The sequence below is a fragment of the Labeo rohita genome, chromosome 8, assembly GCF_022985175.1.
Source record: "Labeo rohita strain BAU-BD-2019 chromosome 8, IGBB_LRoh.1.0, whole genome shotgun sequence".
NCBI classification, from domain to species: Eukaryota; Metazoa; Chordata; class Actinopteri; order Cypriniformes; family Cyprinidae; genus Labeo; species Labeo rohita.
Window position 1 is genome coordinate 24,895,913 of NC_066876.1, and position 144,179 is coordinate 25,040,091.

A 144,179-nucleotide genomic window follows, 5' to 3' on the forward strand; every position below is an offset into this window, starting at 1 on the left:
TACTGTAAATGGATCTACAAAGTGTGAAAAATGAATTTTTGTACATTATATTTATATAAATAATTTACATAAATAAATTAAAAGTACAAATATTCCATGTAGTCTCTCAGTTAAGAAGAACTAAACAGCATGTGTGAAGGCGACACGTTTCCAAAAGTATTTCTACTTTATAACAAAACTATGAAAGCCTATTTCTGCCACTGAATAATTTTTTTTTTTAAAAAAGGTAATTACAATTTTTTATCTCACAATTCTGACTTTTTTCTTGCAATTGCGAGTTTACATTGTAATACAAACACGCAATTCTGACTTTGCATGAATTGCATGATATAAACTCGCAATTGCGAGTTACAAGGTCAAAATAGTGGGATATAAGTATATATAGTTATCTCGCAATTCTGATTTCATGTATTGGAATTGCAAGTATATTTTTTCTTGTGAATGCGAGTTTGAATCTCGCCATTCTGACTTTTTTCTCAAAATTGTGAGATATAAACTCGCAACTGAGTTATATAGTCAAATTCTGAGGGGGAAAAAGACTATGTTCTCAGAATTGCAAATGTATATCTCAGAATTCTGACTTAACTCACAATTGCGTGTTATAAAGTCAGAATTGTGAGATATAAACTCTCAATTCTGACAATTTCTTGCAACTGCAAGTTTATATTGGGCAATTCTGACTGTTTCTTTTTCTCTCAGAATTGCGTGATACAAACTTACAATTCAGATTTTTTTTTCCCCAAAATTGCATGATACAAACTTGCAATTCCGACTTTTTCCCCTCAGAATTGATACAAACTCGCTATTCCAATTTTTTCTCAGAATTGCGTGATACAGTCTCGCAATTTCAAATTTGTTTCAGAATTGCGTGATACAAACTCGCTATTCAGACTTTTTTTCCTCAGAACTGCATGATACAAACTCACAATTCTGACTTTTTTTTCCTCAGAATTGCATGATACAAGCTCACTATTCCAATTTTTCTCAGAATTGCGTGATACAAACTTGCAATGTATATCTCAGAATTCTGACTTAACTCACAACTGCGTGTTATAAAGTCAGAATTGTGAGATATAAACTCTCAATTCTGAGAAAAAAGTAACAACTGCGAGGTATGAACTCAGAATTCTAAGAAAAGTCATAATTATGAATTTGTTGCACTTTTGACTTTCTCAGAACGGCAAGTTCAGAGTCAGAATAGCAAGTCAGAATAGCAAGTATGTATCTCACAATTCCGAGAAAAAAAGGCAGAATTGCGAGTCTATATCATGCAATTCTGAGAAAAAATTCAGAATTGCAAGTTTGTATCATGCAATTTTGGGAAAAAAGTTGGAATTGCGAGTTTGTATCATGCAATTCTGAGAAAAAAAAGTCAGAATTGCAAATTTGTATCATGCAGTTTTGGGGGAAAAAAAATTGGAATAGTGAGTTTGTATCATGCAATTCTGAGAAAAAAATTCGGAATTGCGAGTTTGTATTATGCAATTTTGGGAAAAAAATTTGGAATCGCGAGTTTGTATCATGCAATTCTGAGAAAAAAGCTGGAATTGCGAGTTTGTATCATGCAATTTTGGGAAAAAAGTTGGAATTGCGAGTTTGTATCACAATTCTGAGAAAAAATTGGAATAACGAGTTTGTATCACGCAATTCTGAGAAAAAATTCGGAATTGCGAGTTTGTATCATGCAATTTTGGGAAAAAATTCGGAATTGCGAGTTTGTATCACACAATTCTGAGAAAAAATTGGAATAACGAGTTTGTATCACGCAATTCTGAGAAAAAAATTCGGAATTGCGAGTTTGTATTATGCAATTTTGGGAAAAAAAGTTGGAATCGCGAGTTTGTATCACAATTCTGAGAAAAAATTCGGAATTGTGAGTTTGTATCATGCAATTTTGGGAAAAAAGTTGGAATTGCGAGTTTGCATCACGCAATTCTGAGAAAAATTGGAATAGTGAGCTTGTATCATGCAATTCTGAGAAAAAAAAGTCAGAATTGTGAGTTTGTATCATGCAATTCTGAAACAAATTTGGAATTGCGAGATTGTATCACGCAATTCTGAGAAAAAATTGGGATAGCGAGTTTGTATCATGCAATTTTGGGAAAAAAGTTGGAATTGCGAGTTTGTATCACACAATTGTGAGAAAAATTGGAATAACGAGTTTGTATCATGCAATTTTGGGAAAAAAGTTGGAATCGTGAGTTTGTATCACGCAATTCTGAGAAAAAAATCGGAATTGCGAGTTTGTATCATGCAATTTTGGGAAAAAAGTTGGAATTGCGAGTTTGTATCATGCAATTCTGAGAAAAATTGGAATAGTGAGCTTGTATCATGCAATTCTGAGGAAAAAAAGTCTGAATAGCGAGTTTGTATCACGCAATTTTGAAACAAATTTGGAATTGCGAGACTGTATCATGCAATTCTGAGAAAAAATTGGAATAGCGAGTTTGGATCAATTCTGAGGGGAAAAAGTCGGAATTGCAAGTTTGTATCATGCAATTTTGGGGAAAAAAAATCTGAATTGTAAGTTTGTATCACGCAATTCTGAGAGAAAAAGAAACAGTCAGAATTGCCCAATATAAACTTGCAGTTGCAAGAAATTGTCAGAATTGTGAGATAAAAAGTCGCAATGACCTTGTTTTTATTTCTTATTCAGTGGCAGAAAAGCAGATTCATATTTAAATAACTGATGTACATCTACAGACTAATTTGTCATGAGGTTCCAGGGTATTTCCATCTGTACTACCTCATTATTGTTTAAGCCTCAGAATCCAATGTTATGTGTTGTGTAATACTTTGCATACTTCATACTATACTACAACAGTAACAGCTGCTAAACGTTGCTATGTTCATCAATCAAAATGAAGAATCAAGTGCTCATAAAGCATCAAATAAATATAAATCCCATCTGAACTGGATCCTCTGCTCTACATCTGCAGGGATGACATCACATCCAGGAGTGGGTTACATAACCGTGGCTGCGATATCCATCTCGCAGCGCTCCACCAGCACCCAAGGCGCAAACACTCAAATCCATTTCATTTAGGGAAAATAAAATGTCTTTCTCCAGCAAATGACTAATTTTATTTTGGCCATTTGAAAGAGGTGATAGAATGCATGATTCTGTCCACCAACACTTCATCTTACAGCCTAGTAAAGCTGTTTTGCCAAGGGGTTCATGAGAGTGAGCGTGTGTATGTTCTGGCTTTACCTAAAGAGCCAGCTAAACATCTCTAGTGCCAAAGCTGATCTCAGTCTTCCAGTCTCTGGTGTTCCAGAACATGTATCTACTCAACAGTGAGAGCAAATCACATCCCCTGTATTCTCATTTGGTGAGTTTGCTGCTACAAAACACCTGAATCTGTTTTTAATAAGCATCTGAGAAATGAGAACTCCAGTGAAGAAGAACAAAGAACTTCAGGTTTTGCATTCTGAATCACAAGTGTCAGTTTATTTACATGGATTTCCAACAAGATTATTTGCTAAAACTACTCTCGCTGTTCAGCTGCCAAAATCAATGCCAAATTGGAAAATGTTAGGAAATCGTAGGTTTTATGCACTGGATATTTCGTGGCCGTAACCCAATGTGACATTTTGGGGCGCTGAAGCAAACCTAGTAACATTACATGCCATTGGGGTGGGATCGGGAAGGGTCCTCAAGCCAGGATTCAAACTCGTGACGCCCATAACGCAGCGTAATGTACGTACTCTATCGGCGCCGACAACTTTGTGAAAATTTTGACCTATTTACATGAAATATACACTCACCCTGCAGGAAATGGCATCAAACACATTGGGCAGCACTCCATTCTTGATCTAGATGTTGCTCCAGATCCGTCTGCTACTGATTTTGTTCCGAACTCTGATCCGGATTTTGTTCCCTGCCCCAATCCAGATCCACTTGTTCCTGGATTTTCTCCAAATCCTACTAGCCCAGATTTTGCTCTCTGCCCTGATCCAGATCCACCTGCTCCTTGTTTTGTTCCCATACTTGAAACAGCTTCAGATATTGTTCTTAGCCGTGATCCTGTTTTTACCCCCTTCCCTAGTCCAGATTCCGCATCCAATCCTCTTTCTCCTGATTTTGCCCGCTGACTTGCTCCAGATTTTACTTTCTGCCCTGCTCCAGATCCACCTGCTCCTTGTTTTGTTCCCATGCCTGATACCGATCCTTCTGCTTCAGATATCATTCTTAACCATGATCCAGATCCTCCTGCACCTGTTTTTGCCCCGTTCCCTGCTCCAGATTCTACATCCAATCCTGCTCCAGATCTTCTTTTAACTTCTTGCGTCGCTGAGTCACTCTGTTCTTTGGACAACTCAATGCAATTGACTTCTAGGTGGTGCGGCTGAACAGTTTGTTCGTCACTTTCCTGATCAGGTGAAGATGCATGATTCTCTTGATCAGTGATGGCTGGTGGGACAGATTCCCCTGTGTTTTCTTCTGCTGGAGGTTGTGGAGGGGCACTGAAGCCATTCACTTGTGGTGGGGTAGCGAGAAAAGACGGAGCAGGCAAATCTGGAGGGGGATTAACATCTTCATCTGCACTGCACCACCTCCAATCACTTACTTGTACAAGAGTTTTCTGAAGAGAAAGAAAATCACACTATTACACCAATTGTCACACTTGTGAATTAGAGCCTTCCATTAGCAATACAATTTACACATTTTACACAAAAACAGCTGTTTGGATACCAGCTTTGTTAGTGGCTCAGAAGAACAGCCAAAGAAAAAGAAAAAAAAAGTCAAGCAAACACTTTTAAACCCAAACTGACATGTGACAGTGAGCCAATGAAAATCAACTAATGCCAACTAATTGCATGTTTTTTCACAAAAAAAGAGAAACATTCCTTTGTTTCTTAACATTGCATCATTTTTTAAGATAAACACTGAGGAAATTAGGTATAATTGCCACTTTGCACTTTGCCTCCTGAGATTAAACTACATGAATATTTTATATGGAAAAACTAAATGTAAAATATACTTTTTGTAAACCTGAAAAAATGCAATTGAAAACGAAACTAGTAAATATATGTTTTCCAAAACAAAAATAAAACATTAATCTGGGACAAACACAGTTAATGTCAATCACCAGAACCAATTTTAAACTAAATTCTGATAATGCTTTATGATTTTAACTGTTTGGGATTTGTACCTCAAATGTTATTTGTTGTATGCTTTTAAGTAATGAGACACCAAAGTGGGCCCATTTCACGGAAAATGTTGTTTATTAAATAAACATGTTGCCCATGACAACACACCACAGCCAATTCTGAACAGGACAATTTGGTACCGTCCATCCTCTCATCTCCATGGAAAATAACATCGAGCCTACTTTTTCCATGCACAGAGGAAAATCTAAAATTATAAGTCTTTGAGTTAAAGGGTGGGTCCCTTTTTTAAAAACTGTGATGTATAATTGTAAGTGACATTTTGGTGAAGAGAATTAAGTGTTTATGATGTGTTGGTACAAGGTCAACTCTAGACCTTATAGTGTGGATTTGCATCTAACATCCATTTCAGGAGACAATGCAGGAATTATTTATACTATATAAAATAGAGTCATACAATAGTATGAGACTGAATAACTACTGCGTGTTAAGCCAATTTTTATTCCCCTAACAACCTCAAACAGACCTACAAACATAGAGCCCCTCCCTTTTCCATGATAACGACTGATGATAAACTGATGTATTACCGTGGATGAAGGTGGGGGGAGCTGTGGAATACGTTCTTCCTGATCAGACTGCAGGGATGGGCAAAAAGCTCTCAAGGTAAGAGCCCAGAGTCTCTCCGCATCACTTAAATCAGAGCTCTCCCACCACCTCGTCCTGCAGGATTGAACAGGAAAATAGTATTAAGTCAAAATATCATTACAGTATGTTTCAAAAAATTCTATTATATTACCATATTATTAAGAGAGGTTCACTTGCTGATTATTAAATGCCGTGGCATTAAACTTACCTGCCTGTAACGTTAGATGTTGTGCTGCAGCTGCTGTCCTGTACTTCACTCAGACTGTCATTTGACTTTTTGTTCCTCGACTGTCGCTCGCATCTACTCTCCTCGATCGATGATTTCTTCCTCTTTAGTTTAGACATCGTAGCCATTCAGTTGTAAACACAATGCATATCTAGCAAACGCACATGGCTTATCCAAACAATGAAAAGTACGCGGGAGTTTCTTTGAACTACTTCCGTGTTCGGTCACAAATGTTTTTTTGCGTTAAAGCTGCGCACTGATTGCGCAGTTCGAATGCAAATTCAATGCAGAAATGTACGACATTGAGTTTATATTGTTTATTTGGTTTTACAATAAAAGTTGGGGTTAACGTTAATTTCTTAAGCTTTATAAATTATTCAATTCAACATTATTTTACTAGTACAGTACACATACATACAAAAGTCAAAAGTTTACATACACCTCGCAGAATCTGCTAAATGTTAATTATTTTACCAAAATAAGAGGGATCATACTAAATGCATGTTATTTTTTATTTAGTACTGACCTGAATAATAAATTTCACATAAAAGATGTTAGTCCACAAGAGAAAAAAAAATAGTTGAATTTATAAAAATGAGACAGTTCAAAAGTTTACATACACTTGATTATTAATACTGTGTTGTTATCTGAATTATCCACAGCTGTGTTATTGTTTTGTTTTGTTTAGTGATAGTTGTTTATGTTTCCCTTGTTTGTCCTGAACAGTTAAACTGCCTGTTGTTCTTCAGAAAAATCATTTAGGTCCCACAAATCCTTTGTTTTTTCAGCATTTTTGTGTATTTGAACCCTTTCCAACAATGACTGTATGATTTTGAGAGCCGTCTTTTCACACTGAGGACAACTGAGGGACTTTTATGCACCCATTACAGAAGTTTCTAATGTTCACTAATGCTCCAGAAAGAAAACAATGCATTAAGAGTGAGGGGTGTAAACTTTTGAAAGGAATGAGGATGTGTACAGTTTTCTTATTTTGCCTAAATACCTTTTTTTCTTCATTTATTACTGTCCTTCAAAAGCTACTGAAGATACTTACATGTTCCCCAGAAGACAAAATAAGTTAAATTTACCCTGATCTTCTAAATCAAAAAGTTTTCACCCTCCTCCCCCAGCTCTTAATGCATTGTTTTTTCCTTCATTTTTTTTATGTGAAATACCTTAATCAGGTCAGTGCTAAATAAAATAACATGCATTTTGTATGATCCCTCTTATTTTGGTAAAATAATTAACATTTTGCAGATTCTGCAAGGTGTATGTAAACTTTTGACTTCAACTGTACAGTAGTATTCTTCTTCTCATTTAATAACTGATAAAATTCATACATAAGAATGCAGTGTTAGCCAATTGTATACAAATCTCTTACAAAAATTAACCATTGTTTTGTTATATTAAAAGTGTAGTAGCCATGTTTTTTGGTGTATAACCATTTATATAACCACAGGTTTACTACGAATACCCTACTATGGTTACAAAGTTAGTGTAGCGAAACCATGGTTATTTTGTGGTTACCATGTTTTTTGGTTTTATTTGTAGTAAAACCATAGTAAATTTTTGTAAGTGATGTGAATGTATGAATGTAAACTATTAGTATTATGTATGTTGCTTAGACGATATTATAGTAAAATAGTCATGCCAATAAAATGATAAAAAAAATAGTAAGCCTGCAAAAAGGTTGCACATAATCAACAATTAGACTAACCAGTTTTTTAGTTGTTTGTTTTCTCTCGGAATCCTCTCTCAGTGAAAATAAAATAATCCGCCTCGGATGACTAATTTATCACATTCGAATTGATAGCGATGGAATCTTAGGGATAAAAAAAAACACTTTAACCGGAATGGGCTACACCAGAAATAGCAACTAAAAAGCTGTTCAGTGATCATGCAGTGAAGGAAGAAACCCACAAATGCACACTATCAGCGTCACTGCATTATGAAAGAACATATGGGGAGAAAAAAAACTGAGAGGTGGTTTCTGGTGGCCACCACCGAAATAAATGATCCATGCGAGGTGCCTCAGCTCTGAGCTCTGGAGAGGCTGAGGCAAGGTTTGGAACCATCTCTCTCCTCTGGATGAGAATTCCAGAAGGTTCTAATGCTGACACTGATGGTTCCATAGCCACACAGCGAGAGAGTACAATAGCAGATGAGTTTTGAGTAAGTCTGTTCAGGGATGGAGCCGAGGAGACGGCATCCAGGAAAGAGCGCTTATGTCATTAGGACTTGTGTGAGGCAATGTTGTGAGCCGTCGCCATGGTTGCCTGATGAATGATGAAAAATGTAAAAATAGCGGGCGCTACCCTAGTCCTTCCAAAAGCAAGCTTTCTCGATGTGCTGTGAAAGAAGTGCGAGGTGGCAAAAGGAGAAAAGGAAAGAGAGCGAGGAGATTAAAGAATGGCTAATGTGCATTTCGTTTGGCTGTTTTGACAAATCTGCTGCGTTAGAAAACCGAAATGTCACAAGAGATCCCCTAAAAATGTAATTTAGGAATTCTCAGAGGTCTCATTTTCAATATCTTTTAGTGGTGATATGACAAATTTGTAAATATTTATGTGACGTTCACTTTTTCTTGATGTGATTAACTAAATTATGCCATGCGACATATCTATATCAATTGTCATTTGTGAGAATTATGCCCACTTGCGTCATACATGAATTTGTATTGCTGTGGGGCTCTTTGCACACCATTTACCACTACTGTGAAATTATGATATTGATCTGAATAGAGTGCTGCAGTAATAGCGTGTTTTTGTAGACCAGCCTGGAAGAATCAAGAAACCCAATAGGATTTTTTTCTTTGGCTTTTAGATTATGCAGAAAATAAGCTCTGTGACCAACACAGATTTGACTCTTAGATGTTTTGTTCCTTATGATAATCTTCAGAAACATCACCACCAGTCTTTATTTAAAAGAAAAAAGAAATCCATGAAAGCGATGAGTTTACTTGTTTGGCGTGATCAATTTTAATGTCCCTGACAAACTCTGTCATCCCATTTAGCAACCGCCTTTTTCAAAACAATTAAAAGCTTTCAAAAAACACACATGTAAGGAGGAATTGCTGATTTATTTTATGTCATGAAAATATCTTGAGCTTGTGTTCACCACAGACGTTATTTCAGGCATTTAACCAAGAAACTTTTCAAACAACCCATTAACTTTAGGACAGTGCAATTGGAAGTTCTAAAATACTAACTCATTTCCAAGTTTTGGCCTACAAAACTGTCATCTCTGCAGCCCTTTTAAGCGTAAATGAACAGAATTGTGTTTACAATAACAGAATTTTCATTTTTGGGTGAACTATTAATTTAAAAGGGAAGTTTGTATTTTTTGCATCATTAGTGTCTCCAAATGGAATTTCACAAGTAATAACAGGTTTCCTGAACATTCCCCTTTTCTGCCATAGACATACCAATTGTTCATCTGATGAAACATCTTTCCTAAAAAATCTGAATTATATTTATTGCCAAGTGCAGTGCCCTCCACTACTAGTGGCACCCTTGGTAAATATGAGCAAATGTGGCTGTGAAAAAAAAATCTGCATCATTTATCCTTTTGATCTTTAATTTTAAAAATGCACAAAATTCTGAAGTAAGACAAAGGAATGTGGGGGGAAAATCTCTATATGAAATAAATGTTGCTCTCTAGTTCATGTTGGCCACAGTTATTGGCATCTGATTATTGCAACGTCCTTTTCCCAAGATAACAGCTCTGAGTTTTCTCCTTTAATGCCTGATGAGTTTGGAGAACAGAGACCATTCCTTCATACAGAATCTCTCCAGATCCTTCAGATTCTCAGCTCCATGTTGGTGCTCCTTCTCTTCAATTCACCCCACTCATTTTCTAGGGTTCAGGTCAGGGAACTGGGACGGCCATGGCAGAAGCTTCATTTTGTACTCAGTGACACATTTTTGTGTTTGTGTTTTTTTTGTGATGTTTGTTTTGGATCACTGTCTTGATGGAAGAACCAACCATGGCCTATTATAAGATTTCTAACAGAGGCAGCCAGGTTTAGATTTGTATTCTGTTGGTATTTGACAGAATCTATGATGCCATGTACGGGGGGTGAAAACTTTTGAACAGGATGAAGATTTTTCTTACATTTTTCTTATTTTGTCAAAATATCATTTTTTCCTTTTAGTACTGCCCTTTGGAAGCAACAGAAGATACTTGCATGTTTCCCAGAAGACAAATTAAGTACAATTTACCTTGAACTTCGAATTCCAAAAGTTTTCTCAACGCATCGTGTTTCCTTCTGGATCAGTGAATGTTTAAACCTTTTTTAATAGCTGTGTTTGAGTCCCTCAATTGTCCTCAGTGTGAAAAGATGAATCTCAAAATCATACAGTCACTACTGGAAAGGGTTCAAATATGCAAAAGATACTGTAAAACTGAAGAATCTGCAGGACCTGGAGGATTTTTCTAAAGAACAGTGCTCAGTTTAACTGTTCAGAACAAACAAGGGACTCATAAGCAACCATCACAAAACAAAACAAAACAAAAAAAAAAAACAGTCATAGATCATCCAGGTAACCACACACAGTATTAAGTACACAGTACACACACAGTATTATTCACATTTTCACAGATACTGCAAGGGATTCCCAAACATTTGCATAAAACTGTATCTGAACAAGATGTCCAGGCCCACAACATTAAAGATCCAGCAGTATATTTAACTGTAGACATGTTGTACTTTTAATTTATTTTTTTTTAGGCTTTCTGACCCCGAGACTCGACTCATCTCTGCAGTTCTCCAGCTGTGATCCTTGGTGAGTCTTTGGGCACTCAAACTCTCCTCCTCACCATGCATTAGAACGATATAGACACACGTCCTCTTCCAGGCAGATTTGTAACATCTTTAGTTAATTGGAATTCCCTGATTATCGCCCTGAAGTGGATTTTCAGTGCTTTAGGTATTTTCTTACAGCCACTTTTTTTATTTTGTGAAGCTCAACTATCTTGTTCTGCACATCAGAACTATATACTTTGGTTTTACACCTTGTGATGGATGATTAAGGGAATTTGGCCTTTGTGTTCCTCATATTTATAATCCTGTAAAACAGGAAGTCACCCTGGGGTGCTAAAAAAAATGTAAATATGGGAGTGGAAATATACTCCAGAGATATTTTACTTATAAGAATTCCTAGGGGTGCCAATACTTGTGTCCAACATGCACTGGAGGAAAAACATTGATTTTTAATTACATTGAATTTCAGTAGTTTGAATTCAAAGATCGAATTTTGTGAATTTCTTTGAATGAAAGATCAAAAAGATAAACAATGCAGATTTATTTTCACAGTTGCCTCTGCTAATATTTACCAAGGGTGGCAATATTGTATGCTTAAGCACTGTACGTTTAAACACACAAGGGATTAAAAAAACTTTAAGTAAACAAAAACTCCATAGCATCCACGTTTTGGAAGTTGTGAGCTGTGAAAATAACGTGATCTATGACCTTTATAAAGTGGATGTCATTGTAAAGACTGTAAGTCTATCCCTCACAGCATAATTTCCATCCACATTATATGCATACGCCATCTAACCTAAATAAAGTCCATTGGTTGGCCAAGTCGATAGCTCTGCCATTGTTTGTGTCATGTTGCTGTGGCAGACGGCTGAAAATAGCGACGAGACGTCTGAATCATTGACGTGAATTGGCTATTTTGAATCATTTGCTTCAATGAATCATCTCAAATAACAGATTCATTGGTTTGTTGTACGTCATCACATATGGTGATGTCATTACGTCATTTTTCACACCACCACTGGTGGCATTAACAATTTGAGCAATGTTTTTCACAGCACCACAAAGCCACATTATTTGCTTACCTGAACTTGTATTGTAAGCTAGGAGTTAATAGGAAGTATTATCTAACTTTTACAAAAATGACAGACATCACCTAAGACGCTGTTCATAAAATGAGTCTGGCAGAGATCATCTCAACCAGTATCTGTTACCAAACCTCTGCCCTGCCAAGCTGCCAGTATGTAACCGGAGGAGTCGCGTCTCCTCCGAGGAGAGATGTGGGCACAACCTCTCACCAGAATGATTAAGCCGCAGGCCTGCCCTTTCTGAAAAAGGTCACAGCTCTGACGGGTTTGACTTGTCAGACAGCTGGCACAAGTTGCACTGGCAGTGCTGAGAAAGACAGACTTATGCCCACCACTAATCTGTGTGTTTACTAAACATCAGCATGTATCGCTGCATATCATTCCGCTTCTTAAATGCAGAATAAATGGCAGTAATGCAACATTTATCTTTGGTTTCTTCTTATCTAAGCCTACCAGATATATTTTGATCCTGTTTGTTAAGAGGGCGGTGGTGTAGCTTGGGCAGAGAAACAAACCAAATCTCTCTTAAACCGTTCCCGGTGCAGTTCATAACCTTTTAATTGCAACCTACCGAATCGAATATTATTATTCACACCTTTTTGGTCCATTTTCGTCCATCTCTTTTAGTAAACAAGTGTGTTGGATTTTTTTGTAAATAAAATAAATGAATTAGCAAGTCTGATTCACTGATTCCCACACTGTTACCAGTGCATGAAAGCAAACATTCGTAATGCGTCTGCCATTTAAATTGTCACTGCATAAATTTAAATAAGCAATTGACTCTTCTGCAATGTAATTACTGCAGACATGTCATAACGCCTACACAAAAGACAAACAATCCCATTTGCGTTTTAGGGGTCTGGCTTTTACAAACCTGTTGTTATAGTCACAAAATGGATTTCTATCTCAGGATCATAAATAGAGTTTTTTTTCTACTCATCTGCTATTTATGGCTGTCTAAATAAAGCTTGCTCTGACTCGAGTGTTGGGAGCCAACAAAAAGGAATTTTATTCAAGGACAGAAGTACCGAAACGTCTAATGCGAGCAGCCTTAATGGTTTGAAGAAAAAGTGTATTATATTATTCATTTTTTGATTGTGCTTCCATTATGATGGATGAGTAATATTTGGCATTTTAAAACAGGCCGCATAAAAAAAAAGCTCATCCAAGAAGAGTTTCGGTCAGCAGTTCGTGTTCACACCACCCATTTGAATATATTTCCATATATGTGCAAAAATGTGAGAGACAGCAGAGACTTAATGATCATATTTTGGTCAAGCTTGCAGGGCTTTTCCAAAATCCATGACGCAAATCCAAATAAAACTTTTGAAAAGGAATCTAAGGCTCTGTTAAAAAGAAATTCCCTTCTCTCATCGCATTATCATGAAGATGTAAGATCTGATTGTGTGTAGACGTGTGGAAAAACTAAAGCTTTTGAAGTTATAAATAAAAGATTGAACATTAATATAAATAAATGCTATTTCAGTATACTAAATGTGAATAGCAAGTGTATCAGTGTATCTGAATTAAGAACTGGTAACACATTTGGCTCAAAGTGAATGCAGATAACATTATTTATAAACATTATACAATTTGAAATGAAAATCTTGTTTTCATAGCAGAACGTGAAATGCATTTTCTTGTTGCTTCATTTTACACTAAACTATTTTGACCTGTGCATTATTATATTATATTTAAAAGACTTAAATGTAATTTTATTCTCCACGTTTTCTACAAATGTTTAAATTTGGTGAACTGATGCAATGCATCAAGGCCATTTGTGCCATTGTGATCCAGCTGCAGTAACATCCCCTTTTAGCTAGAGGGAGCTACTGCAACAAAATACATTGACCTCATGCTTGCCATTGGACTCGTTCTAAAGAGAATTATTAATAAATCATTGGCATATGTACAGCACTGTAACACCGTGAAAGGAAATGTGAATGAAATATGTTCCATTAGACATAACATCCATACATACACTGATTTTAAAATACGAGGTGAATATATAGGTCACAGAAATGGAGTGGATTAATAGTGTAATAGTGACACTGAATGTTGTTTTATATAATTAACATCCATTTACTATCAAAACATGATTATTATGAGGAGAATGATGATGCAATGAGTAATATTATTAGTGCTTGATGTGTTTGACCCAGTTTTTTGATATTATTGGCAAAACATTACAGTTGGTTTGTCAGATCATACAGATATTGTGAGACAACATGCGTGTGTTTATTAGTCATGTAGTCCCAGTACTTTCCCAGTTCAGTCTGCTGTACTCATTTCAGTCTAGAAGTCTCAGGAAAACCAAAGCTTACAAATTCAGACCGCAGTCAGTCTAAATTAGAGCGTCTGTTTCAGACTCCACCCATCAACCCACTGATTCAACATACTGCCCTGCCTGCAAAACGCTCTTATTTCCTCCCCCCTTTAAAATGTTCATTGTGCAAAGGTACAGTTTTACAAACTGTTTAAGGTTTAATTGCAGCAGCTGTAGTTTAGGGTAAAATAAAAGTGGTGCCACAGTGACAACCTGCGATGTGTGTTTTAAACTGAATTATCGATGAAGAAAAATGAGCTGAAATTCCAGAAATGCATCGAATTGAAATAACGAAATGGATGGAAACAACGTTGCTGATATGTGACTCGCCTTTAAAGTTGTTCAAATGAAGTTCTTAGCAATGCATATTGCTAATCAAAAGTTACGTTTTGATATATTTGTGTTAGGAAATTTACAAAATGTCTTCATGGAATGTCTTCATGATTTTTGGCATAAATGAAAAATCGATTATTTTGACCCCTACAATGTATTGTTGGCTATTGCTACAAATATAACTGCTACTGTGGTCCAGGGTCACGTATACCATAATGATAGATCTTAATTTCCAATGTGATATACTTATGGAAAAAAAAACTATACATCTGCATTGTGTTTTATTATTTAAATATCAATAAAAGTAAACTAACAATATTGCAGATATTTAAATATTATGTTATAACAGCAGATTTTGTTTTACCATTCTCATCATTTCATGTAGTTGTTTATTTACCTCGCTTCTTTATTTTTCTTTTGTGTGTGTGTTGTCCATTTTAATATTCTAAGAACTGTGTCGGCTTTGACAGTATTGTGCATGATCACAATCATGCCAGTAAAGCTGTATCATATAAATTAAATAAATCTAATAAATATAGTGAATCAATTCAATAACGCCAATAATGTGATAAATTATTATGAATGAAGTAAAGTTTACAAATGAGACATTGATTAAAAAAAAGACTAAGCGCTTACAAATAGTGTAAATGTGATATTATAAGTACAGTGACTGTCTCTACAGCAGTGGGGAGTGAAGGCTGGTTCTTGGAAGAGCCACAGCCTGCGGAGTCAGTCACATTCTTGGCTAGGATTCAATGACTGAGCCAGACACACACAAACACTGAGCGAGGGAGAGAGAGAGAGAGCGAGCGAGCGAGAGAGAGAGGCTGTGCTCACTGACTCAGTCATACTGAACTGCAGGGGCAGAGGAGCGGAGGCGACGCGCCGTGTCCGGCTGCAGCGATCTCTACTCGCAGGGAAAAATACGGATTTAAAGTTGGCGGATTGTGTATTTGACTCGTGAATTTGTCGTGGGACAAGTTGGGCTCCCCCGTGGGATAGTTTTGCTGCAACTTGCGCGCTTTTGCTCGTGTTACACTTGAGTTTTCTGTACGTGTCTGTCTGTGGATATGGACAGAAGAGAGCCCGCTGCAGGGGAAGAAGACACGCCGGTGGAAACCTTCGTCTGAGTGGGGATTTGATGAAGCCCTATCGGCCTTCCTGTGCTTGTTTTCACAGACTTGGATTTAGAGACGCGGAACCAGGACCTTTGAGTCGTATTTCTCGCCAGACGCTCGCTTTCAACGACAACGCGGTGCGCGAAACATGGAAACAGTAGCGCGACAGAGTTTCCAGCCTCACCCGGGACTGCAACAAACTCTCAAACAGTTTCACCTGAGCTCCATGAGCTCTCTCGGAGGACCGGCCGCCTTTTCGGCCAGATGGCAGCACGACCTGCTCTTCAAGAAGGACGGCAAAGACGTCCCGGAGCCCGTGCTGCACCTCCCCCCCATGCAGCCTCCTCCGGTGATGCCCGGGCCGCTCTTCATCCCGTCCGACCGCTCCACCGAGAGGTGCGAGACGGTCCTGGAGGGTGAGACGATCTCGTGCTTTGTGGTGGGCGGCGAGAAACGCCTGTGCCTGCCGCAAATACTTAACACGGTGCTGCGGGATTTCTCGCTCCAGCAGATCAACTCGGTGTGCGACGACCTGCACATCTACTGCTCGCGCTGCACCGCCGACCAGCTGGAGATCCTGAAGGTGATGGGCATCCTGCCGTTCTCCGCGCCGTCCTGCGGACTCATCACCAAGACGGACGCCGAGCGCCTGTGCAACGCGCTCATCTACGGGGGGACGTACCCGCCGCACTCCAAGAAGGAGCTCTACGGCTCCATCGAGCTGGAACTCACCGAGAAGAGCTTCAAGATCTACCACGAGTGCTTCGGGAAGTGTAAGGGGCTGCTGGTCCCGGAGCTCTACACGAGTCCCAACGCGCCCTGCATTCAGTGCATGGACTGCAGGCTCATGTACCCGACCCAGAAATTCGTGGTGCACAGTCACAAATCGCTGGAGAACAGGACTTGCCACTGGGGCTTTGACTCGGCCAACTGGAGGGCGTATGTTCTCCTGAGCCCGGATTACACGGGGAAAGAGGAGAAAGCGCGTCTGGAGCAGCTCCTGGATGACATTAAGGAGAAATTTGACTTCGCTAATAAATACAAGCGGAAAGCATCACGGGTGAGCCAGTTTTTTACATTCTGCGCTACATCGGGGGAACTGTTTAAGTTTAGTGTACTGCAAGTGTCAGATGTCCATGACAAGCCATTTCCAGTATCTGTGTTACTAGTCGCTGCCTAGTAGTAAGCCAGTAACAACTACCATCTTTAGCAATTTCATTAATAACGTTTTATCAGACACTTATCCTGTAGTGCCTATTAGATTAGTAATTCATTGCAAACTAGTACTTCTCAGTAGTGGCAAGCATTTTTGCATCCTGGCACCTATCAATATTAATTTTGGCTTGCTAGAAATAGGGCAGTTTTCATGGAATTAATTGGATCAAACTCATTTATTACACACTAAACTAGTCATTGCATCATGCAAGTAAAAAAACGATTGAAACTAGTGATGTAAGGAATTAGTGAAATTGAAAATATTCTCCTCGCTTTTGAATTACTCTTCAGTAATCTGAAAATAAGTACCGGAAGTATAAAAATAGATATTGTTAAAATGGCTTGCCATAGTCGTCTTCAGATGAATGCTTGGAGAAGGGCCAAGGGTGTCAGTTCTTTGGTGACACAAACTTCAGACTCAACAGTAAGTAGTTCTTTGGCAGACGTACAGTGCACTTCTTATAGGGACAGTCCCTTTGGCACAACCTGAGGTTAAGTGCTCTGGAGCACTGTGGCGATAGCCATGAATCACCTCTGCTGGAATTGAAGCAACAATCTTAAAGTTGGCAGACTGGCTGTTTAAACCACTAAGCCACACCACCAGGGTAAAACTTGTATGTCTTGGGTTTTGCGTTGGCATATTCCAAGTCGTGTCAGCTTCCCTCTTTAGATGAGTGCTTGGAAAGGAGCCAAGAGTGTCAGTTCTTTGGTGACCCAGTCTTCAGACTCCAGAGACTATCATGATATTGGTTTCCCAGTCCAAATGTTACAACCTGATATCCGGGAGAGGGGTGAGATGTGGATTCTGCGGGCGGACGTTGAGATAGGGTAGCCGTCACAGTGGCCTAAATTTAATGGCATGAAATATTTAACTTGAGCAGACCGATGCAAAAATCACAAATAGCGTTTGTAGCTGCTTTCCACATGCTGTATTTAACTGACCAATAACTAACCCTCTGTGACATGACCTCTGTCCCGTTGGCCTTTACTGTAGATACAGTGCTGAGTGTGTAAACAAACAATCATTAAGAGCTATTAAAGGCCAGTGCGCTTCGTTTTCAGCTCTCTCGCTCTCTGTCTAGTGCTTGTTTTTTATCATCTCGCTCCTCCATCTGTCTCTCTCGAGCCCAGCATGACTTCCACATGTCCCACGGCAATGGCGTCATGTTATGGTAATTCCGAAATGGGTCGTTTAGCTATCACAGGTACTTGACAGTGGATGTGTTTTTAATGATCGAGCCATTGAGGGTTTAATCACGAGACTGCTGATGGGAAAACATGCACTCCAACCAAGTTTGCTGCTTGAATATGCATCATAAAGTTCATTTCGGGATATTTTTAGAAGGAATAATCCGATAAAGCAGTCTCAGGCTGATTGTTTTATGTTTATCTGCTTTGGGTTGTCTCCAGTCTCGGGTTACTCGCATGTGTGGCGGCTCCTCTTACCCTTGGGGCTCTAATGCTTGACTCTTGCAGCAGACAGGGTCCTGTTTGTGACGTAGAGGATTAGAGGAAAAGTTTTTTTGCTAGTGTGCCCCCGTCCAATACACACACACACACAAACACTCAATGAATGGCAGGCCTGGTCATTTGCATGAACTGTTTTCCCTGAATGGAGCTGATGATGCAGGGATTGGAGTATTGTGGTGGAAACGGAATATGAACCAACAAAGAGGTGCATTCACCAACATCTCCTCCCTCCCATCTCTGTGATCAGCCCTCCATCACCTCCCCCACCCACCAGCTCTCACCCAGTTACTTTCTCTCTATGAGGCCTAGGCCTGCGCTCCAACACGTTTACACACATTTGCCACTTTCTGTCTCTTTTTGCACGACGATGTGTGTCATAAGTGCTCTGCCAATTGAATGGGCCCTTACGGTGAATGACGTTGCCTCGTTAACATCGAGCTGTTTCCCTCGGTCTCAAGTGAGAAGCGAAATGTCCCGGAGCTCTCCGCATTATCACATTATCAGACCCCCCACAGCAGGCTTTTATTCCTCTCAAGAGCTTTCCTGCCTCTCACCACACACACAAGAGGGAACACTCTCAAACCGTCTGGAAACGGAAGTGGAATATATCTGTATATCCATCTAGAGAGAGGGAGATTCGGTGTATTTTTACATTCGCCCGCCTGCCTGGTCACTCCTTTGCCAGGAAGAGTCGGCGATTTGATATTGATGACTTCATAATGGCTTCCACACAATTTTGTTTGCCACTAAGATGTTTGTAGAATAAGACTGACGCCTGGAATGTAATCGATCCAACTGTATGCAAATACTTGGCATTGATACACTAGTTTGATTTCACATTGTGTCAGTGGGGTCGGTAAGAATTTTTTATGTTTTTGAAATGTCTCTGATGCTCAAAAATGATTAAAAATTCAGTAAAAACAGTAATATTCTGAAATATTTTTTACAGTGTGAAAAAATGTTTTTGTTTTTTTTTTATATCTAAAATGCAATTTATTCCAGTGATGGCAAAATATTTCAAAACTTCATTTTTGATTAGTAATATGCATTGCTAAGAATTTTTGGATGACTAAAGGCGTTTATCAGTATTTTGATTTTATTTATTTATTTATTTATTTTGCAGCTTCAGATTCCAGATTTTTAAATAGTAGTCCCTCAGCCAAATATTGTCCTATCTTAACAAACTATACATCAACGAAAAACTTATTTAAAAAAATGACCATTATGACTGGTTTTGTGGTCCAGGGTCACATATGTGACCTTAGACCACAAAACCTTTCATAAGTGCATTGGTTTATTTGTAGCAATAGCCAACGATACATTGTATGGGTCAAAATGATCAATTTTTCTTTTATGCCAAAAATCATTAGGATATTAAGTAAAGATCATGTTCCATGAAGATATTATGTAAATTTCCTACCGTAACTATATCAAAACTTAATTTTTGATTGGTAATATGCATTGCTAAGAACTTCATTTAGACAACTTTAAAGGCGATTTCCTCAATATTTAGATTTTTTTGCACCCTCAGATTCCAGATTTTTAAATAGTGGTATATCGGCTAATAGATTTATATATGCATTTGCAACCTTGCATAACAAGCATTCATCTAAGGTTTCCATATGCAGCTGATATAGACATAACAGTTTGTTTTGAATTTATGTACTGTGTTGCTGTCTGAGATGCATATTCTATGTGATGGTGACAGAGCTATTTTGTTTTTTGCTGAGTTATTTACAGATCTTATGTTCCTCATCTGTGAAAAGTAGTCTGGCAGTCTCGCTCTTTCACTCTCTCTGTCTCTGGGTGGGGTGAAGGAACTTCCTCTTTCTCTGCTGCTTGCTGAGGGAAGGTCACAGACTGTGTAGTTACTCAACCTCCCTCGACATATATATATGTGTGTGTGTGTGTATAAGTGTTTGTGAGTGCGTGTCTGTCTGGTGCTTTCAGTCACCAGCCGGAAGACGCAAAAAGACAGGATGTTCTGTGTCCCTCGCTCAGACACACACTCATAATTAAGCGTAAAATGTACCTAGCCATTATGTTCTGTCAAGCTGTCTCAGGTCCACATGCACTGTCTTTTAATACTCTGTGGAAAAAAAAAACAGTGTTGTGCTTGTCTTGTTCAGAGGGTTCAAAAGAGTTTGGCTGCTTGGTAAACAAGGCTTGAGTTTGCTGATACAGGTTCAAAGTGTAAGCTTAGGTGTTGAGTTGGCTGCATGAGCTATCAAGATGACTTATATACTGATAAAAATGTCTGGACGTAATTGTCAGGAGTGGCGTTAAATGATTGGGTGGATTAGGATTGAAATAGCTTAAGACTTTGTAAACAAGTGTGGAAAGTCAGTAAATGCCTTTAAATAGACTCAGCATTTAAACTTTCAGTTGATTAAAAATGATGACAGACTGACGAATATATCACAGTAATCAATAGTTTATGAGTAAACTCCAAAATTAAAGAAGTTCACTTACAGAACAAAAAAATATACAGATAATTTACTCATCCCCTTGTCATCCAAGATGTTCATGTGTTTTTTTCTTTAGTCATAAAGAAATTATGTTTCTTGAGAAAAACATTTCAGAATTTTTCTCCATATAGTGGACTTCTATGGTGCCCGCGAGTTTGAACTTCCAAAATGCAGTTTAAATGCAGCTTCAAAGGGCTCTAAACAATCCCAGCCGAGGAATAAGAGTCTTACCTAGCGAAACGATTGGTTATTTTCTAAAAAATGACAATTTATATACTTACCTCAAATGCTCATCCATTCTCTGCGATGCGCACGCGTAGTCTGTGTAATCCGGGTCAATACAGTTAGGGTATGTCAAAAAACTCTCATTTTCACCTCCAACTTCAAAATTGTCCTACATCTCTCCAGAATTACCGACCCAGTGTTTACAAAGTGAATGTGCAAAGAAGATCAAAAAAAAAAAAAGGGTAAAACAGCGATGTAGGGTGATTTTGAAGTTGGAGGAGAAAATCAGATGGTTTTTCGACATACCCTAACTGTATTGACCCAGATCGTTTCACTAGATAAGACCCTTCTTCCTTCTTTAGAGCCCTTTGAATCTGCATTGAAACTGTATTTTGGAAGTTTAAACTTCCAAACATAACTTCCAACATAATTTCTTTACGACTGAAGAAAGAAAGACACAAACATCTTAAATGACAAGGGGGTGAGTGAAATTATCTGTAAAGTTTTGTTCTGGAAGTGAACTTCTCCTTTAATTTTGGAGTTTACTCATAAAATATTGATTATTTTTGATTCATTCATCAGGCTATCACCATTTTTTAAATCAACTGAAAGCTCAAACGCTGAGTCTATTTAAAGGCATTTACTCACTTTCCACACTTGTTTACAAAGTCTTAAGCCATTTCATTCTTAATCCACCCAATCATTTACGGATGAAGAAAGAAAGACACAAACATCTTGGATGACAAGGGGGTGAGCGAAATCATCTGTAAAGTTTAGTTCTGGAAGTGAACAACTTCTTCAAGATTACTTTTATACACTAAAATGACTTTGAAGTGAGTAAATAGCTTGTTTTGTTTTTGTTATATTGAACATAAGCCATTGACAAAAACACAGACCACAAAAATATATTTTGCAATCAACTTTGAGGTAGTCTTCACAGAGGATGCTTTTTTGCATTACATCTGCACTATTTTTAAAAAGCTGATCAATGTAAATATGCACTAGATGATTACATGTTCATGCTAAGTGAATGTTTTAACTTTATAGCCCTGCTATAATAGTGCTTTTTCACAATGAATTCGCACCGACAGATTTACTTGACAAAAGAGTTGGCATTTTCATTTTTCAGAGCAGTAAGCACAAGAAAGCCCATATCATGAGCGTTTCCCACTTAGTCATGCATTTGATTTCCCCCTCTGAGTTTCCTGTTAAATGTGGAGGCGTTTTATCAGGGGTTATTTAGAGAGTTTTGGCAGACGGCGCGTTCTTGCCGCCAGTGCAGGAAAACCGCAGCTCAGTGACGGGAAGGGAGAGTTGCGACAGCCGCATTCCAGGACCGCCACTCCCAAAGTGCAGCGACAGACTGATTATGCAAATGGGAGTATGAATGGGCATGAATGAAGCGTGCCCTCTCACTCTCTCTTTCGCATTCGCCGCGCGTCTGCCGGCACACTTAGTCGCGCACACACGCACACCTGCTCCGTATCAGAACTCTTTCCCTGCTGACTTCTCGTCTCATCCACAATCAAGTGTTTTTTTTTCTTTCTCTCGATCTTTAATTCCCCCCAGGTGCTGGAAGTGGGTAGTAAACCTCTCTAATCATGCAGTCATTAAAGCAGAATTTAAGCGCTCTCAGCCTTTGAAGCCATTTTCTCACTTAATTGTTCGCTCTTTGGAAACAAAGCTACGTAATTTAGTCTAAATCACGCCCTTGAAAACGCTTTTGATGAACACCTTGCGTGTTCGTTTTCTTTCTTCCGTCCTCCGCGTTCGGTTCGGCTGACTTGTGATTTTTATTTCGGAGAGCGTGGCATCTTTCCAACCGGCACACAACCCCCCACCCCATTCAAGCGCCTCTGAGGATTCTGGGATATCTGATGGAGAACTGAGAGGGTGCAAGAGCTTTGGGAGAGGAAGCCAGTTCCCTAAGGGGATATTAGGTATGTCCCGTCTCATTCGCCAGGCATATCGCTCTTAAGCCACACGCACATACACACCGAGCGGACAGCTCAACCCGACTCAGCTCAGCAGCAGCTGGCCCCTGGTATGCATATCAATGGCCGCAGCACGAAAAGCTGCATTTGCGCATTTCTCTGCCTCGGCGAGGGGCTCCACGGGCACGGATAGTCCTGCAGCTGCCGACGATATAAACCAGAGGATCCGTCTGAGAACCGAGCCGGACGGCTGTTCTGAGACATCCCGGGTCAAAGTCTTCATAAGTATGTTCCAGAACTTGGACTAGTGAGGTCAAAGACCTGCAAGGCAGAGAAACTGGCCCTGTGTTGTTCAGTCGGTTACTGATATGAACAGGCTTTTGTTTGGATATCCGCAAGGGTCATTTTTATTGTTGCGCAAGAGTGCCAGACGAGAAACCCGAACGGTTCTACTCAGTATGAAACTCGGCGAAAAAAACACGGTAATCTGTTGCTTTCATAACAAAGCTTATTCTTCCCACTGATCCTGAAGAAAAAAAAATCCCTCATGTGTAGTCCTGGGTGGTTATTAAATTCGACAGGGTTTTTTTTTTCAGGAGTGAGTAGCAGCTGAGTGTTCTAACGAGACTCCTTTAGGTGCTAATTAAGATTTTTCAAATAGTCCGTCGCTGACAAGCCCGAACTGATGGATCATAACTGTGATTAACCGGGCAAAGGCAGAAAATATGTGGCTTTGTTTTAGAGATAAGACACGAACATCTCCCTGGAACAATTCAAGCCCTAATTGCTTTTGTGGCTCTAATAGAATGCAAACGCAAGTCAATTCATTAGTTTTTTTTTTTTTTTTCATTAACAGTTCAGTTCATGTGTGAAGATTCACGCTTGGCTTATTTGCCACATCCTTGCTAATTTGATCAGTTTTTCACCTCTCGAGCTGAATTTTCAAATCAAAATGGCACTTATTCAGCTTTGCTGTTCAATGCTATTTAGCAACCTCAGCGGGAAGTACGACTTTCACTGTTTTTTTTTCCATCAGTGACTTCAAAATATGCCTGAAAGATCAAATATACTTAAGTAGTAGCGTTGATTCGCACTGGGTGCCCTATTTAATTTGATGCAAATGAATGAAAGCAAGACTGTGAGGGATGGAAGTACAGTATGTTGTCTCATATCACAAACCTTTTTTTTTTTCCACTGGAAATGTTTTATATATAGGCCAAGTTTATGTTTTGTCATTTGAACAGCTGACATCCCATGTACATAATAGTTTAACTCAGTGGGTTGAAGGCTCATTTTAATTCACATCAAATTAAATATTAAATATGTTATGTACTCTTTCACTCTGTTTCACAACCCAGCTGTCTTTTTAGTAAGCGTAATAATAATAATAATAATAATAATAATAATAATAATAAAACAAATAAACAATAATTTGTGATACATGTAAAATAAATAATTATTTTTTATTTATTTTAAATCAATACATCATAATACTAATCTGTATAATATAATAAATAAACAAAATAAACAACAATCCATGGTAAATGTAATATATATATTGTAAATGAATAATAAAATAATAATAATTTATGTATTTATATAAAAAAACAAAAAATAAACAATTTATTATACATGGAAATAATTATACTTTTATTTATTTTAAATCCATACATAATAACAAATAAACAAAATAAACAATCTATGGTACATGTAAAATAAATAGCTGTTTTTTATTTATTTTAAATCAATGCAAAACAATAATATTATTTATAATTAATAAACAATTTATAATACATATAAAATAAATAATTATGATTGTATTATTTTAAATCAATACGTCATAGTGACAACGAACAATAACAATTTATGTATGTATTTATAATAAATACAATAAACAATTTATGATACATAAATTATTATTTTTAAATTATTGTATTTATTTTAAATCAGTAAATAATAATAATAATTTATAATAAAAAACTAATAAAAATAATTTGATACATTAATAAAATTAATGTTAAATCAATGAATATTATTATTAGTAGTAGTAGTAGTAGTAATAATAATAATGTTTCTAATAAACAAAATAAACTATCTATGGTATATGTAAAATATATATATTTTTTAAATCATTACATAATAATAATAATTATTTATGTATTTATAGTAAGTAAAATGAACAATTTATGATGCATATAAAATAAATCATTCTAATTTTATTTATTTTAAATCAATACATAATAATAATAATAATAATAATAATAGCAATTGTTATTATTGTTATTATTATTATTATTTTGTTATTATATTAATTTAAACTTAAAAAATTGTTATTATATTAAAATAAACAACATTATATGATACATATAAAGTATTATTTATTTGTATAATTGTTGTTATTATTATTATTATTATTATTATTATTATTATTATTATTTAACTTTTAAATAAATAAATGCTCTAACTAATTTTGGTCAAATCCAGAGTTACACAAAAATTAAAAATCTAATTTTTTTAATGTTGAAAAAAAATAATCATAATAAAAAATAAATAAATATATATATATATATATATATATATATATATATATATATATATATATAACATTCCAAATTAGTCAGTTGTGAAGTACGTTGCCTAGTAGGCAGCTTGCTAGATTTTGGAGCTCAAAGTATTGTAACTCAAGAGAGCTAACCTGAAGCCCTTTACAGCCTACACAGATACTGAGCTTCTTAGTGAACGAAGAAACGTTCGGATTTCAGTTACAAGGCAAGACTGTACATATTGAATAATTGTTCCCTCTTACATAATTTCCCCTCGTCATAGCTTAAGCTGTGTTGTGACATTATATCACACCCTCTTACACACACACACACACACCGCTAAGCCTCCTAGGCTGTCCCCCTCCTCCCCCAGGATGCAGTAGCTAAAATCTCATTAATGTCAGATGGAGATAAACACAGATAAAAGAGAGAGGTTCATCACGGGGCATCCTCTCTTTTCACGCTCCTTCCACCCAGCCCCCACACATCAGTCAGCCCGGTCTGTGTGTGTGTGTGTGTGTTTGTATTGGCTGGCCTTTGGGAAAGCATTCATATACCTGCCTGATAGGGGCGGCTGGGGGAGGTGGAGGAGGATGCGATGGGGGGCTGGCAGACAGATGAGTGTGGGATGGAGGAGGGAGCTTTTTCTGTGTCTGGCATTAACAGGGAGGAGGGGTGGGAAAATAAATGCGTTTCGGGGGTTTCCTCGGTTACTTCGATTGTCTGGATGTGCTAATACGTAAGGTGTGAGGTAAATGTTTGATTTATTGGAAGACATTGTGAACATTTAATGTCAGGCAGACTGTCAGGATCAGCTCCCGCGTCCAAGTCGCACCAGAATAACAAGTCCAAGTCAGTGAATGAATTAACTAAACAAGTAGGAAAAAAAAGGAACCGGATCCAATGTTCTGTCTGGCGGTTTATTTCTGCGTCATGCGCTCTGTTTTAAATAAATAAATGTAACCTCATTCATTCCTACTTTTGTGCATTCACTCATTCATGGAGCTGTAGATATGTATTATTAATGACAGTTAAGCACGAATAGACCAAAACACTTTTTCCTGGATGAGTTTAGCTTTGAAAGATTCATCAATGAACTGAATCACCTTCTGTTTTAGTTTCTTTTTGTACTATAATATAAAGATCTGCCATTTTTATCTAATTATTTTCTGTATTTTAACCTTGTAGATCCACTTTTTGCACAGTTTGTGTAGGATTTCAAGTTGTATACGTGACCCTGGACCACAAAACCAGTCTTAAGTAGCACGGGTATATTTGTAGCAATAGCCCAAAATACATTGCATGGGTCAAAATTATAATTTTTTTTTTCTTTTATGCCAAAGATCATTAGGTAAAGATATTTTGTAAATTTCCTACCATAAATATATCAAAACTTAATTTTTGATTAGTAATATGCATTGCTAAGAACTTCATTTGAACAACTGTAAAGGCAAATATTTAGACATATATCTAGTTATAGTACACTGCTCTCTGGAATACTTGATTCTGATTGGCTGCCTCTTTTCTCAGGGCTTCACATTATGCATCCTTTCTGTCTGAAATTCACAGAACAGTTCTCGCTTCTGTGATTGAAGAACGCAGAGCAAAATAGGTGGTTTTTTTTTGGTGTGCCTGGGGATTTTCTGCTATGTCAGCTGAGCCCTATTGTCTTTGTGTGACGGGGTGAGTCAGCCTTTAGCGGGCAGTGTGTGTTTGTGTGTCTAAGAGCAGTCCGACACATGACCCTTCCCGTCAAACCCCTCTCTATTCAGACACATTGACCAATCGGATGCCTCCATTCAGCTCCCATCGGACAGATGGTGGTCTGACAGAGGCAGCGTGACATGCACACGCATATTGAGAGACAGCGACACTTCCTCAAACTGAGTGACTATGAAGAAAATAAGATATTTTTGGAGTCACACTGCCCTTTTAGCAGCTATCTATAAATCTGCATGCAACAGCTTGAGGGAACGTTCGCAATGTATAGTAGATGTTTATGAAGAACTTAAATCTGAGTGATGTATATTGCGTGAAATATTTTGTATAAAAAAAGTAAAACCTAATTTTATCATCTTGTAATTATTTGTAATCATTTGTTCATTTGTTCCTTCAATTATTTAACAAACTTTGACAGCAGTGGTTCTAGAGGCAAAGTTGTCCAGAATGAGGAGTTCTGTCGCGCATGACACGAATATTGTGCATATATGTGGAAAAAAAAAGATGTTCCATTCAGGAGCTATAGGCATTTTACTAAAATGGCCCTGCCCCTTTTGAAAGTTTTGGCACCTCTTTTGCCTCCTCAGCTTTCTGCACTGGTTTGGTTCCGATCAAGCGAAAAATCTAGGACTAGTTCGCAAACTTAGGTTTTTTTATCATGACCCAAGGATTCCAACGATGTGAGACACTTGAGCCTGCGACGGTTTAGGAGTTATGAACGATTTCAGACTTTTGATCGCTGTAGCGCCCCCGTCAGGCCGATTGGGGCGAGCCTTGGTCATGTGGTAGGTGGTGTGAGCACTACCATCCCTCCAAGTTTCAAGTCACTACAACTTATGGTTTGGTCTGCACGATCAGTTTTACGTGGAGATCTCTGATCTGTGACCATTCTAACAATTACAATAGGGTTTCAGCGCTAGGTCCTTAAACTCCTAATTACTTTTTATACTATATTTTTTGATCAAATAAATGCAGACTTTGTGAGCATAGAAGACTTCTTTCAAAACCATTAAAAATGATGGTTTTAAAGTATTTTTGTAAATACAATTGTAAGTATACAACATTAGTACGTATAGAATTTTGCTTTGAATGTTATATTCATTCTTTAATTTGACTCTCTTTCAGCATATGCATGTGTACCACGCAAGTTCTTAAAGACTTTTTACAGGCACGTACATGCCTCTAGACTCAGCATCTAAAAGAAAGAAATAGACACACGACATCCTTCTTCACCCCGTTCTAAATGAAGCGCTCGTCTGGACCAAGTGGCACTGGTTTGAGATGCACCATAATTTGGTTTGGTTAGTCAGACTTATATAACTGCCGATCTTTGAAGTGCGTCCCGCACAGAAGGAGCCTAATTTATAATGTGTAATTTGACATTGAAATGAGTAGACAGACATACTATTACAGTACACGGCTAGAAAAAAATGCAGCTCAAATCCTCTAGTTATGTTTGCTGAGAATGGAATCGCAGGGTAGCATAAAAACGCTGCTGTCTGGGCCCTTGGCTACGTCTACAGAGGAGAGAGAGAGGGAGAGAGACAGATGATGGGTTTGCTATCGTGACTGCTGTTCTGATGTCTGTTCCAAACCGGCAGCAGGGTATGGATGATATTAATCGTACAATTCAGCGTCAATGTGCGTAAAGAGGTAAATACATTTACTCACTCATAACTCCATCTGTCTGACACCCACCAAATGCTTCATCACTGAATCAGAACTTCCACACATTCACACATACTCGTTTTCTTCTAAATGGCGATGCTGCCCGGAGCCAGTGTTTCCATTGACTTGAGAGCAGAACAATGACGTGATTCACTAGCCTACATAACCTGCCCACAAAAACATGGCACAATTTTAAAAGGATATATTAAAGCATCTTTATGTAATCATGAATCAGAAGTGATAACAAATAAAACTCATAACAGTCAATTCACACACATGCAATATTTGGAGTTTCACTTATGTTTTTAGTGTCATTTTTCAAACTTAAAAACACCTTTTCTTTGGTAGAAGCTAGTGCTGGGCTATACAGTAGTCAACATTTGAAGTGGATAAAAAAAAGTTCATCAAAGTTGTCCTAAAACAAGAATGGGTATTGTTTTGGTTGTTTTGGACAACTTTGATGAAAGGTTTTGATCCACTTCAAATGTTGACTACTATATACAGGTTAAAACGGCAAACCGGTTGGAATTAATAAAAAAAAAATGGCATACTGGTACAAGTGGACGTAGAGAAAATCCCTGTTTACTGCATGGACTTCTGACTAATGGTTATAGAACTATTAATAACACAGAAATAATTCTTTAACAAAGCAAATAAACCAACTATAAACTGCTGTTAACAGAAGACGTTAAAGACGAACGCAAAGAGGAGAAAATACTGTATTAGGCAGAACGAAATATTGGAAGAAAATCCTAAATACTGAATTGGGAGTTCATATAAATGTATCTCTGAGGGGAACTGACTGTCTTCAGAAAAGTTTAGATAGTATATTGTTTTCCTCTTACCTTCGTATAATGAATATTAATGTAGTTTTCAAATGCAGCGCTGCTTTGTTTACATCAGTAATCAAGGAAACGCCATATCGCTGCTTTTGCTAATTTTTATCGCAAATTTTTCACACCCATAACTATTGTTTTTGGTAGAAACGTGTCAGGAGTTGTGCTTTGGTTTACTAAGGTGAGTAGCATCTAAGTTAGCAGTAGTGTAGCTTCCAATATGACATCACTCAGGTGAAACCCTGACCGCAGAACACACAGTAATCGTGTTTCAAAGTTGACCTTTTACAGGCCACAGGCCAAGAATGACAAGATTACAGGCCACACAACTGGGGCAGAGGGCGAGTGTGTGCTTGTGTATGCGGACGTTAGTCAGTCTAACCAGACAAAAGGCCTGCGCTCACACCCCGTCTAAATGAACAACCAGACCGCTGCAGTCTGAAACACAGCACGGCTCTGCCATTGATGTCTCCTGCGTGTTTGCATTTCATCAGGAGTCTTTTTGTCTCGTTTTGTGCATGCGTGAGTGTGCTGTGGTGAATGTTAAATAAAGGGAGGACGCAGAATGTCGAGGGACACTCGTAGTCACGAGAGTGGGTTTTGTGTTTGGGGTGATGAAGAGCACGCCAAAGGTCCCACCTCTCATCCTAAGGTTTGACTGGGCTCCTTTTGTCCTTCAAACATTTAAAAAGGATCTGCCGGAGCTCAGGAAGAGACAAAGCCCAGGCCTGAGACTATTGTCTTGGTTGTGGTCTTCACAAGCCATGCTTCATTTTTTAATTTTTTTTTCCAGACTAAATGGCCGTTTACATTAAGGGTGATAATTGTAATGTTTTAATAATTGATCTAATTATAGGGAAGTCCACTTACAGTTATCATTCTTGGTGTGGACAAACCACAAAGCTAGAATAGCAAATAGTTTGATGCGTTAAGATGTAGCATGTAGCACAGAGAAAGAAACGCAACGTAAAGAACCTACATATGTTGGCAAGATGTCTGCGAAATGATTCATCTAGACAGCATTGCGCACAGTTTTAAGCGTCATATTTACCTAAAAACATAAAAAGAGCAGCAGTTTGAATCACAAATGTTGTGTAAACATTCACATAACATCTGCACAGGAATGTTTTTGCTTGAAAAATGACTTGATTCTGGTGTCTCGTCGATGTGTGCTATCAGGAGAATGTAGTTCAGTACTCAGGCTAATGCTAACACTTATTTCTTTTCGTTACTCTGAACAGATTTTACAGTGTTTTTTGTTTGAAAAACAGTTCTTTGCCATTTCACCAGACACAACAATATAATCACTTTATCACTTCCTGGTTTGCTGTTGCTAAAGATGGCTGCCAGTTAAAGCCCTGCGGCTGTAGTGGAGAGGCAGCGCTAGGCGTGACACAGAAGGCTTGTCATTTTGTTCTTTGATTAAGGGACGCGGTGTATCAGTTCCAGTCTTAAAGCCCGCGGGCTATTTTGGTTTTGCTGAACAGGTAACAAAAGAATGTCTGTCTCCGTTCAACAGCACCCTTCCCCCATGCTTTCCCTTGCCGAAGCCTCTGCTGTCAAACGCTAACAATGGCATGCTAGTTGGTGGCCCACATGAATCATGTTGCGGTTTTCAAATCATTTCTCATTGTGGTTAGCAAATTACTTTTCATTTTTGAAATTCATAATTAGTTGAATTGATTTACGAGACAGATGCTGGTGGGATGCAGGATCAATCAGAGTTCTAACGGAATTACATTTTTCTGCATTGTGAAATAATTCAGTGGTAAGGTCACGTTAATGTGCAGGAGCAAGGTCTGTTGCTTATTTCAGATTTTATTAAATAAACTAATAAGCTGTTTTCAGCAAATGTGATATTTAAATGTAATGGGTCCGTTTTTGTATGCAACTTTGTTAGTCCACCACATCAGGTTTAATTTGACGGAATTAAAAGCTGTATAAACAAGCTTTCAATTGATGTATGGTTTGGCCAAGATATAACTATTAGAAAATCTGAATCTGAGGGTGCAAAAAAATCAGAATACTGAGAAAGTTTTTAGCAATGCATATTCATATTCATATTCAAAAATTAAGTTTTGATATATTTACGGTAGGAAATTTACAAAGTATCATCATGAAACCTGATCTTTACTTAATTTCCTAATGTTTTTTGGCATAAAAGAAAATTCAAAAATTTTGACCCATACAATGTATTTTTGGCTATTGCTACAAATATACCCGTGCTACTTAAGACTGGTTTTGTGGTCCAGGGTCACATATCTTGAATAATATGCATTTAAAGAAGTAGATATTTCATCAAAATAGCTATTTAGGCATTGTTTTATCCAAATCAAGTTTGGCTTGGCTCTATAATTTCTCCTCATTGAATATCTTGAGTCACATCAGACTTTAGAGGAGGAATCCTTGAGAAGAGATTGGACAAATGCAGGTCTGGTCATACCTCTTAACCAATCAGAAGAAGTTCAAGTAGGCCATGAGGTTTATGGGTGTTTTTGTGTATGCGAATGTGTGTGCATTCTCGGCTTACTCCAGGTGAATTAAAAGTGTTGGAAACAATGGCATTTAATACCATTAGCATCCGGGCTAGTGTGGTGCCTCAGGTTAGCGATCGTAGGTCATAGATCCCTCGCTGTTAATACTATTCCGACCCGGTACCACTCCTCCAAATGAGCTGACAGCGGACATGCTAAATAAAACAATGTGTGTGAAACCAGAGCTGTGTGTATGTGTGTGTGCGTGCCTGTGACGGGAGGTACAGGCTCAGGTTAAAGCCGCATGGCTCCCCCTGCGCTCGGCGCTAACCTGTAGACGCTCTACACCACCACTACAGTGGAATCCATTGATTTACTGTCTGAAACCACTCCTCGCCTGCCCACGCATGTAATCTCGCACTGAAAAGGACTGTCACACACGCTCACATGCAAACAGGAGCACACACAGACATGGAATCGGAGAGAAAGCCGAACACAATCTCTGCCGGCTCTTTTTTCCGAGAGGAAATTGAAGATAATTGTACCCTCCAACTAGCCCGCCCGGTTTTAAAGGGGCATCCTATATCTGACAATACTTCATTGTTTGCTCTCCATAAGGATGTCTGGATGCAGTACAACGTCTGACATAAATCGCACCCCTAAAGGGATCTAATTACAGGTTACTGCTATTTACATTTACACTGTGCAGACTTTTGTAGTACTGGTCTGATGTATCGTCTCCCTCTCTCTCTTCTTCTCTTCACTTTGACCTTTATCTCACTATTAGGCCTATCAGTCTGTTTAATTATCTCTTTACCTTGGCTTCTAACAATTCGTCCTATCTGTAGGTCAAGGTTGTCGCTGTTTTCCGCAGCTCTGGGCCAAAAACATTGTGCTTTTAAGTACTGAGGTGAAAATAATTTTGTCAAACTTGTTTAGGTTTGCGTTGTCTTTCAACTGTATGTTCTCACTCTGTTGTAGAGCCGGTATGTTTTTTTTTCTGATTTGAAATCAGTTAATGAGTTAAATTCAAATTTGCATGGAATATATCAAAGTTGAATTGAAATGACCTGGGAATAAATTTACTTCCTTTGAATTTCAATTTACTTCCACTTCCTAACATTCCTGTTTGCTACCTCAATTCAAAATGAACTCACTTTCTTGCCTTTTGAACTTAAAAATGGCTCTTTTAAAAATTTTTGTTCCATACAAATCTGTCCAGAATTGTTGGATATGGTAAATGGTGTCTCCTGGTCTCATCCATCTTGCTCGTTCCTTTTTCCATATCACCATCCATTGCTCCATCCATCTCTTCACGGACGCTAATGGACACATTAGCCTGTGTTAGCTTCAAGCGAGCTTATTATGCAGCCCAGGCCTTATCAATTCACTTCTGTCTCAATTAGCATCAACTTCACGCTGCCTCTCTTCGGCCGCAAGGAGCTTCATCGATCTTTGACTCAATGGATCTCCTAAACGATTTCACACGGACCTGGCCAACACTTCAAACATATTCGTATTCAACATACGAGCATATTTAAACACTTTATATTTCTAATGACCGTGAATATGATGGCTATCAAAGATGTATAGATGAGGTGTCTTTTAGAGCTGGTAATATTTCAGTTTGACTGCAATTTGGCTTGGGCTTGGCGTAAGTGGTTCGGTCAATTGCAGAGTGGCTTTTAAAGCAAAACTAGAGCGAAATAGCGAAGCTGTTCTTCAAGCAACAATTACATAAATTTTGCAAAAGGCTTGTTGTTTCCCTCGAAGTCTGATTAAAGTGCAAGGGCAATTTGTTTATCCGCTCACGCCCTTGTTAAAGTCTGTGCATGTGTGGGGGAGTATGGCCCTGAGATCTATTGATTACTGCAGGAAGCACATTCTGATGTTACACTGGGCTTCCTGAATTTGATGCCGTCTCCTTAGACATCGTATGTGAAGGCATTTTGACTGTGTGTGTGTGTGTGTGTGTGTGTGTGTGTGTGTGAGCGTGTATTCTTACCTCCCCTCAGACACAGAGACAAAACAGCTCAACCTCTGTCCTTCCTTAAAGACACAACAGCTCTCCAATGACACAGACTTCTGTCTCACTTGCCCACAATAATAGGCTACAGCTCAGTGTTTTTCTGAATAACAGCCACAAAGCCGCCACATTCTGCAACTTAGAAAATGGCTTTTCCACAACTTGCACTTTTTGTTCCACACTGGGTTGTGCGCCATTCATAAATGAATTGAGGATGTTGTAAATTCCAGTTTGTTTCCTGAATTTTAATTCAGTGATTTTAAGAAGATGCAGAACTGCAATACGAATTTCAATGTAAGAAAGTAGAATCAAAGTTGATTAACTTCAAACAAATTCATATAACTAAGATAGATAGATAATCATGAGTCTAAAAGACAGGTAGAAAGGAATGTAAAAAAAAAAGAGGCTCTAAGCCAGCAGGTTCTATTCTTGAGTGTGTAGTTTTTGGCAGCAATGACAAAAGAACACACACTCTCTACGTCCCCTGTGCAGGGACCTTATTCCAGCTCTGCCTGCTTATCGGATGAAATCGGACCCGTCTCTTTTCTGCTGCTCAAACTGTCTCCTGAGGAGGCCTAGATCACTCCTCTGCCTGGGTGTAGCCGCTCTCGCTGGGCCTCAGCCAGTTCTTCCACTTCCTGGGGCTCTCCATTTACCTAAGGTCTATTCAGTTTGTCAGACCTGCTCTAGATGAACTACACAGTGACCTGAAACAGGGATCTTGAATGTTGTCATTGCAGGCTAATTTGGCACGGGCTCAAGCCAATGGATTTTACAGCAATGTGACATTTCCAGTGGTATAACATTTGACTGCTGGGCTGTACTTGCACAAAGTATTGTTTTAAAGCTTTGAAAAAAAGTTTAAAAAGCCTTAAGGTTTAAAGGTTTATAGGCATCACAAACCAGGAGATAGATATGTTGATAGAAGGGTATATAAATTGATATGTTAATACGTTAGGTTAGTAGGTGTGTACATGAATGGGTGGGTCGGTAGGTGGATAGGTTGGTTGGTAGGTAGGAAGGGATTGGTAGGTGGGTAGATAGAGGGGTAGGTAGACATGTGGATAGGTAGTTTGGTTGGTGGGTAGATAGACAGGTGGATAGGTAGTTTGGTTGAGGGGTAAATGGATGGGTGGGTAGGTAGTTTGGTAGGTAAGTAGAAAGATAGGTAGACAGATCAATAGAGAAGTGGGTAAGTAGTTTGATAGGTGTATAGAAAGATGAGGCTATAGACGGTTAGATATTTAAAGATAGGTGGGTAGATAGAGGGGTAGATAGGTAGGTGGGTAGATGGATAGGTAGTTTAGTTGGTGGGTGGATGGATAGCTTGGTAGGTGTGTAAATGGATGGGGTAGGTAGATACGTGGGCAGGTAGTTTGGTAGGTAAGTAGAAAGATAGGTAGATAGACAGATGGGTCCATTGCTATATATATGGGTAGTCATTTAAAGGTAGGTCGGTAGATAGAGGGGTAGGTAGATAGATAGTTAGGTGAATAGATAGACAGGTGTATAGTTAATTTGGCTGGTGGGTAGGTAGGTTGGTAGATAAGTGGGTAGGTAGTTTGATAGGTAAGTAGAAAGTTAAGAAGGTAGCTAGGTAGGTAGATAGAGAAGTGGTAGGTAGTTTGGTAGGTGGATAGAAAGTTCAGTCCATTAATGGTGCATAGATGGGTAGATATTTAAAATTAGGTGGGTAGATAGAGGGGCAGGTGGATAGGTAGTTTGGTTGGTGGGAAGATGGATAGGTTGGTAAATGGATGGGTAGGTAGGTAGGTCGGTAGAGAGATAGGTGGGCAGGTAGTTTGGTAGGTAAGTAGAAAAGATGGGTGGGTAGGTTGGTAGATAGATAGATGGGCAGGTAGTTTAGTAGGTAGGTAGGTAGGTAGGTAGATAAGTGGGTAAGTAGTTTGTTAGGTGGATAGATGGGTCCATTAATGGGAACATAAATGGGTAGACATTTAAAGGTAGGTGGGTAGATAGAGGGGTATAGATCAACAGGTGTATAGGTAGTTTGGTTGGTGGGTAGATAGATAGGTTGGCAGGTGTGTAAATGGGTGGGTATTGGGTAGGTAGGTTGCTAGATAGATAAATGGGCAGGTAGTTTGGTAGGTAAGTGGAAGCATAGATAGGTAGTTTGGTAGGTGGATAGAAAAATGGGTAGATATTTAGGTAGGTAGGCTGATGGGTCTATAGATAGGTAGATATTTAAAGATAGGTGGGTAGATAGAGAGGTACGTACATGGGTAGTTTGGTTGGTGAGTAGATGGATAGGTTGATAGGTGGGTAAACAGATGGGTGGATAGGCGGGTAGGTAGTTTGGTAGATGGATAGATATGTAGGTAGGTAGGCAGATGGGTCCATTGATGGGTACATAGATGGGTAGATATTTAAGTCAGTATTTAATAAATTAACTTGTATGGACCAGAATATAAGAAATTAATTACTATGAATTAGAGTTGAGTCTAATTCTAATTCCCGAGGACAGTTCAAATCAAATTTACACTTGTGAATTCAAGAGTCAGTTCTTACATTTTGCTTTGTCTTAAACTACCTTCTGAAGCAAAACATCAGAACAAGTGCGGTGATATTAAAAGTTACAAAATATCATCGCTCACTTCCTCTTTGCCTCTCATTCCCTAATTCTCATTCCGGATGGATCTCTCCTGTCCCCATTCACAGGTCCCATCCCCCTCGCCCCTCTTTTATGCCTGTAACAGTAAGCCTTGTGATTGTGCCCCAGAGCGAAGGCTCTCCCCGAGCTGAACTCATTTGGAACAGAATGCTGGCGGCTTCGAGGGAAAGAGCCAGCATGTTCTAGTCAACCTGCTGAGCGTTCAGCGAGGCCAACACCACTCTGAGACTCATGGGCGCACACATACACACACATACACACACACACACAGAGACACACAGATGTCAGCACAACTCGAACAAACACACACTCCAATCAAAGCTCCTTTGTACTGTCCTCTCCCAAAGACAAGGGCTGCCAAACAACATCAGCAGCACCAACAAGCGCAACAATTCGACATCTACAAAAGCCCTCACCAAGCAGGAACTGTTGAATTTGCTCAGGAGCCAGTTGTTGGAACATTTCGACACTGTTAACCAACTTGAAAGGAATCAAAAGAGCAGATTGTAAAGCAAACTCATTCAGCGAAAGGCGTGCACTTGTGTTTTTCAGTTTCTCAGTTCTCGTTTCAAAAGCCCCGGCGAAGAAAAAGGCCGCATGAAAAGTGTTTAATTTCACATTGACGCTTGTGTAAACAAGCGGTCCTCTCAGCCAAAGGTGATCGCTCTTGTGAAATCATTGTGTGAAAACCGACAAACGAGCGACCAAACCCCACCGCGCACCGGCTCATTGTGCGTGATTGACGGCACGTTGACCGAGGACGATCGCGGCGCTCGTATTTAATAGCAACCGGGTTCAGGATTTGTTTGGCGAGTAAATTGTGCGGCTGAACTTTGAAACCTGAGTTGGGGCCCCAGACGCGGAGACGGGGAAGTGATTGGGCCGAGCAGAGCATGCACGCTGATAAATGTTTATTTAGTTTTCGATAACATATCGGCCGGCCTCTTCAGCTTCTGTTGAGTGGAACTGGCTCGACTTCCTGTCTCTCTCTCGTTAATCTCCTCCGGCCCGTGATAGAAACAATCTATCAGAGTCAAGCTATCAGTCGATCGCAGTCAAAGACCCCATAGATTGGCCGTGGGAGCCACAAAGCGACGTTCTCATGGCCGAGCGGCTTCGAGATTGGGTTCAAATCTGAGCTTTGATTGGCCGCCTGTGTGTATGTAAGTACAAATACAGTCCTGAATGGCACATAGAGGAATTTTCTGAAGGGAAAGTACCAGGTTTGTGCACAGCAGTGCTCAGACCTTTTCCTGCTGAGCGTCTCAGGAGCGGTATTTCCTCTGTGAGTTCAAATATCAGGAAAACGCACGTCTGTGTGTGTGCCTGCCTGTGCACGCCTGGCTGTCACTAAATAGGTATAATTCTAAATACCTCAGTGACAGGAGAGTTAATGTGGTTGCTAAGCAAATCTGCACTTCCTGTGTTGAATAAGAGTACCACTGACTGCTTCCTGGCTGGTGGGCTGGAAACACACGCTCACACACACTCCAGCCCGGCTGCAGACATGCAGTGGTAAATGGGGCTTTGCTGGTGTACGCATGTTGGGAATAATTGCATTACTGAGGGGGGTTGCCCAACTCATTGTTTTCACGCTGCATCCATTTGACAGGAAATGAGTATTTTCCCAATCTCTGAGATCGGGTCACTTTTCAAATGTATATTTAAATTCGGACCCTTTGACCTTTTACTACTCTGGCCAGAGCTAAAAATGACACTAGCCATTACAGCATGGGGTTACGTAGGTATGTGTAATCCTGTAAGGTAACATTACAGCTCTACCGTGCAGCCATGCAGACATGTAAACCGCATGTGTGTAACGGTCTCTCACACTCAAGACGGCTAGCCGCTCGTTCCGTGAAAGCCAATCCTGATGCCGTGGGTCAACTGTCCATCATGCTGGAGTGAGATTTCATAGCGTCCAAGTTCTTTAATTACAGAAGTGAAGCAGTGGAGCCAGACCAAAGATCAGGGTGCAGTATGCTGCAGGGTATTAGCATTTTATCAGGTTATCTGAGCTAGCTGGCTAAGTAATAAAAGTCATAAATTAGAAGTCTTATTTTATTTATTTATTTATTTATTGCAATGGATGTGTAATTGATACCTGGTTTAATATTTTTAAAAAATTCTTAATCATTTTTTGCCCCAAAGCCAAATATATTACATTATATTTTGTGTAAATACAGTAAAGATTGATATTAAGACCATTAAAAATGTTTGAATTGTCATAATTTATATTATTATTTTACCAACAGAGATTTAAAGATTGTTTGTTTGTTTGTTTGTTTTGTTTGTTTTTCTTTCTTTCTTTCTTTCTTTCTTTCTTTTATTTAGTCATCATATTTATGGCATCATATTTTTAGAATAAGAAGCAAATAAAAAATTAACTGATTAATTAATAACATAAAATATTTTTTTTTATTTGTCTTTTATATTTATTATTATTAGAATTTGTTTTATTTATACCCACAGAGATTCACCAATATTTCCATTTCCAATAATTTTTATTTCATTCTAAAGAAAAAAAATAAAAAAATAAAATAAAATACATTTTTATTTTATATTTTTTATTATTATAATTTCTAATATATTATTATTATATTACCCACAGAGATTCACCAACATTTTTTTTTTTTTCTTTCTTTCTTTCTTTCTTTCTTTCTTTCTTTCTTTCTTTCTTTCTTTCTGTCTTTCTTTCTGTCTTTCTTTTCTTTCATTTTTCTTTAGTTTTATTTTTATTTGTCGTTTGTTCAGTTATCATATTTATGGCATCATATTTTTAGAAGCAAGAAAGAAAGAAAGAAAGAAAGAAAGAATAATTCATTAATAAAATAAAACAGAGATTTCCAATATTTCTTTCTTTCTTTTTATTTTTTATTGATTTTTTTTTTTATGGCATCATATTTTTTGGAATAAGAAACAAAATAAATTAATTAATTGATCAATTAAAATAATTTTTTATTTGTCTTTTATATTTATCATTATTAGAATTGTTATATTATTATATTACACACAGAGATACAAAAATATTTTCAATGTTTCTTTCTTTCTTTCTTTCTTTCTTTCTTTCTTTCTAAAGAAATTAATAAAGTAAAATAAAATAAAATTTTAATTGTCTTTTTATATTTTTTATTATTACAATTTTTTAATATATTATTATTGTATTACCCACAGAGATTCACCAATATTTCCAATATTTCTTTCTTTCTTTTTAAAGAAATGAATAAAGTAAAATAAAATAAAAATTTAATTGTCTTTTTATATTTTTTATTATTACAATTTTTTAATATATTATTATTGTATTATCCACAGAGATTCACCAATATTTCCAATATTTCTTTCTTTCTTTCCTTCTTTCTTTCTCTTTCTTTTATTTTGTCTTTTATTCAGTTATCTTATTAATGGCATCATATTTTTAGAACAAGAAGCAAAATAAATTAATACATTGATTAATTAATTAAATTAAATAAAATACGTTTTTATTTGTCTTTTATATTTTTCTTTATTATAATTTGTTATTATTGTATTGCCCACAGAGATTCACCAATATTTCTTTCTTTTTTCGAAATTTGTCAGCCATCACATTTATGGTATCGTATTTTTAGAATAAGAAGCAAAAAAAAAGCATTCTCCAAAGATTTGAGGAATTTGAATATTCAGATTTTTTTAGGGTTAGTTAGTGTTTAAGAGTGAAAGTGTCATCAATTAACGTATGTGTGTGTCTTTACGTAGGTGGGGTTTTGAGTCTGCATCTGTGTGCTTGCTAGTGTGTGACCTGATTCAGCTAAGTGTGGCGAACTCTCTCTCGCCCTACTATGGATCAGACTGCATTACAGTGCGCCTGACAGGCTCTGCAGTGCCATGCAGAGTAGCCGTGCCTAGTTTAGCGTAGTGATTTTACGCACGGCTGCGTTTACTCTCCTCCCGGTGACTGGCCCGGTAAGGGTGGCCCCGTAGAGGGCAGATCCAAGACCTTCTAAAGACTGATATAATCTGTGATATTAATGGGCAGATGTGGTGAGATTACACTGGATCCGAGGAGGAGCGAAAGAGAGAGGTAGGTTATTCCCAACAGGAGGGATCTGCGATGCACTGGTGGCTTTGATCACAGGTCACCTCTAAAACGCTGCTCTCTCTCGGCAGCCTCAGAAGATGTTTTCCCCCCTTTTCTACTGAACATCGAAGGTTTGAAAGGTAAAGCTCAGCCCCCTTTCTTTTGTCTCTTTCTCTCTCTCATTTCTTTCCATATATTACTCATTCAAGCCTGTTGTTTGAAAGCCTGACACACCACTACAGGCTTGTCACTCCCAATTACTCAACCCTCTTTCTTTTAATCCCTCCATTCTTTGTCTCTCTCTCTCATTTTTTTTTCTCTGTCTGCCTTTTTTAGCCTTTTAGTCTCTGTGCCAGAAGATAGCCCTTGTTCCTTTGCTCATGCCAGTTTTGAACAGGCAGGACTCATTTCTCCGCTTCCAAGTACCTTCACCAGCGTGACATTAGCCTGCATCGTTCGCCGTATCAGCTAGCGAGAGATCTCTTCTGAGAAGAGGATAACATGAGAGATGGAGGGCTGGGGGGGGAGGGGGGAAGAGGAGAGGCCTCTGTAGTCATTGAGATAGGGCCAAAACTGTTTTCTTCAGCTACAGAAAGAGGCCCTCGCCGCTAGTTTTTGCTTATCGCTCTGCGAGCAAAGCACCTTTGGCCTCTGTGGTGATGTTTGTGCCTGTGTGACTGCTCGTGTCGTGGGAGTGGTAGTTAAGGAAGTCTGGCACTATTTTTAAAGCAGCCACTTTGTTCTTTTCAGTGCCTGATTGGGAATGATAGAAAATGATAGTTGTGTTTAATCATGAAAGTACTTTTAAATTCAACCTAGACTCGTTGGAAAAAAAAGAGTGCCTATATTTATATTTCCAAAAACTTTACAAAAACGCACCTGTATATTCAATTCACTGCAGTTTCCATCTGAAATGAACACTGGTAGCAATAAAACACTAAAAACTTTTATTCCTTTTCACACAAATTAAGATCGCAAGGGAAGATTACTGATTATTAAAGACTTACTATGGTAAACGGTGTTGCCACAGGTACACATTTCCAATGAGCCTGGGTTGTTAAACTTTTATGAAAATAAACTATGGTTTTATTATAGTAAAAGTGTAGTAACCATGTTTTTTTGGCAGATTGATTCGTATTTGTATAACCACAGTTTTACTACACATTCCATGGTTAAACTATGGCTAGTGCAGCAAAACCACGGTTACTTTGTGGTTACCTTGGTTTAACTACAATAATCATGATTTTTTTTTTTTTTTTTATTGTAAAACCACAGTTAATTTTAATAAGGGAAATTACATGTCACAACATCTTATTAGAGCTTTTCTGTTTTCACTTGCCTTTTGTCAACAAAGGAAAGCACTAACTCTTTAAGAAAAGCGAATTTACCTGCTGAAAAAAAAAAAAACGGATAAAACCAGCCTTAGCTGGTTGGCTGGTCTTGGCTGGTTTAAGATGGAAGTAGCCGGTTTTAGCTGGTCTCCCTGCCTGGCTAAGCTGGTTTCAGCTGTTTGGCCAGCTGGTCTCCCAGTTTGACCAGCTAAGGACCAAAACCCCTCTAAAACCAGCCTGCTGACCAGACTGGACGACTAACTAAAACCAACCAACCATCTAAGGCTTCAGCAGGAAAGCTGGTTGGCTGCTTTTAGCTGGTTTAAGCTGGTCTCCCAGCCTAGTTAAGATGGTTTTAGCTGGTTGGCCAGCTGGTCTCCCAGCCTAGTTAAGCTGGTTTTAGCTGGTTTTAGCTGGTTGGCCAGCTGGTCTCCCAGCCTGACCAGTTAAAAAAGTAGCAAAACCCCTCTAAAACCAGCCTGCTGACCACCTATGACCAGACTGGATGTCCAGCTTAACTTACGAACCAGCTTAGGCTGGTTTTTGCTTTTTTTTTCAGCAGGAAAGCTGGTTGGCTGGTTTTAGCTGGTTTAAGCTGGAAGTAGCTGGTTTTAGCCGGTTGACCAGCTGGTCTCCCAGGCGGACCAACTAAAGAAGTGGCCAAAACCCTTACTAAAGCCTGATGATTAGCTATAACCAGTCAACCATCTTAGGCTGGTTTTAGCTGGTTTAAGCTGGAAGTAGCTGGTTTTAGCTGGTCTCCCAACCTGGCAAAGCTGGTTTGATGGTTAGCCAGCTGGTCTCCCAGCCTGACCACCTAAATAATTGTCCAAAACCCATCTAAAACAAGCCTGCTGACCAGCTATGACCAGGCTGAATGACCAGCTAAAAGCACCCAACCTGCTTAGGCTGGTTTTTGCTGGGGGTTTTTTGTTTGTTTGTTTGTTTGTTTTTTTTTTTTTTTTCCAGCAGGCAAGCTAGTTAGCTGGTTTTAGTTGGTTCAAGCTGGTCTCCTGACCACCTTATCCAAAACCCCTCTAAAACCAGTCTGCTGAACAGCTATGACCAGGCTGAATGACCAGCTAAAACCTGCTTAGGCTGGTTTTTGCTGTTTTTTTTTTTTTTTTTTTTTTTTTTTTGTTGTTGTTGTTGTTGGTTTTTTTTCAGCAGGCAAGTTAGTTAGCCTGAAGAGCCTGAAGAGGCTAAAACCAGCCTGACCAGCTAAAGAAGTGGCCAAGTCCCCTCTAAAACCAGCCTGCTATGATCAGCTATGACCAGGCTGAACGATCTGCTGTTTTTTCAGCAGAACAAGATGCACAACAGTAACATCAAATTTAGTCTTAACATCACCAACCCATTTGTATTTCATGCGTTAGCATCTAGATAAAGTCAAAATTGATTTAAAACTGCTGTAGCAGTTTCCGCTTCACATTCCCTGCAATTTTTTTTTAACCACAGAAAAGTTGAACGGTCACAAACCACCTCACTTCCACAGTAAGAGGGTTGTGGGTAATATCACTTTGAAAACAAACTCTAAATAACACACAGTCTGGGGACCTGTAGTATAAGCTAGTTATTTTAACCTACTCTGCTTTGGGAACACCAATCCTTGTTTGCATAATATTTAGGACGGATAATATGCAAATTAAGATGTAGCCAGGCTTTCCACAACACCATGATCATCACGTAGTGGGAGTTTGTTTTTCAGAGGACGAGAGTTAAAATTACAATCAGAGTAGGATTAGATAATCAATAGCTTTAATCAATCCTCCTATCTAATCCATCCCAGTTGTGGCCTACCCGTGATATCACCTCCAGTCAGAGAGACCTTTCTCCAGGTCACGGCAGCAGCCGGTTCTCCGCATCTCTAAACCCCCTAAAGCCGCTTTTCAGATTATCGTCAACAACAGGTAATCAGCACCTCGTCTTGGCACGAAAGGCTTATCAACCGCAAAGTGCACACTTTTCACTTTAACCACCTATACTCTATAAAAACACTCACTTCTCGTGCACTGAATGAGCGTCCGTCTTAACGTTCAACCACAGCCCCCTGAGGCTCACCTCAGCTTAGCAGGGTAGCATTATCGTCAAAGTTTTATTTCTGTTCTCATGAGTCATACAAATGACATCGAGATTTAGTTTCGGCAGCTCGGTCTGCGTTTGATGGGTTAAACACGCTGGTCTGCGTTGCAGACTGCAGGGATGTTTTTGTGTTTCATTACGCAGGCTTATCTGACTAGCGTGTAATGATTTCATCCCCCCCACCTTAATATCCTAAACTAATAGCATTAGCCAGCTGTTACATGCATCTAAAGATCCGGCAAAGAGATTGAGGCGTCCTCAGACAATTACAGCGAATACTGTTGGTACAAAAAAATATGGAGTGCTTGTCCATTCAGAACACCCATAATCATTGAGATTTCATATAACCATACTATGTAAAGCTGAGTGTATAGTTTTGGGTATGGATGGTAGGAACCTTTTTTTGAGATTTCGGTGTCATGATTTTTATAGGTAAAATGAAGCATTTTATAACCCTCTAGAAAGTTAATGCTTTGTTTATTCTTGCTTTTACTAAGCCTTCTATTTAGACTTGCTGCGTTTGTTATAATGAAACCACTGCAAACATCATGCAAATCTCAGCGAGGATACTGAAACATCAGAGATTTTTTTTTTTTTTCAATAATATAATGCTTTAATAATATTGTTAAATATTAATATGCATTAAATTGTACATATTTTATCAATAATTAATTTATAAATCAAATTATTAAGTGTATAAAAAAGGCATACAAATATATAAAAACTATTTCTAAACAAAAACTTAAGTTTGTAGATGAAAACATTCATCTGTATAGATCAGTAGTTTGATATTTTAAAACGTTTGCTGTATAAACAGATATTAAATAACTTAAAATCAGTTAAGAGTTGATGTCAGGATGTAGGAGCATCTTTAGCCCACAATGGCTGAACCTCAAGGCTGAGATTGTTTTTTCCCTCAGCTCGTGCCCTAAACTCACCCCGAACTCTGTATCTCTTTCTTTCCAGTTTTCTAAATTTTCTTGAAACATGAAATCCTGATATTCTTTTGTGATGAAGGGCATAAGGACACGGTGGCGAAGAAGCTTTTCCTCAGGCAGGTGTCTGCGCATGGGTCTGTGCGCGAAGGGAGGGGAGGAGAAGAGCCGTCCCACAAAAATGAGGACAGACACTGTAATTGGTGATAATGGCTGAGGTAGAGAGAGTGATTCTCGCTTGGGGACAAAGCGGCCTTTATTGCCTGTGAGCATCTGACCCTTTCACACGCTGCAGAAACTAGAGCTGCAAACTGCAGATCTTTATAGGCTTTCGACTAAAATGTAATTTTGCTTTATAATGTGGAGATATCAGGGGTTATGTATAACTTAAAGCTTTAAAAAAATATTTAAATGATTTAAATTATTTAATGACTTAATATTTTTATATTCCTGTTCATAGAAAACCTGGAAACATCAGTGTGGGAAATCTTAATACATTTTAAAAAATTATGGAAATTTATTGAATATATATTTTCTATATATCATTTACGGCAGCTTTTTGGGAAGACACTTAAAAAATCCTCATCTAGTAATCATGAACAACTGAGTAATGGAAATTCATTGGTTTTCCACTTGCATTTCCACTATAATACTTTTGCATAACTACAATTGTTAGGACTGAGACCTGCAGAAAAGTTGTCGGCTTTAGAGTCTAGCTGATAAGTGGGCTTTCTGGTGGAAAATAGTTACATATCCATCTCCAGTCCCCCCACCATCTCCATCCACTGAGCCCTCATGTGCTATTAATCAGCCCAGAGAACGAAGGTGACGTCAGTAGAGAGCGAAAGAACCAGAGATGGAGGGGGTGGCTTCCCTGTTCTCCAGATGTGTAATAGAACTAGAGAGGGGAATAAAACGGTGCAGTAAAAAGGATCTTGTAAAACAAAATGGACGCCTCTTTCCTCTCCCGCTCTTAACAATCTCAAATTCCCCTTTTCTATCCAACGGAGGAGAGGCCTCCTTATCAGGAGCGCGAAAATGCTTACGGTTACGATTTCACTGAATGCCCTGCTTTTGTCATGATGAATTATGGGATTGCAGAAAGCTTACCACAATTTTTACCACATCCTGCCATATTTTCTTGTAGTATTTTGAACATGTGGCACCTTAGCAGACTGGTGTCCATGTCTTGGCTTTTGTAGTATCAGTATCATTTAAAATATTTAGTAAAGTTGTGAAATATTCATTTGACCAATATCATAGTTTTTTTTTGGTCAACATCTACCATTGATTTAAAGTTAATCTTTTAAAAATAATATAATAATTTAATGTCAATGTTAAATGTAATCTTTAGCATATCTCAAAATAAATATCCATTTTTCATGCTGTATGTTATAATACTTGATTTGATTAAACGTTATTTTTTAATATATTTAAACAAAACGCTATCAAATTTTAATATATTTTAATGTATATAAATATATTTGGGTGTGTGTGTATAATTAATTTATTTAGCCTTTTCAAACTGTCAAAACTCCTTTTGTATTATTCAAGTAACCTTTGCGCTTTTACGGTCTAGAAAACGTCTAAAGAAGACACTCTGATTTTCTGGTTTTCCTTCATTCTTCTTTCAAACCATCCGTGCACTATTTCCGCTTCACCTTTGATTCACTCCCTCTGTAGTTCTTGTCGTAGGGTAAGAAGGTCTAAAGTTGACGCCCTGTGTTTCAACCTGACCCGAGACTGACCCGGGCTAGGGGCCGTTAGCAAGCCTGTGCTCATTAGGCTGCATTTGGTGTCATTAAGCTGATTTGTCTTTGCTGATCACTTTTCAAGATAGCACTTAAAGTGCCTGGCTGTTATTCTTTAAAGAGCTCCAGACTGCCCCTCCTAAAGTTTACAGTGCGAAGGGTTATAAACCCAAACGGGTGTGAGCCGTTACGTGGAGCGGTCGTGGGTTCGCGACCTCACCAAAACAAGCACAGGTCTGTCTCAGCTGATGATAGCTTCTCTAATGAAGGGACGAAGACGTTTCGTCACCTTTAGTTCTTCAGTACTTCAACTGTCCTGAAGACTGAAATGCATGCAAAGACATCCTCAGTTTTTTCATAGCACTCTTCCATGATGCCGTGCCACGGTGTCTTTTCTCTACCGGTGCCTTGAGGTCTTGAACGCCAGGTTTATGTGACCAGGGTCAAGCGGTCACTCTTAACAGAGGCTCAGGCTAGTTCACAGGCATAATGTGGCTTCCATAACATCTGGCAACCATAAAGTGGCATGGCCGCCTAACCTTTAGTCTTAATAGGGGTGAAGGGGGTCCTTCTAAACGTATGACCGTCATCTCAAGGTCACATGTCCATTGTGTTTAATACTATTCAGCATTGTGGTGTTTATATCTGAGCTTGCATATGCAAGGGGAGGATACTTTAAGGTGAGGTGTCTCCTAAGAGGATAATATACATAGCTGTTACTGATAACATAGGCTGTTTCTGATGTTTATTCTAAGAACAATTGGTGAAAGTGTGAAAAATGACAGCAAAAATTGCTAATCGCAAATAAAACACTTCCTCCAAAGGCCTTGTGTGTTTCAGAGTCAGAGTGAGGGCGAATGTTCTCAGTTCTAGTGAGAGTTTTGTTGGTTGACACTTTCGGCAGATGCTTCACAAAAACAGCGCTTTGGGCCTAATGTATGCGCTCACGTCTTCCTCTTTCCATTCTCAGTTCTTAGTTGTCTCATTTTTGTCTTTTCTCCTCTCTGAACTTCGTGCTTGTACAGAACTAGAGTCAGATCGGGCTTTCAGATGCGGCCTGGCCGATAAGGTAGTGAGAAAGGAAATGTGCTCGCTTTCTCAGACAGACTGTAGCTAAGTCGGGCGTTCACAGTTAGCGACTGGGGTTTAAAGGTTAAAGAAAGATAAACACAACAGAGCCCCCTATCACCACTCATGTATGCGGGCAACGTGTCTCGGCAGGGATAGTGAGACTACATTTTATATAGTGATAAGCAGCTATGGAGCTGTGAGGGAGGAATAAACTTGGGAAGTTTACACACAAAGAATGAGAGAAGAACGCGTAGCCCCCCTGCTAGCACCAAGGCCTCTTGGCGGGCGACTTAGCCTGCTGAGAAACAGAAAAGAGGGGGAGAGAAAGTAAAAGAGAAAAAGAAGTCAAGAACTTATCATCTCCTACTCTTTGTCTCTTGCGCTGATCCCTTTTCAGATGAAAACGTGCCACTTTTCAGTCAGTCTGGGATATGTTAAATAAGGAACATTAGCCAGAGCAATCCTGTTAACAGCGTCGGTATTGAAAAAGAGGGGAAGACAATCTTCTTAAGTGATTAATCTCCATGAGAAAGTGACGTCTTTGAAGAGAGTCATCCACCTTAAAATTTCAGCTGATCTGTCTGCAACACAGATATTCGCTGTTTATCCCTCAAAGAGGGTAGAGTGTTTCTTTTCCGGCTACTGACGCAGACATTTGAGGATGTAAAACAAAAACTGATAAACTATAATTCTTTAGGGACCCATTTCAGTTCATATGGATTTAGCTTCCACCAGCGTGAGATGTGTAATTGGCTACGAAATACGTCAGAATTCTGTAAAAACTAGCGAAAGCTCAAAATAGGGCTAACTAATGTGCATTTTTACAGTAAGTGTGTTGCAATTGTAATTTTGGCTTCAAAAAAAAAGAAATTGAGAGATGATTCAGAATCATTTTCTGTTATATATCTTGAATATTATATTTTCTTGTACTGCCTTTTGGATATCCTATTCGCTCCCTGCTTTAAAAAAAAACAAAACAGTAGAAAGGGTCACAGAAATTGTAATGGTTTCCTCTACAAACACCATTACAAACAATCAACTTTTAGCCAATAAAACCATTAAAAAATGGTTTTGGGACATACTCCATTAGGATTTAGTGGTTTTAACAAGCCACCAATAAAAGCAGAGCAATTACCAGTAGAAACCAACAGGATCCGGTTAAAACCAATACAATTCCCATTATAACCAGTAAAACTATTACATATTGTGATGGTTTCTATTGTTTTTTTTTGCAGGGTTGTTATTTTAAAAATCATGCATCACAAACTCAAGACCAGCCTAATTACTTATAGCCGTCCTTATGTCTGACTAGTCAAGTTGGTGAGTAGCGTTTTGAATTTAGTTGATTTTGTTTAGTGATAGTTGTTCATGAGTCCCTTGTTTGTCCTGAACAGTTAAACTGCCTGCTGTTCTTCAGAAAAATCTTTCAGGTCCCACAAACTCTTTGGTTTTTCAGCGTTTTTGTGTATTTGAACCCTTTCCAGCAATGACTGTATGATTTTGAGAGCCATCTTTTCACACTGAGGACAACTGAGGGATTCATATGCAACTATTACAGAAGGTTCAAATGCTCGCAGATGCTTCAGAAGGAAATGCGATGCATTATTTTTTCTTATTTTCAAAATTAAAAAAAAAATAGGAATTATCTTTCAGGATTTAAGGGCTAGCCCACTTTTTCCATTTCTCCTTTTTCTCTCTCTCTCTTTCTGTTGAATAACGGTGAATGATGATCGTTTGTGGGTGTCTGAAGTAGGACGTAATGAGGGGGTGAGGTGAGAAAAGCAAACAGATTTGCTAAGGCTTCACCTCATTAGCAGAACAAGTGTGTGTGCGCACACGCATTTCTTATGTGAGCTTGCAAGTGTGCCTGTTTGTAAAGCAAAGGTCCCACTTGAGTACCACTCGAGCCATGCGGTTCTCATTAGCTTAGCGTCTTAGCGTCAGCGCAGTATTTGCCTTCGGCACAAATAAAACATGCACGGTCGCTCACAGAACAGCTTAGTTAAGCAAGGTTTGGTTTTTGCACTTTGAAGATTAGTTAAGCGGTTTTGGTATCAGTACTATTTTTGCTCTTATCTGACCACACTAAATACACATCAGTCATGCAGCTAACTAGCTTAGCCTCGTAGAGCGATTCAATTATGGTGTTCTGTGGATTTGTAAAACTGCAAATTAATACTGAGATGTAAAATGCCTAATAAAAAAGGGATGTCTTTCAAAAAAATCTTTGAATAAACGTGTGTGTGTGTGTGTCTGTGTGTAATTGGTGGTTTTTCTGAGGCTGAGGGGGGAACAGACGGCGGGTTTTATGGGCTGAAATTCTCTCAGCTATAACTACCTCTAATGAGCTCCACTGCATCGCCCTCCGCCACTTACATGGAGGTTAGAGGAAACAGAGAGAGCGCGACAAAGAGAGAGACAGAAAGAAAGATCGAGCGAGATCAGCCAATAGGTGCAGAAAGACTTGCAGAGGTCTTCCTTTTCACAAGCCCTGTGTGTTTTGCGTGTGTTTATGTGGCGGTACGCAGCCTTGTGGTTTTGTGTGGGCGGAATTTGTTTTCTTTTTTTTGTTGCAAACTAAAATGTACATACTTAACACAGAGTCTTCAGGCTGTCTTCCTTCCCTTGAACTTCAGAGATACAGTTTTTTTCCGTAAAACATGCACAGAATAAGTGAAATTGTATGTGTTTTCAGTTTTGGATGGGGGGGGGGGGGTTGTGCTTTCTTGAACTAACTAACTAACTTCCTCTGTGTTTTTTTTTTTTTTTTTCTTTTTCATGTTTCTGGACCTGCTTCCTACCATTTCTAGGTAAGTGTCACTCAATTTTTTTCGTGATATACACTGGTTGTGAATATGGAGGTGCATGTGGGTGTGTGTTAGACCCAAGCAAGGGAGGATCTGGGTAAAATGGTTTTGCGGTAGCGGCTTTTTGTGCAGTGCACATACACGTGTGCACATGAACACACACACACATGAACTTAGAAGACATAGTGAAACTGCAGCGTAGGCCAGCGTGGCTTTTAGATAGACCGAGACACACACCACACTGATACAGCGGCCGAGACGGTTTACCACCCAACTCTAGCACACAGCACACTTCTTATCGGAAACGTGCACAGCAGTACACCTCTATTTGGTTTGGTTTTTGAATTCTTAGTGGGGAAAAACTCAACCAAACATTCTTTTTCAAAGCAAATTAGATCCAAATCCAAAGTTTTGGCCAATTTACCATAACAAAAGTATGTTTACAAGGAATGTTCTGAGGTCAAGTTAGCATTTGCCTCTTGATGTGAATTACCACAGAAACTAAATGTGCTTACTCACCTTGTCTGAAAGTTATATCCAGTCTGTCAGCTTTGTTACAATGTTACTCCACCCACAATTAATACATAAATCGTAATGATGATGGTGATGATGATAACAAATCTGAAAAAGAAAGAACTTGTCATGTTACTCAATGCACAAGAATGTAATAATTTAATATAATATTATTTCAGTTATTAAATACACTACTATTATTAAACTATATTAATATAACAATTAAAAAGTCTAATAATTTGTATGTAATATTTTAAAAAGGCGTCGCTTGGTTTTTCAGCATTTTTGTGTGTTTGAACCCTTTCCAGCAATGACTATGATTTTGAGATCCATCTTTTCATACTGAGGACAGCTGAGGGACTCATATGCAACTATTACAGAAGGTTCAAACACTCACTGATGCTTCGGTAGGAAACACAATGCATTAAAAGCCAGGGGGTGAAAACTTTTGAATTTGAAGATCAGGGTAAATTTAACTTATTTTGTCTTGTGGGAAACGTGTAAGTTTCTTCTGTAGCTTCTGAAGGTCAGTACTAAATGGACAAAATGTGATATTTTGACAAAATAAGAAAAATGTACCCATCTTCATTCGGTTCAAAAGTTTTCACCCCCCAGCTCTTAATGCATCATTTTTCCTTCTGTAATAGTTGAATATGCGTCCCTCAGTTGTCCTAGGTGTGAAAGGATGGATCTCGAAATCATACAGTCATGGTTGGAAAGGGTTCAAGTACACAAAAATGCTGGAAAAACCAAAGAATTTGTGAGACCTGAAGGATTTTTCTGAAGAACAGCAGGCAGTTTAACTATTCAGGACCAAAAGGTTTACTTCCATCTAAAGCATGTTACCATTATGTGAAAATAAGTTTCTGCATCAGTCAACATTATGCCACTAATGCTGGTTAAGTCAGGCTACAGCCTGACTTAAGCCTTAAACATTCCTTTAAAGGTCAGATCAATTTGTAAGGTTCACAAAAATCATAACAGAAGGGGAAGTGAGCATGTTTAGTTTCACAGTATGACACTACATACTGAGCATTTTCATCGCAGGAGTAATACATTAATGATGGAAAGAGAGAGGAGAGCGAACACACTGCTAAGTGGACATCTGATAAGGCCACTCTTCCTTCGGTAAATCTATTTCCCCTTGAAAGTCTGTGGGCTTAATGTTTGGGGCTAAATCATGTGAATCATCAGCGCATGTAGGTCAGGAAAAGCCACACAATGCTTTTACTACAACATCACATAATCACTTTCCCTCTATCCTTGACTCTTTCTCCCTTCATCACCATTCGGCAAGTGTACAGTTGAGCTGACTTCTGTTGTGATGGTGATGTGAGGAATGTCAAGGAATAAAAAAAGAGCTGACGGTAGTTTGTGGAAGAGTGTGTGTGTGTGTGTGCGTGTGAAGGAGGTAGGCACACCCTTGCGGGTTTCTGTATCTCTCAGCTCTCATTAAACTTTAATGGCTTCCTCTCCTGGCTGGCACGAGGCTCCACTTTTCACTCAGCGAGCAGGAAAAAAAGTCTGAAAGAGCGAGCGAGTGAGAGAGATGCGAGCGTGCATACTGAGCAGGTAGATCAGAGCGAAGGACAGGAAGGACTAATGCTGACAGTCTCAGCACAGCTCAGCGAGACGCATGCTAGCGTCTGGCTGCGGAGAGCAGCGTCTGCTGCTGCAGAGCGAGACACCGCCGATTTAGCTGTGGTGACGGTTTTCAGCAGACACCTCGTAGAGTTTTGCACTTTCATCAGTGATGTGTGCAACTACACTCAATTCACAGACGTCATTCAAAGCTGCAATGGTGAGCGGAACTGCTTTAAACCAACTTGCTCATGATGTAGGTTTAAATCGGATGCTCATAATGTCTCAATGTCATTCATTTGTTTTCTTTTTAGGGTTGAAATGTGTGCCCTTTTTGGTCAGTTTAAACCCACAATCTAGGTTTGAGTTTGGCTCTGTTAAGTTTCCTCTCTCTATTCTACCTTGAAATGTCTAAAAAGTAAATAATAAAAGTAGAGTGTGCATTCATTAGAGACACCAAAGAAAATGACTGTTTTCAAACAGGTTTTTGAACATTTACCCAATTGGTCAGACAAACAAACAGTCACCGCCCCCATAATCATACAATTGGTTGAGCCATTGTTGCCGTTTTTGGGCTAGTGGTAATCAAACCAGTGTTGTTATAGTTAACTATAACTAAAATTATTAAAATAGTTTTTGGTAATTGAAATAAAATATAAATTTTACATGAAAAATTGAAAATCTTAAACTTAAAAGAATAGAAATGTTGTCTTGGCAACTAACTGAAATAAACAAATTCAAGTTGTATTACTAAAATGACTAATATGCAAACTGAAATAAAATAAATGAAAGCTAAAGTAATAAAAATGGCAAAAGCACACAACTTCAGTAAAACAAAGCAAAATTAAATTTAACTTTAAAATTACATTTAAAATGAAAATTAAAATCTGAAAATATAAAACTAAAAGCTAATTAATAACTTTAATAAATGCTATACTAGTGTATAAATAATGCTAAAATATATAAATAAAAATGTTTTAAAATATTTACTAATATTTGCTAAAATATTTTAAAAATATATATATATTTTAGATGAAAAACTGAAAATCGCTAATTTAAAAAAAATAGAAATGTTGTCTTTGCAACCAACTGAAATAAATTAAAGTTGTAGTACTAAAATGACTAATATTCAAACTGAAATTTGAATTTAAAATTAAAATAAAAACTGAAAATATAAAATCTAATTAATAAAAATACTAAAAAATACTAAAATATAAATTATAATTATAATAAATTATATAATTATAATATATAATCTAAATAAAAAAATTTAAAATATTTACTTTTTTCGTGAATGATAATAAGAAATAGGAACACGTCATATTAAAAAAAGAAAAAAAAGATTACACTGTCCTTTTTTTCCTCGTAAAGAAAGCCATGCTGCTGTGATTCCATCTTTATAGCAGCACTTTACAAGCCGTCTTGGCTTCTGTGATATCGTCACCTGAAAGACCCACAGTTTTTCTGCCCGGCTCTCGTCAGCCTTATATCCTCTCCGGCCAGTCATTCTGTTTAAAGAGTGAGAGGAATGAGGGAAAACCAGGGAGAAAAAGAGGGAGAGAAGAATGGCGCTCTGTGTTCCTGGTTAGCAGCGGCCATAACTGAAGTGAACTGAGACCAGAAAAACGGTGTCTGTCACTTTAAGAGCCAAAACAGGCCTGCCTGCAGTAACTCTGCAGAGAGAGAAAGAGAAGATGGAACATCTGTAGTCTGGGCCTGTAGCCTTCTGGCTAGACTGCTGAAACTTATTGACTTCCTGTGTGAGAGAGAGACAGTAAGGTAATGCTGGCTTAATTCCATGCCCTTTTTTTCAATGACCTTGCTTGCAAATTGCATGGATTGCCTTCATAAGTGAAAATTTGACAGGAAAAAGACAATTTTACATTGTTAGAAACACTTTAGTTTAATGTAATACACATGAGATTGATTGTGTGTTTCGATGAAGTTGTGTTCACAGATGCGTCAAGCCAAAATTGCTGATATTACATGCAGACTTTCTTCCCGCATATCTGTCTTCTTCCCTTTCTCCCTGTCTTACACACATACTCACATTTATTTAACTATCTATATGAGGATATAGGCTTCTACTTGTTAATATTATTGGTGATATAGGTAATTGACTATTTTGCATGTGATTTTATAGATATATATATATATATATATGTGTGTGTGTGTGTGTGTGTGTGTGTGTATCACAGTATAATGTTTAAACATATATATGTAAACATATATATTTTTTTCCTTTGACATTTGTTTTTGCACTTTTTAAACCAGTTTAATTTTTTTATTATTATTATTCATTATTTTTTACTTCTTACAAATCATTTTACCTTTGACATTTGTGTTTTTGTAAACCCATGCATACAAATGTAATTATATTTAATGAAGCTTTGTAGTAAAATGAAGTATTAAGTTTTTTTTAAAATAATTTAATTATTAATTCATTTATTTTTGTTATTATTATTTATTAATTTTCACTTTTTTTAAATAATTTTAATTTTTTAATTAATTTAATTATTATTATTTTTTTATATATATTTGTTTCGAATAATTTTTTTTTTTTTTTAAATAATTTAATAATTCATTTATTTATTTTTGTTATTATTATTTATTCATTTTCCCGTTTTCTGAATAATTTGAAATGGATGATATTCTCAAAGCATCTAGGATTTTTTTGTAAACCCCTTCTATTATATATAGCTAATTAAATGACTATTTTGCACTTTTTATTACTTCTTAACTTTATTATTATTATTATTATTATTATTATTCATTAATTTTTACTTCTTACAAATTGTTTTACCTTTGACATTTGTTTGTATGTTTTTGTAAACCCATACACACAGACCTAATTATATTTAATGAATTAAAATATAGTATTTTTCTCATACATATATAATACTTTTTATAATACTATTTAACATAATATATATTACTACTTTGAACTTTTTTTAAAGAATAATTTAAATATCAATTCACTTGTTTTACTTGTGCCACTTGTTTTGTCTATTATCTATAGCTAATTAAAGTGCTATTTTGCACTTATTATTATTATTTTTAACCAATTTAATTTAATTATTCAATTTATTTTTACTTCTTACAAATTGTTTTTACCTTTGATGACATTTTTATCAGTACATTTTTGTAACCTAAATGCATAAACTTCCACCCTTATAAACAGTGTCAGGGCTTTAGGCCTCATTTAACAATAATTAATCATTATGTTGTCTGACGGATCCTCGTTACCTTTCGCATAATCCACCGTGCTATCGTTCATTGAATAAACAATCTCCATTAAGTAACTTGCTGTCGAATCAGTGCTCTCATCACTCTCAAGTGCGCATTGACTGTTGTGAGCTGTTGTCTTGAGCATGTGTCCAATGAGATAATTAGACCTGATTGCTCAGTGTTTATTCAGGGACTCCACAGAGAATGACTATGTTGTCAGGAGCTGTTTTGTCATGCATGCGTATACACATACACAACGATTTAGTCGTACTGACCCTGCTGACTGCTAAACAGATCTGATGGAGCCGTTCATACACCAGCTGAGCTTGTTCGTTTGCACAAAGCTTCAACGGTTCATTTGAGCATGGCTTATTACCACTCAACCCAAATCAGACTCTAAAATGTATATTAAAAATACGGTGGGATTTTTGAAAACACACAATACATGTGCTATAGGCTCACAAGTACATAGTAACTGGTGGAGGGGTTTGGTTGTTTGAAGCCTGTGCAGTATGAAGGCATGTGGAGCGTAAAGGGCAGAGAAGTCTGGCATTACCCACAATCCCCCACACCCCACACTCACCCCCACCTGAGCGCCACCTGCTCATCTGTCTGTCCTCGCACTGCAGTCAAAATGCGCAGAGACCCCCCGCCGCATGCCTGGCATTTGCTCTCTCCCACACACACACACTTTCCTGCTCCTCTGCAGTCACAACACATTGTGACCCCCTGCACTTCCCTTGGCATGGGGATACACACACACACACACACACACACACACACACACCAAGTAAGGAAACCACATACTCGACCTTTGCTGTCTCTGACACAAATTAATAGAATGAAAGCCAAACGGACATTCAATAATTATATATATATATATATATTTAATGAAGCTTTATTATTATTATCATCATTATTATTATTATATAATAGAAACAAAACAAGTGGTACATATAATATAATATAATATAATATAATATAATATAATATATACCATGGGAAAATACTCTTATTTTACTATTTTTTTTTAAAAGCGAGTAAATTATAACAGCACAAACAAGTCTGACAGCCAGATGGGAATGAACTAAAACTGCAACCAAAACTATCAAAAAACATGTTTTTTAAATAAAAGCTAAAGTGAAATAAAATATAAATATTGCATGAAAATATTAAAGAAATGTTTAATGTTTTAAAAAAGCTAAGTAATTTCATTAATTATTAATAATTTAATTGTATTTAAATTATGAATTAATATTATTATTAATTAATACACACACAGACATATACATATATATAAATTACATTTATTGAAGCTCTGTACTAAATTTTTAAAAGTACTTTTTCTTATTATATAATACATTCTGTATTACTATTTTTATATTTAATAACTTATTATTATTATGTTTATTATACACAATGTACCACTTGTTTTGTTTCTATTATATATATAATAATAATAATAATAATAATAATAAAGCTTCATGAAGCTTTATTATTATTATCATCATTATTATTATTATATAATAGAAACAAAACAAGTGGTACATTGTGTATAATAAACATAATAATAATAAGTTATTAAATATATATATATATATATATATATATATATATATATATATATATATATATATATATATATAAATTAAATGACTATTTTGGACTTTTTTAACCAATTTAATTATGAGGTTATTATTATTATTATTATTATTATTATTATTATTCATCTTTATTGAAATTTGTATGTTTTTGTAAAACAATGCAAACTATATATATATATACATATATATTATTATTATTATACATTGTTTTATTTCATAGTAAAAAAATTTAAAAAAAGTTAAAAAAAAATAGTAAAATAAGAGTATTTTCCCATGGTATATATTATATTATATTATATTATATTATATTATATTATATTATATTATATTATATTATATTATATTATATTTTACTATTTAAAAAAATATATATTTTTTAAATAATTTATCAATTTACTTTCATTATTATTATTTATTAATTTTTATTATATAATTAATTTGAAATTAATTGTAAACCATTATTTTATTTTTTAATTTTTATTAAGCTATATTTTGAAATATATATTTGAAGTATATTTTGCTTTATGGAAAATGTACTTGTTGCTTAAAATGACAATTTGGGTCAGTATTCGTCCTTATCTAAACTGTTGGATTTTTTCCTTGCCACGTAACCCCAGTTTGTTTCCAGTATTAAAGTAGCAAAGTCGGAAAACATCCCTTTAAAGCGAAGGCCAAGTTAATTGAAATGCTGTTTACCGAGAGAGAACTTGTAAAAAAAAAATAGAGGCGACTCTGTTAAAGAGTAAAGAACCCATCAGGAAAGCTTTACAGGCTCTTATCCTTTCACATCCTACTTTAAACAGGAAATGGCTCAGACAAAATGGCTTGATGTTTCTCTCGCTGCCATATTGGGTGTTGATATATGTTTCCCTTTTTCTGCTGATCTCGAGCCAGTTTTCCCAGAAGAATGTTTAATGTGATGTAAGTGAATGGATGGAAAAATAAAAACAGGACGGAGTGCACAAACTTTGTTACACAGCAGGGCAATTTTACGCACATCAAATCATTATTCCAGTGCTGATGTATGATTGAAAGGTGTTAAATCATGTATAGTATCAAAACAAAGCATTAGAATTGAGAACAGCCTTCGTTCGTAGAGCTCTAGCACGAGTTCGGGCTGAATGAGTGCTGTCTTTGGGAGCAGATGCGAAAGAATGAGCTCATTGTTTATGGTTGAAACCTGGTGCAAATCTTCCCCCTAAAATGCTCACAGCTGCCCAACTGCTGTTCAGAGAACTGCTGGCACGAGAAAACGCTCCAGCCAGTGCCTCGTGAGATTAAGATGTATGCCATCAGGGCACAGGCAATCTCTTGCACTTCAGCATGTGGTCATGTAGGGCACAGCTTTGGCTGCTTGACTTCAGCAACAATGCGCTCATGTGTTTGCTTTTGTTGGGTTAGACTCCAGGGCTTTGTTCACACTGCACATAAATCAGATTTGGGTTTCAAACCCGATCTTTAGCGCTGACTGTTCGATCAAATCTGATCTGTTTGTTCTGTGTGCTGTGTATATATCTACACTGGTCGCTATTATAGCGATGTAATCGCCAGGAAATTCACTCTCTGGCTTTGAGTACAACTTTTACACTGAAAATCAGATTTCAGACTATATATGAAAGTGATTTTTCACAGGTTTGTAAACGTTCTGAGTTTGAAACTGATTTCACGTTTTGTGGACAGATATCATCGATTTTTCAACTAAACAGATCTCATAAATTAAAAAAAAAAAAAAAATTAAGTTTTAGTAACTTTATGTGCTTTTGTCATGATTTGTTAGTTTGTTTCATTTCAGTTGCAGATTAATTTTAGTACTTCAACTTATTTCAGTTAGTTGCCAAGTTTTGTATGTCATTTAATATTTATATTTTATTTTACTTTAGCTTTAAGTAAATAAATAAATTAATTAATTAATTTTAAGGTTTAGTAATTTTGTTGTGCGTTTTCGTCACAATTTGTTTCTTTAAAGACATTTCTTTTTAGCTTTACTTTTATTTCCATTGTAGATTAGTTTTAGTACTTCAACATAGATTTTCATGTTATGTAATATTTATATTTTATTTTACTTAGCTTTATTTCAGTACCTTAAATAAATAAATAAATAAATATATTTTAAGTTTTAGTAGTGTTTTTGATTTATTTTTTTAAATTATAAAAACATACCTTTTTAGCTTTATTTTTATTTTAGATTAGTGTATAATGTATAAATAAATACATTTTACGTTTTAGTAATTTTGTTGTACACTTTTTCTTTATTTTTCGTTTCATTCATAATTTTGTTTTTGTCATAATTTGTTAATTTGCTGTTTACTTTATATTTATTTCAGTTGTAGATTCATTTTAGTACTTCAGCTTCAGCTTATTTCAGTTAGTTGCCAAGGCAAATTTCTGAATTTCATGTAAGCCTTTTAATTTTTTCATGTCATGTAATATTTACATTTGATTTTACTTTATTTATTGCAGCAGCAAGAAAAAAAAAAGATTTTTAATAGTCATATTTACAACACTGTTTTGTTGCAGCTTGGACTTAAAACAGCAAAAGAGATCTGAGTCAGAAATTTTGAGCACAGCCAAAACGTGTTGGTCCATGTCTGTGTGAAGAAGACAAAGGTGTTGTGGTAACTCGATGAGCCTGTGCAGACTGATGTGTTACCAAAACACACACCACAGATACCAAAACATCCTGTTAAACAAGGTTGTCAGAATGCAGCCCTGCAGGTGAAAATGCATACGTTTGAATGCTTGAAATCACGAAAATATATGTACGCCGAAGGCAGAATATGAGAACGAAATATTAATTTCAATGAATAACTACCAGCTACAAGACCTAAACAGAGCTCTGTTCCCTCTCCTCTGAAACGCCAATCTTCACTACGTTTAAATCTGAAAATGTTCAATTCTGCAGAATCCGGTTATGGTTACTTAAAGTTTTGCATGTACAGTCAAGCAAAATTGAAAGTTCTCATCATGTAAATAGGCTTCGTAAGATGACAGTTTGAATCTATTTTGTGTCCATTTTCTTTACTTAAACCTCCCAACCTCGTCTGTTCCTTTCCACCATCTCTTTTCCTGGTGTGGAACACACACTCCTTCACTGGCGAGCCAAGATACAGGCGATGAGAACAGCAGGAAACACGCCCCTCTCCCCCTGCTCGGAGACCGCGAACACCATCCCACTCAGAGGAAGGGAGAAAGTGAGGGTGTCCGAGAGTAGAAGAGACAGGGGAACCTTAGGGGAGGCATGTCAGTGGAAAATCCTTGGTCTTGCCAACTCATGCTGGTACATCCTTCTCCTCGTCCACACACCCCCAACCCGGCTGTAACTTCCCCCTCTCTCAGTCTTTCTCTTCGCTGAGAGGCAGCTGCCTTCTTCCGCTATTTTCTCACTCAGGATTTTACTGAGCACAAACTGCATCACAGGCTGACTGGGGAAATATAAAAGCGGAAGCCTCAGCCAAGCCAAGGAACGCACTCTTGAGTCAATGTGGAAAATTATGCAAAGCTGCTTTTTTTTTCTCCCCCCCAAATGCTTTCCTTATGCATGATTGTGAATGGCAGTTTATGTTGTAGTAAGTCTTTCTGTCACTGAAAAGTTGTGATTGTGTTGCTTTGTGAAGCACTTCTGAATCAGAACGAGTGGCGCATTGATGAAACAGATTGTCTGTCGTTTTCATACATTTCCTGTTGAAAACAGATATAGAAAAGAATTATGAGCTTAATATATTCCTTTCTATTCTGTATCTTAAAACACATAGTAACATCACCACAGACAAAACGAGATGGTACAGAGCGTGATTTGTGGCAGGAAAGGCAACGGCATTTACGAAATCTTGTTTTGTAATGCAGCTGTAGACTTGGACCAGTGAAATCTCACGCACACGCTTGCAAATCTCTTACCATGAGGAAGTTAATATGAAGAAGCCAGTTAGTCAATTGGCTGTATTGGCATTTTTAAGCTTCTTAACAGTGCATGACCTTTCACCTTGTTGTCTATGGATTGAACTTAGCCACAGACGCTAGTCGACACATTCTGTCAAAGGATTAGTTCACTTCCAGATTAAAAATTCGGGATAATTTATTCACCCCAGTGTCATCCAAGATGTTCATGTCTTTCTTTCTTAAGTCAAGAAGAAATTAGGGTTTTTGAGGAAAACATTCCAGGATCTTTCTCTATATAGTGGACTTCAGTGGTCCCCAACATGTTGAAGGTCCAAACTACAGTTTTGCACCAGGCAACGCCAGTGATGCAAAACATGTGACACACAATGAATGTGCGATATCCACCTCAATTGCGTCTTCCACGCAAGTTTGAAAATTTCAACTTGAGCGGAAAATTTGCATGATGCGTTCTCGCGCAAGCCGATAAAGACGCGAATAGGGGCAAATTCGTGTCAGGCAACGCCTATGATGCGAAGTGCGTGATGTGCCACAAACGTGTGATATTCACCTCAATCGCATCTTCAGCGCAAGTTTAAAAATTTCAACTTCAGAAAATGGAAGAGAGCATAACTGTAACCTAAAATTTATGATATAGGTATCTGGAGCATTGAAAACAATTAAGCGATTCGCTTTGCGTTTGGTGTGAACACACCAGAAGGGTCTTAACGATCAGTTATTTTCTAAAAAAAAATGATAATTATATAGTTTTTAACCACAAATGCTTGTCTTGCACTAGCCTGACTTCACGTATTACGTAATCATGCAAGCGTGACGTAGGTGGAGGTCCCGACCCAGTGTTTACAAAATGAACGTGCAAAGAAAGTCAAGCACCCTTTAAAAAAGTTAAAACAACGATGTCAGACAATTTTGAAGTTTTAAATGAGATGGAGTTTTGCTCCATACCGAGTGTGACTTTTCCATCATGATTACATATTAAATTTAAATTTTTTTTTAGAAAATGACCAATTGTTTCGCTTCAGCTGGGATCGTTAAAGCCCTTTGAAGCTGCACTGAAACTGCAATTTGGACCTTCAACCCGTTGGCCATCATTTAAGTTCACTATATGGAGAAGAGTCATGGAATGTTTTCCTCAAAAACCTTAATTTCTTTTCAACTGAAGAAAGAAATGCATTAATGTCTTAGTTGACATGGGGGTGAGTAAATGATCAGAAATTTTTTATTCTGGAAGTGAACTAATCCTTTAAGGGCGGTTAAATTCACTCTACCTTGTAGACTTATGTGTATAGGCGAAGTTGTAAGACTAGGCTTCTTAGTGCATCTGTCAAATCCAGAAAGAACAATGTGTTTCACTGGGAAAGCCTTTGGAAGCCTAGTACCTCTTGACATCCGTCATCTTTTCCGTCTATGGGCTAAACGCTTATGTAACCAAGACAAATATCCATTTGGGTTTTTTTTTTTGTCATTAAAGTGGGTTTGAAACAGAAAAGCCAGTTTTCTGGTTGAATGCACTCTCAAAAATTGTGTTAGCATTCAGGAAGGTTAACCGCACCGTTCGAACTGAATTTACACCCTCGCGTGGCGTCAATGATTTCATCTTTTATATTCCTTATATTTCTCGCGCACGCTCGCGTTTCATGCGCAACCTCATCATACAAATATTAACGATCCCCAGGAGTTTGGGAATGACGTCTGTGTTCGGAACTGTATCCTTTAGAGCTGGGTGAGCTGAGCGAGAGTGAAAAACAGAGAGGGAGAGGGAGAGAGCGAGTGCACGGAATAACAGGACTGGATGATAGATTTGATTTGGTTCTGTTTGTAGAGCTGGAGTTTGGCTTAGGCAGACTGTTATGTCGGTTTCCATGGAGAAAAACACTCGCTCTGCCAGACACTGAAGAGTACAAGAACGAAAGAAGGAAACAGAGAGAGAAGGGGTGCGAAAGAAAACGCAAGTCGGAAAAAAAGACGAAAGCCTATCCAAGAATTTCTAGGGTGTGGAGACGGACAGCGTATCTCGCGGTACTCAGTGATGAATAATGTACAGACGCACATTCGCACACATTCTCTCTCTCTTTTCTTTACGACGCCCCCAAAATATGCTAATATAAAATGATAATGAAACAAGATAAAAGGCTAGGAAAGCTTCTTTTCCTCCTCTCCCCTTCTCTTCTGCTCCTCTCTCATGATGCATATGCTCTGCGTATGACACGCTATCCGTCTCTTTTATGAGCTGAGTTACAACTCGCTCCTGTCTGTCTTCATGAATGAGGGATGAGACCCATTAGCAGAGGGAGAAAGAGAGAGAAAAGGAGAGATAGAGCTCTGAGAGGGATGATTGATGCTTTGAGTTTTATTCGACAGATTGAACTGAGGCAAAGGTCAACTTTTAAAGAGAGCAAGGCTCTAGAACCCAAGGCACTTTCATAATTACTGTGTGTTTTAGTGTGTGTGTGTGGTGTGTGTGTGTGAGAGAGAGAGAGTCACTCGTCTCCTAGAGTAGGAAATTAGTTTTAGTGTAGGTTTTTTAATTTAAGGGGGATTTGGGAGGGTGGATGTGAAGATTTCGGTACATGCTTGGATGGAAGAGCCTTGCGATATTTCAGATATTCATGCTATATACAGTTTGCTTACAATCTAAAAGTAAGCATTGTAGATATTGTGGCGCTTTTAATGCATATATATTTCAGTGAACGGTTTTTAAATGAACCATTTTGAAGGACATTTTAAAAATCTTAAGAACCTTTTTCCACTATAAAGAACCTTTTCTGCATTTGAAAGGTTCCATGGATGTTCAAGGTTCTTCATGGAACCACTGATGCCAATAAAGAACCTTTATAATTCAATGTCAATTCAACATCTAATGTCAACGTTAATTTGACGTCCAAAATCGACATCAACTGGCGTTGCTATTTTGTTGGTTTTAGGTTGTGTAACCAAAATCCAACATTAAGTCAACATCAAATTGACATCAAATACTGACGTCTGCCCGATTTTTTTAATCTCAACTAAATAGCAACGCCTGTCCGATGCCGTGCTCCAACATCAACCTGACGTTATATTGACATCCAGTGCCTGCTGGGAAGGCGCAAATGAATCGTTGAATTCTGAATCTATCCACTAAAAAAGACCGTTTGAACAGATTCATTTCCATAGATCAATGCAAATTGTTCAGTGAATTTAATCATAACTCTGATTACACAAGAATTCGAATCACTGAAATGAATAAGTTTGAAAACATTCCATTCCAACTCTGATTACACAAATGAATCATGGAATTTGAATCACTAAAATGAATCAGTTCAAGTCATCCAATTCAGTTAATCGATTCAGAAGCATCATAACTTGAGTTCTTTTCATGTTATTTTTTTCCATATAGGTAAATATTTTTTCATGAAGGTAAATATTACAGTTTATTACATTTAGTGGAAAGCAAAAGTGTTGAAATAGTTTTTTTTCCTGGAAAAAAAGAACATAGAGCAATAAATATCAAGATACTTTGTGTTTTTGTGGTGGGTGGGTGCGGATTGGTGATTTTGTAAGGGTGTCTTTTTTCTTTCTTAGTCACATTCTAAGCTTTCGTTCTGCCTCACTGAAGACTTTCGAAAGGCAGATTTACATTAAACAAATACGCAGACACGCAGATGTACAGTTGGACACGCCTCGCTACTTCAGAGAGAGACTGAGAAAGAAAGAAAGAAAGGCCTGTCTCTTTTTTTCTCTTTGCTCGGGTTTGTGAACGAGGGAAAGGAATTTCCAGCTTCGTGTCTGTACGTGCACGTCCGCTATCAGATTATCGTCTCAGGGTTCAGGTGTGCTCAGGTATGCAGCGGCCCTGCATAGGACTTGAGCAATGCCAACACGATCATGCCCACCTTTAGAAGCAGGTGCACACAAACAACACACACACACAGAGAGCAGACAAGCTCACACACATCTACAAGCCTGGCACTCCCTTTAACCGCACTGCTGGAGCAAACAGGGTACAAATCTCTTGACACACAGACACAAGCACACTCGATGGTTACTCTTTGGTTGGCGCTGTGTTGGGCATTGCTATAGTAACGTCAGTGGCATGATTTAATTTGCTCGGACACATGGGAGAGTCGCTCTCATCTGGGCCCTTATGTTTTGGTCAATTGATTAAGATCACATTTGGGATAACGTTGCCATTTTTGGCTTTGCTTGGAAGTTTCGTCTAGTGCATGTTCGTGTGTGTGTGATAGTTTAGTCTGCAAAAGAGGTATGAAAAATATCTGCTTAAGATCAACGAGGAGCCTTTGTTCTGCGTTTCTAAAGAAGCGTCTCTGAATCTAGGTTAACCTTTTAGCAAAACCGCCCTCTTTAAAGGTATAGTTCACCCAAAGATGAAAATTATGTCAGTAATTACTCACCCATAAGACCTTCATTCACCTTTGGAATGCAAATTAAGATATTTTGGATTAAATCCGAGAGCTTTCTGACCCTGCATAAACAGCAAGGCACAGAAACATATTACGGACATTGTTAAAATAGTGATTTTCATGTAACATCAATGGTTTGATCGTATTTTTTGCGTGCAAAGAAAACAAAAAATAACAACTGTATTTAACAAAAATACCTTAATTTGTGTTCAGAAGATGAACGTAGGTCTTACAGGTTTAGAACGACATGAGGGTGAGTAATTAATGACAGAATTTTTATTTTTAGGTGAACTATCCCTAACATAGTAGTGACGAAAACATTTCCAGTGATTCGTTCGTTCACACTAAATGCTAAAATGCAAATGTAACACGATCACAGCTATTCAGAACATACTGGTTTTTAATACACGGTTATGCAGAGCAGTAGACTGGACCAATGAGATTTCACAGTGGGCGGGGCTAATGACAAAACATTCTATTGCTTGTCAAAGGCAGTTTGTTAGTACAAAAATTCATATTTACATACAAAAGAAGCCTTTCTGCTTTTTGTTGTAATATGGATCATGTACAGTGCATTTGAATACAGCCAGTGGACATTAAAGTGCTTCATATTTTTCCATCTCACTCTTTTCTGTAGATTTTTCCTTATTTTAGCTGTGTGAAAAGCAGTTTATGCAACTTCAAGCAAATGAAGCGCTAAAAGATTACGACGCTTTTAAGCGGACTCGTTCTGTGTTCGAGGAATGCGAGTGTGGATGGAGTGAATGAATAACTGAAATGTGTTTTCTGATAGGGGTGAGAACGAGGTCAGCGCTTCCCTATTCTGTGCCGTTATAGTGTCAGACAGACTTTCCTGCATTGACACATTCTTCAGCAAAATTGCTCTTTCTGCCACCACTATTGGCACACACACACCCAAATACACACACACGATGAGGAAATCAAGATTGTTCTCACTGAGGAAATAGTCATCTTCCTGTCTGCACACTAAACGGTTTGCGGGACACGTGTGTCTTTAGAATTACAGTCTAGTGGCAGGTTTAATTGACCCGTTCAGGGTTTGTCCTAGACGTCATTTAACCAGGTCGGACTTGGGTGTGAAATAAGTAGAAGTGAGCTGCCGGAGCATCTTTAATTGAAATGATGTGCGTGAGTAATCGTTACCAATCCGATAGTGTCATTTGTATTCATGATGACTTGTTCTCAGTGTGAATGCAACACTTGTGCTAGTTATAAAAATCTCAGCTTGTCAAACCTGAATCGTAATGATAACTTTCTACCTGCTAAAAAGGATTTCTGACCACAATTTGTTGCTTCCCTTACAGCTGCCTGCATAAAACATGTACATTCAGCCCTGCGTTAAACATAAGGTTAAACAGAACCACCCAGACGGAGATATTTTCTTTCTCTTTCTCTCTCTCTTTCAGTCTGTCTGAACATGTTTGCAGTAAATTGTCTCTCCCCTCCGGCAGTCACATAAAACCAATCCTTTTTAATTAAGACCAACTCCAGTGAGAAAAGTGCCAAGCTTTTTTCCCTTTCCTATTTTTTTTTTCTTTTTTTCAACCACAACATCCTGTCTTTTTACCCCTCTCGTTCTCTCTTCCTCCCCCTTCTTCGTCTTTTTTACATTGCTGTTATTTCTTTGACACCTCCCCTCATCAAGGAGGAGAACATTAGTGTCTGTCTCTCACCCTTCATGTTTGTTTTGATACAAACCAGATGGAATCAAGATCTGCTATGACCCCCGGACCACTCGCCGCTTGCTTTTTCTTTACATCTCTTGTTTTTTTCCCTCCACGTCTGGTTTTCTTTTTCTGCTAGCCAAGTCATCAAACTATGAGTGTAAATTTTGGGTATAAACGTTGTCCCTAAAAGTCAGAGATAAAGTTAAAACAGTCCTTAAATACCAGTCAATATTTCTAGCGATTAATAAAACATCTATAATAAGATAAAGATATAAGATAAAGTAGTTATTTTTCTGCATAAATCAAATGTGCATGTAAAAATCACATTTATAATTAAAATTCATTTTGTTTATAATAAAATAATACAAATTCAAATCAATTTGTTGTCTAAAAGAATTTTTTTTTTTTTAAATAAAATCATCACATTTATATATAGATAGTATGACTGATTTTAAAATGTCCCTACTCCTACAAAATCTACACTTTAATTTTTTTATTCAAAATATTCTCATTTACTTGCATGTGCTTTGCACATGGCACCAAACCATTAAAGATATCCTGAGAATCCAGGAGGACAGTTGAACTCCACATGCCCCCTCTGGCTTGCCCTGACCTGGCTTTGGCGAGCAGTTGTCCCCCTCTCCGCGTGCAGTTTATAGCGGCCTTGCTTTCTTCAGCCTGATTAGGATTGGGGGGGGGGGACAACAACCGGAATGATGGCTGTAAACTTCAGACTGTTTACGACTCAGGACTGGTCACTCACCTCTGAGTGAACCCACCTAAACACAGAGAGAGCGCTCGACCCCAACTTCACCCCCGGTTTTTTACAGGCCCTTTTTTTTTTTACAGCCCTCATAGGCCCTTTGCACTCATCCCTCTCACCCTCAGTTGTTCTTCCCCCTCTCGTTTTACCACTTTATTTCAGTTTTCACTGTTTATCAGTTTAACACCTGGTCCTTCCATCAGCGCTGTGGTCACTTTGTTTTTAAAGAGATGCCATCAGTAAACGGTCTGTTTCCCATGGATGCTCTAAAGGCATCGTTGCATTACCTGAATGTTTTTTTTAATTGTTTTTCTATTTAGACGTGTCAGAAGTATGCCTTTTGTATGCATATTTGTCTTTTTTGGTTGTAAAGTAATTTTATTTTCTACTTTTTCTATCAATCTCTCAATATGATTTAATAAAATTAAATTAAATGTAATTATATAATTATTTAACCTTAACACAGGCAGTTTTAAAATAGACCAATCATAAGAAGCTGAAAAAAAACAAAAAAAACTAATATCGTAAAACTAATATCGTATCCAGGGAAGTGCCCGAACAGTGAATCCGTATTCGTAAAGGCACGGACACTCTCACTCTCAAAATACATATTTGAAGCTGTAAATAGAGATTATTGGAGTATGCTTTACAAGAAAATATTATTTACTCTTTCTTCTTCAAAATTAAATGTTTAATTCAATGTGAGACTTGTAGTTTAATTCAATGTGATACTTTGCACTCATAGCAAATTTTTGAGTCAAAACCGTTTCAGAGTTAATCCACACATCTTGCACCCTGAAAATTTTTTATTGCAATAAGTTTAAGTGTGAAAATGGGTCTGTGGTGCACGTGTGCCCATGTAAAATCTCGAGTTGCAGGCCTGTAATGTGCGAGCTTAAGAGCAGCAGGTGCTGGTTTTGACTTTAACCCCATGACTTGAGCAGACCCACACACACATATGCACGCGCTCAGAGTTGCCTGAGCTGCAATGGACACCGGCCAAGACACACACATACACACACCGCCACCCAGGTCTCATGTGTCCTGCCCTTGCTCTGGCTAGACTGATAATTGATTGCTGGTTCGAAGAGGGCCAAAGCGTGAACTCAGCGGTGCAGGACAGAGTGTGTTAAAGTCACAGTCCACTTATAGCGCATGTATGTGTGTGTTGACCGCTGCTAACGGTTAGATGTCACACCACGGCAATAACCGAATCCATAAAATACCAGTGCATTGCAGCATGGACTGAAATGTGTCTGATTACTTGTACCGTGATAAATATGATGCAGTGATAATGTAGACATTTAAAGGGATAGTGTACCCCAAAATGAAAATTCTGTCATCAGTTTGTCACCTTCATGTCGTTCCAAACCTGTAAGACCTTCGTTCATCTACAGAACACAAATTAAGATATTTTTGATAAAATCTGACGCGGAAGAGAAGAAATTGTTGAATAAAGCTGTTATTTTTGTTTTCTTTGCACACAAAAAGTATTCTTGTGTCACATGGACTGTTTTAACAATGTTCTTACTACCTTTCTGGGCCTTGAAAATGTCAGTTGTGTTGCTGTCTGTGCAGGGTCAGAAAGCTTTCAGATTTCATCAAAAATATCTTAATTTGTGCTCTGAAGATGAACGATGGTCTCACGTGTTTGGAACTACATAAGGTTGAGCAATTAATGACAGAATGTTAATTTTTGGGTGAACTATCCCTTAAACCAAAAACCACATTGACCCAGGATGATGGAAGTGGAAGTGCAAAAATGCAAACTCCTTTCCAAGTTTTGGCCTGCTGAAATTCATCATCCAGCAGCACACTATGACTTATGTGCAAGATTTGCTTGTCCCGCCCCCAGCTTCTTCAATTTGGTCCGTTAGGATTAAAAACAGCAAAACTTTAACAATTTTTTAATTCTTATTATCTGCAGATGTCCATTTGATGTGCATAGATGACGTACATAGAAACAGCACAGTCAGAATATAAAAACGCATATGACTAGCACAAGACAGGCATTAGAGTTGCCTGACAGAAGTAGGACAGGGCATTTGGGCACAGAGTCATTTTTTCCCATGCCCCCTTTTTGTCGCCCTCCTCTTTCTGGCACACTTTCCAATCCTGCGTTCAGAGGAGAAAGACCTCCTGCTCTGGGATGCTAATATCACGTGGGACACCCGCAGTTCTTTGTATTTCTGCTCGTGTGGTCGTCAGCAAAAATTCAGATGCAACTAAGATGATTAGTGCTCCATCATAAATGGCCTAGGTAGCAATATGTGCATGCTTGTTTGAACTATCATGACGAGGTCATTATATTTTCATACAATACATTTATTTTGTTCTCATTTCTGCAGAGGTTTGCATTATGTTTTAGTAATATGGGTATTGGGAAGGGTCTAAATTATGGTTTTAAGATACTCATTGTCTGTTTGGGTTGGGACGACTAATACGAGTGGATTATAATCCCATCTGCCCGTCGATGGATAACGTACCTCGTGGATTAAGAGCCGAGCCGGCAAGCACATGCAATCCACCCAGCGCAATGTGTCTGTCTGTTTTCCTCTAGGAAATCGGTGGGAATCTTTGGATTGGCCTGGTTTATGTCACCTCTTCTAACTCACACATCAACATAAAGATAGAATCAATGCCAACGACTTGTCTCCGATCAATTAGGATCGGTATGTTTAGTGGGCAGAGACGTTCTTTATTGATTCATCACACACACCAGTACAACTACAGACACACCTCCACAAAATGCTTCGTTTGAAGGGAAGCAAAAAGAAGGTTACAAAATTAAATTTTAATTGTGAGTTTGCGGTCTTTTTTGAATTTGAAGATCAGGGTAAATGTATCTTATTTTGTCTTCTGGGAAACATGACTGTTTTCTGTAGCCTCTGAAGGTCAAGGAATGAAAAAAGTATGATGTTTAGGCAAAATAAGAAAAATGTACATATCTCCATTCTGTTCAAAAGTTTTCACCCCCCAACTCTTAATGCATAGTTTTTCCTTCTGAAGCATCAGTGAGTGTTTTAACCTTCTGTAATGGTCGCATATGAGTCCCTCAGTTGTCCTCTGTGTGAAAACTGAAAAACAAAAAACAAAAAAACAATCACAGTATTAAGAATCAAGGGGATGAAAACTTTTGAACAGTTCAGGTTAGTAAAATAATTAACATTTTGCAGATTCTGAAAGGGGGATGTAAACTTTTGACCTCAACCGTTTTTTTTTTTTTTTTTTTTTTTTTTTTTTTAGTATAAAACATGTTTTAAGTGGAAACTTTAAATTTAAGCCTTAAAACATGAACATATGTTACTAGATTTTCCACCATATATATACTAGTGTTTCTCTTTGTGTGACCATGCAAAGGCATGGATTTTTTTTTTGCTGCTAAACACTATGCTTTCTTTTTTCTCTCCGTCTATGGAGGCCATTTTCCCATTTCCATCCATGATGATGACGACCCATTTCCTCTCAGATCGGAAAGCGTTTTGTCCGGTCTGTCTGGCCCGCCCGTGTGTGTGTGTGTGGATTGCTTTCTAGCAGCCACCACCAGACTGTGGTGATATGAAGCCGTGCTGTGAAAAATCCCTTTAGCATGGCTCTTTTACAGAGGATTTGTCTGTCTGCTGGAGAGAAGAACACACCATGATTGTTAGTTAGGGATTTAGAGTTGTAATTTAACTGCTTACTTCCTTGAAATGGTGATTTTGCTCAGAGGAGAGAGGTGTGTAGGCTTAGCTCTGCTAACGTTTGTTTTAGCATAAAGATATAATGCGTTACTGCTACACTAAATGTAGGCAGAAACCAAAAGCGTGTGTGTGTGTGCGTGCGTGCAGATATGCATGTGAGGCACAAAGCCAGAGAGCGAGGTCTGCATTAGTGGAGCACTGTCTGGGTCAGCTGTGATTGTGTTAGACTGAGGCCATCTACCATTAATTTGCCACAGACTGGAGCCTGGCTGTAAATGAACCTGGCATTAACATGCTAAATTGCACTGGCCTGGTGGTGCCATCCGATTGGTCGTTGTTTCCGCCCCCACGTCCCAGGCAGTGGCCCGCGTTCACGCCACCTTGCGACCTCAATCCAGCGCTGGCGCCCCGTTGACCTCTATGAGAGTGGGTGTCCGTCCTGTTTTCCTTGTGGAAACTCCCATTCATCCATGTAATAAATTCTATACAAAATATTAGTACATAATAGTATGATTTTACATTTTAGTATTATTAATATAGTTTTTAATTCTTAATTTTTACACTAATGTATGGGGTTAGTAAGTCTTAAATGTTCACCAAGGCTGCATTTCATTGATCAAATATACAGTAAAAACTGTGAAAAAATTATTACACTTTAACTGTTTTCTATTTAAATGTATTTTAAAATGTGATTTATTCCTGTGATGCAAAGCTGAATTGGCAGCGTCATTACTCCGGTTTTCAGCGTCATGTGATTCTTCCGAAATCATTCTAATATTCTAATTATTTGGTTTTTAAGAAACATTATTATCACAGTGCAAAAAAGTAATTTTTTTGTGAAAACTGTAAAACTTTTTTAGGATTCTTTGATGTATAGAAAGTTCAAAACAACAAAACCTTATTTAATTACTTGCTCATTTCATTACTATGATCTTAGTAATTAATTTTAAATCACAAAAGCCTTGCAATGATCCTTTAAAAAAGTCCAACTTTGTAGTTTATGGGAAAAAAACATCCGCATACCAGTTCGAAACAACACAAGGGTGTGTAAATAATGACAAAATGTTAATTATCATTGTTGAACTATTACTTCAAAGGTCTTAAATACTGAATCTGAATCTCTAGACTTTTCTAGGAGCTGCTGAGAGGGAAAAAGGGAGAGGGAGAAAAGAAAGGAAAGAAGTCTTTGTTCTGTTATTCAGATACAGCTTTGCAGTTGCTATGGGAGACAGTGGAAAAAGAAGAACAGAATATTCTAGTGGAAAGCGCAGCTGCTAAAGGGAGAGAGTTAAGGCTGTTATGGTCAGGAATGGTCATCTCTCTCACTCTTTCTTTCTCTCTCTCTCTTTCTAACAGCTGTACTTTCCACCAGAAAAGTCGTCTCTGCTTTTTCCGACCCTGTTCAGGAGACTGCTGGGTGCTGGGCAGTTGTGTGGCGGCTCAACGCTGCTATATTCAGGCCTGCCGTTAATAGCTCCCTCTCTATTTCAGTCTCTCCTTCCTGCCGCTGCGGAACGAGAGCGCTCAGGCTAATTAAAACCGCCTCACACCCCCGAGCCGCATCCCGTATGTGTGGTGCTCAGGTCCAGGTCGGTCAGCGTCAGGAACAGAGGCCATGCATTGTCCCCAGTGTTCCCCGGTGGTATCCTACTTTCCATAATGGTCCCGGGTTTCCATAACACTTCCGAATGCTTTCATGACTGTCGTGTCCCTGTGTGTTCCGACTAGACGCCGCATGCTGGGAAAAGAACTCTGCACGCACACGTACGAATTGCCACGGGACGTGGGGTCGCTTAAGTTCGTCCTGTTGTGTGTCATCCCCTATTTGTGCTATTTTTAACGGCCCCCTTCCGAATTATTTCTTTATTAATAACGCAATTGTTTCTTTGGGCCGCAAGCGGGAAACATGGGGCCATTTATTTGTTTTATTTGATTTGGTGTTTACCCAAATCGGATGTAAACGGGCCATTGATTTCTCAATTCATGTTGACTGCGAGTATTATGGAGTTACAAAACGGGACAACAGGGAAAATGGAACATTACGAAACAGATGGAGAGAGCGAGAGACGGCCACTCAGACGCTGTTTGTCATATTTCTTGTACTTCCTGCTTATAGGAAATGACTAATCACAAATGAGAGTTTAAAAAAAAATGCTTGTCTTTCAGAGTTCCCTAAAATGAAGTAATTTTGAAGGGAGAATGTAAAAAAAATGGATTTCAGTCGAGTCAACACTACCGGTCAAAAGTTTGTGAACAGTAAGATTTTTATTGTTTTTTTTAAAGACGTCTTTTCTGCTCACCAAGCCTACATTTATTTGATCCAAAATACAGCGAAAGCAGTAATATTATGAAATATATTTACTGTTTTCTATTTGAATATATTTTAAATATAAAATATCATCACTCCAGTCTTCGTGATCCTTCAGAAATCATTCTAATATGTTGATTTGCTGTTCAAGAAATATTTATTATTTTTATCATCAATATTTAATACAGTTTTTTTTTTCCAGGATGATGAATAGTAAGATCCAACGATCAGCATTTATCTGAAATAAAAAGCTTTTGTGACATTATACGCTATACCATTCAAAAGAGTTTTTTTGACAAAGAAATTATAGAAATTAATACTTTTATTAAGCAAGGATGCTTTACATTGACCAAAAGTGACGATAAAGACATTTATAATGTTACAAAGATTTCTATTTCAGATAAACGCTGTTCTTCTGAACATTCTATTCATCAGAGAAACCTGAAAAACTTCTACTCGGCTGTTTTCAACATAATAATAATAAATGTTTTGATGAGCAGCAAATCAGAATATTAGAATGATTTCTGAAGGTAATGATGCTAAAAATTCAGCTTTGAAATCACATGAATAAATTACATTTTAAAAAATATTAAAATAGGAAACAGTTATTTTAAATAGTAAAAATATTTCAGAATTTTACTGTTTTTGCTGTACTTTGAATCAAATAAATGCAGGCTTGGTGAGCAGAAGAGACGTCTTTAAAAACATTAAAAATCTTACCGTTCAAAAACTTTTGACTGGTAGTGTATATCATAAACTACTGTTCAATTGTTTGGGGTCAGAATTTTTTTAATGTTTTTGGAAGAAATCTCACCATGGCTCTATTAATTTTATAAAAAACAAAAAATCAGTAAAAACAGTAATATTATTGAATTTTATTACAGTTTAAAAGTTTTTTAAAAGCGTAATTTATACCTCTCATGTAAAAAGCTGATTTTTCAGTATAATTTCTTCATTCATCCTCCAGTCTTCAGTGTCACATGATCATTCAGAAATCATTCTAATATGCTGATCTTCTACTCAAAAACATTTCTTATTTTTATCAATCTTGAAAACAGTTGTGCTGCTTAGTATTTGTATGGAAACGATGATACATTTTATGTTTCAGGATTCTTTGATGAATAGAAAGTTCCAAAAAACAGCATTTATTTAAAATAGAGTCTTTTGTAACATTATACGTTTTAACTTGCACTGAACGTATTAATTAGTTTTAAATATCTTACTGAGATCAGATTTTTCAACGGTAGTGTGTTACGGTCAGCGTTGTGAATAAATGTCTGTAAATGTTTGTTTTGAAACACCTCACAAAAATGCCCAGACGGATGAAATAAGTGTGTTGAGAAATCACATCTGTCTTCGTGACGGCTGTAAGCTCTGTAAACAGAAAGAATCAGGAAGCAAAGTGAATTCAAAAATTCAAATCTGAATTCTGCTTGTGTCTGTGCAGGTTTGGCAGAAATTTGGCAAGACAAGAGTGTGATTTGAAGTTTTAGAATTATTACAGAATTACTGAAAGTAGCAAAACGGCTAAAATGGTGTACAACACCTTTAAGTCTTGTCTTTTCAAATCAACTGTTGAGATGTTCCAGCCCTCTCAGACAAAAGAAAGAAGAGTGATAGAGTAGAGGAAAGAACGCGATATAGAATAGTGTGGTTAGCTCCAATAATAACTGGATTACCTAGTCAAAAAGACAACCCACACAGATTCTTGTCTGAACTGGCTAGTTCAGCATCAGTCAGTGCCACACACACTCATCCTCATCTCCTGAATCAATCACCCTTTCATTTCCCTTCTCATCTTTTTTCCCCTTCCATTTCTTTCAAGAGTTTGTGACCTCTGAATCTTCCTGAATGAGTGTGTGTGTAGGCCATGCTTCCTATTCTGTGTGAGCGTGTGTTTGTTTTGGCGCTTCTCTGGGTCCGTCACATGTACAGACATGTGCGTTTGACTCTGTAGAGACTACCGAAATACCTCGCACTGTTCCACTGCCCCCGAGTAACGCTGAGCTCCAACGCGAGTGCGAGACCCCCGTCCCAGGCCAGCTGTCTGGAAACAGGACATGCCCGCACACACATACAGATTCACACACGCGAAGTTATTAATATGCGTCCGTGCTGGTCTTTTTCTGAGTTTGACTAGTTTATCTAGATTTTGAAAATGTCACTGTGCACATCGCTTGAGTGCAGACGGCCTGTCAGCAGGCCTAACCTGCTGCCTCTTCTCCTTCGTTCTGCCTGTCTTTCCTCTCCTTCGTATGAGGAATGAGAGAAATCTCTCTCTCCGACTCTTTCTGTCTCGCTATGGTTGACTTTATGAGGTCATAAACGCTGGAATTTTTCGGTGAGGCTCTCTGAATATTTTTATGAGCACACTCACGACGGCGGCTCCTTTGACAGCGCTGAAAGGCAGTCATTAAAAAGAGAGCGAGAAAAGAAGGCAGAAGGGAAAAAACGAGTCCTGGCTGAAAGAGGCTTCTCTCCTGAGGGGGTTTAAACTGTCACTGCGTTTGAACTTTGCTAGAAACGACTGCCATCTGCAAAGCTGGAAAGCAAGTTCACCGCTGTCTCACACTCCAGGGTGATTTTATAATCAGTGGCATAATCAGTATTGTCAAAGAGCTGCGTTGTTTGGTTTTTGTTTTATTTTGTTTTTTTATTAGTAAAGCTGTGATTTGTCCATGGTTATTTTTCAAATTCAAATGGGAATATTTTTTTTTGTTTTATTTTATTTACCTTTTAAAATAATTCAAATTACTTAATTGTGTAATATTTAAATGCATTTTTGTTTTCAATTTATTTTATTATTTTATTTTATTTTATTTATTTACCTTTTAAAATAATTAAAATGACTTAATTGTGTAATATTTAAATGCATTTTTGTTTTCAGTTTACTTTATCCATAAGAAAAATAATTGGCACTAACGATGACAAAATCATATATATAATGGGAATATTATTTCGTTTTATTTTATTATTATTTTATGTGTTACTGTTTTATTATATTGCTGTATAGCTTTCTTTTTTATTCTAGTTTTTAGTCATGTTTATTTTAGTACTTTAGCTTAAACTATTTTACTTTATTTTATTGTTTTATTTATTTTTTTCTTGGGTAAAATTGTTTAATTGTGTAATATTTAAATATTTACATTATTATTTATTTTAAATGATTAAAAATAATAATTTAGAATATAACATAGTAATATTTGAAGTTATTATCCACAGATAAAGCCAACAATGCATTTTTGTTTTTTATTTAATTTATCCATAATAAAAATAATTAGAATTATTGATGACAAAATTATATACAGTATATAATGGGAATATTTGATTGTATTGTTTTAGATTTTAATTTAATTACATTTTTTAAAAAAATTATATTTCTGTATAGCTTTTATTTTTATTTACATTTTTAGTAATTTTATTACTTCAGCTTACATTTAAGTCTTAGTAATTAAATTTGTCTTTTTTTTATACATTGTTTTTTTTTTAGTTAAATTTTATTTTAGTTTTTGGTCATTTTAGTACTTTAGCTTAAACTATTTTTTTTTTTTCCTTGTGTAAAATTGTTTCATTGTGTAATATTTAAATGCATTTTAGTTTATCCATAAGAAAAATAATTAGCACTATCGATTATTTTATTTTATTTTATTTTATTTTATTTTATTTTATTTTATTTTATTTTATTTTATTTTAAGGTGCCAGCTTTTAGTAATTTGTCAATGTGTTTTAGTTTTCGTTCATTTTAGTACTTTAGCTTAACTATTTTATTTTATTAGTATTATTTTATAGATTTTTTGTGTAAAATTGTTTAATTGTGTAATATTTAAATATTTAAATTATTATATATTTTAAATGATTAATAATAATAGTTTATAATATAAAATGTATTTGTTTATTTATAATATAAATTATATTAGGAAAAAATTAACATTTTATGTAGAATCATTTTGAACACTGCTTTTTCTGAAAAGCAACAGACAAAACCATATATATGGTTTTGGAGATCTGGCTATTAGTAGACATGAGGTAAGACATGGTAGAAGAAAGCAACATACACACACTCATAGATCAATAAGCGTCCATTAGGGTCCAGCCTCAGCAATTTCAACAACTTTTGAAAAACATTGAAATGTGATTATCCTGCTCTTAGATGCTTTTAACTTTGAGAGTAAATGAGTCATAGATTTATGCTTCTCTTTGGATTCCTCTCTTTCCTCCCCACGTCTTTGCAAGCACCCTCTCTCTCTCTCTCTCTCTCTCTCTCTCTCTCTCTCTCTCTCTCTCTCTCTCTCTCTCTCTCTCTCTCTCTCTCTCTCTCTCTCTCTCTCTCTCCCCGTTGTTCTTTATCTATATATATCTCCCTCTCTTTCTACTGCTGTACATTGTTGGTTACATTCCCAGCTTCTAATTTTGAATAAAGTTTGTTTTGCAGATTGGAACGTTGGATGTGTTTTTGACTAAAGTGAGGTGTGTGATGATGACAGTGGTGAAAAAAGCAGGACGTGTAGCGTCTTTCCTGTACTACGGATTTGCCCCTTGTGTGTCCGAAGGGAACAGGGTCTACTGCGTTCCCACACAAGCCGTTGCCAAAGCAAATTTGGAGAGGAAGTGGAACCCTATCCCTCCTCTCTGGTGTGACCAAGTTTAGAAAACACCAGGTTTATGTGTGTGTGTGTGTGTTTCTAGTTGACTATGCAAGCAAGCAGCTGCACAGAACGCCTCACTTTTGATGTGGTTTCGTGTGTGCGGCGGCGTTTGTGTGCTGCTCTGTGGTTTGGAGTCTGAAAATGAAGTCCATGCTGGACAGTGCATGTGCGATTGCAGGAGATGGTCCTTATTTAGTTGCTTTGCCTTATTGTGGTGCACTTGTGAGTGTTGTGCGGCCTTGTTATGTCTGGAGTCACTGGACTCTTCCTGGAAGCCCAACCTCAACACATACACACCACAGACGCTAATGACAGGTCTGAGTCCTCTGCCGAGACCTTTGTCCGACAATGTACAGTGAAAGACTTCTACCCATAATGCAGTCTGAGTCCTAAAAATAGCCTAGCCTCTAGTTCAGATTTTTTAACTAGATTTTTTTGTCCATTCAGATTTTGAATGCAGTCCAAAAATTACCTGGTTATTTATAAATAATTTTTATTTTATTAATTATATATATATATATATATATATATATATATATATATATATATATATATATTAAAAGTTACTTCAATAAATGTAATTAGTTCATAAATAAATAATTAGTAATAAATAAATAATTCATAAATTATATTTATGTATTTTTTTATTTAGTTATACTTATTAAGAATTCTAAATACGATAATATATATATATATATATATATATATATATAATTAAAAGTAACATTGTAAAAAGTAACATATATATAATTAAAAGTAACATTATTACGTAATTTATTTAATCTATATTTATTGTAAACAAAAAATCTTGCATGCTAAATTAAAACATGTCTTGCTTGTATGTCAGTGTTATTTATATATTAATATAGCACTTAATATTTTGAATGAGCTTTTATTTTATTTGAAGTTATTAACCAGTTTTTTATTTTAGTTCAAGTTTTAGTAATTTTGTTTTTGCCGTTTGTATTTTATTTTATTTTATTTTATTTCATTTTATTTATTATATTTATTATATTTCTGTGCAGCTTTTTAAATTTATTTTATTAATTTATTGTATTTTTGTATAGTTTTAATTTTTATTTTAGTTTTTAGTAATTTTAGTACTTCAGCTTAAACTTATTTCAGGTGCCAGCTGTTATTTTATATGGTTTTGAGTTGTTTAAAATTATTTTTTATTTTAGTTCTATTTGTAGTCATTTTGTTGTTGCCTATTTTATTTTATTTTATTTTATATTTAATAAAATCTTTAATCTTTATTTTAGTTTTAAGTAATTTTAGTACTTCAGCTTAAATGTATTTTGCCCTTTTTTTTTTAGGGTTTTTTTTTTTTTTTTTTAAGTTTTTTAATGTGTATTTTTGTGTTTGTTAATTTTAGTACTTAAGCTTAAACTTTCTTTCTTTCGTTTTAGTTTGTTTCCACAATAACAACACTGATATACAGTATGTCATATAAGCAGCAAAAACAAATGTTTCCTTTAAAAAAAAAAAAAAAAAAAAAAAAAAAAAGTTTGAATGATGAAACTATTTGAAACCGTTGAATCCACAGGTAAACAAATACGATTAGACGCTAAAAAGTGTCACAAGAGTCTCTCAAACATCTGATAGTCTGGGAAAGTGAGAAGAATGCTGTGAACATCTGTATGTGTTTGCTGGCATAGTTAGGGAGGTGTTTTGTCTAGCAGTGTGGTGTACAGACACCACGTTCCTAATGAGCTGGGTACTCGCCCAGAGAACAAACGCACGAGAGAAAAAACCACTCGTTTCACAGTTTCACTTTACACCTCTACCTCCCCAAAACGCAGAATTCTCAGAGAACAACACGTTTACCATCAATCGAACCGTATTCCTTTGGGATAAATGTTTGACACGACAGCACCTGTGAAGCCCAAATGCTTTGCATACGACTTTTAAGGTGTTTGTTGCTTGATGCAAGTTCATGCCTAGAATGGTCAAGTTAAATGAGAGTTTTGAGCATTGATCACCTCAACTTATGGACAAAATGCTTTTGATTGCAGCCTCGTGGAGCGTGTAGATCATATTTAGTCTGACACCTGTACGGTTAAGGTTTCTGTGGTCACTGGCTGGTGAGAAATATGACAACTCGTTTGAAGACTGCAAGAGACGAAGGGAGAGAGGGAGAGCTGCGCTCTGCTAGTTTTACAGGAAGTTCCTCCCTTCCGGCTGAGGCCTGTAGCTCAGCTCAAGGGGGAGGCCATGTTCAGGTCAGAGAGAGGGTGGAGTATCGCTTGCACACACTGACGCTCACACAAAACAAAAAACTGGTTTGCTCTTTTGCCGTTCACACTTGCGTGGATATACAAGCTTGTCACACAAGCTTCTCAAAAAACCTGTCTCGTAGTCTTAACCTGTCTCACAGTTAAATAGCAACATTCATCAATCACACCTGTCTGTGGAAAACTTCACAGACGGGAACAAGCCATGCCACAGAAGTCACAGCTTTTGCGATTAACTAGATTTGAATTTGTTGAACTTGAAAAATTTGAATGCAGATGTTTACGAATCTAATCGTCTGGTTGTATGAGCAATGTTAAAACATTTTCTTTTAATAAATTGAAATGAAATTGTAATGTGTATTTTTGTAATAAACTATATTACTTAAAACTTTCAGTTGTTCGTTTTAAATATTAATATTAATAAATATAAATATTAAGTATTTTATTATACATTTTTACACAAAGTGAGGTAAGGTATTAATATTACTCTCAATATTAATATTTTGAATCATTATATTAAACTATATATTTAAATAATTATATTTAAATGTAATAATTTTATTTATTTAAATATTTAAAATTACAATAGACACACCATGAGGTGAAATATTAATATTAATCTCAGTATTATTATTTTAAATAACTATATTACAACATATATTTAAAATTTGAATTATATTATTTAAATATATAAAATATTAAATATAAATAAAATAATATTTAAATAATATTAAATAATATTTTAAATAATTTATAATTTATTATTATTCATCTTTAGACAGCATGAATTAAAATATTAATATTAATCTCAATATATTTTAAATAATTTTTTTAAAGTATAAATTTGAATAATTATATTTAAAATTAAAAATATTTAATCAATTATTTAAAATTATAAATAAAAATTAATTTGTACTCATTTTTAGACAGCGTAAAAATATATTATAATATTTTAAAATAATTTTAATATTTTAAAAATATTTTTTACATCATATTTTTCTTAGGCTTCACTGTGTCTAAAATGATTATGATAATAGAATTATTAACATTAATTGATGTTATTTTTATTAAACTTGCTAGTATAATTATTATACATTTTTGTATAATATATTACTAGATATGTTAATACTAATATTATTATTATATTAATGACTTAAAATTAATTTTTAATTCTATTATTTTATTACTAATTTTAGACACAAGCCTATGAAAATATTAACATCAATAATAATATTTTTCTTAGTCTTAAATATTTATAAAAAAATAAACTAATTATTAATTGATTTGAATATTTTGAATATTTTAAATATAAATATTATAACAATTAATATTAATACAAAAAAAAATCTTAGGCCTTACATTGGTAAAATCACTTTCATTTTTATTGGCTTATTGCTGTATATAGGCATTAACACAAAGAGACCATAGAAAGATGTTAACGTTGTCAGTGTCACATGGGGACGTTTCTGTCAGTCATGTTTGTTTGTAACGCAATTGCTTGTTTAGGAGGGAAATCCTGCAATCTGTGTCACAGGAAACGCAGGACTAGACTGGGAGGGGTGGCGTTATGAGGACGACGAGACAGGAGAGGCGATTCAGCAGCTCCATTAGCTTGTTTAGTAGGTTAATTGTGTGTAATGTGGCAAGAAGCGAACGTTCGTGTGGGTGTTCAGCCCTTCGAAACACATTTCCTCTGTCATCCCTCAAGCAAGCAACAAAAAACCTTCTAGCAAAAAACCTTTCTTCTATTCTCACACCAACGTGCGAGGCAGCATGTGTGTGTTTGTGTGTGTGTGTGTGGCACCCCGCCCTTCCTCAGACACCTGCAGTTTTAAACCGCTTTGCAGAAACTTGTCCATCCTGTGTACTCCTGTTTTTAGTGTGAGTGTCTCATTTAGTCCATTTAAAGACATCTATGCACTATCTTCCAAGGCCAAAATTAGCATGATGAAAACAAGGTGTGAGATTCCTCAGAAAGACAAAGGGAGATTGTGTATTAGTGCATTTTTCATAGCTGAGCTCACATCGAAGTATGTCTCTCGCATGCTGCTGCGTCCTGCTTCTTATCAAAAGGTGTGACTTCCTGTCTGCATGTCTCACAGTGCTTGGATGTCTGTCTACATACAACACACACACACTAAGATGCTGCATGGCATGGTGGCATTTTCGTACCCGTAAGCATATTGTTTGATGTGAGAAAGGAAGCTGGGGACGGGTTTAAAAGGGGGGCATTGAAACTGGGCCCCTTTGCTGGCCATCAGATAAAAGAGAGAAAGAGGAAGCGATGACTGTGAAAACGACAGACTGATAGACAGAGACTCTCATATACAAAGTAGAAGATAGAAATAGAAGCAATATTTAAAGAGCTCTCGCTTTCTGTAGCCCGGTCTTAAGTGCAGTCCGTCTTCAGTGGTTGTCAGATAGTGGTCTGACATTAAATCCGAATCTTGGCGTCTTTATGTAGTCATATATTTATCGGAGCGATGTGAGCCCACAGGCTGTCTAGTCAGTGTCGGTGTTTTGGTATGGGCTGATGTTTTTTAGAGGGACCTCAAAGGGTCCAACTGGAAGACCCCAGACTAAGGAGAGCAAAAAACAGCTACAAGGATGTTATTTATAGGTCATTTCCTCTCTCCTGCAGTGTGGCCTGACTATGGTCATCTGACTGTCTGCAGTTAGCATGCTCTTATATGGATGTTTACTGGAGTCTAGAATACTGACAGTGCTTTGGTTACAATTATATAATGTTGTGATGCTTCAGTTGACTTTTCTGTCCATTCACTTTCATGTAAAATAATTCAATTTAGTTTTTTTTTTTTCACTATACAGTAAACATTATATATGTGTGTGCATGTGTGTGTAATTTTGATATATATATATATGTATGTGTAAATATGTATATATAATTGTTATATTATTTATAAAACAAATTATATATATATATATATATATATATATATATATATATATATTATAATAAATATATATAAACACTATTTTTTTATTTTTGTGTGTGTATATAAAAAAGATAAGTTATAGTTAGTCTGAAAAAGTTATATTTTTAGAGTTTTATATATAGTTCAATGTAATAATTAAATTGTAATTTATGTATTTTTTATATTAATATATATCTTGGAGCACGAGGTTAAATATTAATATTATTCTCATTATTAATTGTATTATCTAGTTATTAATTTGAATATTTTTCTTAGGCTTTATACAGTGTCTGAAATTATTACTAAAATAGAATTATTAATTTTATAATTGATGTTATTTCTGTTAAACTCATTATTTGAATGTTAAAATCCTTTATTTTGAATAATATATTGTTTGAATAGTTCAGTTGTTTGGTTTAAATGTCAACACTAAAATTATTATTCATGTTAATTAAAATTAATTTGTAATTATACTATTTTATTACTAATTTTAGACACTGTTTAAAGTCTAAGAAAATATTAATATTAACATCAATATTCATATATTTCTTAAGCTTCACAATGTAAAATAAAAAGAGACTAGTATATTATTCATTGATTGTAATATTTTGATATATTTAATATTATATATTATATTTAATATATAATATTGTATAATATATTTAATATATATGATAATATTTTTATATATACAATTCAATATCAGTTACAATTTATATTATTTATTTATTTATATGTGTGTGTGTGTGTGTGTGTGTGTGTGTGTGTGCACCTGGTATTTATCATGTTATGGGGACCAAATGTCCCCACAAGGATAGTAATACCAGTAAATTTTGACCTTGTGGGGACATTTGTGAGGTCCCCATGAGGAAACAGGCTTATAAATGATGCACAATGAGTTTTTTTGAGAAAGTAAGTCTCCTGTGAGGGCTAGGTTTAGGTGTAGGGTAGGTGTAGGGTGATAGAAAATACAGTTTGTACAGTATAAAAACCATTACGCCTATGGAATGTCCCCATAAAACATGTAAACACAACATGTGTGTGTGTGTGTGTGTATATAAAAAGCACCATATGTAAGTGATGCCAAGAATGCCAAATCCTCCAGTCTTCTCAAACCCAGATTAGGAAAGATCTCCCAGATTTGGTGCCATTATGTCAGAGGTCTAATCCACGAATAAACACAGGCACGTGGCAAGTGACTGTTTTCGGGGTCATATAATCATGCTCCGCTGCTGGAAATTCACCACGCCCAAGCAGACCGGCCTGCAGAATGAGGTCATACGTGATGCAATCCTTCATGTATGCAAACAGCACCGGCCCATCAGCATTTTCTTGTGCATGAATGACCCCCTTTTCACTCTGAAAGTAATCGACTCCCTCGCTGCGTTTATTCAAAAACAAAACACTCTGCATCTCTGACTGGACAGAGAAAGAGACTTTAAGCATGAAGCTCTCTCAGCGTATGATTGGCTAACTGTGTCAAACCTTCCAGACACTGTGCAACCCAGTTGGCAGCATCTTACCCAGAAGCCCCTGCTGCCGGGCCAGTTAGGGCACTAGGCCGGGACGCTGCAGTTTGTCAGTTGGGTTTCTCTCACATTCCCACGAGAAGCCCTGCTCGAAAATAGCTCCCACAAAGTCCACCAGACAAAGTTGGCGCAGATTTACAGCCGGAGGCTGATACCGCTTGTCCAGTCGCCGTGCATTATTTTAGCGTTTAAACGTCTGCGGTTTGTGTTAATAAGCGAGAAATGTGTGGGCGGCGCACACCACAGGTTTTCTGGAGTAAATGAGAGTGTAGAAAAGGAAGGTCAGTGTATTTTAGGGATTATACTGCAGTCAGTGTGGAATCTTGCAGGAGTGAGGTCATTGCACAACCATTAGTGACAGAACTGAGCAAATACTGCCTCGACGTATTGTATATTTGCGCTCGCGTGTTCACGTGGCAGCATGAAAGCAGATGGTTCTGTCAACCTATTAAGCATCTGAACAATACATCCGACCTTTTCCTTCCGGCATACACACACGCAGTCTCGCATAGTGTCAACAGTCGTACTAAATTTAACGTTCGCAGTTTTACGCTCCCTTTGCACCTGTCTCCTGCAGTTCACAGCTCTGTCTGAAGTGATAGACACCCTCTAGCACGGCTCCCGTTTAATTTGACCGACTGCTTGCATCGATCCTGCTATTACCGTACTGTAGGGCCGTAGGGCGTCTGAACGCCTGACTAGACGGTGCGATGTGCGGCGAACCGAATGCATGAAATGTTACAAATCAGAGCGATGATGTCTTCATTTTGCTTCATATTGAGCAACACTCATCGTTTCTCTCTCTTTTTGGCTTTCTTTTCTTCCCTCTCTAGGCGTCTGATCCCATTCCTGCCAAGAAGTCCAAACACGATGACTTTCCAGCACAGTCGCCCTCAGGAGACAAAGACAAGCAGCCTGATTGGCTACGATCCCTCTCTGCATCAGCCAATAAGGTTACAAAGCTTTTTTTTTCTTTGTTGGTGGATACATGTTGTATGAGCGTATAGAGTTTGGATAAATATATATTCATCTATGTATTAATATTATACGAGTCTGTTTTCGAAACTTGGCCGTTCCTAAGGAGATTTTTGGAGCCAAGGAACTGTTTTCTTGCCACAGAGAATCAGATTCTTCTGAAACAAGATCTCGACCCAAAATAACTGATGATGTTCTTTTGAAAAAATCAATTCTCCTAAAATGAAGAGAGCCTGCAAATAGGCCTGCACAGTTCTCTGATTTCAAGCAGACACAGTGACCTCAGTGTACTTGTACTGCTGGTCATTCTTCAAGCTTGTTTTATCCGTCTCACTCACTTTCTCTGTTATGTTCAAGAGACTGTCACTAGTGCTGGCCGATATACCGGTTTAAACGGTTGAATTACGCACACAGTATGAATTTTTAAAATACAACTAATTCTTTAACCAGCCAAATAAACCAACTATAAACAGCCGTTAACAGGAGCCAGAGATGATGAAGACGAATGCAAAGAGGAGAAAATAATGTAGCAGGCAGAGCAAGATCACTGTTAACGATGCGCAAAATTTCGGAAGAAAATCCTAAATACGGAATTGGGGGTTTATATGAATGTATTTTTAGGGAAACTGACTGTCTTCAGAAAAGTTTAGATGTCTTTTTTCATCTTACCTCCATATATTGCATATTAACATAGTTTTTTAAAAGCAGAGCTGCTTTGTTTACAGCAGTAAACAAGAAACTCCCTTAAAAATCATTTAAAGCTGTCACTCCTCTTACTTCATCCCAGTCTCACAAAGTTCCATTATAATCAACAAAGCTCTCTACACTGCACAATGAATCTCTTATTTACACTCTCACTACACTTAGTTTATGAAAAGATTTGAGATATGTCTGTGATACATTACTCAACGTGGGGAAGAACCGTGATAAACCGTGAAACCACCAGAATCCTTAAAAAAAATATATTAATAATAAAAAAGCTTTTTATACTCTCTGTGCAGATGGTCTCTGTTCTCTGTGTTCATGTTAGAATGCAACTGTGAAAAACTTACATGTAGCACAACAGACATCTTTTAACATTTCTCTGTCTTACTGCAGGGGCTCAATTGCATCCAGCCCAGACAGAGACCGTCTGCCTTTAGGCCATGGTCTCCAAACATCTCTGTTGGTGATAAGGAAGGAGGCGGCAGACCTGCTAGCATGTTACGTGACAGGTAAACAATAAAAATACATATTATATGGCACGCTAAAATACTTTGACTCTGATTGGTCAATACTCACATTATATTAGCACCATATATAGTTTATGTATAATTTAAATGATGTTCATTTTCTGATAATAAACCAACTTAATCTACATCACCATTATTTCATTGTGCAACCATCATGTTATGAAAGATAACCTTAAGAAAGGGTGTGCATACGTTCATTTGTGTGAAACCAACATTCTTAGTCACGCTTGTGGTTTTTCTGAAGTAAATCAGCATAAGGTTTGCATCTTCTGTACAGAGGAACATGATGCAAGCCTGTTGGCCATTGTCTGTTTAGATATATGTGGTTTAACTTTGCCATCATAACTAGAGAGGGTTTGGGTGAGTCACTGCGCTGAGCCCAGATCGTTTTTTGTGAAACCGCTCACAACAGTCGTTGTTCTCTCCCCACCCTCCGTTTGTGGGTTGCAGAGATACATTTTTCCTGTCAACCTGTCATTTGGTTTGGATTATTCATTACTGAATCACCCGTACTCTTTAAGATGGTGTTAGGTAATGCCTATGCACACATATAAGCAGCCTAGTGAAATGTTATTAAAAGTTTGCGTACGTGGTCTGCTCACTCATTCCGAATCCTCTTCTGCAGCTTCTACAACTACAAGAGCCTGGAGAGCGCCGTGGCCCCCAATGTAGCTCTGACACCCCTCCAGAAAGGAGGGCAAGCCTCTCCTACCGCCCCAAGCAGCTCACACCCCCATGGGGCGGAAAGCGAAGGTGCCAGCCGAGGGAGAAAGAGAAGGCTGACGGGTGAGGCCCACCCCAGCCCACAGCCCTGCCCATCGGCCACTGCCAGCAAACCCCTGCCGCCCTCGCAGGAGGAGCGAGACTCAGATGTGGAGGTGGAAGTGGAAAGCCGTGAGGAATGTGAGTACATGACTCACCTTTGCACTGTCACTCCACCTCATTAAAGGAAAGCTCCAGACAGCAGATAATTAATTTAGACCTTCATACATTATATTGTTGTGATAGCTTGATCAAAGGTGACAGTTGATAGTTCAGCAAGCACGCATTGAATGAATCAAAAGTGATTTCTACATGCCTGTTTCAAATGAAGCACAACTATTTTTGAGAAGAAATGCTTCTTGAGCACCATATCAGGTTTCTGAAGGATCACGTGACACTGAAGACTGAAGCAATGGTTAATGAAAATTTAGCTTTACCATCACAGGAATAAATTACACATTAAAAGTGAATTTAAACTGTTTTTATATAAATAACAGTACAACATTTATACAAATACATGCAATACAAATTGAGGTCAAAAGTTTTTATCCCCCTTTCAAATCTGCAAAATGTTATTTTACCAAAAAACAAAAGCGAGATTGTTCAAAATGCATTGTTTTAGTTTATTTAGTACTGACCTGAACAAGATATTTCACATAAAAGATGTTTACATATAGTCCACAAGAGAAAATAACAGTTGAAATTATAAACATGACATATGTTCAAAAGTTTACATTAGTGTTCTTACCTGAATGATCCACAGTTGTGTTGTTTTGTTTTTTTGTTTAGTGATAGCTGTTCATGAGTCCCTTGTTTGTCCTGAACAGTTAAACTGCCCACTGTTCTTCATAAAAATCCTTCAGGTCACACAAATTCTTTGGTTTTCAAGCATTTTTGTGTATTTGGACCCTTTCCAACAGTGACTGTATAATTTTGAGATTCATCTTTTCACACTGAGGACAACTGAGGGACTCATATGCAACTTTTACAGAAGGTTCAAACACTCACTGATGTTCCAGAAGGAAACACGATGCATTAAGAGCCGGGGGGTGAAAACTTTTGAACAGAATGGAGACGTGTACATTTTTCTTCTTCTGTCTAAATATAATATTTTTTTTCCATTCAGTACTGCCTTTCAAAGGCTACAAAAAATAGTTACATGTTTCCCAGAGAACAAAATAAGTTAAATTTACTCTGATTTCCAAATTCAAAAGGTTTTTACCCCCCGGCTCTTAATGCATGTTTTTTCCTTCTGGAGCATCAGTGAGCGTTTGAGCATTTGAGTGTTTGAACCTCAGTGTGAAAAGATGGATCTCAGTCATTGTTGGAAAGGGTTCAAATACAGCGGCAAATCAAAATTATGTTCTTTAAAATAAATGAAGGAAAGCTATATTCCTTTAACATATTTGAAGAGCAATTTGGGATAATTTTTTTTCTTGTTTTAGAGCGTTTTAACTGCTCCCCTCGCTGTGTTGTGAAACAAAAGTGCTCGTTTAAATACATTTGGATTTTATTCACACTTCATTTGCACACAGTTCATTTTCAGTCAACCTTGAGCGCTCTGGAGAGAGGTGGATTAGAAGGTAACAGCTCTTGTGTGAATGCGGCAGAAAATCAATGAGGCTTCTTTCGTTCCTCATCCTTTACGGCTCATTTTAAAACACATCTTGTGTGTTTGACAGGTGCTTGAAAAAAAACGGCTGACATACGAACCAGTAAAGCCCACGTAGTCTGATCCATCACCTAATTATGTCTCTTCTCTATCTTGTTTTTTTCAGTCACCTCATCGCTTTCCTCACTCTCCTCCCCATCTTTTACATCCTCGAGCTCTGCAAAGGACTTGAGCTCTCCCTCCGGCCCCGGAGCCCCTTTACCAGCAGTTCTGACGCCAGCCAGTGGGCCCCCTGAAGGCCCCCCGGTGTCTGGAGTGGAGGGACACGCCATGACGAACCTGGAGTCGGAGCTGGAGACACTGAGGCAGGCACTGGACAACGGCCTGGACTCAAAAGAGTCAAAGGAAAAGTTTTTACATGAGATAGTGAAGATGAGGGTAAAACAGGAGGAGAAGCTGGGATCAGCCTTACAAGCTAAACGGAGCCTCCAACAGGTAAACAAAGAAGAACAGCAAGACTGATTCATGATTCATGTTAGAAAATCATTCATAAATCTATTCTTACGTAAACTGAACCATTGAATTTAATACAACAAATTATGTAAGAATGGATTGACACAACAGCACACTGGAGGTTTCATTTCATCTTTGAGTTCAATCAAGTTTTACTAAATAAATATATATATATATATATATATATATATATATATATATATATAAAAATAAAAAACAGAGTAATCATCAGTTTCTTCCCACGTCTTCCACAGGAGCTTGAGTTTCTCCGTGTTGCTAAGAAGGAGAAGCTCCGTGAGGCAACTGAGGCAAAGAGGAACCTGCGCAAGGAAATTGAGCGTCTCCGTGCCGAAAGTGAGAGGAAAATGAGAGAGGCCAACGAGTCACGTATACGGCTGAAGAGAGAGCTGGAACAGGCTAGACAGCTACGAGTGTGTGACAAAGGCTGTGAAGCTGGCCGACTGCGAGCCAAGTACTCTGCACAGGTTAGTTCAATCACATTCACACACACACAGTGTTACCAAGATAAGCATTTAAAGATCTGGGCTAATAACCGAAAGGTTGTGGGTTCAAAGGTGTGATTCACAAACTATTATGCCTTTGAGCAAGACAGTAAACCGCAGATTGTTCCCAGAGTGACTGTCCCTTGAGCTATAAATGTACTAGAAGTGGCTCAGGACAAACAAGTGTCTATTTAATGAGCAGTAATCTAAAGTATGCTTAGATTGATGTAACATGACACTCCACCCACACACACTTTCAAATGAACTCTCAGACTGGGTGTGGCCTTGCAAGTCTGATGAGATACGTTTCATTTCTCAGAAGGAAACAGGGTAACTTCCTGTCAGAGTTGTGTGTTTCAGACTAAACAAGGGAGAGACATCACTGAGATGTTTGCCTGGCACTGTTTGTGTATTTGAATGTCAGTGTTTAACCTACACCACAAGCTACTAGCAGAACTTTGCTACGCTGATAAATCTAAAACTATCAATATACATACAGTTGAGGTCAGAAGTTCACATACACCTTGCGGAATCTGCAAAATGTCAATTATTTCACCAAAATAAAAAGGATGATAGAAAAAATGCTATTTGTTATTTAGTACTGACCTGAATAAGATCTTTCACATAAAGGACGTTTACATCGTCCACGAGAGAAAATAATAGTTGAATTTATAAAAATGACCCTGTTCAAAAGTTTACATACATTTGATTTTTATTACTGTGTTGAGTTTCACACTGAAGACAACTGAGGGACTCATATGCAACTATTACAGAAGGTTAAAACGCTCACTTATGCTCCAGACGGAAACACAATGCATTAAGAGACGGGGTGAGATCTTTTGGAATTTAAAGATCTGGGTAAATTTAACTTTTGTCTTCTGGAAAACATGTAAGAATCTTCTGTAGCTTCTGAAGGGCAGTACTGAATGAAAAAAAAAATATTTAGGCAAAATAAGAAAAATATACACACCTTCATTCTGTTCAAAAGTTTTCACCCCCGGCTCTTAATGCATAGTTGTTGTGTTTTTTTTTTTTTGTTGTTGTTGTTTTTTCTTCTAGAGCATCATTGACCGTTTTAACCTTTTGTAATAGTTTAACTGTACAGGGCACACAAGGGACTCGTGAACAACTCTCACTAAACAAAAAAAAACAAAAAAAACAGCTGTGGATCATTCAGGTAGCAGCACAGTATTAAGTATCAAGGGTATGTAAACTTTTGAACAGGGTAATTTTTATAAATTCAACTATTATTTCCTCTTGTGGACTATATGTAAACGTCTTTTATGTAAAAATGTCTTTTTCAGGTCAGTACTAAATAAAAAATAACATGTATTTTGTATAATCCCTGTTATTTTGGTAAAATAATTAACATTTTGCCGATTCTGCAAGGTGTATGTAAACTTTTGAAGTCAACTTTATAGCATCTTGTCAAATGTGGCCACTTTATTCATCTGTATTTGGTATATTTTCAGATCGAAGACTTGCAAGTAAAGTTGCAGCACGCCGAGGCAGACCGAGAGCAGCTGAGAGCCGATCTGATGCAAGAGCGGGAGGCAAGGGAGCACCTGGAGAGAGTGGTCAAGGAGCTACAGGAACAGCTGTGGCCCAAAAGCCCCAACAAGAACGGCACAGACGCAACACCCCCACCCGCCAAAGACTCCATCTAATCCTCAATCTCTTGACTCCACCCAATCCACATCAACACCGCCCTGATTGACAGCACCAACCGCCCAATCATGTCAACTAGCATGCGGGGTGAGCCCCGCCCACCTGCCTCTTAGCCAGCGCAAACCCGGAGGTATCCTGAACGGTTTTTGATGACAAAAAGTTTAGCACTGAAATGCACCTCGCCTAAAACCAGATGTAAAAAAAAAAAAAAAAAAAAGGAAGAAAAAAATGCAAACGTCTATTCAGAAAGGAAGAAGCCAATAGCACAAAAGCTAACTGTGCCTGAAACTGAATACATTTTGAAATGAAGACTTTTCTATGACAAACAAATTGGTGATAATGACGAAAAATTTTACACAGCAATTTTTAAGCACGCTGTCCGCCCCGAGAGACAAGGACTCATCATCATCCCATCAGAAATTCCTGTTTCCTTTCATTTCCTCAGTCGTTTCGAGGAAGTACGATGAAAATCACTTTGTAATAAGCTATTTAAGAGACTTGCTAGTGAGCGTGTATGAGATGAAAACTTATCAGAGCCTCAAATTTGGCCCTTTTTATGTGTACATACTGGTTAAAAGAAGCCATGGAGACAAATGGTTACACACACTTGTATCTTCAACAATGGTAAAGAGATACTGGTCAGGAGAGCGTTGAAGGGCTTTGGAGAGCTAGAGGTGGAGAAGTTCAGCCCTGTTGAAAGGGAGAGATATTCGTATTCAAGTAAGTGTTACGATCAAGCCAGAGCACTTTCTTTTCACAAGCTGTCGTGTGATACGCCACGAGGGTCAAAACCTGTCGGCGGATCTTAAGATCGTGGTCAGTGTGGAATCGGAGGTTTGCGGCTCCCGGTCTCCGCGAGGGTTTGGGTTTGCTTCTCGTCACACACGCGTACAGCTTCTCCGTGGGCTGAGGTGCTGACAACTGGCCCGGCTCACGAACGTGGGCGGCCATTTTTGGGAATAAACTAAAAGCATAAAAAAAAAACACACACACACACACGGCTTCTAGGGCAGGAGGTGTCATGTGATCAAGAACCACAAATTGTTCTTTTTAAGTAAATTATAATATGTAAATAAGAAAATGTTTCTTTTTCGCTTTGTTTTTTACTTTTCAATAATGAATCGCACTTTGTCATTACAAAATACTGTCTAAATGCATTACGCTCCCACACTCTCCCACACATTTATCTCAGAGAGTTTTTAGTATTCCTAAGTATAAAATTGAAATAAACCTTTTGTTAATTATATGCAGTTCTAATAAATGCAATGTAATCATGTGTTTAAGACAAACTATTGTAAATAAAAGCGCAAGAATAAAAAAAAAAAGTTCTACATGCTTGCTTGCTGAAAAGCGGACGGCGCACGGCCGTTCCCTCAATCTGACTTTAATTCAACATTTATCATAGTTATCGATATATGATTATAATCGTTGCTAAAGTGTTATTGTTACTGTCCTGGATTCCTACAGGTTTCAAACGGTTCCGAATCAAATTTAAAACCGTTCCGAACGAATAGGACACACAAATTGTCATGCATTGGTAAAAGGGAGTCTAAATATCAATGCAGGTGCTCCTCTCGGCTGTGAGCAAGAGCGTATTACTGTGTACAAAGCGACGAGGATGGATGAACGAGCAGACAAAAGAAAGTCTAGATGGTTTAATAAATGCATCTTTAAATGCTCACACACTTAGCTGAGATAGATTTTGTTGAAAATACATATATTTTATAAGTGATTTATATACATTGGGTACAATGCAATCAGAATGTATGTTACGTTTTGGCTCTTTTGTTGTTGTTGTTGTTGTTGTTATAACGGATGTTTTTTCAGACTGTGTGAATATTTTATTGCTTATGTTCCTTCTTTCAATAGCAAGCTTATGTAATTTCTTTCATATGCATGGAATTTAAAAGAAAAGATAAAGTCTGCCATTCATATATTCATTACTGGGCATTAAAACTGTATATGTACGTTGTGTTTTTTTTTTTTTTTTTTTTTTTTTTTTTTTATTGTGTTATGCAATATAAAGCAATTTTAATCTTGTTTCTAACCACAAAGGAAAACAAAACCCTCTTAACAATAAATTTCAGCTCTTAAACGCAACATTAACGGCATTACTCTTGGGCTAAATACAAACCGTATGTGCATATGCAATGCTGGAGACCCTCAAGTGCCTGTCTTTGGGGCCTTGGGGTTCCAGAAGAGGAACAATTATCGAGCCCGTTTCCACAGTGGCCGACGGCGGTCGGATGGGTGACAACGGGACGTCCCATTTGCACTGAGCCTCTTCGGCTCGCCCCATTTTGCCAGAATGAACTTGACTATCATTGCTTAAGAGCAAGCCGCAGCTTATTTGATAGGTTTTAATGCCAGTTTGTCAGTATTCCTTTGATGTTTTGTTTTTTTTTTCTTCTTCGAAAATCGATGAATAATTAAATACAAGAAAAATGCATAGCAGAATTTAATGCTCCAATTGCCACTGGTAAAGAAGAAGTTAAATCTTATACTAAGACAGCTTTTAAATGTACGTCGGAATGAATAAACTCTTTTCTTTCTCTGTTTTTAAGGAATAAAAAATATATTTAAGAGGTTACTTTTGCTATAGATGTAAAAAGAGCCTTTGAAGCGATATGATACGCCCCGTCCTGTGCATCGCAGGCCACGGCGGAGATACAAAACGGGGGTCTAAAGGAAGCTCGGTGTCTTAACGGTAGCAAGAGGCTGTGCGTTTTTACAGACCAAAAAAAAAAAACAAAAATTACAAAAAAACTTTCCGATGAGGTTTTGTAGTTGTTTTTACACGCAAATTGATATGTGTAGTTTACTTTGTTCGCACGGTTTTCTATGAAAAAGGGAGAAATTGATCACAAAGGCTCCTTTGCTCCCAGTATGATACTAAAAATGTGGATTTTTTTCTAAAAGAGCCATTTTTTGCTAACGAAAAAAAAAAAGATCTGAAATACAGCAATAACGACATAACATCACTGATAATAAACGAGCAGGATTAGCCAGTCTGATGATGAAAGTACAAATTCACCATTGTATATAGCTGTTTTCTTTTCATTTTACAAAAATTGTATCATAAATGTATATTGTGTTTCTTTCTCTTTTTTTTCAGAATGAGAAAACAAACCTTACATAATAGTTGTTATATTTTATGTTGTGTTTTTAAAAACAAAAAGAAAGAAAATTATTATTTCAACGGTTGTATTCCCAATGCAAGCATATTCAGTCCTTTATTCTGCTTTTTTCCCTTTTTTTGTGCTACGAAGAATAGTAATGTTCAGTAAAATCGTTATGGTAAATGCCTTTTCTTTTTCTGTTATCACTGTTTTGTTACGTTCAACTGAATATCAAATGCATCAGTTCTGGTTGAATCAGACATTCAGATTCTTCTTATTTTAACAATCTGTTCTCCTTTTTTTTCATGCCGATGTATCTTAGCCCTTCACTGCTGCTATAACAATATACTATAAACTTTGCAACTCTTGAAATTATTTTTATGTAAGAGATTAATGTATGCTTTCTTCTTCTACTGATGCCGCTTATACTCTTGGATCTGGCCAATTTCTCCCTCTTAGACGCCCCTTTTTCCCTCACATGGACTATAATGTAAGATAGAGAGCTCTATGAGATTAGAGTTGAAAGTAGTTCGGCTTATATACTGCAGTGTCAGGATGTACAGTGTATAGACCCATAATCAAAAATAAAGTTGTTTGTCCAGAAATCTTTTGTTCTGGTTGTTATTTCTGTCTCGGTGGAACGGCGTCTTTATTTCTTTTCCTTTGAAATGACTAACCTTTTCACTTGGAAGTGTCTCTAGACATGCCTTAATTTGATATTATGAATTCAGGAGAAATATTCAATGTTTTGATCCTTCAGAGAAAATTTGTTTACCTGTTCCCATTTTTTTCTGTACTTTGTTGCTCCTGCTTAACAGGTGAAATTGAGATCTAAGGTAACGCTCTTGTCATTGACTGTAATAGTTGCTCACGTGAGCCAGTGAATCAGATCTATGAATCTTGCAGATTAATAATTCAGGAAGTGCCTTTGTAGTACCTTAAGATGAGCTACTACAGGTGAATAGAGGAAAATTCCTTTCCTTTTATCTAAATCAAACACTGTCATATACTGTGGGGGAAAAAAATCACAAAACATTTTTTTTTGTTTCCATACTTGCCATAGTCAAATGCTCCAAATATTTTCCAAATGTTTAATATGATGAAATTATTTTGAATTAAAATATCTGTTTTAAGAAAAAGTCTTTTTTTTTTTTTTTTAAAGAAAAATATTTTGATTAAACTAAAATAATTTATGGTCAGACACAACAACAGCAGACACAAACAAATGATATTTAAAATGGTATTTTCTTGAAAAACATACTCCAATAATACTTAATTTACAACTTTTCATTGTGCAATAATAAGGTTTTTTTAAGTAAATATAGAGATATTTCAAAAAAAAAAAACTAAACATTTATTATGAAGTATTCCAGTTTTTATTTATTTGTTTATTAAATAGAGCTTATCAATGTTTACAATTTTATATAATAATAATAATAATAAATTATACACTGAAAAAAATTAGTGTAGAAGCAATTTTCCGTCAAAAATTGCTAGTAAATTTCACAATTACAAGAAAAGTTAACACTGACTTAAATGTGAAAATTTGAAGTAGAAAAACTGAAATTATATTTTCCAATCATATTTGATTTACAAATTCAAAAATATTTTTTTCACTGTGTAATAATAGTTTTTTTTTTAAGTAAACAAGGATGCAAAAAAAACAAACCAAGTATTCAATTTTTATTTATGTACTTATGTATTTAAATAGGGATTACCTAAATTCAGTTTATAATTTCATTATATAATGAATAAATACACTGAAAAAAATGGTGTAGAAGCAATTTTCAATCATAAATTGCTAGTAAATTTCACAATTACAAGAAACGTTAAATGTGAAATTTTGAAGTAAAAAAACCTGACATTGTATTTTCTTGCTAAACTTAATCCAATCATATTTAATTTACAACTTCAAAAATATTTTTCAGTGTGTAATAGTTTTTTTAAGTAATCATAAGGATGCAAAAAAAAAAAAAAAACGACAAAAATATTTATTATGAAGTATTCCATTTTTTCTTTATTTATTTATTTATTGAAATAGAGATTACCTGTTTACTGTTTACAATTCCATTACATAGTAATAATAATATTAATAATAATACACTGGGGGAAAAAATGGTGTAAAAGCAATTTTCAATCATAAATTGCTAGTAAATTTCACAAACAGTTACAAGAAATGGTGAGTAACACTGACTTTAGTTTGAAATTTTAAAGTAGAAAAACTGAAATTTTATTTTCCTTTAAAACATACTCCAATCTTATTTAATTTACAACTTCAAAAAAAATTCACTGTAATATGGGTTTTTTGTATCCTGACTTTTCCTGTTCAAATGATACACACATAAAGTGTGACCATATAATTATATGTACAATATAAATATCATTAATGATTAATGTTTAATATAATAAAATAATTGAAAACAGTTGTAAAATATTGCAGAAAACATTTTTTATGATTTATGGCTGTAAAACAGATGGAATTTTACTTATAAGTGCTAGTAAATTTCACAATTTCAAAATTCAGAAACAGCAAGTAACACATTGAATTAAATATTACATTTTGAAGTAAAAAACGGAAATATAATTGTCCTACAAAAAAAGTCAGTTATTTATGATTTAAAAAATAAATAAATAAATAAATAAATAACAAATCTTTAAAAAAAAAAATAAAATAAAAATTATTAGTATGTTTAATTTGGTTTATGTAAGTTTGCTAATACAATTTGTCTTAAATTGTAATCAAACCCTTTTTCACACATGACTATGACGGATGTTTTTTGTTGGAACGAAAAACTGTGCTGTCAGACAGCTGAGAGAAGTGCGTTTTGAACGTGTCATTGAACAGTGATGGCATTATTGAATTAGTGGCCCTTGGGGGATGAGCATCAGTCAATTTTAGTTGACCCTGTGTGTGACTGCACGTCTGGGCCGACAGACTCGATTTTGATAAAGACTGAGTAATGTTATGGGAAATGTAGTTCTTTTAATCTCCCAGGGGAATGACTACAAACATTGTTCTGTCTGTCTACTAGCTCTTGGGCCAAAAGACAGATGAATGACGAACATAGCCACACATATGAAAACAATTAGTTTGTTTTTGTTTTACAAACAGGTTAGCCTCTTAACATCTGTTGTCCATTCCGATTAAAAGCCTAAAAATTACATGCCCATTTTTTATTATTATTTCAACTGGTCTGTACAAAAGGTCTTATACTGCCAAATATTCACCACTCCTACATTTATAAAGCACTGTTTTGTGGGTGCAGTTGGGTTTAATACAGATGAAGCTGAGGTTTGAATTATACCTGTGTTTGCGGTGGTCTCGTCACGGCTGCTCTACATACTGATGGTTTAATAGTTGTTGTTCGCCACTCCTCTTTAATAATTTAGCTAGTCGGAAAATTATGGGGCAAAAATCCCAAGTGTTCTTTGGTGGTGAAGCTGAGTTTAGTTACTTAAAAACAGTGATTTTACCTCCTTGTTTCTAAGAAATATAATGTACCGATTCAGCATCAAAGCTATTTTATTAATAGAAGTCGCAGGGCAGTGTTGCCAACATGTTTCTGTCATCTCCAAATTTGTGTGTGTGTGTGTGTGTATATATATATATGTACAGTAGTCAACATTTAAAGTGGATCTAAAAAAATCATCAAAGTTGTCCTAAGACAAGAACGGGTATTGTTTTGGTTTTAGGACAACTTTGATGAAATGTTGACTACTGTATGTATATATATATATATATATATATATTTATATACATATATGACTTTGAGATCTTTTGACACTGAGGACAGCTGAGGGACTCATATAGAACTGTTACAGAAGGTTCAAATGCTCACTAATTGAAACACAATGCATTAAGAGCTGGGGGGTGAAAACTTTTGGAATTTGATGATCAGTGTAAATGTAACTTATTTTGTCTTCTGGGAAACATGTAAGTATCTTCTGTAGCTTCTGAAGGGCAGTACTAAATGAAAGAAAAAAAAAAATATATATATATATATATATATATTTAGGCAAAATAAGAAAAATGTACACATCTTCATTTGGTTCAAAAGTTTTCACCCCTGGCTCTTAATTCATTTAGAAATCATTCTTAATTAAAGTCCCTCAGTTGTTCTCAGTGTGAAAAGATGGATCTCAAAATCATACAGTCATTGTTGAAAAGGGTTCAAATACACAAAAAATGATGAAAAACCAAAGAATCTGTGAGACCTGAAGGACTTTTCTGAAGAACAATGGGCAGTTTATCTGTTTAGGACAAACATGGAACTCATGAACAACTATCACCAAACAAACAAACAAAAAACACACACGCAGCTGTGGATCAGTCAGGTAACAACACCGTATTAACAATCAAGTGAATGTAAACTTTTGAACAGGGTCATTTTTTATATTCATCTATTTTTTTCTCTTGTGGACTATATGTAAACGTATTTCTTTTTTTTTTTTGGTCATGTGATGCCCATTTTCCTTAAGTTGATATGATTCTTTAGGGTATTAATAAGAAGTCTATAACATACTTTGATTAAAATTTCTCTGTGGTAGTGTAAAAAAAACACACCCTTTTTACCTTGTCAAAATCAGCCCTGTTCAGAGCGAGTCATTCTATTGCATGTTCCTTTAAATGCTAATGAGTTCTGCTCACCCTGCCCCTCTCTACTGTTGTGTGGCAAGCCGGTCTGTTTATGTTAGCCGCTAAACATTATTAAAAAAAAGGTGATTTGCAAAGATGCATAAAAATCCTTATACTCACTTCTGCTATAGGTGAAGCTACATCATGAATGATCCAAGCGAACATAGACGTATTTATGTAGGCTGCTGGCGCATTTCCTTCTAAAACGAAAGTCATGTAAATCCTCTGTGTCTTCAGTGGCTCAGATGTCGGGAGTAAATGATGACTGCTATGATCATTATTACATCCAACAACAGAACACCTCAATCACTCAGTCTGACACATTATTGTCTTTCCTTGCACCTGAGTAGACCCAGCAGCGGTCTGGCGGGTCAAAGGTAAGACGGACATGTCAATCAACTATCAAGCTGTGAATGGCTTGATTTGAAAAAGGAGATATTTCTTATAAAGAATACAAAAATACCACTGGATTTTTTTTTTTTTTTTATCATAATAGGGTGGTTGTGTACACACACTGCCAACACACATTTATGTTCAAACAACGTGTAAAAGTGAGTTTTGCATCCGATGACCCCTTTAAAGAACATTAAACAGTTTCCCACAGTTGGTGATTCCTCAGCAGTCATTTCTCTTTCCTGTTGCATCCCACAGTATGCAGGGTGCGGCCCCTCTGGGCTACGTTTAGGAGCCATTAAACTCCCACTGTGGTTGTGAGCGCATGAACGTGTTAGTTGGGAGAACCTGCCTGTAGTTGGGTTACAGATACTGCCATACTGTGGGCTTAGAGCTTTTACAGGATAAAGATAGCAAGCCAGTAAGCACTCTAAAAGGATCGCTGGTTTGGAAGTTGGTTTTAAATGAAGCTGAGAATGAGAGATGTGTAAAAGTTGAGCTGGATTTCACCACACACAGACAAACAAGCGGTCACGACGGTTTCCGAAGTCAAACCATAGTTGTACGTAAACAAGTGGAAGCTGCTGCAAGGCAATTTGTGTTTCTCAGGGTTAAACCTTGGAGTCTGACCTTGGCGAGATTGCAGGATACTATCACAAAAAGTACAGTAAAAAATGAATGATTTGAAATGGCAAAATAAGGTTATTTGTATACTTACTAAGATGTAAATAAAAGTTCCCATAGGATGTCATGATTTTTTTGTGTGAGAATAATACAAAAGTCTACTCACTGAAAATCTTGCACTCTGCAACAAGTTTCAGATTTTTTCATTTTAATTCTGAATTAATTTTCATTCTTATTTAAATTTAATTTCCAGGTGTTTTGTATTAAATATGTATATGTATATCTATATGTATATGTATACACTACCAGTCAAACATTTTTGAACAGTACAATTTTTCAAGCCTGCATTCATTTGATCCAAAATACAGCAAAAACAGTAATATAGTGAATTTTTTTACTATTTAAAATAACTGTATATAATAACTGTTCTATTTGAATGTATATTAAAATGAAATTTATTCCTGTGATCAAAACTGATTTTTTAGCATCATTACTCCAGTCTTCAGTGTCACATGATCCTTTAGAAATCAATCTAATATGCTGATTTGCTGTACAAGAAACATTTTTATTAATAATAATAACAATAATAATATTTAAAACAGATGAGTAAATTTTATTTCAGGATTCTTTGATGAATAGAAAGATCTAAAGATCAGCATTTATTTTTGATAAAGAAATTATAGAAATTAATACTTTTATTTAGCAAGGATGCTATAAATTAATCAAATGTGATGATAAAGACATTTATAATGTTACAAAAGATTTCTATTTCAGATAAATGCGGTTCTTCTAAACTTTCTATTCATCAAAGAAACCTGAAAAAATTCAGCTGTTTTCAACATAATAATAATAATAATAATAAATGTTTTATGAGCAGCAAATCGGAAAATTAGAATGATTTCTGAAGGATCAAGTGACTAAAGTAATGATGCTAAATATTCAGCTATGAAGTCACAGAAATAAATTACATTTTAAAATATATTTAAATAAAAAACAACTATTTAAAAAAGTACAAATATTTCAAAATTGTATTGTTTTTGCTGTACTTTGGATGAAATAAATGCAGGCTTGGTGAGCAGAAGAGACTTCTTTAAAAAAAAAAAAAAAAAAAAAAAATTTGTAAAAACTTTTGACTGGTAGTGTATCTCTATGTTTTTGGGTACATAATTCGCTTGAAAACACCTAAAAATGTGAAAAGTGAAAAGTAAAAAGTGAACATATTTATAAAATCCAATAAATGAACTAACATCCAATATATAAAATCTGTAACAAAAACAAAAAAACAAAACAAAAAAAACCTGCTGTTGCCAGAACTTCAGTGTAAAAGTTTTTAAAGATTTACAGGTTTAACTTACCTTTACTTGAATTTCATGCATCGAAATAATAATGGACAGAAATTTATATATATATAAATATATATAAATATATATATATATATATATATATATATTAGTGGTGTCAGTCGATTAAAAAAATTTAAAAAGTAATTAATTAATCACACATTTTTTTCTGAAATTAATTGTGATTATATATATATATATATATATATATATATATATATATATATGTGGTGTATGTGGTTACCATACCAATATACCGAAGTGGTAAAATCTGTTTTGTACCATTATATACAGACAAGCACCATAAAATGATAGACAGACAGACAGATAGATAAATAGATAGACAGATAGATATTATAGAGGTCCCTAGACATGACACAGGTCACATTTGAACCTCTTGTCTCTCTCATCTCGACATGCCTGGAGCACATGCACTAGGCCAGAGCTCTGATTGAATTAGCAGGTTTCTATTGTTTTTTCTGCTGAAGGGCTGGTGACCCAGCTTTTTAGTGAGTGAGATGGAGCGAGACAGAGAGACATCAGGTGGAGAGGAATAACAGACCGGCTAAAAGAGATGCTAAAATGTCAGCGCCAGGCTGATTATGCCAGGCTGGCACTGCGGTGCCCGCTGGTGAGATGGAGATGAAAGAGCCTCCCACTGGCTGCAGAAACCAAGAGCCGAGCTCACAGGAGGAAGACGCAGCAGGGGGGCCTCGTGGGCGTCAGACGGACTGGGATGGGGGTGGCGTGTCTGTATGTCTGTATTTGTGTATGTGTGTGTGTGGGAGCTTCTCTCTTTATTTAACAGCCACTGCAAACGGATTTATACTAACACGACTAAAATTAAAGGAATAGTTCAGTCACAAATGAACATTTTGGCATTATTTACTCATTTTCATGTTGTTCTGTTATTTTTCTATGGAACATGAAAGCTGAATTTTTCATGAAATATTCATTTGTTTACTGATAATCTTCCCCTTCAGCTGTTAACTGTTAGAACATCTGTGAGTCAGTGAGTCAGAGAGTTGAACTCTAGACCTGAATCAGTGAACAAATACAATTCTTTAAATAGTTTTAACTGTTTGGGAATCAGATTGAATGATTCATTCATGAACAAGAGGTCAAGTCGCTGATCCTGTTGATCCTTCAGAGAGTCTCCGCTCGATGAGCGCCAATGAGATATCCTCTATAGTGAATAAAACACAAACAAGCAACACAACTGACACGTTCAAAGCCCAGAAAGGTAGTAAGGACATCGTTAAATAGTCCATGTGACACTGGTGGTTCAACCTTTCCGTGTCAGTCTTGGATGCATGTTCATGACAGCACCATTCTGTCTACGAGTCCCTTTAAGAATAGTTCACCCAAAAATAAAAATTATGTCAGTATTTACTCACCCCTGTTCCAAAGCTGTATTCAAAAAAAGTTATTTTTTAGAATGTTGATAACCAAACAGCTGCTGGTAGCCATTGACTTCCATAGTATGGTAAACAAAAATACTATGGAAGTCAATGGGGACAAAAAAATGTTTGGTTATTAACAAATATCTTCTTTTATGTTCAGTGGAAGAAATAAACAGCTTTAGGGTGAGTAAATGATGACAGAAATGTTATTTTTGGGTGAACTATCTTTTTAAATCATTCTAGAGGAAAGTCATACAAGTTTGGAATGACATGATGGTGAATAAACAATGACAAAAGTTTTATTTTTGTTTGAACTACGCCTTTAAATGACTCTTCTGGTCAGTGTATCGTAAGTATGTCAAGTTCGTCTCTATCAAATAAGTGAAAAAACACCCCACCAAACCACATTTATGCATATTTTCACATTTATTCAGAATGTTTCTTAGCTCAGATTTTAATCAGTAATGCATACAAGCTCCTGTGAAGATACAAAAGGTTCATCCCGCAGATTTGAAAAAGGAATCCTGTTGTCTGGCGTTCCATGCGTCACATGGGACGCGACCACACGCTGCGCTCATCTCTCCTCCATCTCAATCTTTCTCTCCACGTGTGGGATGCACAGACTCTATGAGTTCGAAAAGTGAACGTGGGCCGCACACTCTCGACAGGGAATATCAAGAGCGAGAGACAGAGAGATGAGATGAGAAACACTCCAAAAATAAAAAGAGGATTAATTGGAAAGGACAAGAATTGAGGGGAGAATCAGTCAGCTTCACTGGATGAGATGCAGAGGCCTATTAAAAAATGTATCAAAGTGAGCTGGATGTGTGTAACGCAAATTAAGAGGTTCGTATCTCCCTGTCTCTCTCTCTACACACACACACACACACATTAGAGGTAATGAGAGAGGTTATCAGTGGTATCATGAACCCCCATCATAGTCACACATGCAGTGACACAGTTACCCACTAATTAACCCGCAGACTGGCACTTTCATTTCTGCCTCACATCTATCGGTCCTACTATCCTGCAGCTATTCATTATTCATCAGATAAAATGCATTTATTTATTTTCTCTTTGCGTTTTACATATATATATATTGTTATATATACACTACCGTTCAAAAGTTTGGGGTCAGTAAGACTTGTAATAGTATCAAGGCTGCATTTATTTGATTAAAAATATAGAAAAAAACAGTAATATTGCAAAATGTTTTTACAATATAAAATAATGTTTTTTATTTTAACATACTTTAAAATAGAATTTATTCCTGTGATGAAAAGCTGAATTTTTATCAGCTGTTACTCCAGTCTTAAGTGTCACATGATCCTTCAGAAATCATTCTAATATGCGGATTTATTATTAGAATGATCAGTGTTGGATAATATCAACAGTTGTGCTGCCAAATATTTTTTGGAACCTGTGATTTTTTTTTTTTTCAGGATTCTTTCATGAATAACAAGTTTAAAAAGTACAGTGTTTATTCAAAATATAAATATTTTATAACAATGTAAATCATTTATTATTAACTTTTAATAAACTTTTAATTATAAACTTAATACATCCTTGGTGAATAAAAATATTAATTTCTTAAAAAAAAAAAAAGAAACAATAAAAATGTACTGACCCCAAACTTTTGAACGGTAGTGTATATACATATACAAATATATGTATGTATGTATATTGGCTTTTAATCAACTTTTAATCAAATTATAAGATATGTTGATTGATTAATTAAATTAATCATAATGAGTAACTGGTGATAATTACTATTAGTAATCATGATATTACCAAGGCACATGGCCCATCAGCTATACATATCCAAATAAATAAATACATACATACACTACCAGTCAAAAGTTTTTGAACAGTAAGATTTTTTAAAAGTTTTTTAAAGAATTCTCTTCTGCTACCCAAGCCTGTATTTATTTGATCCAAAATACAGTAGTAGCAGTAATATTGTTAAATATTTTTATTATTCAATAACAGCTTTAAATAACAGCTTTCTATCTGAATATATTTTAAAGTGTAATTTATTACTGTGATCAAACCTACATTTTCAGCATCATTACTCCAGTCTTCAGTGTCACATGATCCTTTGTTCTAATATGCTGATTTGCTGTTCAATAAATTTTTTTATTGTTATTATTATCAATGTTTGAGTAATTTTCTTCAGGATTCTTTGATGAACAGAAAGATTAAAAGATCAGCATTTATCTGAAATAAAAAGCTTTTTGTAATATTATACACTATACCATTCAAAAGCTTTTAAGAAAGAAATTATTTTATTCAGCAAAGATGCTTTAAATTGACCAAAAGTGATGATAAAGACATTTGTGACCCTTGACCACAAAACCAGTCATAAGGGTAAATTTTTCGAAATTGAGTTTTATACATAACCTGAAAGGTAAATAAATAAGCTTTCCATTGATGTATGGTTTGTTAGGTTAGAACAATATTTGACCGAGATACTCTGAGGGTGCAAAAAAATCTAAATATTGAGAAAATTGCCTTTAAAGTTCTCAATTATGCATATTACTAATCAAAAACTAGGTTTTGATATATTTACAGTATGAATTTTACTAAATATCTTCATGGAACATGATCTTTACTTAATTTCCTAATGATTTTTGGCATAAAAGAAAAATCAATACTTTTGACCCATACAATGCATTTTTGGTTATTGCTACTAATATACCCCAGCGACTTAAGACTGGTTTTGTAGTCCAGGGTCACATTTATGATGTTACAAAAGATTTCTATATATTCATCAAAGAAATCTGAATAAATTCTACTCAGCTTTTTTCAACATAATAAAAATAAGAAATGTTTTTGAGCAGCAAATCAGAATAGTAGAATGATTTCTGAAGGATCATGTGACTGTAATGAGTAATGATGCTAAAGATTCAGCTTTGAAATCACAGGAATAAATTATATTTTATAATATATTCAAATTGAAAACTGTTATTTTAAATAGTAAAAATATAAATAAATACAATGAATAAAATAAAAATTGAATAATATTTTAAAAATGTACTGTTTTTGCTGTACTTTGGATCGAACACATGCAGGCTTGGTGAGCAGAAGAGACTTCTTTGAAAAACATTAAAAAAAACTTTTGACTGGTAGTGTACATACATAAATAACCGTAGTACACATGCAAAAACATTGTATTTCCATGGTAAATGTCCAGACAACCATAGTACTGCAATAGTTCTTGTTAGTACTACTGTAGTTCTTGTTTGTTTGCTTTGCAAATGCAAAATGACTACTGTGGTATATTATTATAAAACTGTATCTTGCTAATGGACTCTGTGGCTGTATTTTGGTATGTCTAAATAATGTGTCTGAATCGCCTCTGGCTGCTGGTGTGATCGATATTTCAGAAAGCAGAACGGATCAGCACATAGACTCCAGTATTCTGGAGGACTGCCAATAGAGCTGCATTAACAGTGCAACCCACTCACACACATACACACACACACACACACAACTGTAACCCACTAACCTGGCCTCCCCCCACACACCACAACACACACACATGACCTACACCCACTTGACAACACATGCATGCTCACAAACAGACTCATATACACAATCTGAACCCACTGACATACACACAGACACACACACACACAACTGTAATGCACTCACAGCCACACCCACACATACACAGACAAACACTAAACACACATTCACACTCTCTACAAGCCCTCCCTAGTTCTCACATTTAATAATTTAAAGCATCAATAGCAAACTGATTTCAACAAAGTATGTTAAAAATAGATGTTTACATTTTCAGAAAAAAATGTGGGTGGCACTTGACTGTGCAGAAGTTGCTGTAAGCATCTGCTAAATGGTTTTCTTGCTGATCTCTAGTCGAGTATTGAATAAAATGAAAAATAAATAAATCAATCTAAACCTGTGTGCATTATTTTCTTCAACTCTGGGCCCTATTGACTTATATATATAAATATATCTTCTTTTATGTTTCACAAAATAAAGAAAATCATGCACATTTGGAACAACATGATGGTGCCCTGCTGAAAACAACAACAACAAAAAAGAACCCTTCACAGAATTTGTAATGGTTTAATTGGTTATAATGGGAATTGTACTGGTTTTAATGGAAACTAATGGTGCCTATTGGTCTCTACTGGTAATAGGTAGCTTTCTATTAGTGGATTGTTAAAACCATTATATCTTAATGAAATATGTCCCAAAAACACACACTACAGGAAACCATTTTTAATGGTTTTAATGGTTAATAGTCAATGATTTGTTATGTTTGTAATGGTATTTCTAGTGGAAACCATTAGAGTTTCTGTGATGGCTTCTATTGTTTTTTTTGTTTTTGTTTTTTTTCAGCATTTTTTATAAAAAATGATAGAATATCCACATTTGTTTGAACTATTCCTCTGTCTCTAATGCTTGATGGTGTTTGGGACTGTATTAATAGGTTTGAGTCTTGAATTGTTCTCTTCATACAACAATTTACAGCTGTGGCTTAAATAATGACCTGTATTCATCTTATTTATTCCGTAAGACTAGGCATTTGTAAATTTTATGGGTCTGGTTTCCGGTCTCATCCGCTTCCAGCTATTTTTAGCTGTACAAAACAGCTTGTTTTGCCCCTTGATACTGCAAATTGGCCTCACCATATTATTTTTATGTATTATCTTAACTATGAACACACTGGTTTGTAGTGAAAAGAGTTTTACCATTTGCTGTTATTCTGGTTATTTCCCTACAGTGGCTAATGAACCGAAAGTCTCACCAATAGGCTTACTTCCACATTTAAGAATAAACGATAAACGAAGGATAAGGATAAACGAAAACCAGTAGGCTGCATTTTTACATCGTTAGCTACTTAAGTCCATTATCCTTTTATTTTATAAAATATTCACTTTTATTTCACTACATTCCAATGCATACTATTAGCCTACTTTTATTTTTAATCTACAACATTTTATAAATCGCCCGCTCTATGGCGCCATGGCGATGACCGATTCATAAATGAATCATTCTTTTGAACTGATTCTTTTCAAAGAACCTGTTGAATCGGTTCACTAAGCTTCCTAATATAACTGGACTGTTTGGAGCAAACAGCTCACTGATTCATTGATCCGGTTGGAACGAGTCTCGAGTTAACGACTCACGGAAGTCGTCATGTCTGACTCAAAACGAGGCAGAAACCAGGTTTACAGTTTTTCACATTTGCTAAAACACTAAACTCCATTCTCTAAACCAAATTTTCAATAGCCTAAACCAATCTGTCAAATAAATCAGTCTTTCTGCAAAAGCTTAAACAGGCAGTTTAGACACTGTTTGCAGATCTCATGCACTCTTTTTGCAAAACTTTAAACACATTCTCACTCACTAAGACACAATTTGCTCTGTGATGAAGTTAGGGCAAAACCCTAAACACAAGAATGCAAAAGTTAAGCACAACTGCAAAACGGCTGTGACCGTTTACATACAATAATTCAAAATTCTTCACACTTGTTTTGAAATATTTAAATACACAAAATATAAGACAACTGAAAGTACGCAGAAGGCACGGGTACATCTGTCAATCTGAGAGGTACAGAAGCGATTGAATATGAGAAAAAATAAATACAGGTTTTCTGAAATGCTAAAACACACTTTTCGAAACCATCACTCATTTTCTCAAAACCTGAAACACAAATCTAAGTATTCAAACTAAATTCACAGAACTGCTGACTCTTCTGGCAAAATCAAACAATCACTTCAAAACCATTTCACCTTTACTCAAAATCAAACAAAGCTTTCAAATCATACACACATTAGTCAATACTATACGCACTACAGATGATTCATTAGACACTACATCAAAAAATGGAGAACACAGTGCCCAGTGCATGTAGTTACAAAAAAAAGAGTGTTTACTGTATATAGTAATTATTTAGCAATAAAAAAAGACATATAAACATACACACACTAAAAAAACATACACACTCTCCAAAGTAATCACACCTAAGTTTGGTGAATATACCAAAAAAAAAAAAAAAGCAAAAATACACACACATATGTATGTATATGTGTATGTGCATGTGTACATATATATGTATATATCTATATCTGTTTGAATTACCGTGTGTTAACGATGACAGCCGTTTTGTAGTTGTGCTTAACTTTTGCTTTCTTGTGTATAGGATTTTGCATCACAAGTTCATCACAGAGCAAACTGTGTCTTAGTGAGTGAGAATGTGTTTAGAGTTTTGCAAAAAGAGTGCATGAGATCTGCAAACAGTGTCTAAACTGCCTAAACTTGTTTAAGGTGAGTTGATTTGTTTAGGAGTGTTTATTTGACAAATTGGTTTAGACTATTGAGAATTTGGTTTAGAGAATGGGATTTAGTGATTTAGCAACTGTGAAAAACTGTAAATAAATAAATAAAAAGTATATATATACATATATATATATATATATATAGATAGATAGATAGATAGATAGATAGATAGATATGTATCCACGTGCACACACACACACACACACACATATATATATATATATATATATGTGTGTGTGTATTTTTCCTTTTTTCTTTTGGTATATTCACCAAACGTAGGTGTGATTTCTTTTGAGTGTGTGTGTTTTTTGAGTGTGTGCATGTTTATGTATCGTTTTTATTGCTAAATAATTACTATATACAGTAAAAAAAATAAAAAAAAAAAAAAAAAAAAAAACATTTTTTAAGTAACTACATGCACTGTACACTGTGTTTTCTCCATTTTTTGATGTAGTGTCTAATGAATCTTTAGTTCATATAGTATTGACTAATGTGTGCATGATTTGAAAGCTTTGTTTGATTTTGAGTACAGGTGAAATGGTTTTGAAGCAATTGTTTGATTTTGCCAGAAGAGTCAGGGGTTCTGTGAATTTAGTTTGAACATTTGGATTGGTGTTTAAGGTTTTGAGAAAATGAGTGATGGTTTCAAAAAATGTTTTAGAAAAACTGTAATATAACTGTCAGAACTCAAAATTGTGGAGAATTTGACGTTGAATTTTGACAGCAAGTTGTTTGTGAGCTAAATCTGAAGTAAATGGATAAGCCGTTTGAGCTGTTTTTATGAATACCTAAATGCTGACGTCTAGTTGGCGTTATTATAATGTGCTCAAATCCATTTCAGCTTTATCCTGGGACACAAACAGTCGCACAGATGAATAAATTGAATTAAATAAATAACATGTATGGCTACACTCACATAACGCAAATGCATAACATATCTCTATGTATGTCTCACAGTGTTCTGTATACATTACCAATGAGATCTGCAGCTGTGGAAGCCACAAACAGATCAGGTCAGTTGGTTGCTCGTTGCTGTCAATCATTCAGCAGATATGTAGTTCTTTCTATTCATTATTCCACATAATACAGTCTTGTTTATTTTCCTGTCTCTATATACAGAATGCCACATATGTGGTAGGCTAACCCTGTGAATAACAGTAACTGTCCTGCCAGGCAACCAGGTCAGCATGTGTGCGCACGGTATATTTGAAGACAGGAAGTGTGGTTTCTAATGGATAATGGACTGACAGGACGCATCATTAGCCACAGTACTACAGTGTCTGACAGGAGTTACACACACGTTGTATACCCATTAGTTCTGACTGTCACGTCTGTCTCGCTGTCTGCCTGTCGCCCTCTCTTTCTCTCAGGTTGTCTATGTGCCTCTCTTCTGTATGCTCTCGAGGATGCGCTGTCTGTCTGTCTCTCTCTCACACACACAGCTGCTGTTCTTCTCCTGGCTGGATGAGTGTCAGTAATCATTACCGGTGTCAGTCTGTGCCCTCAACCGCTTCCACAGAAACCATAGAAACCAGCTCTGTTCCTCATTACTGTCACAGTGCCAGGAACACACGCAGTCATGATATACCGACAGGATCTCTCAAATAACATTTGCATTTAGAAAAGGGGTTTCCGCTAAAGTTTACCGTCTGCAACGATTATCTGAATAATCATTCCCATTCATACTGTAAACGCCTCCTCAGAGTACATTTTTAATGCAAATACAACCCTTAAAAATCTTTCAGTCCCTGACTGAAATTCAAGGCTGTTTGTCTAAAATGTTGTGGCAGAGGTCAAACATTCACATGTATGAATTTTGTCAAATCTGTCATCTACACCCTTTCAGAAAGCTATTTTTACAACCTATAATACAAAATGTCAAAACTGCTTTTTCATACATTGAAAATCTGCTGTGAATATTCAAGTTCAGTTTTGAGTAATTAAAAAAAAAAAAAAACAAATAAACAGAAATCTCTCAAACCCCCCAAATTAGAAGGAGAATAAGATATCAACTAATAAACAGAGAAGAAAAATCTTGCACGCTACCACAGCTTGCAAAGACATACAATATTCGTTATTCGGTCATCCAGCCTTCGCCAGGCATTCAAAAAAAAGTTTTATTTATCCAACAGCGTATACAATTTGTCATTGTTTATGCTATCCATATACAAAGACATTTGTCATTGTTTATGCACTTGGATAAATATAACTTTTTTTTTTAGGAGTTATTTTAAATTAGTTGGATGTGCGCATTTTGTTTTGAATGCCCGACAACCTCTCCTGGGTTTATTGAATTTATGTTACCATAGCTTAAAAAAAGATTCAGAACTGTTCAGTACAGCAGTTAAAAAAATAGATTTTTTGTCCTTTGGTCATGTCTTATCTTGCCAATTCACATTCAAAAAATAGCTGCATGAGTCATGACGCCCCTGCCCATTAATGGTGCTATAAGAAGAACTTAAGAATGCTTTCTAGTATCAGCTTCAGACGGCATGTAAACAGATTGCCAGTGCATCATTCAATGACCATATGATGCATATCGCACACAAAAATGGCAAACGCTGGCTAAAATCCAAGTCAGTTGTCAGTTCTAATCTGATTGGCCGACTTAAATGTAATTTCCTGGATTCAAATCTGTTTTTATCACTCCATCAACGACAGTCATAAAGTACTAGGTTGATAAAATGAGCACTTCCAAGGAAGAACTAATTGCTGGATTTGCCAAAAATTTGTAAAGTACATGGCACTGAAAATAGAAAGATGTTCAAGAGATCTGCAAGCTTGAACATGCCTTTATAATTTGCTTTGTTCTCAGATGTCTAACTGTGGTTGGACTTTATGCCAATAGTCAAAAGTCTGGCTCTTGGAGATTAAGTGCTTTCTAACATTACATAGTGCTTGGTATCTTTTACAATATGAAAAAAAAAAAAAAAAAAAAAATACCATGACTGCTTTTTGTACAGTATATAAAACAAATAACATTTGCTGAAGTAATTCTCAAGTATACTGTGACAATCACATTATAACAAAAGAAGCTAAGCATCCTCCGCTACACCTCCTCTTCGCAGCATGTGACAGGACGTTGGTTTTAAAGCTTGAGTCAGTTAGTCAATGAACACAATGGATTGGGATCATGGCGACTTTATAACAAACTGATAAATTGGCTCTAGAGCCAATGAGTGACAGGTATTGATAACCAATAAGCATTCTCTTTCAATCTCGTTTCAGAAGTTGTTATCAATAGACATGTCTATTAATTTACCCCATCCTATGCATGACTCGAGGATATAAATAATGCAGGCTAAGTCAGTCAGTGCCACAAAGCTGTCAGAAAGACATATTTGATCCATGACTAGGTCATGCAGAGTGTTGGGAATTATGTATATGAACATAGATAATGTACCGGCATCGGTTTCCATGATCAATAGAGATATATGCCCTTTTTGTGCTTGGAGTGCTGTATAGCTGTTTGTCTTGCAAACAACAATTCCAGCAGGATCGATATAGGATTCAGTATTGGGCTGGGCGATATGGCCAAAAATGATCATGATAATTTTTTTTCATATCAGTCGATGTCAATAATTATCATGATAAATGTCACATTTTTATTTCTTTCAAGTTTAAAGACAGATTGTTTGCTACAATGTGGTTCACAATGTATTCTTTATGGTCAGACATGACAAACACTTGATGTTTTTTTAATTCTTTACATTTTTACAGTCATTTTTCCTTAATAAAATAAATATCTTAATAGACAGAAAGTATTTTTAGTTCTGCATGTTTTAATGAGTTTCAAATCAAGAAACAGGTTTGTGTTGCCTTTTAATATTAGTAATAATTATAAAAAATCTCTTAGAAATACATATTTGGTAATGGCTTGAGTTAGGATGTACACTGTAAAAAAAAAATCCGTAAAATGTACGGTAAAAAAACGGCAGCTGTGGTTACCAGAATTTTACCGTAAAAGTTACAGTAGCAACGTTCAACATTTTACGGTTTTCACTTAAATTTACAGGTAAATACTGTAATTTCATTAACTGATATAATGTTAATTTACCAACTTATTGAAATACTAAAATCTGTTTTGTACCTTTGTAATACACTGATAACCACCAAAAGCAGGTGGTGATGAGAAAGTCGCATGATGAACCAAAGCTCATGGCAAACAGCTTTTAAATATTAACATACATAGAAGATGCACAGTGTCATTCACACAAACACTAAACACCATCATGGTAACACACATGAAACTGAAATAATGCAATAAACATTAATTTAACAACATTAGATGTAACATACAACCCTATTGTACAAAACTAAGTAAAAACTAAGAAGAAAGAGTTATTTCAACAAAAAAAACATCAAATAAAAAAAAAATGTAACACAGGGAATTCTGGGAATGTCAATTTATGGTTATTCACTGTAAATTTTACAGTCTTTTACTGTTAACCATTTAACATGTTTTTACTGTAGCATTTTTACAGTTTTTTACTGTTAAATTCACGGGCATTTTTTACAGTGTAGATATAGATTTATGTTCATTCGTATTCACTTTTTATCATATGTGACCCTGGCCACAAAACCAGTCATAAGGGTACATTTTTTGAAATTGAGATTTACACATGGTTTGTTAGGATATGACAATATCCTACAGCTACTTGAAAAAATCTGAGGGTGCAAAAAAATCTAAATATTGAGAAAATCACCAAGTTGTCCAAATGAAGTTCTTAGCAATGCATATTACTATTCAGAAAATAAGCTTTGATATATTTATGGTAGGAAATTTACAAAATATCTTCATTGAACATGATCTTTAATTAATATCCTAATGATTTTTGGCATAAAAGAAAAATCAATAATTTTGACCCATACAATGTATTTTTGGCTATTGCTACAAATATACCCGTGCTATGTATGACTGGTTTTGTGGTCCAGGGTCACATATGATTCAGAGGAGGCGAACTCCGGTCATGGTGAGCCGCAGCCCTGCAGAGGAGTTCAGCTCCAACCCTAATTAAAACTCACCTGCCTGTTGCTTTCTACTAACCTTTCAGACCTTGATTAGCTTGTTCAAGTGCGTTTGATTAGGGTTGAAGCAAAACTATGCAGGGCTGCGGCTTTTCAGAACCGACATTCGCCACCCCTGTGATAGATTAAAGAGCAAACATGCTGTACATCCAGTCTAGTGTTAATTATCAGCTATTTTTTTAATTTAGTCTTAGTCTTTTAAACTAGTCTTAGTCTTGTGTCAAATGTGCTTTTTAGTTATTGTCATATTTAGTCAACCTTGCCCTGTTTTTAAGTTTAAGTCAACTAAATATCCAAGCTTTTTAGTCTAGTTTTAGTCAGTGAAAACTTAGTTGCATTTCTTAATGCTGTATAATGGTTATTCAAACCGTATATATATATATATATATATATATTATAACAGTGAAATTCCTAATAGTAATTCCAATAATTCCAAATTGCAATAATGTTTGAGTAGGTGCATTTATTAAGCAATCGCAAATTGCCTACAGTTGTTTTCAGATCATGGTCGGCGCTTCTGCAATGAAGAGCGAGCGCATGCGCATGGTTGCCAGATTGCAAACATTAAGCAAAACAGGCAGAAAACCAGTCAGAAAATGTATCCTTTTAACAAAGAAGCTCTGATTTGGGGATTTGAACTTTTGATATCTAGCAGCTGCACATGAGGCATGTACAGCAGTCCGAAATTAAAGGAGTAGTTCACTTCCAGAACAAAAATGTACAGATAATGTATTCACCCAGTTGTCATCCAAGATGTTCATGTCTTTCTTTCTTCAGTCGTAAAGAAATTATGTGTTTTGAGGAAAACATTTCAGGAATTCTCTATAGAGTGGACTTCTATAATGCCTGCGAATTTGAACTTCCAAAATGCAGCTTCAAAGGGCTCTACACAATCCCATCTGAGGAATAAGGGTCTTATCTAGCAAAACAATCAGTCATTTTCTAAAAAAAAAAAAAATTTATATACTTTTAAACCGCAAATGCTCATCTTGTCTAGCTCTCCGTGTACTCTGTGCATTCTCTGTGTACTCTGTTTTTTTTCCGACGTACCCTAACTGTCTTGAACGGGATTGCACAGAGAATGCATGGCAGAGCTAGACAAGATGAGCATTTGAGGTTAAAAAGTACATCATTTTTATTTTTATTTTTTTTTAGAAAATGACAGATTGTTTCACTAGATAAGACTCTTATTCCTCAAGTGGGATTGTTTAGAGCCCTTTGAAGCTGCATTTAAACTGCATTTTGGAAGTTCAAACTCGTGGTCACCATAGAAGTCCACTATATGGAGAAAAATCCTAAAATGTTTTCCTCAAAAAACATAATTTCTCTACGACTGAAGAAAGAAAGACATGAACTTGAACATGATCTTGGATGACAACGAGGTGAGTACATTATCTGTACATTTTTGTTCTGGAAGTGAACTAAAGAAGTGTAAAAAGATTTTTATATAAATTTTAATTCTCTTTATATATATTTTAGTCTCGTCTTTTATCGTCAACGATATTGCATGTTGATATAGTCCCAGTTATCGTTTATTGTTATCTTTTCATCGTCTTGTTTTAGTCATGGGAAAAAAGCTTGTCACTGAACATTTTTGTCATAGTTTTTGTTAACGAAATGAACACTAATCCAGTCACATTCCCACCTTACATTTTGTTAAAAAAAAAAAAAAAGAAGCAAGGAGTACAGCTTAATATACATTCAGAGGTCCCAGAATTCCTAAATACAGTCCTGTATGTGGGAACAAGAGCTATGACATCATCATCACACTCCCCTCTTGCAATGCGAGGTCTTTAAAGACGTGACTGTCCGTCCCACACACGCCCAGAGAACCGTGGAGGAGGGCAGGGGCGAGTCACCACCTCTTTGCATTTAAAATTTACTCCAAAATGGCCAAAATTCAACTACACCCACAATGTGAGTGGATACAAGTGCCTGTGGGACTTCATGTGCATAAGACAGCGAGGCAGGGAGAGAGACAGACAGATAGACATCAAAAAGGCTGAGAGAGGGAGAGTGGGTTCTCAAATCGAGTCCCGGCCCTCCCTGCTTTACTGAGAGCAGAAAAGACAGACAAGTCATCCCTCCATCGCGAACGAGTGGTGCTCTGCTCCTTTCAATGAACACTTGATGTTTGAATATGTGAAGTTAAGCACATAGATAACAATGTCATACTCCTACATGAACATGTGGGCATCAATTCAAAAGGTAGACCTCTTCTCTGTGCTCGAGAGAGACAGTCATATAAGTGAATAAATGGCCAAATATGCAACCAAATGTAATGTAACCAAATATTTAAGATTGGGGACGGCACATTTAAATCTTAAGAAATGCAGAGTGACTTGTGTGTTCTTGCTCTTCATTTTCATTTTCTGTAGGGATTTCAAATTATTTATACAATAAAAATTAAAAGTATGTAAATCACTAAAAATACAAAAGCCATAATTTCTTCACGACTGAAGACAGAAAGACATGAATATCTTGGATGACAAGGGGGTGAGTAAATTATTTGTAAATTGTTGTTCTGGAAGTGGACTTCTACTTTAACAAAGAAATGAATAACAGTACCATGAAGCATTGAAAAAAAAAATATTGCCATTCAAAAGTTTGGGATCCATAAGAACTGCTTTTCTTACTTAGATTTTTTGTCTTGTTTCCAGCCAAAATATCTTAAAATTCTTAAATCAAGAAGGATTTTCTAGACAACTAAAAATTATTGTCTTGTTTTCAGAAAAAAGAAGTCAAAATTAAGTGAGTTTTTGAAACAAGCAAAATAATCTGCCAATGGGGTAAGCAAAAAATGTTCTGCTTGAAATAAGATTAATTTGCTTACCCCATTGGCAGATTATTTTGCTTGTTTCAAGCAAAAACAAGACAATAATTTTTACTTGTCTAGAAAATCCTTTTTGATTTAAGAATTTTTAGATATTTTGACTGGAAACAAGACAAAAAATCTAAGTAAGAAAAGCATTTTTTGCGGTGTTCGTGTGATGCAAAGTTGAATTTTCACATCATTAATCCAGTCTTAGTGTCACATGGTCCTTCAGAATCATTTTAATATGCTTATTTATTATAAATGTTGAAAACAGTTTTGCTGCTTAATATTTAGTTGGAACCTGTGATACATTTTTATTTATTTATGATTCTTTAATAAATAGAAAGTTAAAAACACAATATAAACTACAATGTAAATTTTATTTTTTTCTCTTTTTTTAAAAAAAATTAAGGATGTGTTAAATTGATAAAGAGCAATAGCAAAGACTTATATTGTTAGAAAAGATTTCTATTTTTTCCCTTTTTATTCATCAAAAAAGTAAGCAACATTTCCATCTTTGATAATAAAATTAATAAATCAGCATGATTTCTGAAGGATCATGTAACTGAAGACTGGAGTAATGGCTGATAAAACTTCAGCTTTGCATTGCAGGAAATATAAATTATATTTTAAAATATATTAAAACAGAAAACCATTATTTTAAACTGTAATAATATTTCATAATATCACTGTTTTTTCTGTATTTCTGAACAAATAAATGCAGCCTTGATGAGCGTAAGAGAATTTTTTAAAAAACATTAAAGTCCTACTGATCCCAAACTTTAGTAATATATTAATATAGTAATATATTAATATTTAGTAATATTAATATATATATATATTTAGGTTTTTGATAATTATATTTTATTTTAGCTTTATTTTTTAATTAACAAAAACAATGAAACTTGTTTTGGAAACAAAACAAAAACAAGTGTTTTTAGTTACAAACATTTAATTACTTTGCATAAAGAGTAAGTCATTAGCATTAGTAGTAATGTAATTGAAATGGCAAAATCACTACCATCTACTGTACACTTCTATTCAGCCATCTTTTATGCGGATGCCCCTTCAACATCACAACTCTTCAACTCGAGTATCATTGAGAATTCCCTCTGGCAAATATACAGTCTTGCTTGGTCATTAATGCACGTAACTTGTAATTATGATATTTCTCACTCCATTTGAAGGGAAACTAGGGGGAACACGTCCCCTTCAGTGTCTCTTTAGTGTCTCTTCGGTGTCACACAAACTGCTAGTTGGTCGGGGTGTCGAGTGGATTTGAATGTAGCTGGATTGAGTGTGATTACATTGTCAGAAAAATAAAAAGCTTGAGGTGAGCGTTGAGTGATTGATATCTCTATTCTGAGCTGAGGTGGTGGGTGAGTGTACGCTTGTGTGTGTTTGTACAGTTGAAGGGAAAATATTAGCACACCTCATTAATGGCAGTCTTTTTCATTCCCTGATTGCTAACCATAAAACCATCTAATCATATGCCTAGACACCTGATCTTATTAAATGATCAGATTTTTCCACCACAGTGATTTGTGCACGACATCCACAGAGAGTTTGGACGTGTCGGATGTATCGTCTAATTTCCTGCTGCTCTAAGAAACTGAGCTTGACTTTCCTTATGCAAATGAGCTTGCATGATAGAAATGAATGAGTGGCTGTAAAATGCACGGTTGAAAATGAAGTGTATTCCCAAACGCATACTGACAACACACTAAATAAACAGTAAATAAAATATGTATACAGTACATCATATATACACGACTGTACAGTTACACAAGTTAATGAGGAAAATTAATAAGCTTATGGTTGTCAATATTGCTCATTTTCCCTATTTTTTACATTTTAATTACATTTGCCATCACTTAAATTCATCTATTTTAATGTTTAATTACAGTTAATCATTAAAAGCACCATTCATTACTACTACATATTTTGTAAAAACGCTAATTTGGTGTAAAGTTGCTTTGCAACGATATGTATCGTTAAAAAAGCGCTATACAAATAAATTTGAATTGAATTGAATCGAATTCATGTAATAACAATGTTAAATGTAGGCTAATCTTTGGCAAATCTCTTAATAAATATCCATTTTTGATACTTTTGTAAACTTTTGTGTGTAATTTTATGAGGACTAAATTAACTTTTTTAAAATGATGTTTTTAGGATTTATTTTTTTAATTATTTATTTTGACAAAATAGCATACATTTTAATTCCAATATCTGCCATTTATCGCTTATTGGCTATTATATGAATATTATTATCACCTTAATGGTTTTTAGATTTTACAAAAATGTTAACTGTCGTTTACCACACTTTAAATAAAAATAAAGAACACAATTTGTTGAGTCAGCTTAAAATAATTTGTTACCCTGCTGCCTTAAATTTCTTTTAGCTCAGTCAACTAAAATAAGTTTATTCAACTTGAAATGTTAAGTTGTACTAAGTAACAACTTAGATTTGTGTTTGCTAAACTTAACAGATGGGTAAGTAACCCAGCTGCCTTAAAATTTTAAGTTGATTCAACTCAAATATCTAAGTTGTCACTTAGTATAATTTAACATTTCAAGCTGAATAAACTTTTGAGTTTGACTTTTTTTGAGTTGAATGAACTTAAAATTTTAAGGCAGCCAGGTTACAAATTATTTTAAGTTGACTCAACAAATTGTTTTTTTACGGTGTAATAAACCATCGTAATATGATGGAAATTTATGTGGGGATTTTTCACAAGTACTGGATTTTACCTGTATTGTATTGTATTGGATTTTGCTTTATAGTGACTTCTCAGCCATAATGTGAAAATAATAATCAGCATCTCTAATTTGAAAAACTGTGAATGTTGAAGAACATCTGTAAATCCTTATATATAGACGACACAACTCCCTGTAGAGATGATAGTTATCAAACGTATAGAAATACTGTGTGAGAACAAGCATTCATGCTCCTCAGACACACAATCAGAGGATATATAATCACCAAGTTCCTCACTTTTTTTTAACTGTTAGATATACAGTGATCTCGAGTCTTTCAAGAAGGTTCATTAATAATGTTCTTTTTTTTGTATGCACTCAATAGCTGTCTACATACATCACTGAGAAAAGCTAAACGGACTAGGGCATTGTGAGAATGTGGGTCAGATATTCGATCAGTGGCGGTGTCTGGTCCTCTATTCTTCTCACGATTCTTCAGGGAGTCATCATCTGATAGAGTTGTACCCGTCTGTTGTCCTCACCAGATCGTATGAAAATGTCTGCTTCTCAAGCAAACAGGTTCATTCAGATGTGACTCTTAAACGCTGACTCAGAGATATTTACAGTTGTGTGCTTTAACAGATCTGGATATTTTGGCATTTAAAGTCAAATATTTGTATCCAAAGCATATTGCATTACACTTATTATAGAAACAGTCCCTTGGAGGAGCTTGGGGTTAAGTGTCTTACTCAAGGTCACAATATAGTTCAGTACGACTACAGTCGACTCCATGACCGATTAAAATATTTGTAATTCATCACGTCAGCTCTAAAAATGACAGCCGTGAATAATGACCAGACTCTAGACATTTCTCAAATCCTGACCCCACCCTCAAGTCACCCTCAGCCTTAGGGCAAAGCGTGCGCGCACACACACACACACCATACATCCAACCCCTACATCTGCCTTTTCCTGCCCTCCTTCTTCCTGAGAGTGTGAGAGACTCAGTCTAATAACCCTCAATCATAAATCAATTTCCACTTGGCCACGAATGCCTCAGCTATGGTGACTGACAGCTGCAGCAGAGGTGCAGATCTGAATCGTTCTGTCAGATGGCAGCGTGGCGACCATCTGTAAGCGATGACGCTTAAATTATCGCCTGCCTTTAAGTGATAAGCAGAGGCTAGCAGGTTTAGTATGACTGGCTGAGATACTTGGCACAATGTCCCACAATCTCAATCACATCATCTGCGGCAGCTATGTTATTTGTTATTGCTCCTATTATCTGACAGATATTACTGAAATGTGTCTTGAAAAATCACTTCCCTCTGTGAAAACACTAGTTTCTGTACCTTGACAACTGGATAAAGCTTTTTTCGCTAGCTATACATTAGAATTCCCTTTCATCTCAAAGGGAGTTGCAGTCTTAGACGCTGCCCTGTCTTACTTTATGGGCACCCAGTTTCCCCCCTTTTTATAAACAAATAATCTTGGGGGCAGATTGACAAAAGTCTTATGAACGTCTTGGGTAAATCCCACTTTATATTAGGTGGCCTTATGTACTTAGATTTAAATGAATCATTTGATACAATGCACTTAATGTGTACATACATGTTTTTACATTATACTTATATTTTACATAATACCTGCATGTAATTACATCTGTAATTAATTTCTGTAATTACATTTATAATTGCACTGCACTGGTGACCCACCCTTAAACCTTCCCATACGACCAAACTTGTCCCCAACCTTACTCGTATCCCACCTCAATAGCAGCAAAAGTGTTTTGCAATACAATATGAACACAATAAGTGCATTGTATATTGTATTTTTTTTTTTAAATGTAAGTACACAGTAGTAAAGGTGGGACCAAAAAGAAAAACAGTTTCTTCATTTGCATAATTACTCATGTGCATACCCGATGTTGTCAGCTTAACTATCATCAATGTGAGGAGAAAAGCATAAGATGTAGTTGTTTATATGTCTTATCGTTCTATTAATGGGTCAAAGTACTATATAACCCACCCACTCTCGTTATTTAAAGTGCTCCTATTATGCCATTTTAAAGGTTGCTATTATTGTTTTGAGTCTCCTAAAACAGGTTTACATGTATGCAGGGTCAAAAAACACTTTAGTTTTCTCCAAAAATAGATTTAATTTTACCTCGTTTCTAAATGATTCGTAAACGACTCGTGTAAAGTAGCTTGAAGAGTCAGTCTCTCTAAACCCCTCCTTTCTGTGAGCCCTCACTGCTGTGATTGGTCAGATGACGCAGTCCTTTATGATTGGTCTACTGCAGGAGTGCCCAACCCTGTTCCTGGAGATCGACTTTCCTGCAGAGTTTAGTTCCAGTCCTAATCAAACACACCTGTCTGTAATTATCAAGTGCTCCTTGAGATCCTAATTAGCTGGTCCAGGTGTGTTTGGTCAGGGTTGGAGCTAAACTCTGCAGGAAAGTTGATCTCCAGGACCAGGGTTGAGCACCCCGGTCTACTGTGTACAGCACGTGTCAGAAACAATATGCCCATTGCCATAACTGAATGATAGCCCTGGAGACTTGTCAATACATAGAAAAGATGGCATTGATTTTACCATACCAATTCAAGCCGGAGTTTGACAATGAAACAGTTGAAGTGGATGATCGACAAGTTAGCACCGACTACCGTGGAAAGTGCTCGCAACTTGCTTATATAAGCGAACCGGACACACCTCTATGTTGTAAACTTCAACATTGTATAACGCATTTAGCGGCTTTCACACCAAACACGGAAAGCGCAGAGGCAAAAGTTCAACTCATTTGAACTATGAGCTCTTGTGTGCGCCTTGTGCGCCAGCGGTGCGCTCCGCTGCATGTTCGCTTTGATCAGCGCAGAAACAAGCCATCTAAGACTGCAGAAACATGCAATTGAAATGAATGGGTTTCACAGTGCAGCGCTTTCCGCATTCGGTGTGAAAGCCTCTTTGTGCTTCTCAACATGATGTAAACCACATGGAAATGTTACTGTGTTTACGGGCAGGCACATTGTTTGTGACGTAGAACGTGGGCGGACATTATGCAAATGTGTTACTTTGTGATGTACAGCCGTAACAGAATAAGATTCGAATTCCTGACAACTCGTTCAGGCGATTGTGAGCTGACTCTTTTTTTTTTTTGATAGACAATAACTTTATTTATTGTGCACTGTTGGTTTCACAACTTTGCAGATTGTTTATGTTCACATACAGCTACATGACACACTGCATGAAAGGTCATATTTGAAAAGGCATACACATCATGCTGCTGCTGGTTTCTCATGAGAGTAAAAGCATGAATCACAGTGACATCAGTCTAAAACATTGATTCATAGCAATCAAACTTAAGCTAAGACTAATTATCAGGAACAGCAACTCAGGACCGTCCTGAAATATCAGAACGCCTAGTCACCCTATTTGCTTATTCACACGCACATGCACGTCACTCCATTAGCTGCTGGTGTACCTTCATGTCCGTTACACCTGGAAATAAAGACTCTATCTTGCTGTCTCCACACACACACACACACACGCAGCATGACAGAAAGTGATTTAATAGCAGTTATGCGCTTCTCTTCAGTTTCCCTGACAGTCTGATGACTGGAGACAGCATAGCTCGGCTTGGTTTACCTTTTCACACCTCTATCTGTCACACTACACTGTACAATCACATTCAACTCATATTGGGATACTATTGAATTCTTGGATCCCAGCAGTGCGCTGTCACAGCCATTGTCTTTCTCCTCCTCGAGGCTAATGGCTCTCGCAGGACCATGTCCTTCACAAATGAAGGTGTGGTCGGCTGTCAACAATTCAGGCTTCAGATGTGTTCCCATGTGCCCGCCAATGGGAACTGGCATCTTGCCCGTTTGATTCTCGGGTGAGGCACCGCTGAGGGATTTACTGTTCCCATCACAACATTATGGGTGTCAGTATTCATGCCCTTTCACTGAGTGCTGCAATCTTAAGCATTGCAAATAAAAGCAGGTCATAATACCTAAAAGAAAGCATCTTTTATGAAACAGGATTAGGAAGACTACACCGTCTGCGTTATACATGAAAAAATGTAGTGTATATACTGTATTCTATATGGAGCCCGTAAAGGGACATATTGATGGTGTAAAAAAAGAGAAAACTCAGTTTTTCAGGGGAGTGCACATTTTGCAAACAAACACACAAACGCTATTTTTTTTTTTTTGAGAGAATGCACATTTTGGAAACAATTTTTTTCCAGGGGAATGCAATTGTTTTGCATGAGAACACATTTTGCAAAACACATTCTGCAAACAAATGCACAATTTTTGCGAGAGAATGCACATTTTGCAAGCAAGCACAAAGTTTTTCAAGGGAACGCAATAGTTTAACGAGAGAACGCACATTTTGCAAACAAATGGAAAGATTTTCAGGTGAGCGCAATCGTTTTGCAAGGGAATGCACATTTTGCAAACAAATGCACAAATGCTAAATTTCATGAGAGAATGCACATTTTGCAAACAAACTAAATTTTTCAGGGGAATGCAATCGTATTGCAAGAGAATACGTTTTGCAAATAATGCACAATTTTTGCGAGAGAATGTACATTTTGCAAGCAAGTGCAAAGTTTTTCAGGGGAACACTACAGATTTGCAAGAGAACACACATTTTGCAAACAAATGCAAAGTTTTTCAGGGGAACACAATAGTTTTTGAGAATACACATTTTGCAAACAAGTGCATAGTTTTTTAGGGGCAAGCAGTTTTGTGAGAGAACGCACATTTTGCAAAGAAACACCAAATTTTTCAGAGGAACGCAATAGTTTTGCGAGAGTTTGCACATTTTGCAAACAAATGCAACATTTTTCAGGGGAACACAATTGTTTTGCAAACAAAATGCACAAACAAATTTTTTCAGGGCAATGCAATAGTTTTGCGAGGGGATGGACATTTTGCAAACAAATGCAAAGTTTTTCAGGAGAACGCACATTTTGCAAACAAACGCACAAACGCAAAATTGTTCAGGGGAACACAATTTTGTGAGAGAAAACACATTTTGCTAACAAATGCAAAGTTTCTTGGGGGAGCGCAATACTTTTGCCAGAGAATGAAAATATTTGCATGAGAATGCAAAATCTCTTGAGGAAATGCAATAGTTTTGCAAAAGAATGCATGTTTTGCGTTAGAATGTAAACTTTCTCAAACAAAACCTTTGTGATAGATGTAATACGAGGTGTGAAGAAAAACTATTTTGGTGCTTTTGCAAGTAGGGGGAATGCATTAGTTAGCGAAAAAATGCAAACATGTTTTGCAAATGAAGCAAAGTTTTTTGAGTGAATGCAATAGTTTTGCAAGAGAGTGTAAATGTTTTGCGAACAAACACAAGGTTTCTCAGAGCAATCAGTAGCTTTTCAAAAGTTTCTCAGGGGAACGCAATAAATATACAAGAGAAGGTACGTGTTTGTTCCTCCTATCTGACAGTATTCATAACCACAAGCAATGCATGTTTACATATGCAGATTACCTTTATTAATAGCTAATAAGTTAACCGTAATAGTTCATTTTTGAGCATACTTAATTTTTTTGTGTGAAGAGTTTGTGTGTCATAATTATCTGTGACAGCGCACTGAAGTGTTATTTCTTAATATATACATTTTTAAAACTTCAAAATACTGCTGGCAGACAAAAATCAGTGAGTCTCAGTGGAATCCAGTTTAGCTTGCTATTTGTAGCAGACAAAATAAAAGAATACGGGTGTTGCCGCAGAGCAGCGGTGGGTTTGCTTTGCCCTGAAGCTCACAGGTGTGGTTGTCAAAAATGTAACATTCAGGTACGTGATAGATTGCTTCCCTCAGTTGTGATTCTTGTGTAAATACAATTATACCTCATTAAAAAGTCAAGACATGCACCTTTAGTTAGTGTAGCTTATATATGTCCTTGCACGTTGCTATGTTGGGACAACATAAACAAAGAATTTTAAAAGTCAAATTTGCTTGCAGTAAAGCATGTGCGCACACAAATAAATAAATAAAAATGAAATAAATAAACTAAATAAAAATACCACTTGTGTGTTTGGTTGCTGAACTTTCAAAACTGAAATCGTGAGTTTTGATAAAACTAAAAACAAGAACTAAAGCTTTTAAGTAAATATGTTTCTAGGGAGTATCAAACTATCTAATCTACTACTAAAAAAAAAAAAAAAAAAAAAAAAAAAACTTGGATGCTGGTGATTCTTGCAAAAGAGATCCCTGCTGAACAACTTGCAAAACAGCTTAAACTAGTTGGTTTTTTGGTAAGCTACTGTTCTCCCAAGCTTGTGTTAAAGGATAAGTCTACTGCAGAATTAAAATTTCCTGATAATTTACTTACCCCTATGTCATCGAAGATGGTCGTATTTTTCTTTCTTCAGTCGGAAAGAAAAAAAAAGGTTTTTGAGGAAAAATTTCGTAAGCTAGTGCAAGACAAGCATTTGTGGTTAAAAAGTATATACATTTTAAATTTTTTTCAGAAAATGATCAATCGCGTAACTAGACCAAGACTCTTATTCCTCAACTTGGATCATGTAAACCCTTTAAAGCTGCCCTTAAAATGCAATTTGGACCTACTGATCCCCATTGTAGTCCACTATATGGAGAAAAATCCTGGAATGTTTTCCTCAAAAAATCCTTTAAGCTACAGTAGTTTCACTGATTAGCCAGGTAGTCTCCCAAACCCTAAAACTCTAAGTTTAAGGTGTTTAAGCTGTTTTATTCTTGCAGCTCCTTAAAACACGCACAACAATGCATTGTTTTGGAGTGTTTTGGTCAGAGGGACACATACACTCCCCTCCAACACATGCACACATATACAAACAAAAGTTGTGTGGGATCTTGTAGTCACAAGGTTGTCATATACAGACCTCCAGCTCTCTAAACACAGATCCGCTCTCATCACTGTTGCCGCCCCATTGCCTGGAAACCAAGTCATTAAAGTAAACAGTTACTCCAGGTTTGGGCATCATTACATCATACAATTTCTTCATACTTGAATATCAAAGAGACAGCATTTACGTCAACACATAATTTGTCACATTTCTGCAACTTCACTCAGAGATCTTGGATGAGATTATGAACTGTACACCAGTTTCTCCAGCTCTTCCTTCTCTTTTTTAAAAATCAGATAAGGTTTGAGACGAGTTTTTATGACTGCCGTTAAAAACTTCAGTCCGCATGAGTGATTAAGGTTAAGTGTGTAATTTCCGCAGCAACATAATGACAGGTTCACACTCTTTCCATCTGCCATTGGTTGTTCAAGCAGATAGTCCTGCCCTCAAACTCACGGCATTGGTCGAGCCGCCCAGGATTCTCAATCAAAAAACAATGTTTTGAGAGAAATACAGCATTTAACCTTTTTCGCCACAGTCGAATAGATGAAAGAACTCTAAAAGCATGATACACATCACATATAAGCATATTTCTGTCTCTCATTTTCACTTTACTCTGCTGAGTGAGTAGACTCTATTCAACCAACAAACAATGATACCAGTATTCTGTAATTTATAGTTTCCCTGGAAACAAACTCTAGAAGTGAGATTCCCTTTAGGCAGGTGCTTTGCACTTCATTAGAGTGTTCCAAACTGGCGGCTGTTCTGTGATCTGTTTTATTACCAAGCGTTACAGAATTGACAGGTTAACAGCGTATAAATTCTGCCTCAATAAAGATCACATTTGTCTGAGTGGCAGTACGAGAGCATTTACATTTTCTGAATGGAAAATAATGAAATATTTCTTAATAAAGCGTGAAAAAGAGTATCCTAACCAAATGCTTTGTTTATAGAAACAAGAAGCTTACTTATTGAATTTGGAGTAAGTAGTCCACAGGCCTTTTGCATTTGACTATATGATTACCCTAGTGAAAAATAAATACACTAAAATGTATTTAAAATACATTTATTTTATGCTAAGTACACTACGAATACATTTACATAATATGCACTTAATAAAAATACCTTGCAATTGTGTTTTTAGTATACTAAAATGGTATACTTAAAGTCTGCTAAATTGGAACAACTCATTTTAATTGTGCGGAAGTAGTGCTGAAGTCCAACTAAAGATATACTGAAGTGTATATGATTGTGCTAAAATGGAACTATTGCAAGTATACTTTAAGTACACTTTAAATAATATCAGACTTTAAATCAAAATATTTAAAGATCATAAAATCCTCATCAATAGTGACATTAAAACATATTTTAGGCTTAATATTAAGAAATGTACATTGTGCACAAGTAGTGCTCCTAATAAAGTTTAATTGCAATTTTTATATCAGTAAGTCTCAAGCGATGTCAGTAAATATGGTAATAATCTTTAACAATACTTAGTATAAAATAAATGCATTTTAAATCTATTACTTTTTTAATAGGGTATATGTGATCCTGGACTACAAAACAAGTTTTAAGTAGGATTGTGAAAATTTGTAATCATTAGGATATTAAGTAAAGATCACGTTCCATGAAGATATTTTGTAAATTTCCTACCGTAAATATAGCAAAATGTTTCTTTTTATTAGTAATATGCATTGCTAAGAACGTCATTTGGACAACTTTAAAGGTGATTTTCTGAATATACTTTTTTCCCCCTTAGATTCCAGATTTTCAAATAGTTGTATCTCGGCCAAATATTGTCCCATCCTAACAAACCATACATCAATAGAAAGCTGATTTATCAGCTTTTAAATGATGTATAGATCTCAAAATCAAAAAATGACTGGTTTTGTGGTCCAGGTTTTTTCCACATAGATTAAGTGTTTGAATCCATGTGCGTAAAGCTTGTGTATCATACCCAAAATTATTTGAAGTTGTAATCACTGCCAAAAGGACAGATGAATACTGAGTTAAGGGTCTGAATACTTGGCTATCTGAATTTATTTTTTAATAAATTTGCAAAGTTGCAACAGATGTTTCCCTCATTAGGTTTGTATGTCTTCGATTCGAACTGCTTGCGTCACATCAGCAAAAGTCTATCATTCTTACAGTTCAGTTTATACTATGTATTATGTTTCTGTGTCTTAAAGACCTCTCGCCAACTGGTGGGTAATGTTTCATTTCCTTGCCAAAGTCATTTTTCACATGCAGTCAGATCTTGACAAAGTTGTTTACCATGGTAATGCTCATGCCCAGTCACTCATGATAGTTATTAGATACTTTCAGTCTAAAGGTGATTTGATCACTGAAATACATAAACTAAGCAACATGCATAAAGCTATCAGGCTTGTGTTGACCTATATATGCTGTGTGTGTCAGACTGGGCTGTTGGCTGGACTGATTTCTGTGTGAAATGTGCAATTGATCTGCAGCTGTAACAATGACAAGCTATTACAAAGACTGTCAATAGGAAATCAATCATCTACCATGAATCTGTTTGTCTAGTCGAAGCTGGACGAAACTAACTGCATAATTTCTGCCAATCTGCACAAACACTTACAACACACCCTATAAACACTTTTCAAGAAATAATAAAACTAATAATGTTATTATTATTAGTTTTGTGAGTATCCTCAGGCCTTGCTTGCTTTAAACCTGTAAAGCCTGACATGTGAAATGATCAATGTCAATTTTTTTAATGCAAGAATTTATTCAACCTTAGACAAAATCAAAAAAGAAAGAAAAAAAATGCATGTGTTCATATTGAGTGCCATAACTTACATAAAATGCATCATAATAATAGTTTTCACCTGACATTTCCCAATAATTTGTTATATTTAAATTATATTTAAATGCTTAGTTTTATGACCAAAGCTTTGTAGCTGTAGTAAAAATGATGTATGGATAATTAAGCAAACCTCAGTTGCTTCATTCTAATAAATGTTCATTCTGAAATATTACTAACAATAAAGGAAATTCTTAAATTTCCTTTTAAAAATTAGTAAAGATTTCACAGCAGAAAGAGAAGTGTACCACGACCTGAAGGGGGACAGTTTTACAATTTAGGACTGTTTGCTCTGAGGAGGCAAGGGAGGCAGTGGCTTCTCAAAATATTGGATGAGAAAAAAGTCTGTGAATGAATGAATGAGAATGAATGTGTGAAAGTCACATGACGCAATGCCTCCATCTTGATATGATTGTATATGACTGGTTAATGTGATGATCTGAAAAATTTAAAAATAGTTCAGAGTTAAGTATTAAAAAGAATATCTAAACAGAAGCATAAATAAAATATATTGTTTCAGTTGTTACTGCCTTGAGATATTATTTTGAAATTAATGTAAAAATGCTTAAAAACACAAACTTGGACCTCAAAACAGGACCTTGCCCCTATTTTGATATCTCACACACCCGTGGCATAACGATGATCGCAGAATCAAACGTAGATGACACACAAGCATATGCAAACAAAAGCCAACACAGCTAAGTTGTGTAAAACAATGCAAAATCAACATTACCCACCTATCAAAAAGAAACAACGCAACCTTGGCGTCTGATTCCAGGCCTACTTGCTCTTTGAGTTCTCTCCACCGCTAGAAAGCTGCTTAGATATTGCCAATATTTTCCTCTTTTCATATCTTCCGTTTCTCTCTATCTATAGTCAATCTGCTAATACCCGTCCTGTGCTCTCAAATTGAGCACTCTCTTCTCTCTATCATTATAAGACACACCCCTTACTGCTGATTGCCTACAGGTGTGTTTTGGAACTTGGTCTGACACTGGTCAAATGTGTTTTTCAAAAATTACTTTGTGCACATTTAATGTAAAACTATAAAATTGAATTGTTTTTCTTTTTCTGATAGGTAATGTTTATTTAACCAATGTGACTGGGTCAAGAATTTACATTTGTGACCCTAGACCACAAAACCAGTCATAGTAGCACGGGTATATTTATAGCAATAGCCAGCAATACATTATATGGGTCAAAATTATTGATTTTTCTTTTATGCCAAAAATCATTAGGATATTAAGTAAAGATCATGTTCAATGAAGATATTTTGTAAATTTCCTACTGTAAATATATCAAAACTTAGTCTTTGATTAATAATGTGCATCGCTAAGAACTTCATTTGGACAACTTTATTTTACTTCATTTGGTGCTCAATATTTTGATTTTAGTGCACCCTCAAATTCCTGATTTCCAGGATCATATTTGATTAAAAAAAAAATACAAATTTGAGGACTTTGCCTCATCATTTCAGAACACCTCTGCACACCACTGATACACTTACAGTATAGAAAGTGTTTGCTTGCTAAAAACCAGGCCCGGTGTCAAGGGGGGGCTTAGCCCCCCCATGACGTCCATGAAGCCCCCCCTGCAATGATCTGAAGGACCGACTCCTTCACCTCTGGAATACGATTTTAAATGCGAAAAGCTAAACCGAATGGGATTTCAGCCGAGGGGTACTTCTCTGATCTGATTTGTGCCACCTCAGATTCAATTTGACCCACTCTAACCCCCAAAACTCGTCGATTTTAACCATTAGATGCGGACGATCACAGGTGTATTTAAACTTTAACTGCTAAATTCAAACGTGCTTTTGTGCCTTGTCTGATGCTGAGCCAGATAGACGCTTAGTGCTTTTAGCCTATATATCCCAATTCAGTGTTTTCCAACCACATAAAAATAATGTTTCAGATATTTACATTAATCACTAGCAAAAAGGACATTAGTTAAATAGCCTGCATACTGAAGTTTGTGAGTTTGTTAAATGCACTGGTGGAAGGAAAGCGGCAATAATCCTTTCAATTAAAATCTGACGACGTATTTTATTCATATAGAGCAGAACCCCCCCCTCCCTCCGTTAGCTCCCCCTGAGAATCATACAAGCCCCCCCGGTTTGCGAGTCCTGGCGCCGGGACTGCTAAAAACAGTGTAAAATATCTATCTGTTTTTTATGTTTTTTAAGGTTAAAAACAGTTGACTAGAAAGGAAAGAAAGTGTGACAGGAAAGGAAAAGAAAAGAAAAGAAAAGAAAAGAAAAGAAAAGAAAAGAAAAGAAAAGACAAGCATGCGTTAATGGACGTGTCAGAGCAGACAGCTCCTCCTGTGGTGAGTAGTAACAGCTTGCTCTCCACTCGGCTGCGTTAAACAGCTAATTAAGCACTGAGGCGTAATGAATGCGACTCCATGCGAGTCCAAGAGGAGCTCGCCAGCCACAGCGACGATGAAAGAGGGCAAAGGTCACACTACACCCACAGGCACGACAGGGATATGCAACGCTGCGCTACATTTGCCCGCCGTGAAGCCGTGGCAGCACGAAGAACTATGACTAAACAATTACACGGACTAACTATGCAGGTCAGACAGAGAGAACATTAGTGCTGTACAATATGAGATTCATTTATGTATTTATAAATGTTAAACAATGAAAGATGAAAAAACGCACATTTCATTTCCTCTCTCTCGTGCACCCAGAGGCCTAATGTTCTGTTTCACTGTGTTAGCAAGATGCTTAAAATGACTGCATCCTGTTGCTTTTTTATGAACACCTGATGATTTAGTCCAAATATTCTCTAACTCATTCATATGCGCACAGGTGTAAAGGAAAATGAAGAAAAGCAGATGGCATTAGCATGTGTATCTAGTAGTAAACAAGGACTTTCAGCAATTTAGAATGACTGGAACTTTTGACACTGAAAGTAGATTAAAACATGAACCAGTTATTTTAAATTGTAATAATTTTTCGCAATATTACAGTTTTTACTATATTATTTTGGATCAAATAAATGCTGCCTTGGTGAGAGGCAATTAGTCATTCATGAAATCCAGGTTAACTGGATATATGTGTTTTTGCATTGAGGGAAGTTGTGGGTAAACACTAATTGAGAATGACAACTTCTGACTACTACTATGCAAATCAAAACTAAGAGAATAATACAAATCAGCACCTCATTAACAGACACATACTTGTTCCACTTCACTCACAGTAGTCAATGTGAAAAATACTGACATTGCGGAAACAGGTTCTAAACTGACCCTATGGCCTGAGTTTGTTTTTTCCTTTCACTTCTCTGGTTGGCCAAGATGTTGTAACAGATAGTTAATCATCTGTTCTTTGGGAAACTGTCAAGGTCGCATCATTTTGAAAACACTCAAATGTTCCCACAGTAATTATGCAAATATTCCTTCAAAGCTACCTTAAAACTGAGGTCATTTTTGACAGCAACATCAAAAAAGATAGCAAAGAAGATAGCAAAAAAACAGCCCAGAGCTTCTGGGTGGTAAATGGTGCTACACGCTCATTTCCTCAGGCTGGAAAAAGGAACATGTTTTTTCCTCTGTTACCTTTACATTCCAAGCCACGACATGATCCATCCTGCCTACCTGGATGGAGTTGAAAAGTATTCGTGCGTGCTGTCTGTACAATATGTTGTGCCAATATGGGTTTAAACTTCACTTCAGATCAGTCTGAATCAAAAAATGAGTGATTTAGACTGTGTTGGTGAACTAGATTCATTGAATCATCAGATTCACATTCATGCATACTCTCATAAACAAATATTGTTCAAAAATATTAACAAAGATGTATTTAGCACTATCAATAGCGAACAAGTCCTCACTGCTCTGTGAACTTGTTAGCAGATTCTTGTGAACAAGTAGCATAGGGCATTGCCCTCGGTCATGGTCTGTCTGTCAGGCCTGGTGCTAAACTGGCATTCTGCCATGTAAGACAGAGGGATGGAATCCGATGTGTCTCAGAATAGGCGTGTTAGTTAAGCTCCATTCTCTGCTCTGAACACAGGGCTTGATTCTCTGGGACAGATGGAGCAGCTCGGTGCCCCGTCAAAATGCCTATGGTCATGCCAGGGGGATTGTGATTGTAGTCTATGCCCCCTCCATGAACAAGCTGGCATCTGTGAGGATCTTTTATGATTTGATCCTCACCGGACCTTCCTGGGCCCTGGGGATGCCTGCTATCCCTCCCAGTGCCAGTTAGAGCCTTTTGACCCCGCCTGCAGCCCCAGGCGAACCTCCTGTGATCAGGCCCGACGTGGCAAGGGAGCTGGGCTGGCTCCAGAGAGAATAATGGTGATCTGCCAAGCTGATCCGTCCTTTAAAAAACTGCAAGGCTGGACAGACTGTGTTTGTACTGACTGCAGGCTGTCTTGTGCCACTTTTTGGTTGGACTTTGAAAAGGACAAATCATCTAAGAACATTCCTTTTATTTTTACACAAAAGGATGGCACTTTGATTTTAGTTTTTTTTTTTTTAAGTGGTTGCAAAAAATCAGTCTGTCTACTCGCCTGCCAGTCGGTCAAAACAACTTTCATTCAGAAATTGCAAGTAAATTCACAAAGAAACAGCAAGCAACACATTGAATAAAAGTGAAATTTTGAAGTAGAAAAACTGAAGAAGTATAAATCTAGTAATCTTAGTTTTATTTACAGCTTTAAAATTATTTAAAATGACTGAATATTTACTTACCCTCAAGCCATCCTAGATATATGTGACTTTCTTGTTTTAGATGAATACAATCAGAATTATATTCAAAAAAATATCCTGACTCTTCCAAGCTTTATAATGGCAGAAAATAGTGGTCGAGATTTTGAAGCCAAATAAAGTGCATCCATAATAAAGGCCTTCGGAAGTGAACTGGTGCGTTTGTGTAAGAAAACTGTCCATATTTAAAACTTTATAAAGCATAATCTCTAGCTTCCGCTAACTGCTGTACGTGTGTTCACGAGAGAGTGGCGTTCCAGCAGATGATGTAGGAATACACTACAGATGTGGCCATTAAAAATGCATGTTTTTTTTCCCACAGCATGCTGCAGTTCATCCCGTGGAATGCCGCTAAATTCTGTCAGCATGTTAATAAATGTAGATAATATTGCATCTACAGGCCAAACCACTTTGCAATTATTTGTCTTTGACCAATTTTAAAAAAGTTACTCCACCCCAAAATGAAAATGTTGTCATTAATCACTTACCCCCATGTCATTCCAAAACCGTAGAAGCTTAGTTTTTCATGCATTCTGACACCTTAACACAATCAACATCCATGAACGTAGCAAGGAGATCGGTAAAATAATCCATGTAATATCAGGGATTCAACCGTAATTTTACGAAGCTACGAGAATACTATTTGTTCGCAAAGAAAACAAAAATAACAACTTTATTCAACAATTTGTCTCCTCCGCGTCACCCTAGTGACATTTTGGAGCGCATCTGTTGAACGCAAACAGCGTTTGCTGTTCTGTGTCAGCTGCGTCACGTGGATACACTGTTTATGTCGTTTACACTTTAATTTAAATGAAAACAGCGTATCTGTGTGACGTACCTTACACAGAATAGCGTATACTGTTTGCGTTCAGCGGATACGCTCAAAAATTGTGCTATGATGACACAGAGGACACAAATTGTTGAATAAAGTTGCAAACAAAAAGTATTCTTGTAGCTTTGTAAAATTACGGTTGGATTATTTTACCGATCTCCTTGCTATTTTTCTGGACTTTGATTGTGTTAATTGCATTGCTGTCTATGGGAGGGTCAGAGAGCTGTCAGAATGCATTAGTCATTAATGTCATTAATGACAAAACTCTCATTTTGGGGTGGAGTAACCCTTTAAATATGCTTTTAGATTATGACAGTATGTTTAAAAACAGAATTAACATAATTATCAGTGTTCGATAAATTATAAACTGTATGGAATGTTGTGATTGTGATTGGTTATGATGAACAAACATATGTCTGTAGTCTCAAGTTTTTTTTACAGTGAAGGAAAACCAGTCTCCTCTTGGCTTATACATTTTTTTTGCTCTCTGTGCTTCCATTTGTCACTTCTCACCAGAGTTTACGCTACACCTACATCCTACATCATCTGCTGGAATGCCACTCTCTCGTGAACGTGCATACAACATGGTTTTAAAGTTTTAAATATGGTTATTTTCCTTACACAAACACATTGATTCTCTTCAAAAGGCCTTTATTAACCCCCCCAGAGCCATATGGAGTACTGTTTATGATGGATTTATGCCCTTTATTTTGCTTCAAAATCTCAACATCCATTCACTGCCATTATAAAGCTAGGAAGCGCCAGGACATTTTTTTTTATATAACTGAGATTGTATTCGTCTGAAAGAAGAAAGTCATATCCAAACTTGAATTTTTTGGATGAACTATGCCTTTAAACCTGGTCCTACTTAATTAAATATTCATGAGAAAGAGGCAGCGGTCACATCCCACAAACAATTTGTGCAGACACTGAAAATATATATTAATACTTCTTTTTTTTTTTTTTTATGTAAAATTGTATTTTTTTTTTGTGATGCTCGGTGCCTGAAGGGTGACTCAGGGAAAAGTGACATTAGCTTGGTTTCTTTCATTATCCTGTTTTGTTTTTTTTTTTTTTTTTTTGGAAATGCTGTTAGTTTATTCACGCCACCCACTGTCCCTCAGGAGAACAAAAATCAAGCAAAAATGATTCCAGCTGTCTTTCAAAGCCCCGACCCGTACTGAAAAGATCATTTTATATGAATGACAAGAGATGGCTTTCAAACAGCTTCGACAGAAAAAAACAAGAAAGAAACCTTGAGATGGCACCGCAGCTGTCCGTCCCCCGTGCCTCTGCCCTGAACCTTCCTTTCCCATTGTTCTATTTTAAAAGACATAAACGAACACGATGACAAGTCACGGACACATCATTCTCATTTTCTCTTTTTTTGCTATCTGTCCATCTCAAATGAAGGCATCCACCTCCCCAGAGCTAAAGGGATGAGAGGAGAAAATGAGAGCCATCTGTGGTGCCCCATAGTGCAGAGATGATTGCCGTGGACGAGTCTCTCTCCAGCGCCAGAGCTTCCATCTTGGCAGAAAATACCACTAGTTTCAGCTCTTAGACAAAAGACAGTTTACATTCATATCAAGCACTTTAGAAATTCAGTTTCAGTGCAGAATTCGCAAAGAGGAAACACCTATGTTTATCACACAAACAGAGTAACGGATGAGTACAAAATGTCCTAGAGTGCTCGTCATTGGATGGCACTTAGGAAGTCTGTCTGCATGATATATCCGTCTGACAGTTGGTGCAAAAGGACCTGAAAGCGAACTGCAACATTTATCGCCTGTATGAACAGACAGCATGTATTTAGAGTGCATTTCATTTCAGTTACGAGACACGGCCTCCCATTCATCTTGGAATCGATTAGATATTGTGCTGTCATGAATTATGACAGTGTAGAAAGTCTGAACGCATAATCAATTGACATGCTAATTATGGTAATTGTGCGTTTTTCACAAGACTGACAGGTTCCTCTCCGAGGAGTTTCTAGTTTAAATGGATAGTCCAGCCAAAATTGAAAGTGTGAAATCTAAAAGAAGGTATTTTGAAAAGTGTTGGTAACCAAACCATTTCAGCTCCCACTGACTTCCACTGTATGGACAAAAAATACAAGAAAGTCAAAAACTGCTTTTCCAAAATTCTTTAAAATCTTCTTTTGTGCCCTGAAAAAAAAAAAAAAAAAAAAGGAATCCATACAAGTTTACAAGCATACAAGGAACGACATGAGGGTGAGTAAATGAGTAATGAACTAACCTTGTTAAGGGGATAGTTCACAAAAATCTGTCATTAATTACTCACTCTCATGTCATTCCAAACCCGTAAGACCTTTGTTCATCTTCAGAACACAAATTAATAGAGATGCACCAATCGACCGACTAGGGAGCGAAATTAGCTGATTTTCCGCATGATCGGCCGGGACTGGTGACCTGCCGGTCAGTCTGCCAATTTCGAGTCGGACATTTTGATGTCACACTAACAGCGGCTGATAATGTTTTTGTGTCAAGCCAGATGAGGCTGTGAGAGAGCCTCATGCAGAAATCAAAACAAGTGAGCGCAACACCACTCACAGAAGGTTAGAGATGCATACTGCAGTACAAAAAAGAAAGATAGTATGTGACTTAGGTAAGCAACATTGCATGAGTCAACATCAACATGATTGCAGCGTGACAATGATTTTATACAATAGTAGTTCAATAAACAAGAAGTTAAAATTAAGTGGCTTATATTTTAGACACAGTATTGACTGTTTTTGCTCAGTTTTGCTGACGAAAATAGTTTCAATCAAAGCTACAGCAGAACCGCTGAATGAATCCACATTTTTATGATTTGATTTTATGATAGTCAATGATTCAGAAACCCATTCATAAAAGACTTGTTTCTAAATGAATCTGCCGTCTGAACGAATTATCATGTTTACATACTTATTTGTATGTTTAAAAAAACATTTAGAACATTATTCTTATAAAATTATTTATGCATTTGAAATTTTTGTAAATGCATTTATAGAGAATATCTGTAACTTAGTCCAGAATGGGGGGAATTAATTGTAATGTTTAATACATTTTTATTATGTAAATAATATTTCCTGCATTGACAAAAAAAGGATAGTTTTTTGTTTGTATATGCTGTCAATTATAGTTCTTAGAGAGAAAATCTAAATCGGCAGGTCACACTTACAAAAAAAGTCGGAAAACGGAATCGGCCAAGAAAATTGCAATCGGTGCATTTCTACAAAGCAAGACACTTTTGATAAAATCCAAGAGATTTCTGACCCTTCAATGCAACGTAAAGTTATCGATAAAATAGTCCATGTGACAGCAATCGTTCAGCTGTAATTTTATGAAGCTACAAGAATACTTTACGTGTGCAAAGAAAACAAAAATAACTTTATTCAACAATTTCTTCTCTTCCGAGTAGTGTTGGGTGATATGCTCAATTTTCATATCGTCCTATCGTGAGATCACCCATACACGATATTATCATGCTAATTTATTTATTTACTTACTTAGTTTCACTGCCGGTGTTATGCCGAATTCTGACCCCCCGCCAGATTACTACCCCCCTAGTATTGGTAGGTTTAGGGTTAGGTGCGGGGAGGGGTTAGGATTAGGGGTGGGGTTAGGATTAGGCAATCAGGTAGCGATTATCAAAGAACATCATCACTGACTAGCCTAGCCTAGCGCGAGTTTATGCACTTTAAAAAAAAACACTTCCAGTGCGATAAGTGAATACAATAGTTACATCACTGTATGATGAATACATTTCTTATCCCTTATTTACACTGCACACGTCTGTGGCGTGAAGGGGGGCCGTTTCCCCCAAAACGAGTTACTGTGCCCCCCTTTTCCATCCTCTCCCCTCATTGCAGAACAGGATCGATTTCAAAAGCGAAAGTAAAACCGGAAAAATGATTTGCATGCTTTCGAAAGCGTCAGGAACTGCACACAATTACAGATTGCATGCTTCCCAACTGAAACACCCCGTCCCGCTCACCGTGATTTGTGTCTTTGCGTTTATACCAACCACCTCGCAGCAAGTATCTGAATCGCCCCAGAAGCGGCTCTCCGCACTGCATTGCTAAAGTTAGGTGACTAGTCTGTTTTTGACGGATAATAATAATAATCGTCTTGCTAACCGTACTTCCGAGTCAGTCTTCGACATGCGTTCACAAGTACCACAACTCATGCATGATTTCATCAAAAAGGTCTTAAGGCTTTGGACCAGAAATAGCTGGTTTTCCGCACGATCAGCCCGGACTGGTGACCTGCCGGTCAGTCTGCCAATTTCGGGTCGGACATTTTGATGTCACACTAACAGCGGCTGATAATGTTTTTTGGAACGACATGAGGGTGAGTAACTAATGACAGAATATTCATTTTTGGGTGAACTATCCCTTTAAAATGGAAATTGTGTTAGTCAGTGGAAACCGAAACTGTTCAGTTACCAACATTCTTCAAAATATCTTCTGTGTTCAGCAGAAGAAAGTAAGTGAGGTAAGTAAATGATGACAGAATTTTCATTTTTGGCGAACTATGCCTTTAAGAATGAGCGATTGTGGTGAAGGGACTTCTTAAACCACAAACCGAAAACTAAGAGGGTTGGAGAGGGATTTCAACCTTGTTACGGATATGCTGAGAGCTGCGATGATGAAGGAAAGAGTGTATATGTGTGAATCTGTGTCTTGAGGGTCCACTTTGGCTTTTTATGAAGCTAGTGCCTCTAAGCCCGGTCTCCAAATACACAAGGCAGTGTTTGAACCCGTCACACATCAAACGGTGGCCAGATCTTCTGATCTGCCTCTAGTTAGCGACTCCTGAAGTGTACTCTGCCCTGAGAAATAGCAGCCATTCAGAATGGTGTCCGTCTTATCACAGGGAATTATCGTGAAGAGGGAGCGGAGAAGAGCTGAAAATGGATCCATCTCTTGGTGTCTTTCTGTTTCTTTCCATCTGCTTAGTAGTAGAAGTAGATTCCCTCATGAGAAACAGACACAGAGCGAGAGAGGGAGAACAGGCCATTATTACTGACTAGAATTGTTAGCGGTGGTAAACAACATGCACATGGCAGAACGTAATTGCCAGAAGCTGCAGATACATCAGAGAAAGGAAGCAAACTAACTAAAGAAGGGAATCGGTGGCTGCAATTAATGAGGGGTGAAAATTACTGAGATTCAAAGCCTTTTGCTTTACCTCCAACAGACTAGGGATATCAATTTAATTTGTTGATTTAGTGTTACATCAAAAATGAATCAGGATATGCATATGTTGTGTTTAAAAATATATTCTGTTAAAATGCAGAGCAAAAAGCCATCAATGGAAAAATATGCTTTTTAGAACCAGATGGCGTAGTTACAACATCTACCAGCAGGGGCTAAAAAGGTCATGTTAACCCTATTGTTAACCAAACCAAACCTTGACCCCATGGTGTCTCTAAAGAACACATGTGACAGCATTTGCCTCACTGTTGCCCCCATCAGCTCTGGAGCCCCCGTGACATTTAATATTTCTGAAATAAATCTCTTATTGTGAAATATTATTGCAATTTAAAATAACTGTTTTCTATTTTAATATATTTTAAAATGTAATTTATTCCTGTGATGCAATCCAGTCTTCAGTGTCACATGATCCTTCAGAAATAATTCTAATATGCTGATTTGGTGACCTGTGTGAATTCTGTGAAGCATAACTTGTGTACATTTTAAACATATTTGTTCGAAGTACTTTGATTTCCTTGAGGCTTAAAACTTTTTAAAGTTAAAAATACTACTCAGTGCAGTTTTAATCACTAACAAAACACCTGTGCAGACACCAGACACCTGCATACAACCACATAAACACACACACTCAGTGTGGTGCCACAGCAGGAGGCTGTATAGTGGTGATTTGAAGAGCGCGTGTATGTGAGAATCAGAAGATTAACTCTCATCAAAGCACACTCTGAGAAACCAACCACAACAAGAAGAGCGACAAGCCTTCGGGCGTGCATATATCAGAACCGTGCGCCAAGGACTACTGTCGCAGTCTGCATAAAATCTATCTGTGTGCGTGAGTACACGTACTTATTTCTACTTTATGCCAAGGACTGCCTTTCTTTTTGTAATTCTCCAAAATAGGAAAGATAGAAGGCCTTCATTTTGCTTTCGAAAGCTGCCATGAAGTGCATGAACAGAAATTAATCTAATAAACTTAGAGCCAATTTCATTTGTTCAGTATTCACAAGATACATTTTAACTCTATACAGTACAACTTATAGATTTTCATTAATTATATAAAAAAAATAAATAAATAAGGAAAAACTTTTAAATGTAACAGGTTTGGAAATGGACAAATGGTAAAATTCTAGAAGCTATACAGACATTTTGGAACATTTCCAGGAAACTTTCTGAAAATTGCAAAAAAAAAAAAAAAAAAAAAAAAAAAAAAAAAAAAATTGGAAAGGTTTTGGAAATTTACCAAAAAACTTTCACCCCTCTGCAACCCTCGCCAAAATATGAAATATAAAACCAAATATACAAATATACTACCAGTCAAAAGTTTTTTTTTTTTTTACGTTTTTTAAAGATTTTTTATGTTTTTTAAAGAAGTATCTTGTGCTCACCAAGCCTGCATTTATTTAATCCAAAGTAAAGCACAAACAGTACAAATTTAAAATATTTTTATTATATAAAATAATTATTTTCTATTTAAATATATTGAAAAAAATAATTTTATTCCTGTGATTTCGAAGTTGAATTTTTAGCATCATTACTTCAGTCACATGATTCTTCAGAAAGCATTCTAATATTTTGATTTGCTGCTCAAAAACATTGTTATTATATTATTATATAGATTTTTTCAGGATTCTTTGAATAGAAAGTTCAGAAGAACACCATTTATCTAAAAATAGAAATCTTTTGTGACATTAAAAAAAAGTCTTTATCATCACTTTTAAAAAATCTAAAGCATCCTTGTTAAATAAAATAATTAATTTCTAAAACTATCCTGACTCCAAGCTTTTGAATGGTAATGATAAAATATAATAATGTTACAAAAGCTTTTTAATTTCAGATAAAAGCTGATCTTTGGATCTTTCTATTCATCAAAGAATTCTGAAAAAAAAAAAAAAAAAAAAAAACTCAAATATTGATAATAATAAAAATGTTTCTTGAACAGCAAATCAGCATATTAGAATATTGCTTTATTTTGGATCAAACAAATGCAGGCTTGGTGATCAGAAGAGAATTCTTTAAAAAAAAATTTAAAAAAAGAAGAAAAAATAATCTAATCATATGATTACATGATTTTAATATAGTAAATGGACAAAATAACAGTTTAGAAGAATAGTCAAAAATGTATAAAGTTATTGATTAAACACCCATTAAAACATCTTTTATAAACAAGTGAAGTCTGAATAAATGATGCTGACTCTCATTTTATCAGATTCTGTTCATTCAGAAATTTTGCCATGGAATATTGCCAA

The 144,179-nt window shown here is 36.4% G+C and overlaps 2 protein-coding genes across 2 annotated transcripts in view; one reads left to right on the forward strand and one right to left on the reverse strand.

The window, feature by feature from the left end:
• Positions 1 to 6,194, reverse strand: part of si:ch73-70k4.1 (insulin receptor substrate 4) — a 10,101-nt gene extending 3,907 nt beyond the window's left edge. Inside the window, exons 1-3 of the mRNA XM_051117819.1 lie at positions 5,966 to 6,194; positions 5,700 to 5,832; positions 3,769 to 4,586 (exon numbers count right to left, since the gene is read on the reverse strand). Of these exons, the coding sequence (XP_050973776.1) occupies positions 3,769 to 4,586; positions 5,700 to 5,832; positions 5,966 to 6,111 (1,097 nt within the window). The 5' untranslated portion in view covers positions 6,112 to 6,194. The remainder of the gene's footprint in view (positions 1 to 3,768; positions 4,587 to 5,699; positions 5,833 to 5,965) is intronic.
• A 9,107-nt stretch (positions 6,195 to 15,301) lies between these two features.
• Positions 15,302 to 96,844, forward strand: skia (v-ski avian sarcoma viral oncogene homolog a). The gene is made up of 7 exons (XM_051116768.1): positions 15,302 to 16,667; positions 86,689 to 86,808; positions 87,929 to 88,044; positions 88,688 to 88,965; positions 90,603 to 90,931; positions 91,204 to 91,434; positions 92,925 to 96,844. The coding sequence occupies exons 1-7, from the start codon at positions 15,756 to 15,758 to the stop codon at positions 93,117 to 93,119; spliced, it is 2,181 nt and encodes a 726-aa protein (XP_050972725.1). The 5' UTR covers positions 15,302 to 15,755; the 3' UTR covers positions 93,120 to 96,844.
• Positions 96,845 to 144,179: the final 47,335 nt, after the last annotated feature.

What these genes read in the sequence shown, in the direction of transcription:
- skia (XM_051116768.1), top strand. Translation starts at nt 15,756, where the DNA reads ATGGAAACAGTAGCGCGACAGAGTTTCCAGCCTCACCCGGGACTGCAA. An exon ending in AGTGGAAAGCCGTGAGGAAT is followed by an intron (nt 88,966 to 90,602) that starts GTGAGTACATGA and finishes TGTTTTTTTCAG; the next exon opens with TCACCTCATCGCTTTCCTCA. An exon ending in CTAAACGGAGCCTCCAACAG is followed by an intron (nt 90,932 to 91,203) that starts GTAAACAAAGAA and finishes CGTCTTCCACAG; the next exon opens with GAGCTTGAGTTTCTCCGTGT.